This window comes from Canis aureus, chromosome 21, assembly GCF_053574225.1.
Source record: "Canis aureus isolate CA01 chromosome 21, VMU_Caureus_v.1.0, whole genome shotgun sequence".
Taxonomy (NCBI): domain Eukaryota; kingdom Metazoa; phylum Chordata; class Mammalia; order Carnivora; family Canidae; genus Canis; species Canis aureus.
This window is the reverse complement of record NC_135631.1, coordinates 31,549,219-31,693,397: the sequence shown is the minus strand read 5'-3', so window position 1 is coordinate 31,693,397 and position 144,179 is coordinate 31,549,219. Positions and strand designations below refer to the sequence as shown.

At 37.6% G+C, this 144,179-nt stretch overlaps 1 long non-coding RNA gene across 3 annotated transcripts; it reads left to right on the top strand.

The window, feature by feature from the left end:
• Positions 1–71,509: 71,509 nt before the first annotated feature.
• LOC144293459 (uncharacterized) lies at positions 71,510–143,851 on the top strand. Of its 3 annotated transcripts, none has more exons than XR_013360685.1 (6): positions 71,510–71,626; positions 72,023–72,091; positions 87,706–87,837; positions 119,478–119,647; positions 141,315–141,352; positions 143,502–143,851. It is a non-coding gene; the product is annotated as an uncharacterized LOC144293459 (long non-coding RNA). The 3 variants fall into 3 exon arrangements; XR_013360684.1 differs by lacking the exon at positions 143,502–143,851 and adding an exon at positions 84,535–84,641 and having other exon boundaries at positions 141,315–141,959; XR_013360686.1 differs by lacking the exons at positions 71,510–71,626; positions 143,502–143,851 and adding an exon at positions 71,832–71,929 and having other exon boundaries at positions 141,315–141,959.
• Positions 143,852–144,179: the final 328 nt, after the last annotated feature.

Sequence of the window (144,179 nt, the reverse complement as noted above, 5' to 3'; positions counted from 1 at the left end):
AAACAGAGAAAGCCCCCACCAAAAAGGAGACCAATTATAGACCAATATCCCTGATGGACACGGATGCAAAAATTCTCACCCAGATACCAGCCAATAGGATCCAACAGTACATTAAGTGGATTATTCATTATGACCAAGTGCGATTTATCCCCAGGATACAAGCAGCCTTGCACACAGCGTAAAACGTTCATAAAGCAATCAACGTGATAGATCATATCAACATGAGAAAAAATGAGAACCATATGACCATCTCAGTAGATGCAGAGAAAGCATTTGACAAAATACAGCATCCATTCTTGATCAAAACTCTTCAGAGTGTAGGGATAGAGGGAACATTCCTCAGCATCTTAAAAGCCATCTATGAAAAGCCCACAGCAAATATTATTCTCAATGGGGAAAAACTGAGAGCCTTTCCCCTAAGATCAGGAACACGACAGGGATGTCCACTCTGACCACTGCTATTCAACATAGTACTGGAAGTCCTCGCCTCAGCAATCAGGAAACAAAAACAAATAAAAGGCATTTAAATTGGCAAAGAAGTCAAACTCTCCCTCTTCGCAGATGACATGATACTGTACATAGAAAACCCAAAAGACTCCACCCCAAGATTGCTAGAACTCATACAGCCATGCGGCAGTGTGGCAGGATACACAATCGATGCCCAGAAATCAGTGGCATTTCTATAAGCTAACAATGAGACTGAAGAAAGAGAAATTAAAGAGTCAATCTAATTGACGATTGCACCCCAAAACATAAGATACCTAGGAATAAACCTAACCAAAGAGGTAAAGGATCTAAACTCTAAAAACTACAGAACACTTCTGAAAGCAATCGAGGAAGACACAGAGAGATGGAAAAACATTCAATGCTCATGGATTGGAAGAATTAATATTGTGAAAATGTCAATGTTACCCAGGGCAATGTACATGTTCAATGCAACCCCTACCAAAGCACCATGGACTTTCTTCACAGAGTTGGAACAAATCATCTTAAGATTTGTGTTGAATCAGAAACAAACCTGAATACCAGGGGAATATTGAAAAAGAAAACCATAGCTGGGGGCATCACAATGCTGGATTTCAAGTTGTACTACAAAGCTGTGATCATCAAGATACTGTGGTCCTGGCACAAAAACAGACACAGAGATTAATGGAACAGAATAGAAAATCCAGATGTGGCCCCTCAACTCTATGGTCAACTAATACTCGACAAAGCAGGAAAGACTATCCTCTGGAAAAAGGACAGTGTCTTCAATAAATGGTGCTGGGAAAATTCCACAGCCACGTGCAGAAGAATGAAACTAGACCATTCTCTTACACCAGACACAAAGATAAACTCAGAATGGATGAAAGATGTAAATGTGAGACAAGAATCCATCAAAATCCTAGAGGAGAACATGGGCAACACCCTGTTTGAACTTGGCCACAGCAACTTCTTGCAAGATACATTCATGAAGGCAAGGGAAACAAAAGCAAAAATGAACTATTGGGACTTAGGATTAAAGGTTTCTGTACAGTGAAGGAAACAGTCAACAAAACTAAAAGACAACCTACAGAATGGGAGAAGATATTTGCAAATGACCTATCAGATAAAGGGCTAGGATCCAATATCTATAATGAACTGATTAAACTCAACCCCCAGGAAACAAACAATCCAATCATGAAATGGGCAAAAGACATGAACAGAAATCTCACAGAGGAAGACATAGACATGGCCAACACGCACATGAGAAACTGCTCCGCATCACTGGCCATCAGTGAAATAAAAATCAAACCCACAATGAGATCCCACCTCACCCCAGTGAGAATGGGGAAAATTAACAAGACAGGAAACAAGTGTAGGAGAGGATTGGAGAAAGGGGAACCGTCTGCACTGTTGGTGGGAATGTGACCTGGTGCAGCCACTCTGGAAAACTGTGTGGAGGTTCCTCAAAGAGTTAAAAATAGAGCTGCCCTACGACCCAGCAATTGCACTGCTGGGGATTTACCCCAAAGATACAGATGCAGTGAGACACTGGGACACCTGCACCCGATGTTCACAGCAGCAATGTCCGTAATAGCCAAACTGGGGGAGGAGCCTCGGGGTCCATCAGCAGATGAATGGAGAGAGAAGATGTGGTCTATGTATACAATGGGATATTCCTCAGCCATCAGAAACGACAAATACCCAGTATTTGCTTTGACGTGGAGGGACCTGGAGCGTATTATGGTGAGTGAAGTAAGTCAGTCGGAGAAGGACAATCATCATATGGTTTCACTCACATGGGGAATATAAGAAATAGTGGAAGGGATTATAAGGGAAAGGAGGGGAACTGAGTGGGAAAAATTAGAGAGGGAGATAAACCATGAGAGACTCCTAACTCTGGGAAAGGAACAAGGGGTGGTGGAAAGGGAGGTGGGCGGGGGGATGGGGGGACTGGGTGACAGGCACTGAGGGGGGCAGTTGGCGGGATGAGCACTGGGTGTTATGCTATATGTTGGCAAATCAAACTTCAATAAAAACAAATGGAAACAAAATAAAAACCAGAACTGGGGTCCACATCTGACGTGGTGGAAGGGAGCCATAGCGTCAGCCTTAGCTGTGAATGTGTTTGTTTGGGGATGGGGGTGGGGGTGGGGGTGGAGAATAAGCTGTTAGGTGGTATGGAGGGTTGAGGTCGCTTATTCACTCAGGCTTTACATTTTGCTGAGAAAGAGTCAATGTAATGCTGCAGCCCTGTATGGCCTTGCTTAGGGAATTCAACCCAAACATCCCCCACTTACCTCTGCTGTCTGCAAAATCAACTCAGTCGCTACTTCTTCCTTGCTTTGTAGCCTCTCCAGCATTGCAGGTATCAAGAGTAGTAATTTCGTGCTTACTAGTTTGTACAGGGATGCTGTGTGCCCTTTGAGGGCCGGGACTGTGCCTGCTTTTCATCTTTGTGACCTCAATGACTAGCAAATGAAAGGAGTAATTTAATATTTTTTGAGCACCAAAAAGAACACAAAATTGTGCAAATTATTGGAAGAAACATGAATAAGACACTGTTTCTAACCTCACAGAATTTATAGGGCAACAGTAAAACCATAAGAAGAGGAGCCAGGAAAATAGTAACAAGAACCAGCTCAGGAAAAGGCTTCTAATTTTGCGCTGTGGAAGAAAGAAACAGATATTACTACTGAGGAGCCCTGAGGTCCAGATTCACAGGACCCATTGCCTAATGTCACATGTACTTGGAGTTCCCATGCCACCTCATGTGCAGCAGGTCACTCCTAGTTCAGCATGCCCTGTTTTGGATGGTGTTTCCATCATCCAAGTTTTTGTAAAAATAAGTACTTGGCAATCCCCCTGGATGCTTCCAACCCTCTCATCTGTAGCCACTCAGTTGGGGGTGCTGGGTTCTGTGAATTCTACTTCACATGTATTTTATACATCTATCCTTTCACTTTCTGTCCCCAATACCATTTGTTTAATTCAGGCTCCTGGTCTTTTTTCCGTGGATCGTTTCACATATCTGGTTTCCCTGCTTCTGTTCTTTGCCCTCTAAACACCTCCCCAAATTAATTTCTCACACTATCCCTGAGTGTCATTTCTAGAATGCAAAGGAGACTACATTGTTCCTTTGCTTGGTAACTAATACTTGGCCATGTTGACATAACCACGTATAAGACCCTCTGTGATTTAGCCCGGCTTCATCCACTCTCAGTATCCCTGTCCAATTTTTACATTTCAGCATTACTGGATTACCCCTAATTATGCATGATGTCCATGTGATTACAGCTTCTGTCTCCACCTGAAACTGCTTAGGCTGCAACTGGCTTCCACACCACGCCCATTCTTGGTCAGCCATACTCCTCGTTAAGTTTCCAGTATTCCTGAGATCCTTCTAGCTGCTTCTTCCATAGCATCCTATGCATCTCAGCCTTATTAAAATGTAGCTGAAACTATCTGATTGCCTGTATGCTTTTTCTTCTAGATAAGCTCTGCAAAGCATGTACGGAGCCTATTCATTATTTAAATACACCAAATAGGAATCATGGGTGTTCAAATATTTGCCAAATTGTGACAAAATAGTATGAAGAGTTATCAGTGATATATTTACTTGATAAAAAATACTTGATAAATTTACTTAAAGATTTATTCCTCAGAGCAGTTTTTGATAAACTATTATCTCAATGTCTTAAAAATTCATCCAGTTTAGAGGTATATGCATTTTAAAAGTAGGCTTTTGATTGTGCAACTATTTCAATAAATAGTGAGTTTTATTTTCAAAGAGTGAGGCTAGTTGCCAGGAAATTTGGAGGATGTATTGTCAAATCATTTAGATGATTTAATTTTCTATCCTTCTAATACTTATAAATGAAATGGTAGTAGATTATAATGACTAATTAGCCCAATTTAAGAAATCCGCTTAATTTTTGAAAAGCAGAAAAGTAAAAGTCAAAACACTCAACCATAAAATTAAATAGGGAGAAAAAAGAGCATCAAGAAGGTAAAATAGGAAAAGATGTAATTCTCATGCTTTAAAAATGATTTATACTTTACATGAATTGAATAAAAATATTTGAAAGTTCTTCATATAAAAATGGAAACATTTTGAAATTATTAATTACATTAGGTGTGAATTTGTGTAGGTTAATTAAATTTCAGTGAAAACTTGTTTATAAGACGTTATCTGATTAGACTTCAAAAAACTTGTTAGGAATGTTTCCAGATGTGTTTTTTCATTAAATCTGACATTATATCAGATTTTGTTTAGACTTTTTAAATCATGTAGGTTTAGAATACTACAAGAGAAGAATGTTAAGCAGCGATTTTCTAACCTGAAAATCCCCACAGAACTTCTGTAACTCTTCTAGGAAATTTTATTGAGAATATTTGTGATTGTGTATCCTAACGGATAAAGTAGCCAGTGCGATTCCTGAGCAGAGCAAAAATTTAAAGTCATTAAATTAAAGGAAGCAAGACAATCCATAAGTAAGAATACATAAACAAATTTCCCCCACGTGCCTAATGGAGGGGGATGAGTAAGGACTTTCAGGCATGGGATGGGCTCAGGGCCACACTCTGCATACCAGAAATCATTTTATAGCTAAATCTTTGTTCATGTTTCACCCTCAGGAATATAAAGTGCTCCTACCTTTTGGGTGCAGAATGACACAGCAGCAGGGCCCGTACGACACCATTAAAAACATATTAGTAAAACAAGCTGTTGCGTGTTATGCTGATAAAATAACAACTTAGAGTGAGTGATGACTAAATGCTTCATTTTTCTTTCAGATTATCTTACCACCCAACACACCCTCTTCTGAACTATGCCAGAATGGGAGCAGTGCCCCACAGTCCTAGCAGTGCACTTACAGGCCTCTGTAAGGGGAATGCAACCCTTCCTCCTTGTCAGAAAACCAGCGGGTCATTTCCTACTGAAGAGTCTTACCATTGACGGACCCATGTTTCTTCCTCCAAACCTATCCTCTTCCAAGTACATAAAACAACATACGCGCCCTTTTCTGCCTATCTCTTGTCCCTGTTGTGTGAAGCTTGCTTTACTTGAAACAAATCAAAGTAGGAAACCAAAGGTAAGGTACTATACTTACATGTGTGGTTCATATTTGCATATATAATCATTAATTCCCAAAGATGAAAACTGAAATGGAATTATTATTTACATCCAGTCTGTGTATTTAGGATGGAGATAAATCTATACACAGTTTTGTGGAGGCTGATAATATCAATGAGGTAGTCAAATAAGGATTTGGGATAATTGTTTACCTCCTAGATCTTTAATTTCCCCCAAATTAGAATAATTCCTTATATCAACCAGGAAAGGTAATAAACTTTATTACCTCTCCATTCACAAGACGGAGGGACAACAATCAGTAACGAACAGTGAAAATAGGGGGAGAAAAGATTTCATAGAAATATCCAAAACAGGGCAACCCTCTCGGATCCCCTCCCTCCTCAGGAGCTTTGTACTATCACTTTGCTATTGCTCAGTAAACTTTGCTTTGCTGCCCAAGAGGAAAAAAAAATCCATAACAATGCTGATGAAAACAACTACGAAGTATCAATTTTTTCATTAACTCTCTTGCCAAAGGAAGAGGAAGTTGCATATGATTGGTGGAACTATAATCAGACAGTCTTTTCAGAAAGCAACTTGCTAATGCAAAACCAGAATATAACTATATTCATATTCTTTATCTGCTGAATCCAAAATTGTTATATGTATCCTTCGGAAATATGGGAAAAATATACTAAGGTAATTTTCCTTACAATATTAATTTTTATTCAAAGAAAATGGAAATTGGAGCTTTAAAAAAAAAAGATTTTATTTATTTATTTATTTATGAGAGACACCCAGAAAGGCAGAGACACAGGCAGAGGGAGAAGTAGGCTCCCTGCGGGGAGCCTGATGTGGGACTCGATCCCGGGTCTCCAGGATCAGGCTCTGAGCCGAAGGCAGATGCTCAACCACTGAGCCACCCAGGGATCCCAGAAATTGGCTTTAAAGTCCAGGACTGGTGGTAGCTAAGTAAATTTGGGGAGATCTGATTCATGACAACATATTACCTTGCCACTAAATATTATGGCTATTATTTCTATTCTTAAGACATGAAAATATTTATATTATTCAGTGAGAGAATAACATTCCAAAAAACTCTCATTTTAAAAAAGAAGCTACGTATATATGGTGACGACAAACCAGAGGGAAGTGAACTAATATACTATTAATGGATAATATAATGAGAAATTTCCATTTATTTTCCATTTTATTTTCTTCAAGTTAAGAGAAAGTGGTTACGGTATTCTTATAATAACAAAAAATTATTAAACAAATAGAAGAAAATGGAAGTATAGTAAGTAGATTCTGACGTGAGAAAGAATTGACTAAAGCAGCACTAACACAGTGTTAAATTGAACTTACTAATAAATGCATAATTATGACAATGTTTCCATGCTGATTCGATTGGATTTAATCATTTATTTGGTTCAACACTATTTAGATGTCTTGAAGAAGACATACTGTAAACAGCTTATTTAAAAAAATGCATTCCTTTGCTTTGGAACGATGGGGTGGCTCAGGTGGTTAAGCATCCAACTCCTGATTTCAGCTCAGGTCATGATCTCAGGGTCCCGGGAAGGAGCCAGGGCTGTACTCCACACTCAGAGGAATCTGCTTGTCCCTCTCCCTCTGCCCCTCCCCTGTCCCGTTTGTTATTTCTCTTTCTCTCTCTCTCTCTCTCAAATAAATAAATAAATAAACCTTAAAAAAATGCATTCCTTTGCTTTGGATTGAATGGAGAGAGTAGAGTTCAGTAAACATAGTGAATTGTATTGTTTAAATATTATTTACTCATTTATTTATTTTTTAAGTAATCTCGCACTCATGACCCCAGGATCAAGTCACGTACTCTTCAGTCTGAGCCAGCCAGACACCCCAGTCAGTGACTTTTAAGTGATGTCTGTATTTTTTTCCTCACTTTTCTCAACCTGCCACTTCCCCTCCTCTCCCTCCCTCCCTTCTCTGCAATCCTTATTATGCTTTTGAAATTTTATAAACTTCAAAAACTGGTATTAGACTTCTAATAAGAATGCCACCAATACTGCCGATAAAATAACTCCTAAAGGCAGGATGCCTGGGTGGCTCAGTGGTTAGGTGTATGCCTTCAGCATGATCCTGGAGTCCCGGGGTTGAGTCCGGCATGGGGCTCTTTCAGGGAGCCTGCTTCTCCCTCTGCCTGTGTCTCTGTGTCTCTCATGAATAAACAAACAAACAAACAAATCTTAAAAAAAAAAAACTTAAAAGTTTATCAAAAGGTATATTTCTATCATTTTATTTTTTAATCACAGTTTCTTTGCCTTGTAGTGTAGCTGGAAATTTTGGCTTCTTTGCAAAGATTGGACAATAAAAATCAAGGACATGCTTTACTAAAATATGTCTTCTAAACCATAATTATCATGCATTAAATGCTCTAGTATATTTTCATTTAAAGGATCTGACATCATGCAAACAAGCATGCGGAAATGTTCCCACCAAAAAAATGCTTGCTTGTTTGATACCTAGTGGGAAATGTAAGGGGCTATCTCTTATTAATGTCTATATTTTATTTTTGTAGATGTCTATCAGATTCTGATTTTTCATTTATACTCTAAGGTAAGGAATGGGAATCTCTAGCAAGAGGAAAAAAAACAGCGGTTAAAATCAGATAATATCAATCATGTTTATATTCACTAATTTCAAGGTATCTAACTGTACTTAACTCCAGAAAGTTTATAATTTTGCTCTTCTGAACTGTGGCAGGCTACTAAGTTAATACAGACTCTAGATAGACATCAGAGACTTGGTCATAATTTCAAGAAAGACATTTCTTACTGAGACCTACTTCCTTTAGTCCAGGCACTTTGAATCAAAGTCAAAGTATCAAAGGGTGAGTTTTAGTTTCTAAATTATCTCTGAAAAAATATCTTTCACTTTGAGGCTGGCCTGTAGTGGGTGGGTCATCATCTTCAGATATTTACAGGTTGTAGGAGTTGGAGATTATCTATTCCCAATCTCTCATTTCACAAACAGGGAAATTAAAACTCAGAGGGGGCGAAACTTGCTGGGTTTTTATTATTATTATTATTATTATTATTATTATTAAAAGCTATAAATCTTTATTTGAAAGTGAGCAATTTTTTTTTAATGTTATAAATGAATGCATGAAGTGGCAGCTAGTTGGCTCAGTTGGTAGAGCGTGCTACTCTTGACCTTAGGGTCTTGAGTTCCAGCTCCATGTTTGAGCTCCAAAAACAAAATGAATGCATCAGTATTGCTCTTTGAATATTTTTTCCGCTAATTATATATGTGTATCTAAGGAAGTTGTAAAATTAAATTGAGAAATTATAATTATTTCACAGAAAAATTAAAAATCTAGCACTAGCAGCATATTTTTCTGAGTTATCCAGGTAAATGGCTTAATGCATTTATGGCTGTAGTCATTTTTTTTTTTTGCCTATTTATTTATTTATTAGATTTTATTTATTTATTTATGAGAGGCACACACACACAGAGAGGCAGAGACATAGGCAGGGTCCATGTAGAGAGCTTGATGTGGGACTCTATCCTGAGACTCCGGGATCACACCCTGAGCTGAAGATAGACACTCAACTGCTGAGCCACCACCCAGGCATCCCTCTTTTTGCCTATTTATTATCCACACCCAAACTTTTTCACCCTACTTAGATTTAGTCTTGGGACAATGAACCAAAACACCCCACGTTTCCTGGCAAAGGGTTTGTCATATGTCTAGAGCTAAGTCAATTAGACTCACTTTGGAATTTGATGCTTAAGCAGAGTGTCTCAAAGAAAGAAAACACTTGTAGAAGATTTATTCAGAAGGTAGTGGCCTGATGACATTGCCTTTTAAATCACAAGAGCTTCTCTGGTTTTGATGTTTTGGAAGCCTGTTGTTCAGCCTGTTTACCCTCCAGTAAATAAATCTTCATGTTGCTTAGATTAGTTGGAATTAGTTTCAGTTACTCGCAACCAAAGAAATCTTTTTAAAAAATTCATTTTCATTTCCCCCTCTCAATTTCCAAAGTCTATTTGAAATATGGGGCATATATTTTCTTATTTACACTTCTCTTTTGATTATCTCAGGTAAGGGCAAGAAAGTTTTGCTAAGCCATACCTGTCCCATATTTCAAGCTTTCTGAGGTCTCTTTTCTTAAGGGCACAAATTCCATGAGGGCTCTGCTCTCATGACCTAATCACATCCAAATACCATTAAACTGGGAATTAGGTTTCAACATATGGACTTGGTGGGTTGGTGATGGATACAAACATTCATTGTATAGCTCCTTGCCCCTATGCCATGTGAGGACACAGCCCAACGATGGCAGCCTATTTATGAATTAGATCCTCACCAGATGCTCTATCTCTTGAAGCTTTGATCTTGGACTTCTCAGCCTCCGGAATTTTTAAAAATAAATGTTTATTGATTATAAGCAACCAAAATATATCTTCTTATAGCAGCCCAAATGGACTAAAACAGTAAGTATCAAGTGATGTGTGATAACTGAACTTCCATAGACTCCCCAAATTCTGCATTTTCCAAGGTCCTTTATCTTACTTGTGGTGACAGAAGAGGTGTAAAGGTTTTGCTCACTGACTCTGTTGCCTATTGTATGCTACCGTCTTCTTCCTCACCTCTTATCTATGAATCTTCTGTTGGACAAAATAGGAATCCTTTGTTCTGGGAATGGTGTGTGAATTATTTGAAACCACTTTGCACAAAAGAAGTGTTCTGAATGTTCTGTAATTATCTTGGTAAAATGTCATCATTTTTTTTTTTTTCTCCATAGGGGCTGTTTTTGTTTTTTGTTTTTTTGATCTCTCCATGGCTTTCTATTGGGTAATGTTACTGCTTAATCCTGTGGAGTGTCACTTGAGATTTCACTAATAGGCCCCTCTTTGCTATGGTACTGTTGTACATGTATGTGTTTTTATTTTCATGCCTCCCAAAAAAGGTATTTTAAGGAATCATAATTATTCCTATATTATAGATATGGGAACTAACGTTTAGGAACCCTTCTAGAATGGCACTTGGGTGGCTCAGCTGGTTGGGTATCCAGTTTGATTTCAGCCCAGGTCTTTATCTCAGGGTCTTGAGCCCATGTTGGGCTCCATGTTGAGTAAAGAGCCTACCAAAGAGAGTGAGAGAGAGAGAGAGAGAGAGAGAGAGAAAAGTAAAAAGAACCCTTCTAGAGATCAGTGGTGATTCCAAAGTTTTAACCAACATCTACCCAACTGCAAAGTTCATGGATTTGTCTAGGGTGCAAAAGGATAAACTGGAGATAAAAAAAATAGGATGATCTTCAGATTGTTAAATTTAGAAAAGATCCACATAACATTCATGTGATTAGACATCTGAAATATTAAGCAAACTAATCTCTAAAAACTCAACGTCATTGAGGAGTCAAGATTTGCATTATATGATTAGTTAACCCTAACCATTCTTGTTTTGAAAGAGGCAATATGGGGAAAGAAAAAGAGGTAGTTACTAGGAATAATAAAAAGAAATTCTGAGGGGACTAATTAGTAATGTCCAAAAAAGGAATGACCAGACGGTATCCAGGTCAAATATACAGTCTACAGGGAGGGATGCTTTAAGTTGTTGAAATCTAGTGCCATTAAATATGTGAATTACTAAATGGATCCCAATTATTCTGATTTCAGGCTCATCAAAGTACTTTTTATTTAATTTGGCTTTGCATGTAGCATGACAAAAAACCAAAATGGTTAGATGACGTAAGCATTCTGGACTGTTAGCCAGAAATCCTGATACAAATGACTGAAATATAACTGAAATTAGCTCAGACTAAAAAGAGATTAATGGAATCAAGGAACCCCCCCCCCAAAAAAAAAAAATCTAGGCAGATAAAATTAGCTATAAACCTGGGTGAATGCAATCACGCAAAAGGAGGACCTGATCTCTTTACTTCTAGGCTCTTCTTTGATCTATATTGGTCTCTTTCAGGCAACTTTCCCCTGTGATGGCAAAAATCTCCTCTAATAGATGCACTTTACTTCCCAAAGGCTAGTATTTGAGAAAGTCCCAGGGTTGACGACACCTTTGGCTGTCTTGGGTCAGGTGTCCAATTATGGAGCATGGCTTTGGCTTTGGCTTCAGCTTTGTCTCATCCAGAAGACTTTTTAGAAGGTTGAGATCTCCAAAGGAAAATTGAATTGTTTTTGTAAGTAGCACCCTGGGGTGCAAGAGCACCTGGCTCTAGGGACCAGACCAGGTTTAGCCACTTGCCACTGACAAAATTCAAAAGCAGAGGAAACTGTGTTAGGCAAACAAGAAAGGAATTTATTTCAGTGAGGCTAGCACCAGGAAGACAGCAGGCTAGTGTCTCAAAGGCTGCCTCCAATGTGTGGAAAATACTTCCAGGTCTATATAAGGAAAATGTGGGGCAAAGGCGGGCGGGCGTGTGTGTGCAGGTAGGCAGTGGAGGTCCGATCAATCATTGTCTTGGAGTCCATCACAGGGAGGGCCTGCTGCCTCAGGGCATTCCTTAACTGCTTGAGGGGATGGCTTTGGTTCCCATCATGGGACATTTTGCCTGAGCCTAGAGACAAGCAGGGAAGAAGAACCAACCAGAAAGTCTGAGGTCCAAATGGAGGCAGCCAAATCCTCTTTCATCTTTACCACAACCAGGGTGAAGGCGACAGAGTATAGACAAAGGCAACAGGTGTCAATTCAACTTTCCAGCCAATTCAACAGCATGCCAATTCAACAGCATGCCAATTCAACTTTCCATTATAATTTAAAAGCAATATTCTCCCTTACAAATAGCAGTCTCTATGAGCTTGATTAACACGGTTGTTTACCTGAAAAATGAAAGTCCGCCTCAGGACACCACCCACACAATCGGGTACAGTCCCGAGCACCTCCTCCCCTCCTCCCCTCTGATTCTCCCAGCTCCCCGCGCCCGGGGCTGTCTCCAGTCACTGTTCCCTCCCCTGAGTGCTCACCTTGCTTCTCGGAGCCCAGGCCTCGGTGGGTTCCCACTAGTCACTTGGGGTGCAGGGGCCTGGAACCTTTAATCCCGGACCTTGCCCCAGCGAATGTGTACAGGCTCCACACTGCGGACAGCATCCCCGGGCCCGCAGGGGCCTCAGCGCAACCCACCTCCGGCACTGCCCGTCGACGGGGCCTCGCTCCAGCCTCCTGAGAGCGCCCCGCCCTTCGCCACTTGCGAGCCCCGTTGTTACCGCGTTTCTGACCGGCTGCTGCCGACCCCTCAGGTTCCATCAGTGCGTTGGCGCAGCTCAAAGAACCCAGAAAAACGTACTTACTAGATCACCATGTAGAGGCCACTTTTAGGCAAACGGACTTGGGCAACGGCCTGTAGAAAGGGCCCACAGTGACCAGGGCCGAAACAGGCAGGCCCATCAGGTGGGCCCCCTCAAAACATCCGTGGGCCTACTGACAGCGGGGCTACTGACAACCAGGCACAGTTACCAAAAAGGGGAGAATTCTATATGTCGCCATACAGCCTCATCTTCCCTTTAATACTCCCCCCCTCCCCCGTTGCACACAGCCTCTCCTTTGCTGTCCTTCCCAAGCCTCCCTCACGCTGTATTCATTCAACCTCTGAAACCTTTGTTGTGCCTCAGGTGAATTCCTTCACTGCCCATGCCCCCCTCCCCCCTTCTACCCACCATCACTCCACATTTGGGGGCCCCCATCTGATCGGGAGAGACAGCTCACTGTTATAAAAGGATATACTTCAGGGGCAGCTGGATGGAACAGAAGCACAAGGCAAGTTATGCGGGAAGGACACAGAGATTGTGGGCCCTCTCCGAGAACACCATTCTCTCCAAATCACATGTTCACCAACCCAGAATCTCTCCTAGCCCAGACATCTCGGTTTTAAAAGGAGGCTTCATTACAGAAGCATGATTGATTAAATCGTCGCCCATTGACAAGCAAACTCCATCACCAGCCCCTCTCCCCTCCCTGGAACTGGGGGAATGGGAGGTACTGACCCTTCCAACCCTCTAATCACACAGTGGGTTCTCCTGGCAACCAGCCCTCATCCTTAGCTTACCTCAGGGCTTTCTAAAAGTCATTCATAAACATAACAAAAGACACCTTTATTGTCCTTATCACAGGAAATTCCAAGGACTTTAGTAGTGAGCCAGAAACCCTGAGTGAAGACCAAATAAATATGAGATAAATTTCATCCAAACGACCAAATATGTATTACTTATAAATCACAGTATTACAAAGTGTAAAAGACAGCGCACGGGCCAATCCTTGGTCAATGAAGCAGAGAAGTCTGTGCCTAAATACCCCCCTCTCCTGTCCCTGAATTCTTGGGATTCCTGTAGGTCTCCCCCTCAGTTGCCAACAGAGTAACAAGCTCGTTAACACATCTTCCATTTAATTGTCTTTCTCCTCCTCTCCAGTTTCACTTCTCCCACTTCCCCAGTCTTGTTCCCTGGATGCTTCCTTAAAAAAGACCCCTGTACCAGAGCCGTTTCTTCCACTCGTGTTCTCTGGGGGAAACCCAGACTGACAGCCACTGTGTGAAATTCTGCGAGGATTCACAGAAATTAGATGCAGAGGCTGCTTTTAGGCAATAAGCTTCAGCAGCGGAAATTTGAGCAAGGCAAAAGGACCCACAGACCACCATGCTGATGACACAAAGGGGCTCAGTAAGTCATAGGTCCTAACCTACCAATGGGCTACTTAGAGCCAGGCACACCTCCTAAGATTACCAAAAAAGAGAAAATCCCGTGCATCCCGGTAATCTTTCTCTCTGCACTCTAACTGTAGCCCCTCACCACCGCCTCAGAGCAGACAATCCCTCCCTTACTGTCCGGTCCGCTGCTCCCTTACAGTATGGTCAACAGAGATACCTGCATTAGGGACAAACAGGGCCAGGCAGGGGGCCACGGGAGCAGGCTCACAGAAGTCCCCAAAATGCTGAGGTGGAAGGAAACCAGAGATAAGGGAACAAGCCAGACCACCCGGCCCTAGGTGTGGGTGCGGAGGGTGTCTTGTTATAACAGCTACTTGTGACCAACAAAGAGTAACCAGACCCCAAAGAAGAAGTAAGACATTAAAGATGTTGTCACTGGTCCTTTCTCAATGGTGATGTCAATAGATAATGTTAAAAGGATTTAGGTTTCCTAATCAGGCTTCCAATAAAAGACCAACCCTACAAACCCTCAGGGGCAACCCTGTGGGGACCCCTCTCACTCCTGAGAGCTTTCTCTGTGTCTTTACTTAATGAACTTCTATCCCTTTACTCACTCTCCTGCGTCTGCGAGATTCGTTCTTTGACTCCATGAACCGAGCTCTCCCGTATCATTAATTACATATAAGTTTTCATCTACTTCATTCTACCTTGGGTGAATGCTTTCACTGCCCACGCTGCTGGCCCCCACACTAAATGTAGCTAATTTTTATTTTGCACATACATGGTGCCAGACTCTTCCCAAGCACTTTGTATGATATATATTGACAGTCCCCAATGTACAATGTTTAGACTTTCCAATGTTGCAAAAACAATAAACATTCACCAGAAACTTTGAATTTTGATCTTTTCCCAGACTAGCAGTATGCTCTACCATACTCCAGTGATGCTGAGCAGCGGCAGTGAGCCTCAGCTCCCATTCAGCCAGGTGACCACAAGGTAAACAACTGATACTTGTAATCATTCTGTACCCATACAACCATTCTTGTCTTTCTTTCTTTCTTTCTCTCTCTCTTTCTTTCTTTCTCTCTCTTTTTCTTTCTTTCTTTCTTTCTTTCTTTCTTTCTTTCTTTCTTTTTTTCTTTCTTTTTAAAGATTTTATTATTCATGAAAGACACACAGAGAGAGAGGCAGACACATAGGCAAGGACAAGATCCCAGGACCCTGGGATCACAACCTGAGCCAGATGCTCAACCACTGAGCCACCAGGTGCCCCTGTTTTTTGTTTTCAATGCAGTATTCAAGAAATCAATCACATTGAAAATTCAGAACAATCCTTCAAAACAGTTATTATTTCCATGGTAAAGATGGGGCACTACAGTTTAGGAAGTAATGTATTCCCCCGGGCCCTTGTCAAACTGCTCATTTCTCCTAACTCCACACTCATGGTAGGATTTATTTCCCTGAACCTTCTGAAGCTGCACGTGGATATATAAAAGGTGGGAGACTCTAAAAGCCAGTTTCTTGTTATTCATGTACTCTTCCTATTGCCACATTGCAAAGGGTAGAGTCCCTATCAGTCTGTCCTTGACAATGAAAGAAACAGATTCGAGTCCCTAGCCAATCTGGTAAGGACATATGGTATGAGAGACAATAAACCTTTGCTTTTTAAAGTCATTAGATTTGTGAATTGTCTGTCACTTTGGCTTACCTTAGATTCTCATGACTGGGGTGTGGATTTGTACTCAAACCATCTGAATTTAGAAGTTACCCTTTGAATAGCTATATAACTCTTACAGGCCTTGAAATGCACGCTATAACATAAATCAAATTTAAGAAGCTGAAGAGAGGTTGAAAATTTTCCAAAACAAAGGAAGAGAATGTGGCTGGCAAGAGTAGAGTTCAGGAGGTTGATGTTATAGGTGGAACCAAAGATTTGTTTCTAAGAGGAACCTAAATTATACTTGGTGAGATAGGATTGGGGCCAGATAGGGAGGGCATTGGATGTCAGTCCAAAAATATATTTAAGAGTTAATGTGAAGTTATTAAACTTTAAGTTGCTTGCTTAAGTAAAGAAAAATTGCAGGTATTATGAAATTATTGAATCTTTTTGTGTAAGGCATGTTTCAAGAGTGTTTGAGAAAGACTTGTTTGGTTCTAAGGTATATGACAGATCAGCAGAGAAGTCTGGGAATGAAATCTGAAATACAGTCGTAGTAATGGGAACAGAACCATTTTGAAGGGGAAAGTGAGGGTAGTCTTTGACTGACGATGGGGGAAGAAAGGAGTCAAGCATGGAGAACTCAAGAATTAAGCCTGGATGTCTAGAAGGAAGTTAAGGGTGGTATTACAAAAACCAGGAATCCAAAAGGAGGATGATTGGGTATTAAAAGGAATGTCTTGAAAATTTTGAATTGGCGCTCAGGACAAAAGTCAACATGAGGATATGGAATTGTTATTTTTTTTGACCTAGTGCCTGGCTTTTGTAAGGCATGTATAAAAGTTATTTGAGTGAATGGATAAAGAATAAATCAAAGCAAGTAGGCAACTTCTTCAAGGAGAGAACAGCTTCTTTTCCCTCCATAAACCTGAAGGGTCCAAAATATGATATAGGTTGTTAATCATTAAACAGAAAGGATTAAATTTATATGACTTGTTCATGTCTGCCTGATTCCTAGTTCTAGGTGAGCATGTATCATAAATCTCAATCAGTGAAATAAGGAAACCCCAAAAGCAGCTCTATTTTTTCTAGTACTGTGTCAACTATAATACCATCTAAACATATGAGAATACTTTGTATTAAAAAATATCTTTTAATTACTTAAAGCTCAAATTTGTTTCCTGGTTAGTTTATACTTAAACACCATTTTCCTCCTCAGGTTTTGTGTAAGGAAAGAATTCTGTTTCTTCTTAAGTTCTTTGTCAGATAGAGCCTGTCCTAAAGATTTGCAAGCTATAGTTGTGAAAAGGATCCGGTAGCAAAGAATGCCAGCACTATTGTCCTGGGGATTAAAACAAGACCCCTGTTGGCAACACCAACTGAAGCTAATATACACTCCTTTGTTTTTCCATTGTTCTCCCAAAGGCCAGCAACCTTACCTCCCATTAATCAAAGGTGTTGCACAAGTCTGGAGACAGCTTTCATAGATCTCTCCAGGCTCCTTTCACGTTTGTCCTCAGGGGAAAAAAATAATTATGCTCTGCTCCTGTCCAAACAGGTACCCATTAACCTTTGCTGGAAAATAGCAATTTGCAATCAGATGCACGCAGAGATCTAAGATAAGCAGCTTTAAAAAATATTTCTGGGATCCTTCGTAAAAAAACTTTATCTGCTGGATCTTCCATACTCTGTAGGTATTCACTTTAGTGGTCATTTAAAAAAGGTGAGGCATCGTGGAAAAGGAGCTGCATTTACAGAAATGGGACAATTGCAATGTGGTAGATTTATTCAGTTGTATCTAAAAAGCAAGAGAGAGAATTCTTTGATGCTTCATATCCTAAATCATAGAGACATTTGACCAAAAATTTCTATCAAAAGAAAAATATGCGATAATTGTGCAAGGTGTTGACAATCCTAAAATGAGAGAGAATGACGTTCTCTAACTCTGGGACTCTACACCACGAAATAACACAAGGTCAGGGCTAAGCTAGTATAAGCGTCGTTCAGGAGCTTATGTCACCATTCCCATGCTTTACCTCTTAAATTTTACAGTGGAGTTGAAAGAGGAAAGGATTCACTGAATACCCTTCTATGTCTTATAACTTTTGAAGCAGTTCCTATAGTTTAGATTTAATGCAAGGTAACATGGTGAAGTGGAAATATACTGTCGTGGAGCCCTGAGATGTAGATTCCAGATTTCTCTCTGCCATGTCTCACTGGGTCACTGCAGACAGACCACTTACAACCATCTTCCCTTTCCAGGAGTGAATTTCTTCCCTTGAAAATGTTGAGGTTTGTATTAAGGGATCTCATATACCACTTCCTATTCAAAGGCTCAAAGATTATATTTTTAAAGATTATTTTAGATAATTGACTTTTTGTCTATATGTAAGATCTGGGATGGATTTTGAGTACTTTTTCAAGTTGCAAATTCTTAAAGAATATGAAATAGGGGAAAATGAAACTAATCAGCTTTAGAGTTATGAAATGAACATATTTTCTGAAATATCTATGTGAAGAAAAAAACAATTCTGGTAGTCGTGACTGAACATTTCACAGATAGGGTAATATTTACCTGCAACATTGAAACCACAGACAAAAGTCAAGGGAATTACTTGAAGTCCTCTTGTCCTAGTATGATCAAACTGATTAGTGAGGATAGAAAGATCTTCTTGTAGGGAAACAGGAGAGATGTTTGTCTCTCCTACTTATATAAGAGTTGATGGGTTTCCTCCTAGGCTAAACTACAGGCAGCAAAAACAAAGTACCGTAGTCCCCCCTTATCCTTATCTACAGTTCCACTTTCCTTGGTTTCAGTTCCTGTGGTCAGTGAAGGGTGAAGCAGACGATCTTCCTTCTCATGTATGGCCAGAAGGTCTGAAGCACCTAATGCTACGTCACAAAGCCTATATCATTTCCCTCACTTCTCATCACAGAGGCATTTTATCATCTCATAGCATCACAAGGAAAGGAAGGGTGAATGCAGTACAATGAGAGATTTTGAAAAGGAGAGAGCTCACATTCACATAATTCTTTTAAAAGATTTCATTTCTTCATTTGACAGAGAGAGAGAGAGAGCACAAGTAGGCAGAGTGGCAGGTGGAGGGAGAGGGAGAAGACTTTCCACTGAGCAGAGAGCCCGGAGGTGGGGCTCCATCCCAGGACCCTGGGATCATGACCTGAGCTGAGGGCGATGCTTAACTGACTGAGCCTGCCTCTCTCATAAATTTTATTACAGTATATTGTTATAACTATTATTTTCTTTTACTAATTTCTTAACGTGTGTAATTTGTAAATTAAACTTTATCATGGTTATGTACGTATAGGAAAAAGCATAACGTACATAGGGTGCGGTACTATCTGTGATTTCAGGCATCCTCTGGAGTCTTGGAATGTATCCCCCATGGATAAGGGGAGACTACTGTATCAAAGAAATGAATTCACTGCTTACTCTATCCACCTAGTGTTTCCATTTATGTAGACAAATCTACTGTGAAATGTAGAACTGAATACATTTCCAAGTTTAATGTAGAATTTTAGAGAGCAATGCAAAATTTGATAGCAATGAAAAGTTAATGTAAACATTTTCAAGAGTCTGATTTGCTGTGATAGTTATGGTACCACTCAGTGAGGTTTACCTTATTAGAATTTTGCATTTGCCATTTGAATTTTGACATGTTCCTAAAATATCATGATTCTATTATGATTACAATTCTCATCACTTCTGGGTATTTTAACCTTGTATTTCACTATTTCTAATGACATGGGTGGTTATGTAAACCAGAAACAGATGAGAGCTATGAGGTCCAAAAGAAACTACAAACTTTAACACAGAGTTATTTACTTCTATTGGGACTACGTTATAAGCAAACTTTAGCTTGGTGGCCTCCAAAGAAGGGTTTTGGAGCATGCATTTCTTTGGTAGAACTCATATGGGATGTCAGCCAAAATCACCACACTAAAATCTTAAAATCTCTAAGCAGGAGGTAAAGTTCCAGAAGGCCAATTTGGAAATTAGCGACTAATGAGACTGGTTATATAGTCAGGTCTTTTTCTCCCTAGTTACAAAAACTCATAGGAAAAGTACTCACCAGAGTATCCACCCATAGATATCAAAGTATGATCAAATATGTCCTAGATGATGCACTACAATTTAAGCATTGCAAAATAAGATACTTAGGGGAAAAACTTTATTGAGTAAATATAGAGAGATTGTATTTAGGATTACTAGAGGAAGTTTCTTCAGTGCATCACTCTAATAAAAAATAACATACATTAACTAACATCTTGGATTTTTTAACATTGTAGAACTACTTGTAAGATGGAACTCAGTCATTTGGTGGTTATAGTTCAAGTTTTGGTTTAATTTTTTAAAAAAATTAATTAATGCTAGACTAGTATCCACATAGCTACAGTGAAATTGTACAGGGAAAATTGTTTAAATTGTAGAGCAAGAATTCAAAAGTAGCAGTATGACCACCGGAATATTTTACAATGCCTGCCAATGGTACTGATATCTGATTTTTAAATTCTAATCAGATTTTATTTAGTTGGCTGGACAATAAATGAAAATAGACTACTATTTTCTAGATAGTTATACTACTTTTAAAAGTATACTAAGTTCAAAGATAAAATGCCTATCCTTACGAAGGTATATACTGACCAAGGTAAATCAAATGAAGTAAATCATGACTACCTTGCAGATTATGTTATCTTAATGCTTTTATTATTCATTCAGCAAATTGTCATTGAATGCCTCCTACATGTCAGACATTGGGTAGGCTCTGAAGATACGATGATGAACAAAACAGAATATCCTCTATTTGTCCTTTTAGAATTTATGATTTATGCTAAGTGGTGCTTTCAGGAAAACACCAGGCTTTGTAAGAAGATTCCAATCTTTCTATAGGAGGAGGACTATTCTGACATAAAGGCACTAATCATAGAGTGGAGCACAGTTACAAGCCAACAGCTAATCCAGTAAAGTAACAAATCATCTTCCCAAAATGCTAACAGTACTGGATGGTCATATCGAGCTACGAACACTGACATTTCATAATTTTTAAGTTCCAGTCTTAAGGCAACTTGGAAGGAAATACAGAAAGGCTCTGGGTGAATAGTGCTGCAGGCAAGACGCTACGTTGCCAATCCCAGTAAGTCTAACCACAGTCAGCCTTAATTTACTTTTCTGTTTCTGAAATGAAAATGAGACTGAGGAGAAGGAAAAGTGATAGAGAGTGGGCGAAAACAGTAGACTATGAGGAAGCTTATCTCTGCTCTGCCACAAAAGTGAAATACTTGGTTCCAAAGCGTAGATAGAGATACATACCATTGCATACACGTATATTTTCAAACTCTGAAATTCATATAGATTCTATTTTCAAAATACTGAAAAAATTACATTATTGTTTCTTTTCTACATAAAGACTACAAACTGATGGTTTATTGACATGATGCTATCTGGTTACTTTCTTCCTAGATTTCTATGGATGTATAAAAAGGCATAAATAGAAGTCCTGAACCAAACACAACAGTAAGTCAAGACTTTCTTGCAGGAAGACACAACTATGGTGTGTTTCACAGAAACCCTGACTATTCAGTATATTTTCTTTAAAACAAAATTCTTTGCTTATTGGTAACAACTTCTTTTCAAAAATATTTTTTCCTTGCTGTGTCAATTCTAATGCTTTCTTATAGTCAAGGGTCATTCAAGCACATGCTGAGCTATGAAATATACTGAATAACATGTTTTGTTTTTGTTTTTGTTTTTCTAATGTTGAAGATTCCTGTGTTGTTATAAAGAAAATTGATCCCTTTCAAAGGTCAATTCTATAACCCATCTCCTGTCACCCCTCTACCTAAAGAACTCACTGGAAATAGTGTTTAAAGTACTGAAAACTTTTTGAAAATAGAAATTTGGTCTATAATGATGAGAAAAGGTATTCATTGAAAGTCAGATATTGGGATCCCTGGGTGGCGCAGCGGTTTGGCGCCTGTCTTTGGCCTAGGGCGCGATCCTGGAGACCCAGGATCGATTCCCACATCGGGCTCCCGGTGCATGGAGCCTGCTTCTCCCTCTGCCTGTGTCTCTGCCTCTCCTTCTCTCTCTGTGACTATCATAAATAAATAAAAATTTAAAAAAAAAAAAAAAAAAAAAAAAAAAAAAAAAAAAGAAAGTCAGATATTTTTATAGTGAAGGAATCAAAAAGTGATTATTTTACTGGAGTGTTTTACTGCAGTGTTTTATTGGATTGCCAGAAAGATGCCCTTGATACTTATTTTATTCTGGTAGTCAAATCCACCGAAGTCAAGGTTCTTATTTACAAGCTCATTGCTATTGCTGAGACCAAACATAAATAATAAGAGAAAGGACAGCCTATCAGAAAACTCTTGTTCTGTTCTCACAGTTCAGCCTTTTTTTTTTTTTTTTAAGATTTTATTTATTTATTCATGAGAGATTCAGAGAGAGAGAGAGAGAGAGGCAGAGACACAGGCAGAGGGAGAGGCAGGCTCCCAACAGGGAACCCGATGCAGGACTCCATCCCAGAACTCTGGGATCATGACCTGAGCCAAAGGCAGATGCTCAATCCCTAAGCCACCCAAGCGTCCCTCACAGTTCAGTCTTTTGTCACCATTTCTGATTGTGGAAAATGAAGTCATTAATGGCAAAACACTTCTATAGCCTAAATGATAGGCATTGAAATCCAGGGGAACTTATGACACAGCCAGTTTTCTGAATTTTGTGCCTTATTTCTATCCATTATTATGCTGTGCTGATGAGGCTAATTCAATCCCTCCCCCAAATACATTATCTAATACAAGTAATAAGAAATGACCATTGGCAAAATCTACTGTTCCAACTCTCCCAGACACTGCCACAAGGTCTCACCTTTGTCTTATAAATTTTGAAAGATTTGTATTGAAAGAACTTTATAGAAAATACATTTCATGTGGAAAATTCTGGTGAAAGTTTGGAGCTGTAGTTTAGGTCTGGATGTTTACACAGACGGAAATTCTAAGTCTGATTTTCTAAGAAAACATCCTAGACAAGATGACCACACATCCCCTGTTTAAAAATTATTTAAGAATGTTCTTTTTAGCTCCTGGTCAAGAGCGTCATAAAGACTGGAAAACCAGACATTCTCTCTTGTTCTTTGTTTCAAATTCTAGCAGTAAAATGAAAGGAGTCAACGTACCTTTTGTTAGGGAGAAAATAGATAATACTGTCAATAGTAAAGGACCTAATTCACTCCAAACACACAGAAATTGCCTCAGTTAAGAGTAGGAAAAAAGAAAAGCTAAGCCTGTCATATTGTAAGTCTAAACAACTTGAACAGGGTCACATATCAAAAGCATAGTTTAAATTGGTATGATTGAAGTCATTTATAAAATACCTTGGTGTCTGAGGCTTATTTGTGAACTTAAAACGTGCTGACTGATTTATAAATCCAATTTCAACACCAATATAGATAGGCATGCTATTAGAATATGTTGCCTATTCTGTATATTATATATAATTATAAACATTATATGTTTATTCATAATATATAATATTTATAATATGTATTATATGTTAGTGTTGTTATATGTGTTTATATGTCTGTGCAAACAGTTTTAGTTAAAAATTAAAATGTTTGTTTTCTTTATGCTAGTAATAACACGGTATCTAAAATACAAAGAAAAAAGAGAAATGATCCTTTTTTATGGATATAAGGTAAATCTTAAGCAACTTCTTGATCATCTTTGCAAACAAGATCAACATATCACCTTAAAAAAATAAAAAAGTGATAGCATTTAAAAATTTCTATGTATTATGATATCACATAGGAAAACCTAATACATTTTATAATTTGAATTTAATATTTGAAATATTAACAATGCATAGCCAAACAAGATATTAGCTATTGTAAAATTACAGAAAACTCTCCAATAAATTATGACAGTAGGTCTATGACAATCTAAATATTGTTTAAAAAAGAAAGCTAAAAGCTTCTTTCTTTCTTTCCTTTTTAAGATTTTATTTATTTATTCATGAGAGACACACAGAGAAGGCAGAGACACAGGCAGAGGGAGAAGCAGGCTCCATGCAGGGAGCCTGATGTGGGATCTGATCCCAGGTCTCCAGGATCATGCCCTGGGCTGAAGGCAGAAGCTCAACTGCTGAGCCACCCAGTCATCCCTTATTTATTTCTTTTGAATTTATCCTAGTCCATTAGTCTTTTTTTCTAGAAGAGTCTGCTGTAAAATTATTGAGAAAATTGCAGTACTTATTCAAAAGAAATGAAGATAAAATTCTTCAAGTAGAACCTATAAAAATGAGAAGATTTAATGTAAACTTTTTTGACATGTAAATTCCATTGAAACAAAATAAATTTTTGTATACTAATAAAAATTTTGAATGTGGATGATAACTTTCTATTTCTTGACTTGAATAGTCTGTACAGGGATTTGTTTTATAATAATTCCTGTGTCTGTGCACACAAAAATAAAAGTCCTTTATTTTTTATGTGTGGTTTTCCCATTCTAATTTACAACATTTAAAACAAACAAACAAATGCTGCATTACTGAAAGGAAGGAGTGTGAACTATAACACAGTCATAGACTTAAATTCTGAGACTTCAAAACTGATTATTGAATAATTATATTTTTTTGGTTATAGATATAAAAGTGATAAAATTTTAAGTATACCTAATTCCATATCTACCATGTGGCAAGTGTACTAATTTTCACAGAGCTCCATAGCTCAAATCTGGCTGCGAATTAGAATAATTTGAGGAGCTTTTTAAAAAATACTCTTACTTGAGAATCATTCTTTACAAATCAACCAGACGATCTGAAGTGGGAGTTTGGTCACCTCTCCAGATAATCTTTCTGTGTAACCAGGGATTAAGAATCACTGTCCTAGCAGGTGTTAGAAATCTACTTTCAACATGAATATACTAAAATATCTCCTAGACCATATATATTCTTGATTAAATAGCTACTTTCATAATATTCATTTTTCCTACCTTATGATTTCATATTTTCTTAAAAAAATAACTATAGTACGGCAGAAAAGTAAACAAAAGAAACTAAGAAAATACAAGTTTTAGCAAAGAAATGAGATGAAATTCATAAATACAGTGATTAAAACTATGTTTATATATATACTTAATACAAGTTAAATTGTTTAGTAAATATAAAAGCACCCCAAATAATTCTACTGCTCTTTTGTTGTTATAGTCATGTTCATAAAACTATTCATATCACACATATCAACATTTTTGGTTGATATGGACAGATTTTAAAAAGAAATAATTTTGTCAAAATAGTCTATACAGATTAAAAATTTTGAAAAAATTCTCCCTTAAAAGATCCTCTTAAAAATACACGTGGAAATAGCTTCAGGAGATGGGTTAACAAACTTCCTAAGATTTATGAAAGCAGTTATTCATGGACGAAAATCTTAATGTGTAAGTGATATGCGGAATACTCCTTTTATCATGGAAATCCCTTCCCTTCCTATCTCCACAGTCCTCCCATGTAAAAAGCAAACAAATTCCATCAGTTATGAAAAGTGTGCCAGGAGGAGAGCTTAATCCTCTGTATTAATTGGAAACTATTAGTTGCTTTAACGGTCTTGTCTTCAGGTCTATCTGAGCATATAAAGCAAGAGGTGGGTAGTCAATTAGTCTTTGCTCTCAAGAGAGCTTGCTTTAGCCATGCACACAATAAAAGGACTCTATTAACTTCATTCTATCTGTAATTTTTGTACATGACCCAAATCACCTCAGAGTAAATTAGAATTCGTTGTCTGAACCCATGAAAGAACAAGGACTAGAATCAGATGTAAGGCCCACCGGGGGATGGTGGAGCTGGGGGGAATGTGTGCAGCACCTGCCCACACGGTGCCCTGCTTAGTCAACTGCGTCTCCATGGGGCACTGGAAGGGAGGCTGGAAGATCACCAAGAGCTGTTTACACAACTGGAACCAGTCCATCTCAACTCAAGTGAAGCAAACAGCGGTGAAAGGGTTCTCTATTCCAATCATCCAGCAAAACAATATGAAGTGGACATCTTGGGAAGTAAATCACCAGGAACACGAAGACCTCAGGGACAGGAAAAATTTTTAGAATTTTTTTAGAAAGTAGTTTAATTAAGCAGTTTTTACTAAGTTTATCTCCAGTGTTTGCTGGGGGGATCCATTACTTTTGCTATGTTAGAGCAAGACAAGTGATGAGACAGTAATGCGCTATGCACGAGAAAGTGAGGATGAAGTCATATATGAGTTATAACAAAGTAAAATCTGTTTCTTTTCTCTTTACATGGCTCATTGAACAGATTCTTTAATTATTCTCATAGTTTTTTGTAGCCTTGTCTATATCTAAAATTCCCAAACTCAGAACCTCCTTAAAATATATATATATAAATATATATATATTTATATATATATATTTATTTATTTATATTTATTTATTTGAGTGAGAGAGAGAGAGAACCCAAGCCGACTCCCCTCTGAGCACCGAGCCCATCGCTGGGCTCATCCCGTGAGCCTGAGATTGTGACCTGAGCCCAGAACAAGAGTCAGCCACCTCACCAACTGTGCCACATGATGTCCCTTCAAATACATAATCTCCTTAACCTGCATTTTCTACAAACACTTGGCATAAAATCTGGCATGGGTATCCTTTCTAAATAAAAATTTAGTTAAAATGAAGATACTGGATTTTTTTGTTCCAATTTTACTCCTAACTTTAAAATCGATGATATGTTTCTCCTTTGGATCTTTATGATTCTTATTATAAGCATGAATTTTATTATTTGATGTTCTTTGTTAACACGGAATAAATGAAGGCTTTCATGTTCGAGGTTACCTGCTTAGTAGAACTCATGAACAGAAAACAAAGACAAACAAATGCTGCATTAAATAGTAACCTTAGATACATCACTACTTCAAAAATGGAAATAATTAAAATTTACATCCAGGTACTACACTAATTGTTTTATGCGTGTTATCTCATTTAAATCTACAACATTATGAAGTAAATATACAAATATGAACAAAGACCATACACTATTCCTCCTAATTTGACAGGTGAAAAGTAAGGCTTTGGTAATAAGAAATAGTAACATCTTTGCCTGAGGTTAGCCGACACTGAGTGTTGGACTGGAGATTTGAAACTAGTGCTTCAAAATTCAGAATTCAGTCTCTTCACCATGACTCTTTGTTGCAAATTCTATTCAATTTTGAATATGCTTTCCAGTTTGTAGAATAAATGTGATTAAACTGTAAAACAAAAAATCTAGGGAAAAAATATTATCATCAAAGAGGCAGGACATTGTGAAGATAAAGAAATATTATAAGGCCAAATACCTGATCACGCAAAATGAGAGTATAAAATATCCTAAAGATGAAAAGGAGACTCTTGGGGCACTTGGGTAGCTCAGTCAGTTAAGTGTCCAATTCTTAATTTTGACTCAGTTCCTTCCTTCCTTCCTTCCTTCCTTCCTTCCTTCCTTCCTTCCTTCCTTCCTTCCTTCCCTCCCTCCCTCTCTTCCTTCCTTCCTTCCCTCCCTCCTTCCCTCCTTCCCTCCCTCCCTCCTTCCTTCTCTCCTTCCTTCCTTCCTTCCTTCCTTCCTTCCTTCCTTCCTTCCTTCCTTCCCTCCCTCTCTTCCTTCCTTCTTTCCCTCCCTCCCTCCCTCCCTCCTTCCCTCCTTCCCTCCCTCCCTCCTTCCCTTCCTCCCTCCCTTTCTTCTCTCCTTCCTTCCTTCCTTCCTTCCTTCCTTCCTTCCTTCCTTCCTTCCTTCTTTCCTTCCTTCCTTTCCTCTTTTCTTCCTTTTTTTCCTTTCACTAGTTCACATAGCACACCATCTGGGTAGAACAATGAGGTGACCTGAATGAAAGCAATATGGTTAATATGGAGCTCTTGATTGCCTGAGGATATCTACACTGTGCTGGGTCTCTTTAATATTTGGAGAGTTTCTAGCTGGTTTGAATACTCTGATTCTGATAGTAATGATACAGTATTGACTTTGCAGAGCAGGATGGAATTAGGATGGAATTCAGGGGACGCCTGGGTAGCTCAGCAGTTTAGCGTCTGCCTTCAGCCCAGGGCGTGATCCCAGGGTCCCGCGATCGAGTCCCATGTCAGGCTCCCTGCATGAAGCCTGCTTCTCCCTCTGCCTGAGCTTCTGCCCCTCTCTCTGTGTGTGTCTCTTGTGAATAAATAAAATCTTTTTTTTTTTTAAAGATTTTATTTATTTATTCATGATAGACATAGAGAGACAGAGACACAGGCAGAGGGAGAAGCAGGCTCCATGCAGGGAGCCCGATGAGGTACTCGATCCCAGGACTCCAGGATCATGCCCTGGGCCAAAGGCAGGCGCTGAACCACTGAGCCACCCAGGGATCCCCTAAATAAAATCTTAAAAAAAAAAAAAAAAAGATGGAATTCAGCTACGGTAATGAAGTAAGCTCATGACCTGGATAGAAGAGTAAGCTAATTTTACTGATAATCAAAAATAGCTGAAGGGAGCAAGTGTGGGCTACCAGTATGTGGGGCTTGAGATAGTTTTTATTCACAATTACCAGTAGCATATTTCTTTTTCTCAGACTATTTAATATTCTTGAGAAATGAATTGAGTTCTTAAAATATGATAATATGAATGTAATTTTTGTGGTGTATTTAAAGATGGCAGTTGTCGAAACAGTAGGCGGGTTACATACCAGGATGAAGGCACCTTTGGGAATAGTGTACCATTGAAACACAGTCACAAAGGCTCACATGGGCACACAACAAGCAGTGACCTGGGGCGCACACCTCATGATCAGGTTTTTGGGTATTTCCAGGCAGAACCACTAGATCCAGAAGAGAGACTATGCAGAGACAGACCATAAATCCCTGTATGTGGCATTCAGTTATTTAATTTTCTGTGCTTGTTAGACTGTTTTTACCAGGTCTTTCTTTCCTTATTAGGGAGGCTGTAAGAGATACATCTCTGAAAAATACCCTCAGTTGTTTGAAATGTGCAAAGGTAATCTGGATATCCTTCCTCCACAAGACAAAGTATGTATTTGAAATACATGGAAACAAAGATTTGCAGTTGTGTATGAAACTTTTCACCCAGGCATTGACCTTTCCACCCCTCCTACTCCTCTCACATACGTACGCAAATAACATCATAAAGATTCTTTTTAATGACAGACCTATGTCCTATGATTGTTTTAAGGACTTATTCTGCAAAGCATGCTTTTTACTCTCCTATGATTCCTCAAGAAGCCATCTATGAAACAATACAAGGAGGGATATTAGGAAATCTTAGCATAACAGAGATTGTTGCCAAATTGTCAGCTGTTGCCAGAGGAACAGTGAGACCAACACATATTTTTACCCCCTGGGCTAACCATTTTAGATGATACATCTGTATACAGTTGTCCAGTTAATATTAGTATAAATCCTCACTGTTGACATAAATACTACTACTTACAAAACTAAGGGTGCAGTGATGATTTTCCTCTGGAATGTACTGTGAGGATTATAACCAAGACAGTTACTCCTGTTGATCAATCACAAGGGCCTAGGCTGGTCCACAGGGACTGTTGAAAGCATTGCTAATTCTTCATGCCTTAAGTATGTAATCACGTCCTAGGGGCTTGAGTTTCATACTGATAACAATTGCTTCTCTTCTAGAAGACAAACCACACTGGCCATAGAAGAGAATTAAAATACCTCTCCACAAACTTCACGCCAGAGGAGCACAATGTTTGTATTGAGGGATGTGATCTGCTCCATTGTCAGTGGTCTCCTCATCCAGAGACAACTGCTAGCCTTGCACCCCAGAGGCCTTTTAACTTTAAATTTATGATTTCACACTTGAGGCAAGTCTCTTGTCATTTAAAAAGACAAATGCAGATTCCAGAGAATTAATTTCCCTTTAAATACAACTGAAGAGGCACCTCAAGATCTCCTGTAGTCTTTTAAAGGGGATCTCCCAAGATTAGCAGAAAATATCAAGTAAACGTGACAGTAGAACACATTAAAAATTCCAGCCTTTTGTGAAAGAAATGCTGTTCTGCATATGAGTTTATAGATTATATTTTGTGACGCATATTCGCAAATGCCACTGTGTGGTATTTTCATTCATGCACACTCATTCTTAAACAAAATTGAGAGCCTAGTGCTCAGTACTAAATTGAGGTGAATATGTAAGTCTCTTATCAGAATGAGTTAGCTAAGTAGTTTGTTTAGATAGTTGTAGCTTCTGGATGATTTTTATACTTGTCTCTTTTTTTTTTTTAAATTCAAAATTCATGTATGACCATTTATTGTAAAAAGGCAGTTGTCTGGGGTAAAAGAATTCATAATAAAGACAAATTGTCATATTTTCTAGTAAAGTACATATGAGTTTCTAAACTTTTTAAAAACTAATAATACTAGTGGGAACTGATGAAGTTCTGGAATATAGGTGAGGTCTGGAGCCGATGACCAAGAAAGAATTCTTGAGACGTCTTTGGTTGGGGACAGCCCCGGGTCTGGGGGCTTCTGGAAGCCGGGCCTCGGGGCCGCGGGGCTGGCTGGGCCTGGGAGGTCGCGGGCTGCCCTCCGCTGGAGCCTGGTCCTGAGCCCCCAGATGCGGGCGGTGGCCGCGGGCCGGGCGCTGCCACCACGGGCCTCGGGGCGCAGACGCGGGGCGCCCTAAGGCAAGGCTCAGGAGACTCGCGGGCTGGGGTGGGGGGGCTGGGGCCGAGCACAGGGGGCATCGGGGCGGCCGGCTCCCTCGGGAAGGTCCCCGCCTGCTCCCAGGACTCGGCAGGGCCCGCCTCTGCTCAGCTGCCTCCTGTCCCCCGGATTTCGGGGAGCCCCCTCTGACCGCCCGCTGACTCTCCGATCCACGCACACTCATTATTTCCCCTTCTTGAAATAAGCGTCCCTACTGCAGCCAGACGCACTGTTCCGGGGGGTCTGGCCCCGGGCCCGCGGCCTCCCGAAGGCCCTTCGTCGCCCGCCACGTTGGCCGCAACCCGGCTGCAGCGGCCGCGGAGGGTCGCGGGGACACCTGCAGCGTCTCGCTCCCCAACTGTCCCCCCACAAGGACAGGACAAACCTGAGGGACTCCGAACACAGAAAAAGCGGAGCGACCGCGGGAAGCTCCCCCAGGATCCTGGGAGGCAGCACAGGAGACCGCCAAGCAGGGGCGCCCGGGGTGCCTCCACTGCGCCCGCGAGCCGCCCCCCAAACCGCAGCCGCTCCCTTTGGGTCCGTCCCGCTGCCACAGCTCCCAGGCGGCAGAAGGAAAACAACTTGGTGACAAGCTCCGCGTCCTTAATGCAAGAAGAAAGCACCCACGACCCACACGTGAGGGGTCGGCGCACCCAGGTCGGCGGCCTCTCTGCACCCCCCCACACCCCCCAGGCCGGCGGCCTCTCTGTGCCCCCCGCACCCCCCAGGTCGGCGGCCTCTCTGCGCCCCCCACACCCCCAGGCCGGCGGCCTCTCTGCGCCCCCCCCGTACCCAGGCTGGCGGCCTCTCTGTGCCCCCCACACCCCCCAGGCCGGCGGCCTCTCTGCGCCCCCCCCCGTACCCAGGCTGGCGGCCTCTCTGTGCCCCCCACACCCCCCAGGTCGGCGGCCTCTCTGCACCCCCCCACACCCCCCCAGGCCAGCGGCCTCTCTGCGCCCCCCGCACCCAGGTCGGCGGCCTCTCTTCAGCCCCCAAGGATCCCCCCCCCCCCCCCGCGCGGCCTTTTAACCCCGGGGACCGTTCGGATTGCAGAGTTTAGGGAAGGACCGACTCCAGGCCGCCCGCCCGGTGGCACCTGCCCCTTAGGTGGCCTCCGCAGGACCCAGGGCCGATGGCCCGAGGCGGGGTGAGCTCCCTCTGGACCAAGGCGGCCCCCGGGGGCAGCGGGTGGAGGCGCCCCGGCCTCCTGCGCTCCGCCCTCCCCGGCCTCCCACGCCAGGTGCGGGCTCCGCCCTCGCTCATTTCCTGGGTTATGCGCGGCAACTGGAGCCCCTGCGGTTAGTCGGCCTCGGGACGGGGCCTGCGAGGAATATTCCCGAGCACCTGCCCAACTGCCCTGGTTTCGTGAGCTTCCCTGTCTCTCCGGCCTCCTCGGTCCACTTGGTGGTGAAAAACACGGCCTGTGCTCGTCTATCCAAGTGGACGAGCTCTGGAACCAGGAACCGTTTCTCTGCCTTCTGGCCGCACTTTGCCCCTTCTGTCCCCCCCCCCCCGCCCCCGCTTCTGCACCACCTGGGGCGCAGCCTACTAACTGGCATCTATAGCGTCCTTGGTGCCTCTGGCACCATTGGCTCCTACCCTCTGTCAAGGACCAAACGAGAGCGCCCCTGGCCTCAACACTGCTCGCTCCAGATTTCCCCACCAGTGTCGCAGGTAAAGATTGGTAATGCCCAACAAAGTGACCTTTCAGAGTGGGCCCCGGTGAAACATATTCAATATTTAAACTAACTTAAGTTCGTTGGTTTAAGGTAGACCTGTCTTTAAAGTTATCCACGTTGGGATCCCTGGGTTTAGCGCCTACCTTCGGCCCAGGGCGTGATCCTGGAGTCCTGGAATCGAGTCCCACATCAGGCTCCCCGCACGGAGCCTGCTTCTCCCTCTGTCTGGGTCTCTGCTTCTCTCTCTCTCTCTATCTCTCATGAATAAATAAAAAAAAATCTTTAAAAAAAATAATAAAGTTATCAGCATTAAATATGAAACTTTTATCTAAGTTTGCTAAAGGCCAAATAAGCTCAATGTTATCCCTGTTGCAATTTGTTAGGAAAAAAGGTAACTTGAAATGATGGTTAATTTGTCTTTCAAACTCAAAGTTTTCATCAGTAATTAAGACAACTTTCAAAGTCTTTGGTAACTCAAAACCTCTTAAAGCTTTGCTTGGATAATCATCTAGGTCTTTTCCAAATGGGATAAAGTGCTAAAGCATTGATTACTGGATGTTGGTTTGTGCCTCTGACTTCTTATTGCAGAGAAAAAGGATATTTGAGTCTGTTGGTAAACACGCTTTGTGCTTAATAAATCCATAAATTTGCCATCTCAAGAGTTTTGATGTAACAGTTCACAACTGGTTACTACTTAGTTTTCACTGGAGACTAAGGTTTTAAGGAGTGAAAAATTCTGCTAAATGTAATTAGGACTGATGGAGAATAAGGGAAACGACTTTGTACATAGATAGAAGGGTCGGAGGCATGTAAGAAAGATATAAGAATGAGAATAGGGATCCCTGGGTGGCGCAGCGGTTTGGCGCCTGCCTTTGGCCCAGGGCGCGATCCTGGAGACCTGGGATCGAATCCCACATCAGGCTCCCGGTGCATGGAGCCTGCTTCTCCCTCTGCCTATGTCTCTGCCTCTCTCTCTCTCTGTGACTATCATAAATAAAAAAAAAAAAAAAAAAAAGAATGAGAATATATTTTTGTTAAATGTAAAAGAAGGTAATTTTGTCCTAAATGAGACTGGTTGTTTGAGAAGAAATGACTTGGGACAAAATCTGCATGCAAAGGTAAGTTGGAGAAGGTCTATGAAGGGAAATCTTTGGAAATGAATTTTAAATGTGGTCAGGACAAAGATTGAAATGAAAGGATTTTAAAAGTACACTGGTAGAAAATTACGTCTGCTTTCTCTCTGTTCAAAAAGACAAGTTCTCTTGAATTGTTGATCTGCTCTTGAAAAGACCATGTAAACCGTTGCTTTCTCTTTGCCTGCCCAGAAAAACCAGTGTCTATGTTTTGCCTTTATCAGGTCTTTAACATCCCTCTAATCCTATTTAGGCACGTGCTTTAAAACTTTCTAAGGCTTCTTAAAAATAATAATAATAAATAAAATAAAATAAAATAAAATAAAATAAAATAAAATAAAATAAAATAAAACTTTCTAAGGTTTTAATAAATTTCCCAATATTTGTGTTGTAAATGGAGTCTTGACTCAGTGGGCCTCGTATTTGGTACGTTAAGTTACTCTGAAAGTACTGTTAAGCAAATGATAAGCCTTAGGTTACGTTTAGGTAAATGCTATAACTCTTCCAGAGATGATATGCAATTTCTGAAGTTTTAATATGTCTTCATATAACATATGATATGATACTTGATATTTCATCATTGAAATGTTATATGTCACAAATAACTTAAGTTTCCTTGTCAATTGCATCCTGATTGTCAACCATATCCATTTCTAAGTTTTTGTCACTTGTAATTGTTCTTATTCTCTTGCAAAATAGGTTTCATCTTCAAGGAGATTCATAAAAGATCTTTAGGACAAATACAGGTATTCAATGTCTTTAAAATCCTAAAACTGAAATAGGTAAGAATTTCCAGAACTAACTAAGCTGCATTCAAACTAAACAAAAATAGTAATATGGGACTAAGTAAGTTGCAAAAACTGATTATATATAGTTGCTGTTGTTGTTTTACTCTTGGTTAAAACATTGCTGGTTCTCTAATATTTGTTCTTCCAGACTAAGGAAGACATCAGTGATAAATAGAAATAATAATAAATTAAAGCATTTAACTTTTCTCTCTACTTGAACCCTCTGAAATTCAAAAGGTCTCAGCAAGTATGCTTTCTTCCATGGCAATCATAGTTGCATAAGCTCAGTAAGAATCTGTTCTTGTAACAGAACACCATTGGAAACATGGGTTATTTTACCAAGGCTTTGACTGGAATGTCATATTTGAGAGACATGCATAGACTCAGATATGACCAAACAGCTTTGAGGAACTAAGGTTGACTTTATGAAACCTGGAACAATAAAGCCACATGGAAATGTTGGCCTGAAACCTTGCTTGCAGAGTTCCCAGCAGCCTCACCAGCTGAGTAAAGAATGTCACTTCCTGGCAGGTGCAGGAATCTCAGGATACTTTGGGGCCCCCATGAAGAGGAATCTGCTCAAATCTACAGGTATTGCAGGCACATCTGATAGCAAGTACTTGGCCTGGCTTCTGGCCTGGAGACACTACTAAAAGTTCAATATAGAGATTCCTTATAAAAAGTTCCTTGGGCGGCCCTGGTGGCTCAGCAGTTTAGCACCCGCCTTCAGCCCAGGGCCTGATCCTGGGGACCTGGGATCTAGTCCCACGTTGGGTTCTCTACAGGGAGCCTGCTTCTCCCTCTGCCTGTGTCTCTGCTTCTCTCTCTCTCTCTCTCTCTCTCTCTCTGTCTCTCATGAATAAATAAATAAAATCTTAATAAATACATACATACATAAAAATGTAAAAAAAAGTTCCAGCAAAGCAGATTCTAAAAGATCTATATGATCATTATTCTTGCTGAGCTTATGTAAAATAATTAGGTCAAGTTTGTTAAAACTGGACTTGTTTTGCAGACAGGTCAGTCCTGATGTGGCTACCTCTGATTAAAAATGAGGGTTATTGTAAAGAGAATCTATGTCTCAGTAACACATCTTTGTGGATGTTCAATTATAGCTCTGATCGTTTTAAATGAATGATGTTTGCCTAAGCTAGACTACTTGAGGTAAACTTGAGAGAAATAGCTCTTCTATTTCTACACAATAGCTCATATATAGACAACCTTCTTGTTATTCTGTAGGGAAAACAGGACCCCATGGGCATAGGAATATTTAAACAGCTTAAAAAAAGGGGATAGATTCCGCAACAGTTGTATAACCCAGCTAGCACTCTAACCAATTCTCTGTGGCTGGGATGGCAATCAGTTCCCTGAAAGCCAGAACATACCGCACTACAGGGTTAACTCTGGACTCATGGAGATATTGGATGACCCTACTTTATGACGGGATTGGATGATACATTACAGATGCCCGAAATTATATGACCATCTTCTAATGTGACCCAATGACTATGCCACTCTAATTCGTGGCATGGCTTCAATAGGCCACATCTGGATAGGCCACTGTACCCTGGGCTTTTTAAAACAGTGGATGTGTTTTTTTATGTTTCATTATTATAATCAACTAGCATCCGTCTTTGTTCCCTCTTTGAGACCAGAGGATGTTGTTTGAAACATGGATCCTCTTAATAAGTACATGGTCAAAGTCCTAAATGACACCCAATGTAAAACTCCTCTATTACATACTAAACTAACACAAATGCATGAAACAGTTTTATAAAATAGATATTACAAAATAGATTTACAAAATAGATATTACATTAGATATTTTAACTGTTACACTAGTTAAAACTTGTGATATCATAAAAACAATGCTGTGCTCCAGATGACCACAAAAATATTTCTAGGTTTCTTTTTTTTTAAGATTTTATTTATTTATTCATGATAGACATAGAGAGAGAGGCAGAGACACAGGCAGGCTCCATGCAGGGAGCCTGACGGACCCAATCCCGATCCCGGGACTCCAGGATCACCCCAGGCCAAAGGCAAGGGCTGAACCGCTGAACCGCTGAGCCACCAGGGGATCCCTCTAGGTTTTTATAACATAAATACTCAAATTGGTGCTTTAAATGATTTCTCTTTAGTGATTCCTTTAAAGTCCTGGACTAGAGGAAAATTATCAAAGGTCAACCGCCAAAGGTCTTCACTTTCTCAGTATAATATTCACCTTAATTGTGTTATTTCTGGTGTCTCCCTGCCTACTGGAAGACTCCTTCGCTGCCTGAACTTCCCGCTGACGATCCTTTCCACTCAAGGAGATTCACGTGTTGTCCCCGGTGGATCCAGCTGCCTTCTCCTTTTTATAACTCCCGGGTGTGCTCCCCGCTGACCGGCTGTGACCCATGGGTAGGGACGTCTGCACACCCCTACTCAGCAGGAAGAAGTTACAGATGAGACCTTCCACCTTCAACAACCTTAAAGATTTAAGGGTTAAAATTGTTCAGGAGGGAACTGATGGGGGGACAGGGGGCAGCTGAGCAGAGGCGGGCCCTGCCGAGTCCTGGGAGCAGGCGGGGACCTTCCCGAGGGAGCCGGCCGCCCCGATGCCCCCTGTGCTCGGCCCCAGCCCCCCCACCCCAGCCCGCGAGTCTCCTGAGCCTTCCCTTAGGGCGCCCCGCGTCTGCGCCCCGAGGCCCGTGGTGGCAGCGCCCGGCCCGCGGCCACCGCCCGCATCTGGGGGCTCAGGACCAGGCTCCAGCGGAGGGCAGCCCGCGACCTCCCAGGCCCAGCCAGCCCCGCGGCCCCGAGGCCCGGCTTCCAGAAGCCCCCAGACCCGGGGCTGTCCCCAACCAAAGACGTCTCAAGAATTCTTTCTGGGTCCTCGGCTCCGGACCTCACCTATATTCCAGAACTTCATCAAAACCCCAAGATGAGTCCAGAGCATAAACCACCGGCAGACCCGGGAAGGTAAATTAAGGCAAGAAATTCAGACTGTTTTGACCACTGGCATATAAAAATCTAAGTTGGCACAAGTCAGACCATTAAAAGCCGTTAGATGACATACAGAGGGCCAGAGAGTACGTGGGTAGGTGTTCAACGTCACTCCTTATCAGGAAAAGGCAAATCAAAATCACAAGGAGAAATCACTTCACACTTTTCTTATGGAAAAGACACAAATAATCAGCGTCGTTGAGGATGCGAGGAAGGCCTTGGCCCGCTGCTGGGACCTAGCGGTGCGGCCACTGTGGAAAACAGTGTGGAGGTTCCTCAAACAATTAAAAATAGATACACCGTCGGATCCAGCAATTCCTAGGATGATTGTTCCAAAATGAGAAGGAGGGGAATGGGACAAAACTTGAAAGGGTCAAAAACCTCATAGAATGTTTATATAAAAGGGAATCTTGAAAGGAACTTTATGTGTGGTCAGGCAGGGTAAGATTGGAACGGATTTATTTGAATTTTAGGAATGAATTGTAAACACAAAAGTACAGTGGTGCAAAATTGGAGTTTGGTTTTCTCTCTAAAGAACAGTTTTGGGGGAGCCTGGGGGGCTCAGCGGTTGAGCGAGTCCTGGAGTCCAGGATTGAGTCCCACGTCGGGCTCCCTGCGTGGAGCCTGCTTCTCCCTCTGCCTGTGTCTCTGCCTCTCTCTGTGTGTCTCTCATGAATAAATAAATAAAATCTTGAAAAAAAAAAGAGCAGTTTTTTTTTTTTTTTTCAATTGTTGGCCTGCTCTTCATTGTAAATAGTTTTTCTGTGGTTTTTCTGTATCTTCTCGGTCATCTGGGAAGATTGTACGAAGACAATTACCAGTTGACTGTGTTTCATGTTGTGTTTATCAGGTCTGTGATTATTTAAGAAAACCCTGTTTTCTTCATATTAAAATAGCTAACTTTTGTTCACAACCATGTAACCTCCCATCTTTGCCTTAAAAATCTTCTGTTGTCACTTTGGTTAAGTATTATTTCATAATGATCTGTGATGTTATTTAGTAAAATGTTCAAACCTTTTGATGATTTGACAACTTCACCCCGAATCAAATTCTAGATGGAGTCTTTCTGACCTCAAGGTACGTGATATTTCCTAGAGTGTTCCTGGAAAATTTCAAAGGATTTGTGTCTCACTTGATAAAAGCAATGTTAAACTACTTTTAAACTACTTTGGCTCATTAGATATGATAAATTACGTGGAAGCATTGTCAAATAAGTGATGACAGACCTTCTTAGGTTATTTCTGTACAGATAGGTTACTAATAGAGGTATTCTAGAAACTGAAGTTTCTAGAAGCTCATCAATACTTTTATTGTCCAAGTATTATCCTAAATTATTGTATTACACAGAAATAACTAAGCATAAGGTAACAGTTGGAATGAGAAATAGAAATCCTATTTCCTTTTTTCACCTGGGTTTTGAAGACTGAGGGATCATTCAAAGAAAGGAAGTGTTTCTAAATGCATCCTATGTCTTGTGATCTAACATTTTAAAATAAGACAGCAGAAGAAGAAATGGAGAAGTTCTTCTAAAGAACGAGGATATTTTCCCTTAATATTGCATTACACATAGACAGCTTCTCTGGTGCCGGGAGACTGCACAGCTGTGTACATTTGTGTTCAAGATTAGGTTTATTGCATTGAGCTTGCTGCTGCTTTTACGATTACTCTTCCTCAGCTGTCTATCTTTCCATCTCGCTTTCACACTTAAACTCTCACAGAAATGCAGAAGGTACTTAAATGACTTTGGAATTTCTTTAGTGTAAGGATTTTAAGTAATGGAATAGATGTGCTCTGCTGGATGTTGTCTTTCCTAACATTATCTAAAACCTGAAAATAGGCGTCGGGTTAACTGCTGAGAAGATCTTGTTTAAAACACTTTAAGGGAAGTCAGAGACTAAGGAGCATAGGTGGGATTAAACCACAAAAAATTGTTTAGTGAGGCTAATTGGGTTTTAATTGAGCATGGACTGTCTCTTAAACTGAATTTTTTCCCTCCTTTAACACTAACTCCCATGTGTTCTGAACTCGGCACATATGACAAACTAATCCTCTAATTTTTACCCTTGGGATATGATCCCTTATTACTGGATTAAATTGAAGTTTTCTTTGGCTTACTTTTTATTAATAAAAAATACATAAATTTATAGATGCGTGCACATTAATATATGTATATAATATCTGTATTAGATTTTGAAGTAAGGAAAAAAGACATCCTTTCAGATGTTTTTCTGATTTTAGCCCCTTTCAGCTTCTCCCCCTCAGTGTTCCTTCTACGTGGTTGCTTACAGATGCTCGGAATCTAGACATCGCTCACTCTAGCACAAATCACACTATCAGGCAAGGACATACTAGAAAGTATATTTTAAATATGTATTAAAATTAAAAAAAATTAATATGGTGTATTTCCCAGGAATATATGTATTTTTTTCTTATCAGTCATAGTTACTAATAGAATTCTAAGCATTAAAAAGCTAAGGCTACAAGTTACCTCTAAGCGATCACTAACCACCCTGTGCCTGGAGGCCAGAGCACAGTGGAGGTAGGTAGCATGCCCCGAAGCGCCAGGCCCTGCCGTCTCCCACTTGGGTGTGACTGATATGTTAGTGTAAAGGAATGAAGCTGGAGATTGGTCATGTTCCAAAATCAACTCCAACCTGACAGTTGAAGTTTGGGATCTATAGTTGCCTTGGCTAATGTTGGCGGTTTCATTGCTGTTCATTTTTGCGTTTAAAACCAAACTGGGGATCCCTGGGTGGCGCAGCGGTTTGGCGCCTGCCTTTGGCCCAGGGCACGATCCTGGAGACCCGGAATCGAATCCCACATCCGGCTCCCGGTGAATGGAGCCTGCTTCTCCCTCTGCCTATGTCTCTGCCTCTCTCTCTTTCTCTCTCTGTGACTATCATAAATAAATTTAAAAAATTAAAAAAAAAAATAAAACCAAACTGTATGGTCCTTCTCAATTTCATTTGCTTGTCTCCGAGCCTGAAAACCTCACATGTAATTACTATGAAAAATTTAACACTTCATAGATGATTCTTACTGTATACTTCATTAACATAACTAGCATAACTCTTTTCCTAAAATATTTAAGATGTTGAAAAAATATAGTGTGTAGTTTTCATTATTCTCTTAACAAGGAGCTTAAGCTGGATGGAAAAATTAGCTAAATGTTCAAAATTAATAAAGATGCTACTGTATATCAAGATTAAAGGGGTCATCTATTGCTTTTTTGAAGTTCAAAGGATTTATAGCTACCTGAGATCTTGTAAATACTGCATTGTGAATGATGTATGTGTTACAGGCTGAATTATGGCCCCCTCAAAAAATTATATTGAAGTCCCAACTCTCTGTACCTCAGAATGTAACTGTATTTGGAGATAGGTTTTTAGCAGAAGTGATTATGTTAAAATGAAGTCATTAAGATGGGCCCTCATCCAATTTCACTGCTCTTCTTAGCAGAAATTTGGCACAGACATGCACATAGGGAAGATGGTGTGAAGCTGGGCGTGGGGAAAAGATTGCTAATCTGTAAACCAAGCAGAGAGACCTGAACAAATCCCTCCCTTACCACTCCCAGAAGGAACTGACCTTATTTACATCTTAATCTCAGACTTCTAGTCTTCAGGACTGTGAGAAAATAGATTCCTGCTGTTTAATCCACCCAGTCTAGGGTACTTGGTAGGTCAGTCCTAGCAAACTACTATATTGTGGAAATTACCAATTTTTTATGGAGGGAAAATAATTTGCAAATGAATTTAGACAATGAATGTACAAAATTTGCTGGAGGTTTTCGTTGAATTGCTTTGCAAAGTTTCAAGAATCTGATTTTAAGAATTTATCAGCAAAAAAACATTGAAAGTACTGATTTTTAGGGAGAGTTTCAAGATACACATTTGGATATGTGTATCTTGATCATATTATTTTCACATGCCACACCCTTCAATTAATGTTAATTGAGTATTGGTGTGGTTCTATACTTTAAATCTTGGCAAATGTACATTGAACATGTATAACGTTCCAACGAATAAGGTAGAGTGGTAAAATAAACAGAGCTTGATTACTGTATGTATTTAAGGCTAGTTTACCAAGGCACTTAGTACCATTTCTTTCAATCAGCTAGAGCTTTTACCTAATAAGATCCATCAATCTTTCTCAACAATAAATTCAAATTTCTATGAAAAACTTTTGGCCAAAAATTACTTCAAAGGTATATTTCCAGTAAGAGTTTACACTACTTAAAAAAAACTAAGAAAAGCGACATTGCTTCCCTTTCATTTGTGTGTGTATTTATACTACTTAGTTTTCCTCTAATTTTTATTTTTATATACTAAGGTGGAAAAGAAAGACTTATTTCTATCCTTTTATAAGTAGTTGTATTTTTTAAGACCTTATTTTCAAAACTGATGCCCCTGTTAAAAGTGAGTTATTTTATAAAGAATTGCTATTATTGTATGAGTACCTGTGTATGTGGCACTTGGGTCAGTAATATAAGATTACCCAAGATTGTAGGAAATATTGCCTTCCTGATGCCTCTCATATAGAAATGTGTGTATTTTTATAATGTGAAAAAATAAGAATTCAATATAGAAGAAATCATAGAAATTATAGAAGTATAATTCAATATAGAAGAAATTATAGAAATCACAAAACAATTAATGATTTTTTTTACTAAGCAAAAAGTAGAAAATGTTACTTAATGTAGGAGTAAGCGTTGGGGATATAGTGGTCTAGAGAGACCATCTTATTGCCGATATTATTTAATCAATTTAAACTTTAGTATTCAGAAACAGTTACAAAACCAATATGTTTTGGCTCAAAGTTTGGAGGAATTTAGAACCTTTTTAAGAAAAAGTTTTCTTTGAGGTTAAACTGCCCCACATTGTCCCAACTTGATGAAATGTATTAATGCCTCTACTCTTTGTCCGAAACAAAACTTACATTTTGTTTTTCTATTTTTAATTAAAAATAAAACTCCTGAGTGTCAAAGCAGTGTTTGGTTTCCTTTCATTGGGTTCTTTTTGAGCTGCATTGTGGGGCTTATAGCAGACAGTTCATTGACAGATGAGGAGAGTCAGCTGTTGGAGCCCAATTGTTCAGTATTTGATTTGCTACAAATTCAACATTTTAGGTGTCAAATCAGTGCCATGCTAAATATAGCAATTGTACAAACAACCTAAAGAATACATAGGATTGGGTTTTCAAACGTGAGGATAAGATTTGTGTGTGTGTGTGTGTGTGTTTAAGATTTTAAATACCTCTTTGCCCAACACGGCGCTCAAACTCACCACACAAGACCAGGAATATCATGCTCCACTGACTGAGCCAGCCAAGTGCTTCATGACAGACTTTTAAAGAGAAGTTTTAATATGCAGCCACACTCTGCGATTAGAATTCAGGCCTCAGGCACCTTGTATTACATCCCCTTGGTGCTGCTCTAAGAGACTGTGAACTGGGTGCTTTCAAAAATATACCTTAAGCTTCACAATTCTGGAGCCTACAATCTGAAGTTAAGATGTGATCTGGGCTGTGCTCTCTCTGGAGCCTAACGAGGAAAATTCTTCATGCCTCTTTCAGCTTCTGTGTTTACCAGTACCTTGACTTGTAGGTGGATCATTCCAATCTCTGCATCTGTTGTTAAGTAATGGTCTTCTCTGCTTTTGACTCTTGATTTTTCTACTTTTTTTTTTTTTTTTCCAGTTGAATCTTTCCTTTTCTTTAAAGGACTGTAGTCCTACTGTAGTCAGGGCCCGACCACACCCAGTGTGGCCTTCTCTTGGCTAATTACATCTGCAACGACAGTATTTCCCAATAGGGTCACATTCTGATGCAATGAGATTTAGGACTTCTACAACATATTTTTGGGAGGACACTAATTTATAACAGGGCTGTATGTAATCATAGGAAACAGAAAACTCATGTATTAGTTTTCTTTAGCTGCTGTAACAGCCACAGATTTAGTGGTTTAGAACAATCTGGAAGTCAGAAGTCTACAGTAAGTCTTGCTGGGCTGAAGCCAAGGTATGAGCAGAGCTGTATCCTTTTCTGGAAGTGCTGAGAAAAAATCTATTTCCTTGACCTTTCCAGCTTCTTCATGCAGGCTGCCTTCCTTAGTTTGTCACCCTTCCTCCGTCTTCAAGGCCTCACTGGCCAGTGGTGCTTTCCCCACAACGCCATTTCTCTGGTTATGCCTCTTCTGTCTCCTGCTTCTCATCTGAAGATATTGGGCCTATCTGAATAATCCAGGGTAGTCTCTCTCTCTCTAATAAAGTCAATTTATTATTAATCATAATTCTATTTACAACTGAGTAGCTTCCATGCCATTTAATAGAGTGTATTCATAGTTTTCAGGGTTTAAGGTAAGGACATCTTTGGAGAGCCATTGTTCTGCCTACTGTCACTGAACAAAATTCTTTTCTCTTTTGGAAAGGGTCAATGCCCCCTTTTTAAATTGGCATTGTATGATTCCCTGTAATAATAATTTTTCTCTACACATTCTACTCAACACTTGGGGCTCCTGGCCTTGGTATAGCTACTTTTTAAAAATTCACTTTTTGTTGTGCCACTCCCATTTGCATTTGAGAATCCATGAACAGAATTTGACAAAAGTCTGATCTCTGTGTGTCATCTCTCTAAGGAGCTCTTTGTGATAGCAAAGGAATGTTTTCCTACACTAATTCTTAGGCTTTCTCCATCAACTAAATGGGCTGACTTTGGACTCACACATATTTTTGATAAGGATGTCCCTGGTGAATGGGGAGTTTCTGTTAAAAACTTTTACTTATTGACATTTGCTTGAATCAGGCTTTGGTTTTATGTTTTCCAAACGTGCTATGGAAATATTTTTTATTCAACACACTTGACTAGTTTTATTACTCTACTGTATAAATAAAATTGAAACCATTTAGGAGGGGGAGAGAAACCAATATGTCACAGAATCACACCTATTAACGAGAGGTTTCTGACACAGGAATTGAATTGGCAGCAGTGAAAATCCCAACACATGTAATGTGTTCCATTTGATTTCATCCAACATTTTCAAATGTTAAAAAAAAAAAAATTGGCCAAGGTAAGGCTTCATTTCTCTTTATGAAACTAATACCAACATATCTTTACTGTTGATATATATCCTTTTCATTTGGCAAACAAAAATATCTATTCTTAAGAAAATTATAAAAGGCTGAATTAAAACTAAAACAATTGCCTCTCCACCATTTAATTTTTTTTTCTGAAAGTTTCTTGTGAAATAGAAATAAAATCAATTTACTGAATGGCAAGTGTTGGATCAAATGGCATTAAAACATTTATTCTCTTTATGAAATATTTGATCCAAGGTCAAGTTTTACTTAATTTCATGGGGCTTACTCAGGAACAAATGGAGAACCTGAAACCACATAGGATTCTTAAATATTCGTGTACTTAACTGGGTTCTCCTGAAAATTAAACAGCAATTTTAAGTCACACGCCTTCCTCAGAAGATATTTTAATCCTCCATCAATTGTAAGGCAAATGTAAAAACAACAACAAGCAACAAACCCATTTTATTTCCTTTTTTGAAAAAGAAACTACTTCACATGTAACGGAATTTAATCCCAGCTCAGTAACAATTTTACTATTTATCATTATAGGGCATTCTAACATTTTGGCCATATTCAATATTTTCTTTATTTATGCAGGTGAACCAAAGAATGGAATGAGAGAATGCATATCTTTCAAAAATACCCCTCGCGTGCATGATAATTCTGTCTCCTGTGGCAAGTGTAGCTTTGCTTCTGCCTATACCCCTCTCTCCTGCTGTAAAGTAGTCCGGAGCATCTTCTTGTTTCTGCTACTTGTGAAATTTCTGGTAGAAGCCTGACGTTTTTTCTAAGCCTAAGTTCCTCTCTGTAAAATGAATATGTGTGTGTTGGGGAGAAAGCTGGGATATAATTCAAAAGGCAACTTTACATGGTCATGAAAAAGATTCAACGAGATCACCTGTAAAGAGGATTTAAAGCACAAATTCTGGCACATATTTTTAAAAACTGTCAAAAAAGGTTAGTTACAAAATAACAATAAACTAATGTATATCTAAGTTTATGGGGGGGTTTCCAAGCCCTTAAACTGTAAAAAGTTCATAAACATAAATTCTCCAAATACAACCTTAACAGTGTCTTGGGTAAGAAAATAAAGCTATCAATAGTGTTACATGTGAGGATGATTGTATGTACTCTGGCATTAAATCACACATAAAAGCATCACTCTGAGATCTGTAGGCTCCATATGTCTACTGTGGGGTGAATGTTTATGGTTTCCACTGCATTCTGAGGAGCTGTATACTGAGCAGTAAATTTCACAACCTATCATCTGTCTCTGCCACTACAGCATGATGCAGTGCGGTTCCATTGATATCATAGGAATTTGTTGTCTTACCATACGCCGGATGCTGTATTAATTAGCCCTTGCTCAAATTCTCACTTATGCAAACTTAAAATTACCTTCTAAGTTTGGTATTCGGATTTTCCAGTTGATAAATGGAAGGTTATAGATGGTGATCAATGTTCCCAAGGGTTGTGAAATTAATCAGTGGCAGAGCTGGGATTCAAACGGTCCTATTTGCTATTTTTGTCCTACCATATGACTGAAACTTGAGGATAAGACAAGCACAGGGAAACCAAAGAGAAGCTCAGATGTTTGACAGTGGCAGTCTAGTAGGTTTAAATTACCTTATTATGGGGCTAGGTGGGTGATGGGTATTAAGGGAGGGCTCTTATTGTGATGAGCAGTGACAGTTGTAAGTGACAAACTACTGAATTCTCTCTCTCTCTCTCTCTTTTTAAGATTTTATGTATTTATTCATGAGAGGCAGAGACACAGGCAGAGGGAGAAGCAGGCTCCATGCAGGGAGCCTGATGTGGGACTCGATCCCAGGACTCTGGGACCAAGCCCTGAGCCAAAGGCACTCAACAACTGAGCCACTCAGGTGTTCCTGAACCGCTGAATTCTACTCCTGATACCAATATGTTACCTAACTAGAATTTAAATAAACATTTGAAAAAAATTATCCTATTATGGTAAGGGTCAATATAACTCCCAATATTGTTGCTCCACTTTTATGCTTTTCTGGTCCTTCCTTCCCAGTCTTCCCAGCGCTCAGCTTTCTAAGGTATAGTCCATTCTTCAGTCTCTGTTTCTTGATCAGGCCTATTGGAAGAGTAATCTCTGTCTTAAACTCCCATTTATCTCTTATTAGATTTTTCCCTCTACTATGCATAGTAATGACTCTTGCTAATGACCCTTAATTCCAAACTCCCACTTACTTTGCTGAGTTTATAAAGAAAATACACCTATTGGTAACTTTTAAAGAATACACAATTATATAGACAAAGTCATATTTTCAATAATATGAGAATACAGTAATGGTTGTTTGCTGCTGGGGCAACAGGTAATAACCACTATATTGCCTCGAATACAATTGTACAAATGTGAATTGAACCAAAATTAAAGCTTTAGTGAATAAATTGATTAATCAAATGGTGCATGAAAACATAGTAAGTGCAAATCATTAAGGTTTTGCTGAATAATAGCAACACATTTTCCATTACTTAGTAGTATTACTTCTTGGTGTAGCTACTACTTTCTCTTATTCCTCTTTGACCATATCTCAAAAGATACACCAGTTCTAGTCCAAACTGATGTGGTCAGGATGGTATATGGCTTGGAAAAACAGGTAAAGCTTATAGTTACCTGGACTACCCTACAACCCGATAACTAAAGGGAAAAGGCCTGGTACAGCAGGCAATCTTTGTGACCTTATGCTAATACTCTGGGCCACATCAATTGTGATTCCTCAGTGGCATGTGTAGCAGTTGCTACATTTTTGAAAGTTCTATCAGTGTTTCATTTGCTTGATTAATTTAGCATTTATAATTGTGTCTTTGTATTTGCACTATTGCCAACCTCTTGTTTATAGCATAGAATCCCTTCTCCATCAAATTACCCTATTTATTAAAGGCTCATTTTTCATCTCTTGCATTCTAATGGGAGTTGAGGAGGGAAGACAATGTCTCACTTTTTAAAGTGTCCTGACGGTTCACAATTTTCAGTATATGGGAAGAGATCAATAAAGCAAGCTGAAATGAGGATGCTAATAAGGATTTCAATCACTTGTTCTCACTACCTCCTCCTTTGGCATCTCGTCTTCTATTATTGGCAGTACTTTTTCTTGTTTAAATATTGGGAAGAATATTGGGGTTAGCATCTTATTTTTCCGGTGGCTCGTGGTTGAACAGGACACACTAGACGATCTTCTCCTGTAATTGGCAGTATTGCCCTTGTGTCCAGGGGAAAAAAAAAAACCAGCCAAGACTGCCACCAGAAGCTTGGTGCAATTCCCCCTTGCCCTGTTCCTTCCTTGAAACAGACTGGAAAGTTTGCAAATTTGTAGACAGACTATGGACAGGTACAAGCCAGCAGAACTTTATTCTCTAAACGCTACTATTAATGGATTTTAAAGTACACCGTATAAAGTAGTTGGGTCTTAAAGAACTATTTATGGTATTAGTTTGGAGCTTATCCATTTCAAGCTTTAAACTTCAGTAAATGGCTGTAAAATCAGCATGTAACCTGACATGAGGCCAATTGAATGTGTTTAAATTAAGCGTCATATTTATTCTGATTCATCTTTTAGAACATAGGTTCTCTGAAATTGCCATTTAAATGTGAGCATCTAAGAAATTCACCAAAAGAGAAAAGCTCGTCCCCTTAATTTTCTTTCAGAAAAGATTTGAACATGATTCAGCTTATTAAGTGTGAAACCTAGCTTTTAACAAGTTACTACCAACCTTCAAAGCATTCTTTGAAATACACAGTTTCTTTGTGTGCGTGTTGGGTGGGATCATTATAGACACTGATGTAGTGTTTGCTCAGTCCAGCATCCATCATTACCTTCTTCTTGACACTTAAGTTAGTGTACCCTAATATTCCTTAGAGATCCAGCAAGCCATTTTAAAAGTATATGCTCGGCACTGAACATAATGTTTTTTCTTCCTCTTTAGGGAATAGAGATAGACTTTGAAATACATATATGACAGGGTCCTAAAGTTTTAAAAGTATATTGTCATTAAATACTAGTTTCAATTAAATCATGCTTTAACACAAGTTTATTTTTGGTTAACATTCAAACTGTAGAATTCTGTAGATCAATGTCAAGAGAATTAGGTCAAACTTGAACAGCTCACAAGTGAACTGTACTTAATGAAGCATTGATTCTTTTTTTTTTTTTTTTTTTTGAATCACCGAGGGTTCTCAAAGGGAATCATTTCCTTAATTCATTTGTATCATGTTACCTTTATTGAAATAAAGGTAAAATTACTGAGGAACTATTTAAAGACAAAATAAGCAAAACCATTACAGTTTTATTCAAAACATTTGAGTAACCCTCGCGATGGGTCAGTTCCCAGCTCACTACTCAGTTACCAGGCTGTGCCATGGCCCACTTGGGTTGTGCAGCTTTCCTCTGAAGTGTTTTTTGGGAGTTGATGTTCATTACAACATTTATATAGTAGAATCTCCCAAGTGCCTTATAATTACTTTTTAATGCACTTTGCTACTTAAAGGAGGCTTATTTTCCAAGTTCAGTAACTTTTCCCCCATTAAACATATTTCATTGGATGCACCGGCTATGGAGCGGGGGCTCCGGTGCCGTCGCAGAAAGAACCCAATTGCTTCCTGGCGACCAGCAGCCATCCTAAAGTAACAGCTCAGATCAACCTCATCCAGGCACCGTTAGCATTTCATTCAGTGTCAGGGGTCCTTTTATTTTGAGGACGTACAAAAAAAAATTTCTTTATCTTTACATATGTGTTTTTGTTGCACTCTGCCTCTCTATTACGAGCCATACTTGACAGAATTGGAGTTGAAAGGGACCACGATGATCTTTGTTCACATCCACATAATTTTTAATTCTTACTTATAAAACCTACAGTAAAAGTCCGGAAGGGCAATCATGTAGTATTACTGTGTATGGTTGTTTGCAAGTGGAAAAATTTGTCTTAAAACATTATGTTCTGTAATATTGACACATCAGACTGTTGCAATGGACAAGCATGCCAGCAATTTTGAAACACACACCAGAAATATTCAAATGATGATGATATTCAAATAGAAGTGAAATGCAAATAATGATGGTCAGTGAGTAGAAAGTTACATGTCAAATGATCTTCTTAGTGTGTAATCATTTCTCTGTCCTTTTTTCATCATGTGTTAAGGACAGGGATTTCAGAATCTTTTATTTAGCAGCTTAAGCGCAGTACCTGTGACACATTAGGTGTCGGTAACATGAGGTTAAAGGAATGTTACTTGTATTTTCAGTAACTTCAAACTTCAGTGGTTTTGACTTGTTTACAACGGGCTGGATGGTATACGGGAAATTTCAACTGTCTCTAGATAAGAATAATCTTTAAACTAGAAAGGGAGGAAGAGGGAAGAGAAATAACATTTATTGAAAATCTATTCTTTGTTGGGTATAATACTAGGAACATCCTCCCCACATTTCATTTAATATATTCATCTTTAGGAAAGCTATTGCTACCCTATTCACATTCATTTAAGTTAGAGAAGTGATAGGTCCAGGGAAATTTCAGGATTGAAAATTGCCGAGTGTCCCAATTCTAAATATATATTTATTTCTATTCAAATTGTGCTGCCCTCAGAGCTCGATTTGCAGTACATGTTGTAACTTATATTAAGTCAGCAAATTGATATGTTCACACAGAAGGTCATGCTTTCCATAATATTTCGGTGCAGAGTAATTCGTTGCTGCCAGGGGGAGTGGCAGCCGGGGTGGGCGTCCTCCCCGCTTACCTCGGCACTCAGGGCTTCTGGCACCGTCCCTTGGGGGCTTCTGTGACGCTTCGCCTGGAGGTGTTCTTCGGCCAGCAGAGCTCGAGAGGACCGGGCAGGATGGGAGTGCTCGGCAGCTGTTGTCCCCGGAAACAGCTCTCAAACGGCGGCTGATGGGAATGAGTGATAGTTGGCCCAGGTCCCTGTCGTCCGGGGAGGGGCCGTGCACACCCGCGGGATGCCCGAGCTCCGGGGCCACGCGGCCGTCGTCGGCTTCTGTCCCGTCCCGTCCCGTCCCGTCCTTCCTCGGGTCGCGGGGCTCTGCCCTGCTCCCCGGGATTGCTTCCGAGAGGCGCTGCTTTCATCCAAACGCTTGCAGCGTGTTCGGCTTCTGGTGGAATCTGTCTAGGACGCGACGGCGAGCTCTGCCCGGCCGATCCCGACGGCGGAGCGAACGCGGGCCACGACGGTCCCGGAGAGGAGGGGGCGCGGGTCAGCCCGGCCTGCCGGGGCGGTGGCTGCCGTGAACAGCCCGCGGTGCTCCTCCGGAGCCACAGGACAGGGGCAGCGAGGCCCAGGGCCTGAGGTCACCCTCTGCTTGGGACAAAGGTAGCTTTGGTTTGGGGACAGCTTGGGACTTCAGGTGCTGCCCGAATGGAAGTGTTTGGCTAGAGGTAGCACCGATTCGAAGACCTTAAATCTAGACTGGAAGCAAAACAGGACTTTTCTGAGATTAGCATGCCTGAAACTATACTCCTACCAAACAATTCTGTTTTTATAAATGATAAAATACACAAATAAACAGCTGTGAATCGAACTTGAAGCAGAACTTCTCCCACATTAACTGTTACAGTCCCCGTCTGAAGGGCCTGGGTTTATGCCAGGCATGGTTTTGTCCCAATTTTGCTCTCTGAGTCCCGTTTATAGGGGCTGCCGGGTCCTGACTCTTTCTGTCTACATTGTCAGGCCTGACAGAGGAGGCCTTCTGACTCCCCCTGCGGGTGCTGCAATACCCCACAATGACTATTACTACTAGACGTGATGCCTCGGTTTTCCTGTCTCCTTTCCAGATTTTAGGGTTCTGCTCTTCTTTTGTTCTCAAATTTTATCTTGCCTGCTTCTGTGAGCCTTTGTGTGCTCTGTATACTGCAAGAGGTGTCCCACCTGGGCTGTTGTTCCTGCTCGGGGCATCTCCTTGAGCCCATGGTCACTCATTCAACACACCACCACATCCACAGTTAGGCTGCACTCCTGATTTTTCGCTTGTGGGTTTTTTCTGTCTCTATAATTTGTTCGTTCCTTTACCCGACTTGCTCTCTAATCAGGGCACTCAGGATTTATTTTGATCTTCGCATTTAACATTAGTGGACACTAAGCTGTTTATTGCCCTGTTTTTTTTTTTTTTTTTTTCTCTTCCTCTTGTAAGACATGGTAAGTTCCGGAGGGCAGGTAGGAGATCCTTGTTTCCTAAGGTATCCTTTGGTCAGTCCATTTCTGTACTTCAGAGGTGCAAGTCTGACCCTGGCCTTTTCCCACTATGCTTGAGGTGCAGGGAATCTTCTCAGTAAGTGTGGAATTCACCGCGTAACTCTGAGCAAAAGCAACCACCATTTCCCATCTGTCCTGGCTCATATTTTAGCTCTCGACTTGAGTGAGATGTTTGAATATTATAATCAGTATTTGTACAACTACTTATACATTTCTTATACACAGCTGATATTTCAATCCCTTCTTACTCTAAAACAAGTTAAAACACACAAACTCTCCATTCCTTTTCAGTTCTATTTATATTTTGTATACGGGGCTTATTTACTTTATCAGTAAACCCGTACAGACTTCTTAAAGGATTTTCTCCTGGTAAAATCATATTAAAATATAATGGCTGCTTCATAAGTCAAACAACCGTTTGCTAAAAATTTATCTAGTCTATTTAACTGAAGGAAGAAATTTGACTTCATTTCTTAGCATAGATTCCCAATTCTGTGTTTCCCTACCAAATAATAATACTAGCGAATATGTATTGAGTCCTTCCTAAGTGCCTGGCACTATACTGTTTATTATAAAGTTTGAGAAGAACATTATTGAGGGATTTGTATCAAGAAGCATTCTGTACATTAGCTGACTTAATCCTCTCAACAACCCTTTGAGGTAGACAGTATTAGTATCATCTGATTTGAGAAATAAAAGTACTGAGAAATTGAAGGAATTACTGTGGAATCAGATAGCTATGAAACACCAACCAAGGAGGTTTCCCCTAAACCATAGTCAGTTTAGAACTTAAAATACCTTGTTGAGACATTTGTTGGTGTCAGTTTTACTCTCAAGATTATCAGCTTCTTAAGGGAATCAACCAAGTATTCTGTAATTTTCTCTGCCACATACTTAGTCCACAGTAGATGTTAAAACACCATCTTTTAAAATAGAATACAGCTTTGAGCCTTGGGTTTTTAATTCAAATATCAAAAAAAATTTCCTATTTACATAAAACTAAAAAAAGGATTTTCAGATACCTTGCCAGATTTCTGGTTCAGTGATTTATTTAACAAAATTATAAATGAATGGCAAAGAAATTACCTGGTTTGTATTATTTTAAAACTTGAAAGAATGTTAAGATCTTACTCCTCCTATAAACAATTATCAGTGATTAATATTTTCTTAAATCATTATAGAGGTCCACGTTAGGCAAAATAATGGAGCTTCCACTTCAACTGTCCTTGTTTTATCTTTTCTTTTGAGCAAAATTAGGTTGTGTCTTTCCGGAGATGAGTACAGTATCTGTAGCTCTTGGCTTCTTGGTATTCTTTATAAAACTGCAGACATTTCTGAAAACCACTGCTTTTTCAGATACTCATCGTAATTTTTTCAGGAATCAAATTTTAGTTTGTGCTTGTTCAGGTACTCATCTACTTGGCAGTTCAAAGCTGTTACAATTTATGTAAGAAATGTAGTTTTTGAAAAAAAAAAAAGAAATGTAGTTTTTGTTAAGAGCCATTAATATAGGAACTAAAACCAGAACTTATTAAATTCTTTAAGTTCTGTAATTAGAGTAGAATATCTTAAGAAATACTTTGAGAATAGAAGTTGATTGAAAAGTAAAATACATTAATTCTACTCTAAAAATTAATTAGAATTTGGACTGTAGCTTAAACATGGTATTTGGTAATGTTTATAAACATTTTATTCTTTTTCCTTTCTGCCTTCAACTCCAAGCAAGAAAACACAATGGTAGTGTTTGTATAATCACACATATAAGTACTTAGGCAACACATAACTGAAGTTGGAAAAGCAGTTCTATCACATGTTCTCAAGTTTTAAAACTAAGAACCTCTTGGCTGAAGAAAGCCCATGTCACATCAGAGACAAATATAAAGGAGAACTGTTTTCTCTTCTAAGCCACAGCTAAACTTAGCATTTATAAATGTTCTAAATTCCCTAAATAATCTCTAAATGTGCTAATATTACTTATAATTGCCGCAAAACTGTTCTATTTTTAAGCATATATATATATATATGCCTTGAATCTTATAATAGCTTTGAATAAGAAATTCTTAGTGTGTCAGAACGTAGACTATTTTAATTGAAAGTGACCGTGGAGATTATTAGTGAAGTGCTCTTGGAATATGAAAGCTAAAATGCAGCACATCATAACTACACAAGGTGTCCTAGCCCACTCAACAAAGCTGAGCCTGGATCATAGGCATCGGTATTCACAATGTATTTGGATAGCCAGGTGCTCATAACATTCTGGGAGTCAACTAATCTATCAAGTGCTAGTATTACTCTTTTAAATGCTAAAATTTCAAGTCACCATGAAGACAGGAATTTTTTTTTTCTCCAAGAAGAAAAAACTACACATAAATGTTCTTCTGAAATAGGATCTCCTTTGGTTTAAGTGGAAAAAAATGCCTGACAAAAGTGATAATAGACCAAAGAAAATTGAGCGAGTTTTTCAGTGGTATAATGCTAAGATTACATAGAAAAGAGCAATTTATTAGTCAGGGTTGGCCACAATTGGGACCAGAATTGGCAACTTCCTCCACACTGTTACTTGAGAGGAACATCAAGATCCTGTTTAGCCAGATTTTCTACCAAGCTGTGTGTTTCCTGAAGCTTCTTTTGTTATCTCTTTTTAGGAACTAAGACCTTGTTAACAAGTAGCTAGCAAATACACCACTTCTATGACTAGAACTCAGCACTATCACCCATAGCAAAAAAGAGATCATAGGTCAGAAGCAAATGGGTTCATATGCAGGTCCCATGTAGCACTGGGATGGGAGGCCGTGAGTAGCAGAGACATTGGTCGCTAGGAGACGCTGCAAGAAATGACCAGGAAAAGGGGCAGAGGAATGCACAAGACAACAATTACCTAAGTCGAATTGCATTGAATTAATTTAAGATATTAATGGGCAAGTATGTGATTGTAGTCACTTTGACATACACTTGTATAAATAAGATCTTGTGTTCTTTTATTGTGTATTTTATTTTTCTTTCACAGCCTTTACCATGGCTTACACAATGTAATAATACATTGTGAGTGTGATTATTTAAATATTGACATCCAGGGACACCTGGGTGGCTCAGCAGTTGAGCATCTGCCTTTGGCTCAGGGCGGGATCCTGGAGTCCCAGGATCGAGTCCCACATTGGGCTCCCTGCATGGAGCCTGCTTCTCCCTCTGCCTGTCTCTCTGTCTCTCTCTCTGTATCTCTCATTAATAAATAAATAAATCTTTTTTTAAAAAGTTAAATATTGCCATCCAAGTTAACACACAGACCACATACTGATGTATACACACGTGTGAGCTCTTATGGGCATTGAGGGCAAAACCTGTGACTGTGACCTTGCAACTTTATGACCAGCTTCTAAGTTGGAACTTGACACCTAAAAGTTGCTTAGTACCTATTACATGAAGCTAAATTAGTGAATAAAAAACCAGTAACCCTAAATTGTATGTATTAAAGTAGGCTAATCTTTGAGGCCTTTGTTTCAGGTCATGGGTTGGATAAGGTTAACTATGTAAACCATAAGCTAGTTTAAGTAATTACTGGTTCTGGGATGCCATAGCTTTTATGAAAACAAGATTCTGTAAGGTGAAGAAGTCACTGCTGCTCATTTTAAATATTGTATGAGCAGTCCGCAGTGGCCACCGAATCAGAATCCAGGACCGCAGAGGGCTTGGCTTGAGCTCTGAGGGCTACATCAAGCTCTCTCTCACGTGCTCTTTATTAAAAGTGTATATATGTTGAAAGCCAGCAGTATGTGGAAAAGAAACTTCTACCCAATGATTATTTACTTTGGGCTAAAAGTGAATACCGCAGCTGGATTCTTTCTACATCTTTTTTTCTCATTTTGACCACTGCATTTAAGAATAAAGACATTGGATTGTTAGAGTATTGTGGAAATTTAAATCTGACTTCTCTCTGCTTGGTAAGACCAGAGTACATGCCTTAGTTCCATTTGCTTCCCTCCCCTACATACAGCATCCATCTCAGGGACTGTCTCACCTACGTTAGGATCACATTTTAATTCTGCAGAAGGGACATCCTTAGGTCTCAGTTAGTCATGATGAGATGCATCGTCCCATGTCTCTGCCTTGAGAGCCATGGGAACATAATTGACTTCGCAACACAAAGTAGAATTCTACAAAAGTGAACAAAGCAATGCCTGGCATATGGAATGAACTGGAAGCAAATTTAAGCTTTGACTCCAAGGGTCTTTAAATTGAACTGGCCAGCCTCATTACTGAAGATAACTTTTTTTCACCAAAGCATATATTTTATATCCATTCAGACATTATATCTCTTTAAGAAGTTTAAAAAGCCATTAAATCTTTATTAAATGGCCTTTGCTGACAAACTTTGCAACTCAAACACCTAATTATCTCACTTGATGTTGTCATTTCTACAAAGAAATTTTAGCACATCACATTGATAACTGAAGTCAGTATTTAAAAGCAAGCAACCCCCTAACCACCACCACCACCCAACTGTGGATGTGCTTAAACTTCAATTCCCAAGCATTAACGGGAATATTTAAATAATCAATTTGTTGGTGAATAACAATACTGGGCATAATGGTAACCAGATTTTTTTTTTGCTTAAATACAAATCAGGGACACCTGGGTGGTTTAGTGGTTGAGCATCTGCCTTCAACTCAGGTTGTGATCCTGGGGTCGTGGGATCAAGGCCCACATCAGGCTCCCCTCAAGGAGACTACTTCTCTCTCTGCCAGTCGCTCTGCCTCTCTGTGTCTCTCATAAATAAATAAATAAAATCTTAAAAATAAAATAAAATAAAATACAAACTAAAACTAATTATACTCTACCTCAGGATGTCAGATGATGCTTTGTTATTCAATTGCGATAAATGGCTTTGAAAACTAGCCGAATGTCCTTCTTTTGGAAAAAGGGCCACAGCAGTGAGTGGATAAGAAACTCTAAGATAGGGGCCCAGCTCCATCATCATCTTGATACACAAATTCAATTGCCTACTTGATCTTTGGAAAATCAACAACGATCTACCATAATAGGCCATCAAGTAGTCAACACTGGGCTGACGTATAGTTTTAAAGACTAGAATTTACTAAATGCATTCAGGTATTTATTTGTGTTTATTGGTTCTCATTAAATTTTTGGTGTCTCCAAGACAAAAAATCCTCAGCAAATTGTAGAACGATTTATAAATTTGTGTTAACATCAGTAATAAATCGAAGTGATGCAAATTATAATTATAAAATGAGATTTTTTTACGTTGTAATTCTTCTGTTATGTGTGAAGAAAGCCTATCTTTAGGCTGTTCAAGGAAAGAATAAGAATTAGGGTTTGAAACAGAAGCCACAATTAGTCCTAAATAAACATCTAATAAATTCTATTTCATTTCCAGTTTGAAGAGGAGCCAGGTTTTGTTTCAGGACTTCTGTCACTTTTAATGTCCTTTGAAAAAATAGACAGTGAGCTATTCCAGCCATCTTCTTAATGTGTTCCAGTGCTAGAAAATGTTGTGGAGCATATAAAACTATTTACTTAGCTTAATTCAATTATGCTTTTGTAGTTGAAGATGTTGAATTCTTCTGCATAAGTAAATGTTTTGTCACTGATATGGTTCCGTTTGTTTTTATAAGCACTTATTGATACCAGATATTTTCCATCATAAAAGGCTTAATTAAATTTCCCAATCATTATTAATAATAATAATGGACAGGTTTTGAGATAGAAGTTTAAGACTTGTCTGAAGGAATAAGACTCATGTGCCTTAGGACTTTTATCTGACATATTATCTCTTTATCTTTTAGTAGCTCTTAACATGGGAGTAAGTGTGTGAATGTAAATTGCAAAATAATGTCAACTACTTAACTTTTAGTTTGGGGACTAAACTATGTGTTTATAGATAGTAATGTAGACCGGGTCACATGTACATAAATATGTTAGACTTTCTTAGCAAATTTTTATGATTGGAATAAATGTTGTCAATCATTTCAATCACCCAGTGATCATAAGAAACTTCAACAGAAACCCTCGCAGATAATTTTTTGCATGGTCTACTGTGTTTTGGGGTGGGGGTGGGGGTGCCCGGGAAAGCAGTGCTGTGCATAATTTGGCTCCTAATGATATTTGCTATTGACAGATTTTATCCAAAAGGCTATCAGAAAAATACATAAATAAAAAATTAATCTTCTATAAATGCTGGTATTACTAATAAAAGTAAGGTCATCTTTCTACAAATGCAGTTCTTCCTTCATGAATTATTATGCATGAGGGTTTTCTACTCTGTAGCTATTTGGCAAATGGAAGAATTCTTGGTTCTTATATTTCCATATTGTATGAAATGTAAATTGGTACAAATGAAAATAATTTTAAAAAGTGGAAATCAGGTCAACAAAGAGAAATGGAAAATTGACAGCATGAAAAACTAGAGGTTTACACAACAAAGGTTTATACAAAAGCAGAAGGAAGGTAGGGTAAATCTCGCTTAGAATTGTAATTTAGTGATACTTTGGAGAGGGAAACGTAGATGGATTTGGTAGAAGGTGCAAAGTTGGGAAAATAAGAATCTATGCATTTCAATCATAAAATCAGTAAGCCATTGAACTTGGTAGACCTCAGTCACAGAATAAAATTTGTTTTATTGATTTAAAGAAGCACATAATTATATATGATTCATTAAAGTTACAGGGATGCAGAATCCTAACATTTTGAGTAAAATATGGTAAAATATAACAAAATAAATTAGAATTCAATATATTTAAGATGAGTAAAATGCTACTGACCTTGACCTTAATTTGGTATGCTAGTATTTTTGTTTTGTCTCAAAGAATAAATAACTCTCTAGTGGTTATAGTAGTGGGTAGAGTGATGTAGTGGGTAGAGTGATACAGGGTAGAGTGATGCAGGTATCATACTACCACACATTTATCAAGATTATAAAGATTTAATAATCAAAGTCTTAGTCTCCTCAAGAGTTTTTTTTTTTTTTTTCCTACTTCTGAATTTTTCAGGAACCTTTGCAGTTGGGGAGATATTTGTTTGATTATTCTTGTACCTGACCTCTAGTAATTTATAGTCCAAGAATAAATGAAATACAGAAACATACTATATTCCATACGTTTTTGTGGTAAATAGCATGTGTCTGATGGGGTCTTATGTAACTTGAAGTTTAAAGAATGTGCATAATGAGAAAGACCAGAAGTCTGAAGCCTTGTATATGAAACGACAGTTACTCCATGTATCGCCTACCAACTTAAATTTTCCCCAAGTCAATGAAATACCCTGGTGAATGGGAAATGTGACACCACTTGACAGTGACAATACCATGGTTTCCATGGTTTTATATGAAAGCAAATCCATCCCATATGTAAAATAAATAGATTAATATTATAAATGTGGCAAACACATGAAACTCAGGAATTTCTAGGAGCTTTTTAAGAGTTTCAGTGAGAAAAAAATGTTTCAGTGAATCAGGTTTTAAGAACCATTTTTCTTCTATATTATCCTCTATATAAGTATTAGAATCATTACATTACAGAGTTAGAAAAAAACTTAGAGAATATGTGATCTAATTTTTCATGTTGCATATTTGGAAACTAAAAAGGCAATATAGTTTACAATGTTTAAGGTAGATTTTAATTTCCCTTGAAAATATCAAAGTTTCCCTTATAGGAGTTTTATGGATATAAGTTGACACTTGTGTTGTGAGAGTCTCAATTGAAGTTTAGATTTTGTGGGTCACTTAAGATTGTACTTTTCAAATGGTCTGTGAGGCAGATATTTACCTTTTTTTATAATTTCAAATTATTACGGACTGGTACTTTTGTAAAACACAGACAGTAATGACTTGATAAATGATCAATTGTATAGATTTGGGAGCAATGTTAATGTCTTAAATAATTTCTAAAATCTTTTTAATTTGACTTAGTCACAGATAAATGAAATTTGTGGATCATATACTATAATTAGACACCACTGAGTTAAGAAAATGGAATGTCCAGATATGTCTCTGAGAAGAATTTTTATATTTTCTCCTGAAGCTAATGACATATGAAAAAATTTGAGACTTGTCAAGTACCTTAGCTGCACAGGCATAGTACCAGGGTTAGTGTATGTCAATGCAAATATATCAAATAATTAGTACTGTTATTCCATTCTAAGCCTTCATTTGTCATTGTTAAATAGCCATAATGATTTTACCAGGCCCATAAAGACTTTATGAGGATTGAATGAGGTAATCCACAGAGTTTAGTGCAGTGGGTGCTAAGTAGTAGCTATCATTGCCATTGTTATCCATTGCCTGGTGGTTCTATTCCCTCCCTATCTCATTCTCAGTTTCTTTCTTAGCACTTGAGAGAATATCTGACAGTAGGCATTACACTTGCCATTTATTTATTTGAAAAATGGCATTTTAACCAATGTCTGGACAGTTTTTGCTTCCATACAGAATCCCAAATTCTCATGTAATCCAAATCTCCATCTACCACACACAGTTGCTAAAGGATCTTGAATTCTTTTGGGCTTAGCTTTTTGAATGACTCAGTTGTGGGTATCAGATTTAGCAGCATTCTTTCCAGGACACAAAGATGAGGGACATTTTCTTTGATCTACTTTTTCAGCCAGACGTGTGCTGCAATGCAGTTACTAGAAATTCTTTGAAATTATGAGATTTTACCCTAAGTCAAGGGCATAAGGAGAAGCATTTAAGGTCAATTGCTCAGATATGGATGTATGTTTCCATAATGATATGCTTGTGTAATGTTTTGCTAAAGTGTGTTGAGTCAATGCTTAAGGAACTCTTACTTAGTAGATATGATTAAGCTCCTGGTTGCCAATTAAAGGGTCAGCAGGAATGTTGCCCTAGTCTATCCTATTGAAGAGTCTCTTCGATCCATTCAGTGAGGAAAGTTAGCAAGTCATGGGAGACCCTTATATGAGCATTAAAGCATTAAAGACAGATAAAAAAAAATTATAAGCTCTTACTGCTGAGAAGAATAACCATGAGAATGTCACAAAAAACCATCACCATCAATAAAGCTACTATCACCGACTGACGATGGACCCATCAGAAAGCTGCCAATGCTAAGTGAAACTGACAAGTGATCCTATAAACTGGCCCCTCCTCTGTGCTTTCATATGACAGTCCCTGTTGGCTCTTACCAGGTAGCCCTGAGATCTCTGCAGAACTTCTGAGATCTGGCTTCCTGAGTTTCACTTCTGTATCATCAGAACTGAGCCTAGAGTCCAAAACATAGTAGAAGATAAATATACATTTAATTAAGAAAAGAAGAAAGAAAGGAATGGAAAGAAAGGTAAATTAATATATGGAATCCATCATTGTAATTAGCAAGCAGATTGCCAGATTTGGAGGTGAGGAGGGTGGAGGGATCTGAAGGTCAAAGAATCCCTTTTTTTCCCACTGTGAATTACCTTCCTGGTATTATATGTGGAATGTGGACTGAAATACAGGTTATTGAAAATGATTGATTGAGATGGACTAAAAATAGTACATGTCGGCTTTCCAAATAAGTATCTTACCATGAGGAAAAAATAACATTCACTAGTAAATCTCATAGTGTTAGAAGTCCAGAAATTGTGGGATGCATAAAGAAAATTTAAATTGTGTGGGTTTTTCCCCCATATTGTAGGTAGGTGGCTTGACTTAGGAAGTTTTATTTATTTATTTATTTATTTATTTATTTATTTATTTATTTATTTATTTATTTATTTATATTTGAGTATAGTTGATATACTGTGTTAGATTAATTTCAGGTGTACAACACAATGATTCAAGTTCTCTGTGTGTAATGATATACTCACTGTAATAGAACTATCATCCATCACCATATGATGGTATCATAGTATCATTGACTATATTTCCTCTGTTGTACCTTTTTTTCCTGGGATTTATTCATTCCATAACTAAAAGCCTGTATTTCCCACTGCCCTTCACCCATTTTGCTCATCCTTCTCTCCCCTTTCCCTTTGGCAACCATCAGTTCTCCATATTCATAGGAGGACTACTTTTTGTTATTTATTTGTTTTCTTTTTTAGATTCCACATATATGAATGAATTCAAAGGTATTTTGATGCGGGAAGTTTTAAAGAAACTGAAAATTTGTGGGAAAAATCAAACCGGGTCATATGCCTGGACTAAGTCATCTTTTCTTCATTTAGAAGAGAAATACTGTGGCACTGAATTGTCAAGACTGTTCTATAGGAAAAAGAAATTGAGGCTTAAACTCTATAAATTTCAGTGTGGCTACAAAGTATGGGAAGATCAAAGAGAATTCATGCTTGTAAGAGAAACCAACAAAAATAAAAGGATGCAGTAAAACAGTGATAAACGTAGAATTTATTTCAAAGTTCAGCCAAGGTACATGTCATTCTTAGAGCATGAAGGAGCTGAAGTCTTCAGCAGTATATCCAAGATACTTCAGAGCATTGCGAAGTATGGACTTCACTAAAACAAACATATCTTGAATTCATGATGCTGATAGTGTTGTGATAACATATAAAAGTCACTTCAGAGAGTGTATAGGAGGAACAGCAACGCTTTAGGACTCTCAGCAAGTCCAGGCAGAGTCCCTGGAAAAGTTGTAAAATCATGTTGACTGGGCCTTGACTCATCTCCAAAGTGATTTGATGCCTGATTGTGACCCGAAGCCATTTATCAGGAGAAAGCAAGACAGATAATGAGTAATGCATCTAAGAAAATTATGAAGCTTGTAAAATGTTGATTTTGAATGATAGTAATGTCTGTGGGTGTCAAATATGTTGGCTGAGAAAACACAAAATTCTGATTTTTATCCTTTATGAGAGTGGCTTGGGAAAGACTGTGATATATACCTTTCCCAGTTTATAAGACAACTTTGCTCATTAATCAAAGTATGTGTACTTAATAAAGAGATAAATACCAGATTTTAAAATTTTTCAGTTAAATGGAGATAGACTTGATACAAAGAACTAACCATGGTTTCCTAACGCATTCTTTTAAAAATAAATTTACTGATCCCAGAGGGAGGATGTATTAATAAAATAGCTGCATACATTTCTTACGATGTAGATTTCTATAATTTTTACAATTAAACTTTATAGTTTCAAGTAATATCTTTTAAAACAGATGGTTTAAGATCATAGTTTTGAAAAAAATACATGTAATTGAGTTTTTATACATATTGAATTTATATATATTCAGTGTATATGTATGTGTGTGTATATATGTGTATATACATATACGTGTGTGTGTGTGTGTGTGTTTAAACCTCCATTCCACTTGCTTTTCTTTAGAGTCTCTTTTTTTCCCATACTCTGCAAATAGGCCCTTTCTTCATATTATCCCAATAGTACCATTCATTTTCCAAAAATATATCTCTTTACTCTTTGCTCTCAGCCAGTGCAGCTTATGGGACTCTAGCTTTTTGGCCCTGCGTACCTCCTGTGATCTAGAGTGGCAAAGCACTTTCCCATTCACCCGATTCTATTTCCCAGGCTGATAGTTAGAGAACAGACTTTTTTTTTTTTTTTTTTTTTTTTGCCCTTGGCAATTCTGACAAAGGTAAACCGTATCCTTCTTATTCTTTCTACTGAACCCACTCTCCACATACTTAAACTACCATCGTTTTCAGTGGCAAATACTAAAAAAATTTCCTGAATATAAATGGAAATGAATTTTTTAAAACTCTCTACCAGACAATATCTTTCTTTCCCAGACCTTTATGACTCTAAGTAGAAATTAAGGTTCTCTTTTTATATTTTTTAAATTAGGTGACCTAGGCATCATTTGTACTTCTCTTTCTTCAAAGTCCACCTTTCAGAGATTTTAACCCTTCCTGATTTACTCCTGTGCAATTCTCTGGTGTCATGTATCTTACACTCTTTAATACTGCACTGTGTACACTCTACCATCAGATTTTATCTCTTAGATAAAGGGAGTGTAATACATTCCCTCATTGAAAGAAACTACCCACAAATAATTATTAACCAGTGCTGATTTTCTTGGTTCTGCTTTCCTCAGCTTCTCCCAACTAGAACCATTGATATGGCCCATATCAATCAGCTGTAGCTCAATTATGCTCCAGCTTTCAGACAGTTCAGCTTTAAATCAAGAATTATTTTCAATTGCGTCCAGTCGACAGAAAGCTAACATTTATTGAGTGCCACCAAAAAGTCCTCCCTGAGGCTTAAAAGATAGGCTTTACTATTTTGTATTTACAGATGGTGATAGGAGACTTAGATTATTTAACTTGCCATGAAACACTAGTAGCTGGTATAAATATGATTTACATCTGTTGGCTCAGAAATAATCCACCAGAAACCATGGGCTCTGGTGCCTCAGCTGTAGTAAATGAGTTGCCTTATGACACCTTAGAACTGAAGAGCAAGTTTCATGCTGTCTCTCCCTTACCCTACGCCTGACTACTATATTTGCCCAAGTCCAAAAATTGAGCTTTTGTTCTAATTAATCTCTAGAGTTTGAAATTAAAAATTTGGCTAGATTCTTTACTTTTTCAGGTTCAGCTTTAGAATTGAAAAAACTCAAGTAGCTAGGCAGCTTATTTCTTAACTTTGATCCTGACAGTCATACCTAAAACTTCTACCTCACTACTCAAGCCATAACTTGTAGCCTAGGTGGGTGTATTGATAGCTAATGACAATTACATACCAGACTACATGTGCTTGAGTATCAATTGCTATAGATTTCCGCCTCTTCTGTACCTCATCCACCTATTTAGACTTCCAGTAATGCACACCTTGCTTTTGAATCCATCCCAAAGGATCCCTCTTCAGCCACTGGAGCCACTTGGTCTCTGGCATTGGACACAAATCTCCTACAAGGACCTGATCCTTGAAAATCTTTCCAATAGAATTTTGTTGAGATAAAACAAGTACCATAGTACCTGTTAAGACATTTTACCAATGTTTTAGTTCAGTTTGGCGCTGAATCAGTTACTTTTATTTAGTTACTATTAGATAAATTTTAGTATGGTCCTCATTTATGATGCTGCTCTATGTGATCTTTAGGTTTACTTCTTTTTTCCTTTGTTGTTCTACATTAAGAAAATTTACTGATGTTACATGGCATCTGGGAAGACTAGAGACAAACTGATAGGGAATTCTTTTCCTAGGATTTTTATTTTGCGGGAAGGGGTCTTATAAGTTGGTTTTATAATATCTACAGGGCATGGTGACATGACAATTCTCTAGACAAATTATCTCACGACCTTAGAAGGTAATTTTTATAATTCATATTAGAATTTTGTTAAATCATAGTTCATTCCCTTCTTTAAATAGTAAAATATATAATGGATTTTCAAAAGAAAAAAAAACTAGCAGAATAAAATTTAATTTACAAAATGTTATTTGAGTAGAGGAAAAATATTGTTTGGATTTCTGTTCGTCTCTTCCATATGAGTACATAGAGGCTAACTACCGCATAAAAATTGTTTTGCTAACACTCAACCTGTGTTGTCTTTTTCCTTTGAAGATGTACAGCATATTAAACAATGATGTTTCTTACTTAGGATCGTTAGAGAAACTCATTCACAAGTGCAGCTCTGGCTTACTTAAGTGGATTTTCAGTGTGTGGTTTTTAGAGTCCCAGTGGCTCCCATGACTGGTACTTATAAAGTAAGTTGTTGTTCTGCTAAAATACATATTTCAATTATGTATTCTTTAAGAGGAAAAAAAACACTTGATCTTTTTTTTACACTTAAAAAAACAAAAATGTATGGCCTATGCAATATGAAAGTTATGGGTTATGAGATAGGATTTCAAATTACAATGCCTTTTCCCAGGGCAAATGCATGGAATGCTTCCCAGGACTTTTTGCACCCTTTGAGATTCAAATGCAAGATAGTTTCCCTGCCCCCACCACCTTGTTTTGTTTGCTGCAATTATTTGTGTGTGATAAAAGTACCAGTTGATGAAATACATTCATTTTTAAAAGTATATAAACAAGTATCCTTTTACTCCAAAATCTGCCTTGAGCAAAATTAAGTGAGAACATTTCCAAAGATGATTAAGTCCTAAATTAAATACAAATCTTGGAAAACACAACTTTAAATAAAATAGTATTTCAAATCCTCAAGGAATACTTGTATAATATTTGCAAAATGGAAATGGGAAATTGGCTACATATTCTTTGATAAGAAATGTTTTGATTTCATGCAAGGTTCTATTCATCATGAATATATAGCATTTTAGAAAAGTGTCACAACTATAGTTATTGAATATTAAAGATGTTAAATGCTAAATAGTATGATTTTATTACATCTAATATCTCTGACACTCACAGGAATTTAAAAAATGGTTTTACTCCAGGGGAAAACAAAGTTTATGCATAAATGTCAATATAACATTATAGAATCTTATCTTGAGAAGTTTTCAATGGTGAACTTCTGTGATGTAAATCATACCCTTTAAATATACACATTTCTTTTTCTTTTTAAGATTTATTTATTTGAGAGAGAGTGCGCACATGCAGGCGCTCATGCATGCACATGAGTAGGGGTGGGCCAGAGGGAAAGAATCTTCGAGCAGACTCTGCCCTGCCCCTGAGCATGAAGCTTCATGTGGGGCTCCATCTCCACACCCATGAGATCATGACTTGAGCCAAACCAAGAGTCTGTCTTCCAACCAACTGAACCACCCAGGCACCCCTAAATGATACACATTTCTTTTTCCTTTAAAGTTTTATTTATTTTAGTGAGACAGCAAGAGTGTATGCACATGAGTGGGGGGATGGACAGAGGGAGAAGGAGGAGAAAATCTCACGCAGGCTCCTCACTGTGTGTGGAGCTCATCCAGAACCCTGAGATCATGATGGAGCAGAAACCAAGAGTCAGAGGCCTAGCCATTCAGGCACCCGAATGATACACATTTCTTATGACAGAAGCTTATTGCCCATCTGTCATGTGTGCCCAATTACGGGACATAATAAGGAAAATATATTTTATATAATGTATATATTTCAAAGGGGAGAAATAATTTTAAAAGATTTTTTTAAAGATTTTATTTATTCATGAGAGACACAGAGAGAGGCAGAGACACAGACAGAGGGAGAAGCAGGTTCTCAGCAGGGAGCCCGATGTGGGACTCCATCCCCTGGGATCATGACCTGAGCCAAAAGCAGTGAATTGAGCCAAAAGCTCAATTCCTGAGCCACCCACGTGCCCCTAAAAAGGTTTCTTAATAAAAGTGGTGATAATTAAGAAATGAACAGATGTGTCTTCCATCCAGGGAATGTAGTCTCTTTGTTCTATGATACCCAAGGAGTTTCTGTCCAAGAAAACACTTCTCTTTGGAACTTGGATAACTAACTCTCTCCCTCTCTCTCCCTTTTAAGTTTTAATTTATTTATTCATGAGAGACACACAGAGAGAGGCAGAGACACAGGCAGAGGGAGAAGCAGGCTCCCTGTGAGAAGCCGGATGTGGGACTCCATCCCAGGACCCCAGGACTACAACCTGAGCCAAAGGCAGACATTCAACCACTGAGCTCCCACAGGCATCCCCCAACTAACTCTCTTTTACTTAGCTATCAATTCTGAAATGCTGAATTTATATCTTGTTATTTTGAATTTGTCTCTAGTTTTTACCATTTGGGCTGCTTGTTCCAGAAGAGCCCCAGTATTGTCTCTGTCTTGATCTCCTCATGCCAGTTATCCCCTTAATCTTAAATTTCCAGGCCACAGTTCTCCAGTTTGTTAAAGATCCTGCCAAAATTAGTCTCCTTCACCTTTAATATACATAACACCATTATCAATTTTTACCCAACCTTAGTAAATACTCTGACCTGGACTTACTAACACCATGATTAAGAAATGAAAACAAGGAGGCCTGGGTGGCTAAGTCAGTTAAGCATCTGCCTTAGCCTTAGGTCATGATCCCAGGTTCCTGGGATCCAGCCCCATGTAGGGCTCCCTGCTCAGCGGTTGCCTGCTTCTCCTTCTGCTCTTCCCCACTGCTCCCACTGGCTCTCTCTTGAGCTTTTTCTCTCTCTCAAATAAATAAAATCTTTAAAAAGAGAAAAAAAAAAAAAAAGAAATGAAAACAAACTCAAAAGAACTGAGGTATCAGGAGCAATGTGCTAAAGGAATAGCCATGATGGACCTGAGGTCTCAGGATTAGATTGTTTCTAGACTATGAATCAAATGTTCATTTGTTTTCTCAGTATTTTAGTGTCGAGTATACATAGAGATAAAGCAAACACAAGCACGGATGTTTCGTATTTAACAAGCTTGTAAAATAGCGAGAAAGACATAAATGGGCACTTGGTGAATACTGAAAAATAGATTTCAAGAGGGGGAATTTTGAGTTCAGTTTGAGAACTGTTGAGTAAGAATAATTAGAAGATGTTCCAGAAGATGAAGTGATTCATAAATACTGAACACCAGGGAGTAATTGGATTGGAGATATGGAGTCATTCACCCATGTGTATAGTAGTTTAAATAATCAGAATGTATGAAATCACTCAGTAATGATTTATAAAGTGAAAAAAGGCAACAATACAGAACTCTAATAAAAATGTAACATTTTATTGAATTGAGCTACCTGTAGATATTTTGATCCATTCATGAATCAAATATGGCTATTTTCATGTTTCATTCTGTTCGAGTTCTTTATCCTATTGATAACTTAATGTAGAGATTTACAGAATAGCCATATATTTGCTTTTCTCAGATTTTGCTTCCATTTAATTTTTCTAATTCACAGGACTGAGGAAATCCAGAAGCTGGAGAATGTCCTAAGTTACTGTCATAAAGAAGGTTAATTGAACTAAAATTCACCAAGTACTCTTCATTTATCATTATTTTATCATTTGATTATTATTCCAGTCACCTTAATCTTTTTTTGAGTTTTTTAAAGTTTTAATTTAAATTCCAGTTAGTTAACATAGAGTATAATATGAGTTTTAGGTGAACAGTATACTATTTAAACACTTTCATGCATCACCCGTTCTCATCACGACCACTGCTCTCCTTATTGCCCATCACCTATTTCCTCCATCCCTCTACCCATATCCCCTCTGGTAACCATCAGTTTGTTCTCTATGGTTAAGAGTCTATTTCTTGGTCGGCCTCCCTCTCTCTTTTCAAGCCCCTTAATCTTTTAATAGTTGAAAAATGTAGGTCTTGACTGACAAATTTAACCAATGTGGAAAACAATCAACATGATATTTCAATGATTAGTATTTTCCAGACAGTTTCTGTCAAAGTCAGATTACTAAAAGTCAATAAAGTAGGCTTTATAGGGTCAACTGGGTGGCTCAGTTGGTTATGCATCTGCCTTCAGCTCAGGTTCTGATCCCAGGGTCTTGCTTCTCCCTCTCCTCTGTGTCTCCTCGTGCTTGTGCTCTGTCTCCCGCTCTCTCTCTTTCAAATATATAAAAATCTAAAAAACCTGAGGCTTTATAACATAATTTTCTTCCTATGTTTGTTCTTTTTTTTTTTTTTAAGATTTTATTTATTTATTCATGATAGTCACACAGAAAGAGACAGAGAGGCAGAGACACAGGCAAAGGGAGAAGCAGGCTCCATGCAGGGAGCCCGACGTGGGATTTGATGCCGGGTCTCCAGGATCGCGCCCCGGGCCAAAGGCAGGCACCAAACCGCTGCACCACCCAGGGATCCCCCCCTATGTTTGTTCTACATGAGGACACTTATTATGTTAATCTGAGTAATATCATCGTCAAGTTTCTACTAGATTTATGAAAAACTGACTTCTAAAGAGAATCAGGAGTTATTTTTTTTTTTTTTTTTTAGTGTAAGTCAGTGTTATTTCATATGCTTTCCTCAAGGAACAGCATACTTACTAACAATTTCCCAATATTTGTGACATTTACACTAAGTAGTATATCTCTGCAGGGCTCTTGCAAAAGAAAATAGCAGAGCTCTGATTGTGAGCTGGACTCCTTTTCGTGATGATGGTGACTGCAGGAACTAATATTAGCTGTTTTATTGGTGGCACTTGCCACCAATAAATAGGATCCCTGTAATCCTATTTAAATCTCAGCTCAGGGCAGCCCGGGTGGCTCAGCGGTTTAGCGTCTGCCTTCCACCCAGGGTGTGACCTCGGGGTCCTAGGATGAGTCCCACGTTGGGCTCCCTGCAGGGAGCCTGCTTCTCCCTCTGCCTGTGTCACTGTGTCTCTCATGAATAAATAAATAAAATATTTAAAAAATATATAAATAAACCTCAGCTCAAGTCACAATGAGCATTGTCTCAATAAAAACAACAAAACCTCAGAATTTTGTGATATTTCAATTTATCATGTCTACTTAATCAGCTTCCCATAGCTGCTCTGGGCTCCATCCTCTCACTAGCATCAAACATACTCAGTATGTTTGTGGAAACTAAGACTCAAAGTCCTATAGATGGTGATTATATAATATCTTCAGTAATAGATAAAATTCTAATTTCATATTTATAAAATGTGGAAACAGTGTGAAGAAGGTGGTGGTTATCCATCCAACTGTTAGGTCATCCCTGGCCCCATAGCGTTTCTGTCTGGGAGCTGACTTAACTACGTATGTAAAAATATGTTATTTGAAGTTTTCAACTTGTCTGTTTATTCTTTGTCTTGGTTGTCTGCAATATCTTCGAGTCCCAGTGCTTCACATTATCAGTCTATCTCATGAAAACAAAGTATAATTAGCTTTAGGTGTTACCTGCCCTTTTATTTTTTAATTTTTAAAAAAGATTTATTTATTCATGAGAGACACCGAGAGAGAGGCAGAGACACAGGCAGAGGGAGAAGCAGGCTCCTCGCAGGGAGCCCGATGTGGGACTCGATCCCAGGACCCGGGGTCATGCCCTGAGCCAAAGGCAGATGTTCAACCACCAGCCACAGGGGGCCCCCTGCCCTTATATTTTTTTGATAGTTGAGAATAAAGTATCTCAAATATCTGAAGACAACTTTCCAATTTCAAATATGAAGCCTGGTACATTGAGCTCCATTCCTGGCATTCACATTTTGTTTAGAAAAAAACGGACCCGAAACTCTTAGTGACTCTGTGCATGATATTTGGAATGTCTGGATTCTTTGCTTAGAACATGACAAATTACCCATCAGAAACTCAAGAAAGTCACACAGCTGTTTCTCTTTTGTATTCCACTCCACCCATGGGTCATCGGCCTGATATTGAAGCATTATACTCAGATGCTGCTTTTTTTGTTATTTTTCCACTTGTGATAAGGGGATAATCCTATGTGAGCAACAAATTATAAAGAATACGAGAATGAACTACGAAGTTGAAAAAGAAATACAGGACGAAGTGGTTGTGATACAAATTCTTAATTTTGTTATTCATTGCAATAGTAAGCACAAATTGTAATCTCTTCAAAATATGAAGAATGATTTTATACATCTCAGCCAAGATTTCTGTTGTAAATTGATAAAATGATTCTGGGAAGGGGGAATTGGAGTGCATGTCTCCAACTTTCCTGCCTGTAGAATTAGCTACTGCTTCACAAGCTCTCTGCAGACTAAATATTATGTTGGGGAGTGTGTCATCCCACATTAAGCCTGTTGCAAAACTTCTGCTAGTTCAGTGCTTAAGTGTCAGTGAATTACTTGGCAAGAATGAATGGGGGAAGGGTCACATAATATCGAGGGTTTAAATATCTTTCCATCAGTCCTCTGAGAAAACAAAACAATGCAAATGGTCCCCCTTCCTATTATGAACATCCCGCTCAAAAAAATAGCAAGACTTCCTTTTTCCTTTGATTTAGAAGGGTACCTTTCTTTACAAAGGTACTTCTTCCTATGGTCACAGGAAGAAAAAACTAATGAGGGGAAAACAGAGAAAGAGAGGGGGAGAGAAAAGCCCTCAAGGAGTGATACAATGCCTACCTAAAGATAGCTTCTTTAATGAGGAAAGATGGGTTGAAAGGAGTCTTGCATGAGTCTGAATTACGAGGTGTGGTTGGAACGAGGCCTTCCCTGACTGCTTTTGTTTTATGCACCACCTGTCTCTGAAAGATGTGATTTCCACCCACGGAGTTCGCTTTGCCTTTGTGAGTTAATAATTTCCCCGGACTCCAAACTTCAAAAACTTCCTAGACAGGTTTTCATATCTTTAGAACTCAACTTTGTAGTACAGGAATCTATTAGTCGAATCAATAGATAACATAAAGTTACATGTCTGAAGGTGCAGTAGCTTTTCCAAGTGACAAATTTCCCCATCTTCCTATATACCAAGGTGAGCACACAATTTTATCATTCAAACTGGGATACTTTTGAGAATTTAATAATTACAAGGCCAAGAGGCTATAGAGGGATTTTTCTAAAATCCTGAATATCTAGGGTTTCCCATAAATGCTTTTTATGGGAAGAACCTGTTTTAGTTTTTTTGCTTTAACTGCTGGACACCTGTGACCGTTGCCATGTGCAACCACTCCTGGTTGCCCACACTTGCCATGCTTAGGCTTCACGATGCCTTGATCAGCGTTGGGCTCTCCTATGGAAAATCCCTCCTCTATTTTCCAAATAAGGTAAACTTCTGGTTAGAGTTTCTCAGTTACCTTTTGATATTAAATTTTTGTAATGCTGTAATAGCACAGAATATTTTCCTTTTCAATGTTTTGGAATTTTCCAGGAAAGACTGGCTGTGGAATCGTCTTTCTGCTTATCTCCAGGACCAACACCTAGAACCTCTTCATTAAAGGTAGATAGTGGGCAGGGTGAAAAAATAAAAACAGGGACAAAAATCAAGGAAAGCATTTCATACCATATTGTTAAATACAAGTTTTCTTTATTATTATTATTATTATTCTTTAATAATATTCTATTGATTATATCTTGAAAATCCCAATCTAATGTTAATGAGTATAAAACTTAAAATAGCCAATTAATTACAGCTTGTTTGCCTACTGTTGATGTAATTTTTTCATTGTTTTGTGGCTTTTATTGTTGCTGACTAGAAGCTTACTGTCAGTATAACCTGAGCAGCTATCCTTTCTGTTTGGTAGCTTTTTATAGTTTTGATTTTAAATCTTTATTGTGAAATATAACGTACATTAAGAAAAGAAGCAGGGCACCTGGGTGGCTCAGTGGTTGAGCATCTACCTGCAGCTAAGAGCGTGAGCCCAGGATCCAGGATCGAGTCCCGTCGGGCTCCCTGCATGGAGCCTGCGTCTCCCTCTGCCTGTGTCTTTGCTTCTTTCTCTGTGTCTCTTATGAATAAATAAATAAAACCTTAAAAAAAAAAAAAGAAAACAAGCAAGACTTAAATAGCTCAGTAAAATTAGCACAAATCAAAAACCCACATGACCACCACCTATGGAGTTGTGCCTGCAGGAGCCCTACTCCTGCTGCATCCAACTACCCTCACCAAAGGAACAAACTTTCTGAATTTGACTGTGATAGTATCATGCTTTTCTTTCACTGGACACCAAAGTGTGGGCCCCTACGAAGTTTAGTTTTGTCTTGTTTTTGAAATTATCTAAATGGAACCATGTAGTAAATACTATATTTCAAATGGCTTCCTTCACTTAATGTTGAGTTTGCAAGATTCATCCATGCATCAGTAGATGCTTACTTCCTTGCCCTATAATTTATAGTATCCCATTGTATACTGTTACCAATTTATTCTGCTTTGATATTTAGATTGTTTGAAATTTTTGCTTGTTAAAAATAATGCTATATGATCATTCTTGCACATGCCTCTTACTGCCCATGGGTCTGTGAGGTTGTTGGATATAGTGCTAGCAATCACATTGCTATATCATAGCAGTTTTCTATTTTCATTATTAATAGATAATTTTAAACTTCTTTTTGAAGATGATATTTCAATTGACATTCCCAACAGCAGTGTCGTGGTTTTGCTTTTGCTCCACATTTACACCAATACTTGATGTTATGACTTTGCTTTATTATAACTCTAATTAGTGATTAATAATAATTCACCGTGGTTAGAAATTTTATTTCATTGATTATTAATGTATTTGGATATCTTTATTTATTAGTCAGTTAGGTATTCTGTTTTTTTGAAGCAAATTTTAAAAATACTTCCTGATTAAAAAAAAAAAAAAAAACTATAGCAAGAGAGGGCACAGGCGTGGGGAGGTACAGAGGGAGGAGAGGAAGAGAAAATCCTAAGCAGGATCCATACCCATCATGGAGCCCAAAGTGGAGCTTTATCTCAAGACTCTGAGATCATGACCTGAGCTGAAATTAAGAGTCGAGCGCTTAATGGACTGAGCCACCCGGGCGCCCCCTACTTGATTTTTTAAATTTTATTTCCCTCTTTCTCTCTCTTTTCTTTAAATCAAGATTTAGTTGTATATATCGTCTTTTGTCATCTATACAACAGATGTCCTCTACTACTTTGTGGCCTATCTTTTCATTCTCTTAATGGTTTTTTGGTAAATAATAATGTGCAATTTTAATACAGTCTAGTTTTCAGTACTATCTTATGTATCATGTCATTTTCTTTCCTATTTACCCAAACTTGCTTTATCCCAGTATTGTGAAAACAATGTCTTAACTTGTGGAACATGTACTGTTTTAGTTTTAACATTTAAATCTGTGGATCACTTAAAAATGCAGTTTGTACATGATTTGAGGAAGAGTTTGAATGTATTTTCCATATGAATATCCCATTGTCCCATCATCTTACCTTTTGCTTCTTCATGAGTGTCAGTTATTCTTGGCTCTTTGTTTTTCAATGTTAATTTTAGAATTATTTTTTAAATTGGCATGCAAACATACAAGCACTCTTAATGGTGTATTTATCAGTTTAAAGAGAAATGAGATCTTTATAAATTTCATGTTTCCATTCCATGAATATAACCTATTCATTTAAGTATTCTTTAATTTCTCTCAGCATTTTATATTTTTCTGCCAGTGATATTGTGTATCTTTTATTAGATGAAGTCTAGATTTTGATATTTGTAATGTATAAATGGTATAGTTTTCAAATTTAATTTTCTGTTTTATGTTGGTGTAAAAATACATGTGATTCTTGAATGTTAACCACTTTGCGAAATTATTGCTTATTCTAATTCTATGCCTGTTATTATTGTGGGCTTTCTATCAACACATTCTTATTATCTGTGAGCAAATTATGGATTTAAAATGTCATCTCTAAAAAATCTTACGTATTTAGTTCATTTTCTTTCAGTAATGTGTAAATTAGAACTATCAGTACTGAATTGAATTAAAATGGTTTTAGTGGACATTTTTGTCTCATTCTTGACCTAAATGGAAAGCTTTCAACACTTGACCATTATGCATGATGTTTATGAAGGTTTTTTTTATAGTCATCAGATTATCATTTCTTTCCATTACCAATCCTAGTTTCTGAGAACTTATAGCAGGAATTTATACAATTATTTCAAATGTTTTTCTTGCATCTGCTGAGATCATCATAAGATATTCTTACCTGTCCGCTTACCTCTCTGTGCCCAGCAGGAAAGAAAGAGCAAAAAGTAGGGTTAAGAATATCCAACAAGAGGGGATCCCTGGGTGGCTCAGCGGTTTCGTGCCTGCCTTTGGCCCAGGGCGCGATCCTGGAGTCCTGGGATCGAGTCCCGCGTCAGGCTCCCGGCGTGGAGCCTGCTTCTCCCTCCTCCTGTGTCTCTGCCTCTCTCTCTCACTCACTCTCTCTCACTCTCTCTCTCTTTCTCTCTACGTCTATTATAAATAAAGAAATAAATCTAAAAAAAAAAAAAAGAATATCCAACAAGAATTGTCAGAGCCCCTCAGAACTGGTTGTAGCGGGAAAGCTCTGCATACGACAGCAGAAGAGTAGAGAGATACCTCACTTCGGTGAGATACAGAGGAATAGGAGACCCCTGCAATCGAAGCTCGGATTTGGGGTTGCAACATGCACAGGGGCAGATGGACGACGCAATGGGGAGAGAACTGCAAGAAGAGGTGTCCGGTACCACTGTTTACTACCTTCTTTGGCCAGTGTCTCCCATTGACTAGACAAACCGGGTAGCAATTGAAACTGATTGACAAGCCAAGGCACAAAGGCAGAGGGAGCAGACAACTGTCCCAGAGGGGCTGATGGAAACATCAGAACAGATCCAATAGCTTGGTGAGCGGCCTGGGTTCATTTGAAGTCACGTTGAGTTCCCAGCATCAACGTAACTTGGCTGTGATTTCTTTGCTCCTTTACTACATTACTGATTTTGGCTTGGGAATATTCCACTTAGAATATTTACGAATATGATTGTAAGAGAGGTTTTTATGAGGGAAGAGTTTGTCGAGTTTTAGAATTGAAATTACTCTGGCCATATAGAATGAGATGTATAGGGTTTCTTCCCTTTCAACTGTCTGAAAAATTTTGGAATTATTGTTAGAATTCTTTCTTCAAGAGTTTGATGTAATTATCAGCTTATGTCATCAGAGCCAAAAGAATTCTTTGAAAGTTTCCTGATTATATATATAATTAATTATTAGTAAAGAGATCTGTTCAGGTTTTCTACGTTTTTCTTAAATCAGATTGGTTATCTTTCTCTAGATATTAGTTTATTTCATCAAGCTTTTTCTTTGTTCTTGATAATTAAGTTCATGAGATCTTCTTACTTTCTTTTAGTGTTTGTCAAATAAGCCACAAACCACTCTTTTTTATTCTTGATGTTGGTCATCTAAGCATGCATGCTCGCTCTTTCTCTCACCTCCCTTTTTTATGATAATGGGTATATAAATTTTATTAGTCTTTGTGTAGAACCTCATTTTGGTTTTGTTGATCCACTTATAGATCTTTTTTCTATTTTACAAATTCGTGTGCTAATTGTTTCCTTTTATATTTTTTCTCTCAATATTTTAATTCTTTTACTCAGTAGAGATACTTAGGCCAATGATTGTCAGCATTTCTTTTGTTAAAAAATATATTTTTATATGATAAACCCCCTAATCTTGATTTTAGGTACATCCTAAAACATTTATTTGTTGTTGTTTTTTAAGATTTATTTGTGTATTCATGAGAGATGCAGAGAGAGGCAGAGGCGTAGGCAGAGGGAGAAGCAGGCTCACCACAGGGAGCCTGATGCAGGACTCGAGGACCCTGGGATTACCACCTGAGCCAAAGGCACATGCTCAACCACTGAGTCACCTAGGTGCCCCCCAAATCTGTTATTTGTATTCTCATTTTTATTCGGTTAAAAGTATTCCAATTTTTATTATAATCTCTACTTTATGCATGGGTTATTTTGAATTCATGATCTTAATTTCTAAATAAATGAGAACTCTCCAGTTTTATTTCTTGCTAAATCATTTTCTATATAAGTTGAATACTATGTTATTTGTTGAGACGGCAAAGTCTGAATTGTCTGAATTTTGTGTTCCCTGAAAATTCATGTGTTGAAATCTTAATGCCCAATGTGATCCTATTTAGAAGTGAGGCCTTTGGAATGTGCTTAGCTCATGAAGATGGAGCCCTTATGAAGTCAGCCACGAGGAAGAGGGCACTCTGATCTTGCATTTGACTCTACTGGCCCCGTGATCTCACACTTCTAGCCTCCAGAGCTGTGAGAAAGAAGTTTTTGTTGTTTAGAAGCCACCCAGTCTGTGGGATTTTGTTAGAGCAGTCCTAACAGACCAGAACAGCCTTGCTTTAAGTGCAGCACATGGTCAGTCTTGGTAAATTTTCCATGTGCATTCGAAAATAACACGTATTGGTAGTTTTGAAATGTTTTTTATACATGTGTTTATTAGGTCTAAATTGGCTGATCCTGATTATGCTATTAAAGTCCTTCTGCTTCTTTTATTTCTACCTGAATGCTCTATTATATACCGAAAAATTGTTATCCCATAATGAAATTTTATTTTTCCTGTAATTTAGTTAATTTAGAATTTAGAAAATTTTAGAATATGTCATTGGGTAAATATTGATGTTTATCATCTTGGCGAATTGATCCTTTTTTATGATAGTGAAATATATTTCTTAAAAACAAGAAAGAAATATATTTCTTTATCACTAACTGCTATCTCCCTTAAGACTTCCTCAGGAATCGGGATCCCTGGGTGGCGCAGCGGTTTGGCGCCTGCCTTTGGCCCAGGGCGCGATCCTGAAGACCTGGGATCGAATCCCACGTCGGGCTCCCGGTGCATGGAGCCTGCTTCTCCCTCTGCCTGTGTCTCTGCCTCTCTCTCTCTCTCTGTGACTATCATAAATAAAAAAAAAAATTAAAAAAAAAAAGAAAAAGACTTCCTCAGGAATCAATAAAATTGTATTAACTTTTCTTTAGAATTTGTCTAATATTTATTCTCAGTATCTTCCTTTTATTCTTTTATATCCTTATATTTTGGCTGTTTCTTTGTATGCAGCATATAGGAGTGTGTGTGTGTGTGTGTGTGTGTGTGTTTATCCCATCTGATGATTTTGTATTTTAATTGAAGAATATAATCCATTGACATTAATCGTTATTACTGATATATTTGGTGTTAATAACTTTTTTTGCTTCTATTTGTTTCATCTGTTTTATGTGCCTTTCATGTCTTTTCTTTTGAATTTACAAACTAAGAATTTGAATTGCTCCATTTTCCCTCTCTGTTAGTACCCTTTCTTTTATTTTCACTCTGTTAGCATTTTAAATGATCACCCTATAATTTATAGTATGCATTCTTGCTTTTTCAAAATAAAATACTGACATTCCTCCCATTCCAAAGAATAAAAAGACTTTTATTTTTTTAAGTTTTTATTTAATTTCTACTTAGTTAACATATAGTGTAATATAGTTTCATGTATATAATATAGTGATTTAATACTTCCATACAACACTCAGTGCTCACTACAAAAAGTGCATGCCTTAATCCCTGTCACCTGTTTCACCCCCCTTCCCCCCCCCCCACCTCCTCTCTGGTGACCATCACTTCTCTATAATTAAGAGTCTGTTTCTTGATTTGCCCCCCCCTTTTCTTTTTAGTCTTTGCTTATTTATTAAATTCCACATATGAATGAAATCATATGGTATTGGTCTTTGTCTGACAGACTTACTTCACTTGGCAAAATACTCTCTAGCTCCATCCACATCATTGCAAATAGCAAGATTTCCTTCTTTTTTATGGCTAAATAACATTCTTATATACTTATAGGAATGTTGAGTTTTATAAATTATATATATAATATATAAAATATAAATATATATGTTGAGTTTTATAAATTATATATAATTTATAAATCTATATTATATATAATCATATTATATAATATATAATTATGTAATGTATATTATATAATAAATATATTTATTTATAATCATGTATTACATAATACATAATATTATATATATATATATATATATATATATATACACACACACACACACAGAGAGAGAGACTTCTTAATTCTTTCATCACTTGGACTATATCCATTATTTGGCTATTGTATATACTGCTGTTATAAACATCAAGGTCAATGTATACCTTTGAGTTAGTATTCTTGTGTTCTAGTAATGCAATTGCTGGGCCATAGGGTACTTCTATCTTAACTTTTTGAGGAACTCCCATACTGTCTTCCAGAGTGGCTGTTCCAGTTCACATTCCCACCAACAGTGCAAAAGGGTTACTTTTTCTTCACATCCTTGCCAGCACTTGCTTTTTCTTGTGCTCTTGATTTTAACCATTCTGACAGGTATGAGGTGATATCTCATTGTAGTTTTGATTTGCATTTCCCTGATTAAAAGCGATGTTGAGCATCTTTTTATGTACCTGTTGGCTATCTGGATGTCTTCTTTGGAAAAATGTCTGTTCATGTCCTCTGCCCACTTTTTAACTGGATTATTCATGTTTTGGGTGTTGAGCTTTATAAGTTCTTTATATATTTTGGATACTAACCATTTATCAGCTATCTCATTTGCAAATATCTTCTCCCATTTAGTAGATTGTCTTTTAGTTTTGTTGGTTGTTTCCTTTGCTGTGAAGAAGCTTTTTATTTTGATGTAGTCCCAATAGTTTATTTTTGCTTTTGTTTCCCTTGCCTCAGCAAATGTAAGTAGAAAGAAGTTGCTATGACCTATGTCAAAGAAGTTACTGCCTGTATTCTCTTGTGGGACTTTTATGGATGAGGCCTTTAATCCATTTTGAATTTATTTTTGTGTATGATGTAAGAAAGTGGTCTAGTTCCATTCTTTTGCATGTAACTGTCCAGTTTTCCTAGCACCATTTGTTAAAGAGACTGTCTTTTTCCCTTTCGATATTCTTTCCTACTAAGTGGAAGATTAATTGACCATATAATTGTGAGTTCAGTTCTGGGTTCTCTATTCTGTTCCATTGCTCTGTGTCTATTTTTGTACCAGTACCATACTTTTTTGATCACTAGAGCTTTGTAAATACTTGGAGTCCAGAATTGTGGTGTCTCCAGCTTTGCTTTTGTTTTGTTTTGTTTATAGTTTATCAATTATGTCTATTCTAATCTTTATTATTTCCATCCTTCAGCTGGCTTTGGGCTTTGTTGTTCTTTTTCTAGCTCTTTAGGTATAAGGTTACGTTGCTTATTTCAGATTTTTCTTGCTTCTGAGGGTAGGCCTATATTGCTATATACATCCCTCTTAGAACCACTTTTGCTGTGTCCCAAAGGTTTGGACCACTGTGTTTTCATTTTCATTTGTTTCCATGTATTTTTTCAAATTTCTTCTTTCATTTCTGGGTTGACCCATTCATTGTTTAGTAGCATGTTATTAAAGCTTCATGTATTTGTTGTCTTTCCATATTTTTTCTTATGATTCACTTCTAGGCTCATAGCGTTGTGGTCAGAAAAGGTGCAAAGTATGATTTCAATATTTTTGTACCAGTTGAGGCCTGATTTGTGACCCACTATGTGACATATTCTGGAGAATGTCCCATGCGCACTTGAAAAGATTGTGTATTCTGCTGTTTTCAGAAGGAATGTTCTGAATCTATCTGTAACGTCCATCTGGTCCAGTGTGTCATTCAAAGTCAATATTTTCTTCTTGATTTTCTGCTTAGATGATCTGTTCATTGCTGAAAGTGGGGGTGTTAACAGTCCCCTTCTATTATTGTAGTAGTATTAATTAGTTCTTTTATGTTTGTTACTATTTTACATAGTTGAGTGCTCCCATGTTGGGTGCATAGTTACAATTATTATATCTTCTTGTTGAATTGTCCCTTTTATTATAATATAATACTCTTTGTCTCTTGTTACATTCTTTGTTTAAAAGTCTAGTTTGGGGCAGCCCTGGTGGCTCAGTGGTTTAGCGCCACCTTCAGCCAGGGGCGTGATCCTGGAGACCTGGGATCCCGTCCCACATCAGGCTCCCTGCATAAAGCCTGCTTCTCCCGCTGCCTGTGTCTCTGCCTCTCTCTCTCTCTCTCTCTCTCTGTGTGTGTGTGTCTCATGAATAAATAAATAAAATATATAAAAAAAATAAAAGTCTAGTTTGTCTGAGCTAAGTATTGCTAATCCAGTTTTCTTTTGACATCCATTTGCATGATAAAGGTTCTCCGCCCCCTCACTTTCAGTCTGCAGGTGCTCTTAGGTCTAAAATGAGTCTCTGGTAGACAACATATTGATTGGCCTTGTTTTTTTTTTAATCCATTATGACACTCTATGTCTTTGGATTGAAGTGTTTAGTACATTTACATTCAAAGTAATTATTAGTAGATACGTATTTATTGCCAGTTTATCATTTGTTTTGTCATTGTTTCTGAAAATTTTCTCTGATGCTTTCTTGTCTTTGTCACTTTTGATCTTTCTGCTCAAAGAGTCCCCCTTTTTCTTGCAGGCTGGTTTAATGGTCTCAAACTTCTTTAGTTTTTGCTTATCTTGGAAACTCTTTATCTCTCCTTCTCTTCTGAATGATAGCCTTGCTAGATAAAGTGTTGTTGGCTATGGATTTTTCCCATTCAGCACTTTTTTTTTTTTTTCATTTTTCATATTTAACTACAATATGTCTTGGTGTTGGCCTGTTTTTGGTGATTTTGGTGGGAGTTCTCTGCCTCCTGAATCTGGATGTCTGTTTCCTTCCCCAGATTAGGGAACTTTTCACCTATAATTTCCTCAAATTTATTTTCTACCCCCTTTTCTGTCTCTTCTTCTTCTGGGACTCCTATAATACAAATATGTCTGATGGAGTCACTGGGTTTCCAGGTCTGATCTTGTTTTGCATAATTCTTCTTTCCCTCTTTTGTTTGGCTTCATTATTTTCATTACTTTATCTTCTAGGTCACTAATTCATTCCTTTGCTCCTTCTAGCCTGCTGTTCTATGTGTCTGGCTTTTTAATTTCAATATATATTTCATTTATATAAATTTTTTATGTTTTGCAAATGTAGATGTCTTTTTCCAAATTTTCTGTTTGCTTTATAGCTTAATTGCTTCTTTCATCTATTTGAACTTTTTGACAAATATGTTTTGTTCTTTTAGATTGCTCTAGTTTTTTAAGTTGTGTGATCCTAATTCTCTTGTGTGTGTATGTGTGTTTTAACTTTCACACTCTTTTAACATTTTATTTTCCTTTCATGTTTTCTAATGTTGGACAGTGACCTCATTAGAATGAGTTGTTTTCCACATGAATTGTATGTATACACTGAGTTACAGATATCCTTAATGTGACTGCCTTACAGTTGACCTGTAAATTTTCTACTCTGGGGCCAATTTTCATGGTAATTTCTCAGCTTAGGATTTCTAACCCTTATGTTTCCAGGTATAGGCTTTAAAATTTCACATGTGATTATCTTTACTTATGCCCAATGCCCACTTTTGTTCCACTTGGACTAGGGGGAGGAATTTTATTAGGCCTGATTTTATAGATGGTTCCCAGCTTTATACTGAGATTAGTTCCAGATTCACAAGTTACTAGGACCTGTGGCCTCAACTTCAGTCCCTACATGGGTGTTAACACTCCAGTCCCTTGGGCTCATTCTGTCATGATACTCCATGGCCCATTTCCTTACTTCCCATTCATGCCATAGCTTATTTCTTTCTCTAACTTCTACTACCTTTTTTTTTTTTTCCTTTTTGGTCTTTCATGCTTTCAAACTTAGCTATGTAAAAGAAAACAAAGGTACCAGAAGCAAACTAAACCAAAAAATATATACATATATATGTGTGTATATATTTGTTGTTGTTGTTATTTTGTCTAGTATTTCTGTTTTGTGTAATTCAAGAGCAGCTTCCTTGTATTTTCTTTCTGTTATTGCCAAATTTTCCATGTCTTAGAATTTCTTCCTAGCCAAGATGACATCTTGGTCTTTGCCTCAAACCTTATCTTAACTATTTCTAATGTTCTAACTGGTGAAGTTAGATGCAGTTTTTCCCTAAGGGTACTTGCAGGTTTTCATCTTGCAACCTGAGAAATGAGTAAGAAACCTCACTTCTCCAAGATTCCTTCAAATATATCTGGGTTTTTCTTAAAACACCTTCCTTCCAAGAGCTTTGCCTATGAGTATAGAGGCTTTACGTTTAATGCTCTACTCATGGAGCCTAGAATAATAACTGATACTTTGCAGTTATTGGATAAATGTTAAATGAATAAGTGAGTAAATGGAAAAATAAACTGTAGCAAGTGTACCCAATTCTAGCATATATTTCTTTTTCTTTTTTCTTTTCTCCTCAGTGCTCCCTCTTTGCCATTGGGAAGTGATTCCTTTTTACATTTCCTATTACTTGATTACTTCCTCAAATCACAGATACCCTGAGTTCTCCTTACCCAAATGTACATCGAAACTTTATGTTAGCCAGGCTTGTTATTAATATGTAAAGAAGAGATACAGGAATATATAAAACATTTGATAGTACCTGATTTTCCACAACTGCCATTGTAATTTTTTTTTTAAGATTTTATTTATTTATTCATGAGAGACAGACAGAGAGAGAGAGAGAGGCAGAAGCACAGGCAGAGGGAGAAGCAGGCTCCATGCAGGGAGCCCAACGTGGGACTCAATCTGGGGGTTTCCAGGATCACACCCTGGGCTGAAGGCTGAGCCACACCGGCTGCCAGCCATTTGTAATTTAAATATGTTTAGAGCCTTCCTTTGTTCTAGGTACTTGATAGTGTTTGACTCCTTGGGCAATAATTTTACTTTCCTGATCCCCTTGCCAGATCTTCTAGAGTGGGGGGAAGGTAAGACTTACTAAACATGAAAAATCCACAGATGAGTATTTAAAAAATTTTATACCTATTTCATTACAAAGTGAGGAAAATTTTCAAAGTTAATAGACATAGGGTCCCTATTCCACACATAAAATCTTGAAGAGATTAAAGAAATAAATTGGACTTTCAAATTTTAAGGGTAGAGTTTGCCATGTATTCTAAAAGAGGCATAGAAAATATAAAAACAAGTCTCCCTGGGCTCAAATGGTCTTAATTGCATACCTGTGGCTTGTCCCACTGGCTGTACATAGTCACTTTTGTCTCTTAAGTACATGGTCTCTTTTGGTTATTCTTGACACTTCAACCATTTTTCAAGATATTTTGAATTTCACCACTTATAAATGGCCCTTCTTAAGAACTTTCTTTTTTTTAAAAAAAGATTTTATTTATTTATTCATGAGAGACACAGAGAGAGGCAGAGACATAGATAGAGGGAGACGTGGGCTCCCTGTGGTGTGAACACAGGGAGTGTGAACCCGATTCAGGACTCCATCCCAGGACCCCCAGGATCACACCCTGAGTTAAAGGCAGACACTCAACCACTGAGCCACCCAGGCGTCCCTCTTCACAACTTTCTAGGAAAACCAAGCCCTTTTTTCCCAAATTCTTTCTTCTTCTCTTAGTACTTTGTGCATATTTCTCTTTGAGTACTAATGACAATATATTATGGTTATTTGCTTAAATGACTATCTCCTGTTTTTTTTTTTTTTTTTAATTTTATTTACTTATTCATGAGAGACACAGAAAGAGGCAGAGACATAGGCAAATGGAGAAGCAGGTTTCATGCAAGGAGCCCGATGTGGGACTCAATCCCAGTACTATGGGATCATGCCCTGAACCAAAGGCAGATGCTCAGCTGCTGAATCACTCAGGTGTCCCAACTATCTCCTGTTTTAAACGAGTTCTTTGACGTTCTCTTTCATTTGAATTTTTGTAAAGTCTGCAATGTTGTGGTGCTTAATTATGTTTGAATGAATGAATGAATGAATGACAGTATGGTTTAATGTTTTTTTCTTCTCATTTCTCCTTTCCACTTTATTAAACAGTGACTACTAAAGTGATTGACTTTAAGGTTTATATCTACTTAGAAAAACCTGGCTTCTAGTGGATCTCCATTCTGTAGAATAAGTCAAATGAACCAGTTTGTGAGCTGGTAAGTTTTTACATGAGTAGTCTCTGATGCCTCTTGCCCATGTCTTGTATTTCTCTTGAACTCCCATGTATAGACTCATTTGACAAGTAGCAGGAATATAGAAATATTTTTTAAAATATGCAGTGGTTTCCCACAAACCAACCTTCCCCTTTGTTGCAAGGCACATTGCTTTTCTTGGGGCTGAATAAAAACAAAAATTCATTCTTTTTTGCTAGAGAGGGAGCATGTTTTGGCAGGTCAAGAATACACAAACAATGAGGGTCCATCTGAATCATCAAAGTTCAGGTTTGGGTAAATTGAAGTTTAAAAGCTGAATGCATTTTATCCCATTGCACTTTGAAAATCAGTAATCTTTGTATGGCATATGTATCCTTGAATTTGCCCATAATTTTCAAATAAGCAAACCATGGCATTCTCCAGACATTACAAATAAACATAGGGTATTGTATTCTTAAATTGTGCCACTTTCAACCATTTTTCTAGCTTTGTCCTTGTAGAATCAAATCTCTTTTCATTTTCAATTTGTCTCTTTCAAATTTGTGCCCCATAGGATATGCTGTCCCAAAGTGGAAAGTCTCTCTTTATTTCTGCCAAGTCTAATTTAGATACCACTAAAGCATACGGGGGAGAATAAATATGGGAGGTGTTGTTAAAGCAGAATGGCTTATGTCTGCAGCAGTTTAGGAAAGGGTAAAAGCCACTGGGAAATGAACTTTCACTAAACTGAAAATAAAAATGCTAAAAGTATGTAATCATCTTGAATGTTAAATAAGTTTTGGACAGTTATCTAAAATCTATAGGTTAATTGAAAAACCATGTTCCTTTTTGAGTATGATATGGCCTTGAGTTAATGAACCACAACATCCACGATATGGCATTTTGTACTGTGGGGTATATTTTAAACGAAGCTTAAACAAATAAGGACTTCTCATACTGCCCCAAGCATCATTTAATTATTATTAGGTTTTGCCCAGCAGGAGCTAAACATTCTTGAAATAATTAGACATGATGGGATATTATTCTTATTTTTTTAAGTCTTATACAAAAGTATATCTCATTTCTTTTAAATTAGTTTTGCAGATTTAAAAAGGCCTATGATCAGATTTGTACTATGGAATGGGAGCCACTCAATAAAGAATATTAATTATCATAAAGTACTATTGATATAGAGTCTGGGGGAATTACACTGGATTTTTAACTTGATAATGGTACAAATTTACTCTTCTGAATTCATCCTGGGGATTAACTTAATCAGTAGATGTTATGCATTTAAAAATTAAGAAAAACATTTTAAATTGGAAAAAAACCCCACACACTCCTGAACCCCATCACAATTTTAATGATTTTTTTTTTCATCCTTGGAGGAAGGTAGGGGAAGGCATGGAGGTAGAGCTGGGAACAATGGAATGATATAGTCTTTGACTAGATATACATAAATTATACGTTAATTGTGTTCTATAACAATTTGAGACTGTAAAGTCTGTCTTGTCCAATCCTCATTCTACAATACGAAACTGAGATGCAGATAGTCAAATGATTAGACTAAATTTTAACCTTCTTCAATAATCATATTTTGAGTTAGAACACAGCATTCAATAAGAGTCAATTTTAACTTTCAGAAACATTTGGATAGAAAATTTAATGAAATAAAAATAAGTCAGTATTATAAAAGAAATATAAAACAACCTTGAATTTTGCATAATACAAGATGTGGTCTCGATTTTCTATCGGTATACCCACGCTAGCGCGTAGGGTAATATTCCTGCAGCACAAAGACCGTTTCACAGTAAGAAAGGAAGATAAAAAACAGGTTGCATATAATCATATTGCCTATTTCTGAAACCTCTGAATCAGTTGACTAGTAACTTACCAAACTCCAAGATACTTAAAACCTTCTCAGTAACCTTCCTTCAGTTTCACCCTGAAAGGTGATGGTAGGGATAAAATCCAAAGAAGTTGAGGGGCAGCTCAGTTTAGTCCTATGAAGTTCAGTAGTCAGTGTGGAGAACCAAGATATTTTGACTTGAGAATATTTAGAAATTACTTCAAGGTTCATGATGGTAAAAAGTAGATCAGGATTACTAGATAAAACCGGTAAAAACAGAAAAGCAAACAAAATCAGTGCTGGAGGAAGTGATACAGAAAGTAGCTTTTAGGAAACAGAAACAATAGGGAAAAAAACAGGCTTAAAGGGGGTAGCAGGGTTTAGTTATTCTGTGGGAAAGAGTAACACGTATTCCAATAGTGCAAAGCCACAGACAAAAGGTGACCCAGTAGGAGATCTTGCCTTTTCCCAGAATTATTCATAGTGACAGCCCCTCCATTATGTGAGTTTCTTCTCTTCTGGGGCTTAGGAGACCTGAATATTCTTTTGAAACCCTGCTGGTTTTCTGGGAGACAGCTACTACTCCATTATACTTCTGGTCCATTATCCTTCCCAGGAGAGATGCTGGATGAGGGAAGGCTTTTTTAGAATTGCTTCTATTAGTTATTTCTCAACTCAGTCTAATTGCTTGTCAAATTCTATTGATTCTATATCCACGCTGTTTTTTTCCCCCATCTAAATCTTATTTCTCTTTCCACTTTGGAATTCCTCCTCTTTTTTTTTCCAAACTGATCTCCATTCCTCTAATATTATTCATTCCCATCCATTCTGCATGGTGTTAACAGAATTATCTTCCTGAAACACTCATCTAGCTGAATCATTTACCTGGTTAAACTCATCTGATGACTACCCACTACAAGATAAAATAAAGGCAAATCCTTCAATATGAAACCTAAACATACCATAAAAATTAGTTACATTTTACAATCCAACTCTGAACCAGTGTTCCATATTCTTAGATTATATACCTCCTTCACCATCTGTCCATTATTTTCTTACCAAATCTTAACCACTTTTTTTAAGGTCCATGTTAGATCTTTGCCATCTCCAATTAGTACTCTCAGATCACTTGGTTAACAATATTCTTTTTCTGCTCCCTTAGTACACGGCTTAGAAATCTATCCTACTACATGATATAACAACTTACCATACCTTAATATCATCTCTCTTTCTTTCTAGATGAACAACTGCCTGGAAAAGATCAGTACCTATACCAATTCCTGGGCAAAAGGCTAATGATCTGATGTGATGGATGGTGGCTTGGAAGGAGTAAGAATGAAATAATGCATATAACACAATTTAGAAAGATAAGTATGTACTTCTTAAAATGGGTCAAAATCACAAAATATATAGTTTTGTTTGAATGTTTTTGTTTGTTTGTTTGGTTTTTTTTACAAAGTCTCTGAGGTAGAAAGGGCTCTTCACATATTGGATATGATAACTTGCTCCATGGATAATGATCAACTTCTGTCTCTAAGTACCTTATTTTTTATTTTTAAGTAATCTTTACACCCAGTGGAGCTTGCATTGATAGCCCTGAGATTGAGAGTCATAGGGTCTACTGCCTGAGGGATCCAGGCACCCCTAGGTATTTTGTTTTTTTCAATGGGCTCTTGAGGAAAGTGATCCTAGTGGTAGTGATGGAGGCTTTATATACATGCACTCAATACATTAAACTCTCCCTCATAAAGACAGACATAGCTTTCACCGTGTCTGAGCGACCAGTTTTTCATCTACAAAAACCAATCCTTGACCTCCAGTTATGGCTCTATAAGTCAATGGGACAAGCAAGCTCAGAGGTATCCAAGTGATTACACTAAATTTCTGACATTACTAAGAAAAAGGCACTAGACAAAAACCTATTCTGAAATTGGGTTTGATTTCCCTGTCCTTAATGCCTCCGCTGATACCATAGCCCAGCAGTTCTCTTTTATATAACTTTTGTGTATCTCATACCATTATTACTAAGAAACTCAGTTTGCTTCAAAATGTAAAGATTATCATAAGATTTACTGCTCTTAAGCCCAGAGGCAGTTGATCCTGGAGAAAAACAAAGTGATATATGGTGCTATTTCATTTAAACCTCATAGCCTTAATTCACTGGTCCATCCAGAAGCCAAAAGTGTGTTGTGTGTGTGTGTTGTGTGTATGTGTGTGTATATTAGGTAAGAGGAGGAGTGGATATCACACTCATGGTCACACCTAAAGTCTTAAAATTTTGGCTTTTAATTTCTTATCTCTGCTTTCTGCTAATTTGAAGATTTCACTATACCTAATAATGGAGTGAGTTCATTGAACTGGAATCTGAAAATACCTTCTAATGATTATGAGCTTCCCATGCCACAGGAAAAAAACAGCAAAATGAATAAAAGGGAGAGGTTACAGTATTGGTTGGGGTGATGAGTACAAGGATGTCTGGTGTTACAAAATAGGAACAGGAAGAAGTAAGATTGGAATTGCATCAGTGGAAAGATGAATGTGTTTTATTAGCTATTCAAGGGATGCATTGGATTAAACATATGTTCAGCTTTGCTTTTTCCTTTCTTTAAAAAATAATGTATTATATATATTTTTTGGTGAAGTATATTTTACATGCAATAAAATTCATAAATTAAGATTATAGTGAAATCAGTTTTGGCAATTGTGCAAACCCATGTAATCACCACCACCCAAATGAAAAAATGAGATATTTCCATCATACCATAAGTTTTCCTCATGCCGCTTTTGAGCAAATCCCCTGCTTCCCACCACTATTGAGCTGATTTATATCACTACAGATTACTTTTTGGTTTTCTAGGACTTAATGTAAATGCAGTCATGCAACATAATTTCTTTTGTGTTTTGTTTCTTTTGTTCAAATGCTCACTTTTAAAAATTATTGTTACTTGCTATTTTAAAAGTATGAACTTAATCATGAGCTTGCCTGGTTAACAGAGAAGTCTTACTGGTATACCATAAGGATTACATTGAAATTCTGATGGAATTTGGGAGAATGGGCATATTATTGGGTGTTTCTATCCAAAAATAGGTAAATTTTCTTTTCTGGCTTTCACTAGCATTTGAAAATTGTCTTAATATAGATAATGCCCATTACTTAAGTTTAAATCTAGCTATTATTAAATTATTGTGTGTGTATGTGTAAATAAGCAAGAGTTGGTTTCTGTCACCTTTAGACAAATCTTAATTAAAACAACAAATAAGGTAAAGGAGATTTCTATTAATCTCAGGGGAGTCTCTAACATGATTCTTTGCAGGTGGATAAAGGTAATCCTCTGTACATTTAGAATTTAAAAAGTTGTTGATTAGAAAATGTGCATTGCAGATGAGGTTTTCCTTGCAAAATGTCATAAAGAAACTAAGCTGTTACCTTTTTGATGCACATTATTAGACAATTTACATGAAGTTGGGAGTCCCTAGCATTAATGGCAATGAAAAGACCCAGGTGTTCAGAGAAATTTATCACAAAGAAGTGAGATATTTGACTAGTGATCCAGGATCAGTGTCAAGACAGGTATTTTAGGGATGGGCTGGCGCTAGACAAGCGGATGACAGTGGAATTCTCTTTCCATTTGCCTTTTGGCATGGTGTGCATGACCTTGAAAGAAAATTTGGTATTTAAGTGAGAATATATGTGTGTCTATGAATATCAGAGGAAAAGACAGACAACTGCTTCATAAAGCTGCAGCACTAGGAGCATGGGGGAATTTGGCATATAGCCAATAGTAGATGTAGAATTTTTCTACCTTCAGGGGACATATGTAAATTCAAGTTCAAAAACTGAGAGAAGAGCAAACAAGATTGAATTTCTGAATAATAATGATTTATATAATTGAAAAAATTGGTCTTTTATATTGAAGATGGGGTTATGAGAGATATTGATAGCAATTAAACATAGAAGTTTCCCCTTATTTTTGCTAATATTTAACATTTAAGGATTTGTTAAGTAATATTTTGCTTATATGTGTTAAGTTATAGTTTATTATTAAAAATATGATAACAATTAAAATATAAATAAAAGTTAAAACTTACATTCTTATTAACTCAAGTAACAGTTCTAAAATTATCAGTTTTGTGAATACCCTTTTAGAATTTATTCCCTCTCTATATACAATGGTTAATAAACATAGGACTAATTTTACATATAACAATGAGTTGGTTCTTTTTATTTATTTTTTATTATTTTATTTTTATTAGAAGCTTTTTTTTTTTAATTTTACTTATTTATTCACGAGAGACACAGAGAGAGAGAGAGAGAGAGAGGCAGAGACCAGACAGAGGGAGAAGCAGGCTCCTCACAGGGAGCCTGATGTGGGACTTGACCTGGGACTCCAGGATCATGCCTGAGCTGAAGACAGATGCTCAACCACTGAGCCACCCAGGCCTCCTGAGTTGGTTCTTTTTAAACCTTAGGGTATCTCAGGGTTATCTCTATTTGAGTATATATCAACATATATCAATACTTTTTTTAAAAAAAGATTTATTTGAGAGAGAGAGAGAGAGAACACATACACGCAGGCACTCACCAAGTGAAGGGAGGGCCAATGGGAGAGGGAGAGAAATTCAAGCAGACACCTCGTTGAGTGCAAAGCCCGATGTGGGGCTTGATCTCACTACCCTGAGATCATGAGCTGAACTGAAATCAACAGTCCAACATTTAATCGACCAAACCACCCAGATGCCCCATAAATTGATATCTTTTTAATATTGAACTCTATGTTTCATGAATTTATTGACTTAAGAAATATCAAAATGCTGAAGTATTATTTAGCCATGTAGGTTATTGTTCACTGCAGAAACTGTAAGATCATAAAATGTTAGTAATGTTTGAGTGTTTTCAAAAAGACTGAGTTCATCATGGATTTGATTAAAAATCAATTTCGTAATTCTACATCCAAAATCTGTAAGACCGAAGTATAAAAATATAGTAGTCTCAAACATCAGATTTCTCTTATTGTGATGAAAGATGTTGTTGCTAACTAGTGTCAATCTCACGTTCTGTGACTCTGATCTTGGCCCTACCTCTCACCCATTGTACTTAGTGTATATATTTGGTATCTCTAGATTTGAAGCTTGGCTTTTTCTAGAGGATCCTTGCTCGACTTGATGTTTTGAATCAAGGTTTCATGCTATGGTGCGTCGAAAATGCGTCACTGACACCTTGTTATTTAGACATTCCTGCCAGACTAGCACTTATATCCCCTTAGGGGAGGACGGAAGAGATTCCGATTTCATAGGAAGCCCTATAGAGTTCACAGGTATACAGTAAAACTGGATTTAGGGCTTTAAAAACAAGGATTAATAAAAGGTGCTTTAATATGTTCAAAGTAATAAGGCTCTAAGAAAAGTCTTACTGAATAATTTTTGCTTAAAGATATCAGTAAAAATATTGTTATTGGGATGAATAGATATGTGAAATTAAGTGAAGTTTTGTCAAGACGATTTTTCTGGAGCAAATTAAATTACTGTTAAAGCTTCTTTGAAGAGTTGAATCTTGAGCAGTGTTTTAATGATGAAGAGATGGATCTAGGTAATAGAAGTTCATTCTGTGGAGAAGTGTGGCATGCATGATGAAATTAAGCCTTGTGTGTGTATTAGCCTGTACTGATTTCTTAAAAAGAGAAAGGCTGAGCAAAGACTACAAGAAAAGAGGAAAAACCAAGGCTGGGATGAATTTAGAAGAAGAAAGAAATGGTATATATGCTTTTGTTGTCTAATTAAAAAATCCTTATGGTTCTTGCATTACTTCACAGTGCTGAAATGCCATACTTGTATAACACTTGCCACATATTTTTATTTCTGTGTGAAATCACAATTAAAAAAAAACTCCTTAAGGACTTGAAACAGAGAGATTTATAGGACTCTGCTATGCACTTTGAAAATCGTCATGTTCAAACATATTGCTAGGCCACAAACAAAATTTTTTCTTCAAAGTAAATCCATCATTAAATAAAACTCAATGTAAAATAATTCCTAGTCATCTTTGAGAGTTCTTTATCAGTAGCTAAAATATATTGTTTCTACAATTTATATATTGAGAATATCTGAGGGCGTACTTTACTTGGCATGGTTGCCTATTATATATATAGCTAGACAAAAATCTCATTTTGAAATATTTTCTAATTTTTCTTCTAAAGGCAGACGATTAGTAACTAGTTAAAAATATACATTAAAATCAACTAAATTCATATGGCTTAGATTAAATAAAATGCTACTTTCTAATCAATAAGTCTGATATCTTTTCAAGATATAATACTAGACTAGATACTTCACCTATCGATGCTAAAAATTGAGGGAAAAATGTATGTTTTTTGATCTCTTATTTTCCTCTAAAAGTCTAGTCTAGGTTTTTTCTTTATTGTCAAAAGATTGGACAGGATTTATATTGCTTTGTGGGTAATGATAGAGGTACCTAATACTTTCAAAAAACATGTTTGTGTAAAATTTGAAAAATAAAATGGCATTTTTTGTTAAAAGCAGTTAGGTTATAAAGTCTTCATCTCTATTATAAGAAAGTAAATAGTTTAAAACTCTGGCATTTTTTTTCAAAGCACACCAACATTTTTAAAGTATAGGAGAATGTTATCCAAGAAAAAAACAGATATACATACAGGCAAATATGAATATGATCTCTAACCTGTTTCTGACCTACTGTATTCATGAAAAGTCTTCTGAAACTGTACTGGAATCTGGCCATGTCTTCAGAACTTGTCCATCTTCATTAAGACTCCATAGACTATACTGGGTGATCTTTTTGTCTGAATATTCCCATATAAATTGATCTCATCAAGGAATGTAGGAATTTAACATGTAGAAAGTCCTTAGGTTTTTACAAGTATGTCATAGATCTGACTCTAACTACCAACTGCAGTTTTTAAGAGAATTTGAAACCAAGAAGTTTTGAAAGACTCCTTGCCATTGTTGCTAATGAGGCACATACTTGTCCAATATTTTCCTAAAGGACTTGGGATCAAAGCAATTATCCAAAATGTATGTGTGTTGATTGAAGTAACATGCAGTCTCTCACTCATAAGCCACCGTTATGGCCTACAATGTCCAGTTTTAGTTGAAGTTGTTCACAAAGTAATATGCATAAACCAGGAATTTTTAGCAGGTCCAGAAATAACAGATTCTGAATGGAGACAGAAAATTGGTCTTTTAAAAAAAATCTCTTTGATCTATTGATTTAAAGCAAATCGAACTAACATTTCCTTTGTGAAATATATATGATAACTAATAGTTATCTCTGTCTATCTACCTATGACGAAAACCTTGCATCATGTAAATATATCCACATATACACATTTTCTTAAATGGAAAGATTACTTTCAACATTTTATATCCTCAACATTTCATCATTGCATGAATACAAAAGAGCTCTCTCATTATACCTCTATTTAACTGATTTCTAAGATTAACCAGTATGGTTAATGCATATTCAGGGTCAGTTAGCTGTATCCTAGAGCATATCACTTACCTTTTTTCTGAACAATTAGACTATCATGCTTATCAAGAAAGTATTGTGCTTTTTAAAAAACTTGATGAGGCCATTTATTCTTCTTGTAACAAGTTATTGCAACTAGTCAAATATTACATAACTGGTAAAGCAGCAGTATGAGAAGAAAGAAAACTTGTTTTCACAAAAACAAGTAAAATAGTTTGGAAAAATCTGTCAATTACCTGCAACCAAAGAGGTGTGCATAAAACACATTTAAAATATAAGATTAGGGCAGCCCGGGTGGCTCAGCGGTTTAGCGCCTGCCTTCGGCCCAGGGCGTGACCCCAGGGTCCCGGGATGGAGTCCCACATCGGGCCCCCTGCATAGAGCCTGCTTCCCCCTCTGCCTGTGTCTCTGCCTCTCTCTTTCTCTCTCTCTGTGTCTCTCATGAATAAATAAATAAAACCTTTAAAATATATATAAGATTAATTTTAAAAATCTGTGATGGTTTATGAATATTACTTTGAGAACAACTTCAACTAAAACTGGACATTGTAGGCTATCAGCCATAACAGTGGTTTATGAATGAGGGACTGCATGTTACTGCAATCAATACACACAAATTTTGGATAATCGGTTTCAATCTTGCTAGTTAAAAAGAAGCATCTATAAGTATATCAAATTCTTTTTTTAATCAAAGAAATAACACTGTAAGAAGCCCCAACTGCTGTTTTAAAATTACATAAAGGCAATTCAAAATAGACTGATATAAAACAATTTAGCCAGCCTATCTGAAATCTAAAATTCTTCCTTCCCTTCCTTTTTTACTTATATTTTTTCCTTATTTTTCTTTCTCTTCTCCGCTCTCACTCTCTCTACATAAGCTCATTCTGTTTCGAATTTCTCAAAGTTCTTGTTTAGGGCACTTCTATTTGCATCATGTGCTTAGATGCTATGTAAAATTAAATTGTGATTCCAAAAATAGCATTTCCAGTTCTCCGCCGTATTTTAAGAATAGCTCTTGGCACATACAAACATCCCTGTAACAAATTAACAATAAGAGGAGTAAATATTCAAAAATGTTTATATTGGTTTATTTGAAAGAAGAAAAAGTTAAATTCCCATTCTAGAGCTTAAGGAGGTTGAATTACTTGTAAAACAACTGAGGAAAAATAGATTTGAAAATTATATTGTATGCTAGATAACTACCTTAAAACTTTTGTGAGATACAAATCAAAATGGAGACACCTCCAAAATGGAAAGTTCAAATAAATGGAAAATCTCTGCGATCAGAAATGATGGTATGTTTTAATTCTCCCTATTAATTTTTCACATAAATTTGATTAGTTATTTGTCTCATAGGGATAATAACTTTCTCTGTTTTGGAATTAGCCATTTATAGCTCTTCATCATTTGGGCACAGTATTTTTACAGTCCCTACTCAAGATAGTTTTAACATTTGGATTTTGGCTTCACTGCTTTAACTGCATTGTGTGTTATGAGAAAGGAAATAACTAATGAAGCTGATTAAGAGGAGCATTCCTTTATGGTGAAATTCTGGCATCAGAGTAAGCTATATTTGTGAATGCCAAGTTTAGTTATAATGTTCATTGCTGCCAGCATAGATTATCTTTGAGGGACTTATAAAAATAAGACCCTTTGTTAGGAGGTTTTCAAGACCTCAAATAACATTTAACCTTTTTTTTTTTTTTTTTTTTTAACATTTCCACCATGACACAGTCTTCTCATTTTATAGTATTAATAAGTATACTGTGAAGAAAAAGTGATAGGTTTCAGTTATACTTCCAAGGAAAATCTCTCACAAGTTTGGATAAAATTTAGCCCTTTACTAAGCTTAATATGTATTCTAAAATTTAAAAAGATAGTAAGTAAATAAATGAATAAAATTTTTAAAAAGACAAAATTCAAGTAAATGAAAAAATAGACATTCAAAACATTCTTTTAAAAATAATGTAAGAAAATAATGTAGAAGTAATAAAGGAAATATAATTGCAGTATGAAATTACTCATATAACATTAAGAAATAAAGGATGGAGAGGGTAACAGAAATGTGCAAATCCAGTAAGAATACTGCCATTGAGAAAATATACAGATCAACTGCCTGCATTTAATCATTCACATTTAATCATTCACATAAGACAACTGCTTGGGCGCAGTTTTACACAACCCATTCAAAGTAGGAGAACAGATTTTTCACATTAAAAAGGGACTTAGATATTTACAAAAAAAAACAAAAAACAAAAAACAAAACAACAACAAAAAAAAAAAAGAAAGAAAGAAAGAAAAAAAGAAAAAGAAAAAGAAAACCAAAAAGCTGATACAAAAACCAACACAAAACAAAAATATTTTCCACCCAATACAGGAATCACCTGATGTGAAAATAAACTGAATAATATCCTTAATTGATGCAATCATCTGTGTTTGAAGACTTTCATGACTGAAACATTTCTACATCAGGAACCTCCCCTCAGCCCCCCAAAAAGCACACCAAAAATCCCACACTTTTATTTCATGTCCTATTTTCTCTAATTTTAAAACATTCTTTCTTACTCCATTAAAATTCTGTTGAGTGCAACTTCCACCCACTGGTTATAGCTTAGTTCCTAGTTATTGCACTCAAACATTTGTGAACCCAACATGTTACACAATGTATTCTAATTTATGTGTTAGTCAAAGAAAGTCAAATAGCCCAGCAGACCTGTTGAAGCAGAATTCTTAGGAAAGAGGCAATATAGACAGGATAAGAAGCGTGTGAGTTCCACGCTACCTGCCATACTGTGGGGCAGCATAAGCATCCAGCAGGGCTGAATGTCAAACTCTAGGGGGATGACTTTGACAGGTCTTCATTCCTTCCCAGGTGTGTTCAGAGGCTGGGATATAATAACAATTAACTCTTACCTGCTGGATCCCAGGGGACAGTAGGTACCACTCGTTCCCTGGGGCAGTTATTGTTGTGTTTCAGATCCGAGGTGACAGATAGCTTTGTCATATCACTGTTCTTCATCAGGGGGCTTAGGAATACTTGACTAAGAGGGATGATTATCTTCAGTACCAGGAATATAACTATTTTCCACATAGCTTTGCAGGCCAACTTCTGTTTTCTGACAACTGCCTAAATGGAGTCAGGCCTGGACAAGTAAACCTTCCCTGTCAAAATATCTTCAGGTATCTTAAAGCAACTTGCATTTTTCCTTTAAATCATCCTTTAGGTTATTCAGATCATCAGCTTCAGGTTTTGAATTCCTTGAGTGCAGGAATCCCTTTTTCATCCCATTTATCAAGCACATGTCTAGTTCATAGTGCGCACTTCATCACTTATTAAATGCATAGGTAAGTAAGCCTTAATCCAGGATATTGTTTCAGCATGATTTCCACAATTTTGGAATTCATGAAGACTCCCCCTAAAACTGATGCCCAGACCCAGGGACTGTCTTATGGATCCATGTATTTAACTTTCTTTGATAATGCATTTGTAAATGAGTATAGTACAAAATTAGATGTTCTCTTTTTAGCAACAGAACAATGCTGTTGGCTCATATCAAGTTTGTGGTCATATAAAATCTTGGACCTTTACATGAACTCCTGTCATTCCACAAGTCCAACCTTATATTACATTCAAAAGAAAAATGGTCTCATCTTTGAGCAGTTATATCCTGTACTTACAAAATTATCTTTTGAACTTAAAATCAGGGCCACATGGTTTTGTCTGTAACACTTTATCTTGCTGTTTGCAGTTCAGTTCATTCTGTCAAGTTCAGTTTGCATTCAACATGTGTAATCCTACGTAGTAACAATTCTCTATTGCCTTCTGCAGATTTGACAAACATGTCTTTTTCATATCTTAAAAAAATATTCAGCCACATAGGATAGGGTGAGTCCCTGTGGCATGTTATAATCAAGTAGTTTTGACATGAATGCACTCATTACAATTAGTTTGGTATGTTTTTGATAAGTAGCTATGAATTAGGGCAATCTACATAAAAACAAGAACAATAGGAAAAATGTGGCAGCTATTACACCACCTTGATCTTTCAGTCTAGCACCATATCAAATGTAGCATGGAAGGAAGGACTAAGAATGGATTTACAACTTAGATCCACATACCATGCGACCAGCTGTGTGTGTTCAGCATCACTCTCGCTGAGTTTCAGGGTTCCTTATCTGCCAAAAAGATGCAGATAGGAACATTAGATGAGATGCTGTGTTTATTGCGCTGAGAACAGCTTGGGACTTGGAATAGGAATGAACTAAATGTTGAATGCCTCCTCTATAAAGAAAGAAAATTACATTTGGAACTGTGAACACGATAAACCCTTTCTTGCTATTCGTCACCTCATCCTTTGATTTGATTTCAATACGTATGAAGTTTATGGTTCTTTGAATTCTTTATTTTAGCTTATAAATATTGGTGTATTTGTGCATCTCTGGTCTTTGGGGCCTGTGTTTGTCTGGCACCTTTGAAAAATTGATGCTAAAATGGGATTAAACGTGCGAGGATGTTATTAGAGAACCACTTGTGCAGGAGCAAATGGAGAGGGAGTGGAGCGTGTCTGGGATAGCTTTAAGATCACACTGTTGATCTGACCCTGAGTGAGGAGAAGGAGATGAAAGTTGGGCGGAAGCCAACAGTGTAGTGTAAGGAAGGTTCGGTGAGGCCATCTGGGAGCCCTTCAGCCAAAGTCCTCAGGGAGGTCTCTGCCTTTGAGGGACAGTCCTGCCTTGGGACTGTCGTTGGCTGGTGGGAAGCATGGCCTCAAAGGCCAAGTTCGGAGCACCGCAGCTGCAGTCTTAATCAGGTAAGCTTTGTGTAGTTGGAGGTTGTGAGCCAGGGCCTCTGAAAAGTTGGGGTCTTTATTTAAAGGCAAGTGGAAATAACATATAGATCATGGTCAGCTATACTGAAGATTGTTGAAATAACATTAGAGACAGCATATTCTTGTTATAAAGACTTATAAAACATGAGCATATTTGAATGCAAAGCTAACACATATAATTATTAATGCTGCCAACTAGTACAAATGTGCATCAACATTGCCTAAAAGGAATAAGAAGAGGGAAAAAAGGAAGGAAGGAGGAGGGAGAGGGGAAAACACCCCGACAATGAACAGTGATAAAAATGCCACCAAAATACTATGAAACTTATGAATTTTTATAACTTAAAGGGGCTTTTGAAAATACCTAATATAGACTGTGCATCTTAAAAATCAGAAGACAGGAGGCACCTGGGTGGTTCAGTCATTTAAGCATCTGGCTTTTGGCTTTGAACTCAGGTCATGATCTCAGGTTCTGGGATCAAGCCTCGCTTCAGGCTTCATGCTCAGCTGGAGACTGCTTGAAGCTTCTCTCCCCCCCTGCCCTTCCCCCTGTTCACATTCTCTCTCTCTCTCTCAATCTCCCTTTCCCTCAAAAATAAATCTTTTAAAAAAATTAGAAGACAGGACCAGAGCTTTAAGCAGTTTGGTCAAGACTGTGCAGATCCTTGATGTTCTTTCCATCTATCACTTTAGGTACCTACTTAACAGACAGAAAATTATGGAAGAGTCTAAAACATAGTAGGCAAAATGACATGGCAGTGGAGGAGTGAACCTTATCCCCACCACAGGTCACACAAAGCTAATTCTGCCCATATGCTATCGTCATTCTAGAAAAGTAGACATTGCTGTTGTTTACTCTTAGGTGAAGCAGTATTTCAAGTATAGGTCAGCAAAGGTTGGAAGCTGCATTCTGGGATAAGTGCTGGACATGATGTGACAAACAGAACTCTTAAATTACCAAAGGACTTTATTATTAAAGCAAAAAGATTGCATAGAGAATGCAGGTATAGTTCTACACACAGATGAGTGGGAGGACTGCACACTGACATGCGAATATGAGGGAACTAGCACCCTTCCTGCTGGATGTACAGAAGGGCTATTTGTGCACCTGCTTTAGAGAGGGCAAGGTTAGTTTGCACATCAGGGCGGGTTAGGAAGACAAAAGAGCTCACAAAGGTCAGCTTCTAAATTCTATTTTAAATCTAAATATGTTTTCAAGGAAAGGCTTTCATTAATCCTACTGTCCTTCTTATTCTTCAGGACTGTACTAGACAAAATAATAAAAAACAGTTTATATGTTGGAAATGCACCAAATGGTATGAACTATCAAAATTTTTTTTAAAAATCATGACTAATGAAAGTCAGTGAGATACTTGACGATTAGGGAATTTTTATTTTCTTTACAAAAAGAACTCTATCTGTAGTTCTGTGGCTTTAAATTTCTAATAACCACAAGTAGATTTTTCTTTTTTTCTCAATTCATGAGAATGAGAAAAGGTAAATTATGCTGATTATAATTAGAGAGAGTAAGTATAATATAAAGATGACTTTATTATACAAAAGTTGTAACTAGAAAGCATGAAATAAAGATAGAAAAGTTGAACCACAAATTGTTTTTTGACGAAGTTCTTCTGGATCAAGGCCGCAGTGGTCACTGTCCAATCTCCCCCTGTCTGTCCATTCCCATGTGCCCCTGTACATAATTTTAGTTTTCAGAGGTTTAAATATAGGTTCTTGACAATAGGAGACAAAGTTTGTATTAGTCCACTCTGCTGAGATTATGATCACTTGACCCTTCGTGTAAAAACTAGGTAACAAAAATATTTCTTACCAAATACACCCAGCAAATTATTTCAATGAAACTATTAACAGTGGTTTTGACGTTAAACAACAACAACAAAAATAAATGCAAGAGAGTAGCAGTCTCCACAAACTCATACGCAATTACTCTGAGTTTTGGTATAAATTGGAAGTGAAGGGGGCCTAAATCATTTTTATATTTTTCAGTGAGAAGTTTAACTTCGACTTAAAAATTCCTCTGCAATTACAGGCAGTGAATTTTGTTGACTTATATACTGAAAGATTCTTATTTGAACTCAGAAGGAAGGAAGGAGAGGTCTGTCAACAAACACAGGTTCAAGGAATCTGAGGTATTCGTAACAAATAATTTTCATCACTGTCTCTTGGTTTTTAACTCCTCCAATTAGTAATTTCGTCTCTCAGTGTCAAAGAAATGTAGCACCTTGCCTAAGGCCATGGGCCTAATGTTTGGAAGAACAAAGAACTCACACAAGTTCCTAATTTTTATTTTTAATGCAGAATAATAGGCCACCCAGGCTCTGAAAATTCATAAACATTAAGATAAGCAATTAAAAACTATCTAAAGAAAATAATAAATAAAATTACTATGGGCTCTGGAAGGAGGCAGCCTTCCATTTCCACATGCCATTATTTATTTATAACTACTAAGTTTCCCTTTAGCTGACTGTGGTGCCTTTACTTTTAGAATCTGAAGACTGAAAGGAAGCCCTGAGGTCCCCTCTCTCTTCCCTAGCTCCATAAGCTGCCACTTCTCTATGCCTGTCCAATGTATGTCTGTGTTTTGAGCGACTGCGGGAGAAGGAGGCTGCTTAACTGATCAGCTCGAAATTCAGACTTATCACGGAAACAGGGAATTCTTATCTATAACCTATATTGTTCTTAAGATTTGGACTTAGAAAAGTATTGGTTATGGTCCAACTCTTTTCCCTACTGTATTCATATTTTCAAAGTGAATCTCCAACTTTTATTTTCCATATTTAAGAAACCTGGCCTGTTTCTTGAATAGGAGACTCCCAACTTGTTAATTCAGATCCTATTTAAATGTTTAAGATTGATGTTAGTGACTTTTACTATACATTGTCTTTTTCAAGACTTTCCTTGGCATCATGGTATGGAAGTAAAATATCACTTAGTAGGGTTAAGTTACAGATCTGGGCACTACTGGGTATTGCCACTCCTACCTGCCAGGCGTCAGATGTCTTTACTGTCTACGAGTCACTGCCCTAGAAACTAGGCACCTGCAATTGACCTGTTATCAGATTGATGGCTGTGAGATAAAATAGATATGAGGACAGATAAATAGTTTTGTGTTACCTGCTTTAAGAAATTGAACATCATGTCTTGTGACTTTAAACCTGTAAAGATGCCAAGAGACTTTTATTCTATTCCTTATCTAACAAACTGAAATGTTAGCTCTTAAAGATCTGCCCCAGGACAGAAAGTCTGGCTCACTTTCTTATAATTTCTTTCAGCGGAAGGAAGCCAGAAAATGTGTTAGTTTAATTTGGGCTATTGGATTTGCTACAAGAAAAATCAGGCCACACTACAAAGATTTATCAGATAATTATGTTTTATTTAACCACAAACTAACAGCTAAGGACTTACAAACGATTTAAGATATTTGGAGAAGAAAGAAAAATTCTGAAATTTTGAATTCCTTTTCTTTAAAATCACACTCACATTTCCAACTAAATAAATAATTATCTTCTCCATTCCTGAATTTGCAAGGCTCACTGGAATGTGTAATGGGCCAAGGAACAGACATTGCTTTAAGGAAGAGGTTATAATTATAGTTCTGCTACAGATTTACTCAGACAAATCGCTTACATTTGATTTGCCTCAGTTTATTTAGATGTATATTGTGATCAGCTGGTCTCCTTGGCAGATACTTAACCTAACTTTGTTTTATACATATGTGGAAAAATTATTTTTAAAAAAGAATGAAGACAAGTATCCTTATCAACTCATTTTGTTTGTGTGTGTGTGTGTGTGTGTGTGTGTGTGTAAATATGTTCTGCCAAAAGAACATTATTTTGGACAAACTAGAGGTAACTCTAGCATGGTTAAATATTTTCTCCTTGAGAAATGTGTCATTTGGTTTCATATACATATTTGAGTGTCTGTCATAACCTTTATCTGGTCACATGTTATTGGGATATTTTAATTTTTTGTCATTTGATTATTAATCAATTGGGCATAGATAGGGTTTATTGAATGTGTATAGTTAAAAATATGTGTGCAGCTAAATCTAGTTCCTTAAACAATGACTTCTTGGACATGAGGAAATATTTGGAGTGTGTGTGATTTCAGAGAAAAAAGAAATTCTGTAGATAGGGTGATGTACAACATTAATCTAATGTACAATAATAACATTTACCACTAAGGTCTTCATTCATCTTTACACATGACCCATACTTGGCATTATAGAAGACTCTTTATAGGGGCTGGTGTCAAACCGTTTACAGTTTTAAGGAGAGAACATTTTTTTACATAATTAGATTGGTAATTCCTTTTATATTAGGGAATGAATGTTTCTTACCTTATTTTATTCTTTTTTGTTGTTGTGTAATGAGGCTTGGAAAATATCACAAAGCCAAGTCAGTGGTTATGTTACTACTTTGATCATGTTGCTACTTTGGTGCATGCTTTTGTTGGCAAGATTTGGGGCCATTCATCCTCATCTCTGAGACATATACACAAACATACACACATATTCCTTTCATATTGCTGTTTATCAAAGTCTTCTCTCTAAAATGAATTCTTAACCTCTGTGAACTATAAGAATAGACATACTCTAAACTACCCAGATGGATAATGACATTAATGATGCTGTAAATATTACTTGCAGATAAGTGGATGTAGTGATTTTAAATTACAACATGAAATATAAGATTAGAATAATGTTTGAACTGGTAAGGATTATACTTAGTTTAGAATTTTTATTAGGAGTGTTTTTACAAAGTATGCCCCCAAAGTAAGATGTTACTCCTAGAGGAAAATTTAACAACTTGTTACAGGTCAGACTCTCTAATAATCTATTTTTAGATTAGTTAGCTGTTTGTTGTTAAGGTGAAAGGAGAGATGAATGGCATCCTTATAAGGAAGAAAAACCTCTGAAACCAAAGAGACTCCATACATCATTAAAGCTTTGCTCCATGAAAGGCAGATCTCCTCAAATGTCTTAAAAACATTACAGCCAGCCTGGTTGTCCTTGGGCTATACTTGCACTGGTCACTGGCTCACGGTCACGTCTGTTTTTCTGATTTCCTGATGGACTTTCTGTTCTACATTGCTACATAAACCACCAGACTGCACCCTCAATCATATTTGGAAGTGTTTCCAGAGATGTGGTTTTTGCAGTTAGTTGTTGTTCTTTTTTTTTTTTTTTTTTTTCCCTACCCTGGCTGGCTCCTGGCAGGCAGTTCAATTTCAGCTAATCTTACCTCTTTTTTCTTTTCTTTCTTTCTTTTTTCTTTTACTTTTGCTCCTGCTTTGTTTAAATTTAAATCTAGTTGGCATTTATCAAGGAAGAAGTACTAAACAAATATTTTTTAAATTTCCAAAATCTTTTTAAAGATCCTTTCTTATTTTGACTTAACTATAATGCAGATCAAGGTAGATTATGCATGATATTTTGCTTAGATAATTTTCTCTTCATTCATTGCTATGGTAAATTTTTGTCCTTCTTTAGAAATAATAAGATATTAAAATTTTGCTTGCTGTTGCTCTTTGTAAAGGCTAGCTTTTAGGAAAAAATGTATTTTTGTTTAATGTTAAAACATTAACATTTTAAAATTGTTCTCTTTACCAACATTTCTATAGAAGAAAAAGAAGAAAATATAGGAAAATATATTTGTCAGTTAACAATATAGTATTGTATATTTGAAAGCTGCTGTTTACTTAAAGAGAAAAAGAAGGCACCTGTTTGGCTCAGTCAGTAGAGCACCTAACTCTTGATCTTGGGGTTCTGAGTTTGAGCCCAATATTGGGTGTAGGGATTACTTTATATATATATATATATATAAAGGGACGCCTGGGTGGCTCAGCAGTTGAGCATCTGCCTTTGGCTCAGGGCGTGATCCTGGATTCCCAGGATCGAGTCCCACGTCGGGCTCCTTGCATGGAGCCTGCTTCTCCTCCCTCTTCCTGTGTCTCTGCCTCTCTTTCTGTGTCTCTCATGAATAAATAAATAAAATCTTAAAAAAAAAAAAAAACAGAAAGTTGCTAAAATAGTAGATTTAAAAAATTCTCATAATAAGAATATATATTTGTAACTATGTGTGGTGATAGATATTAACTAAATTTATTGAGGTAATTATTTTGCAATATATATATATTGCAAATCATGTTTCATACCTAAAACCAATACAATGTTATGTGTCAATTATATCTCAATAAAAGTAGAAAAAAAGAAAGAAAAAAAAAATCTATTTGCCAGGCTAGGTACTGGATCCTTGATAAAGGTGAATTTCACATTCATTTATTAATGCATCAAATATTTATTGAATGTTTGCTATTTGCTAGACATTATTCAGGGCACTTGGATTAAATTACCGAGAAAACAACAACAAAAAAGATCAAATCCTGTCCTGATAGAATTTATATTCTAACCACAGTTGGGGTGGGGAAGATCAGCGTGAAAAAATATACATAATAAAATTATTTGGTATGTTTGAAGCTAATAAATATACAGAAAAAAATATATAGCAGCCTTGAGGAATCCTGATGGAAGCATGAGCGGCAATTTTAATTGGTGCGGTCACCACGGGCTTCACTGAGCAGATGACACGGAGGCCTGAATGTAGGAGCATCCTTGGTATGTTAAAGAATCATCAGCAGTGCCAGCGTGGCTGGAGTGGAGTGAGCTAGGGGAAGGAAGAGCAGATGGCACCAAAATGGCCACAGGAGGCCAGATCTTACAGGGCCTCCTAAGCACTTGTGAGAATATTGGCTATAGTTCTAAATAAGAGGGGATGATCTTGAGGGATCTGGAGAATAGAATAAAATGATGCGACCTATGATCTCGAACAATTACTCTGACTTCTTTTTAAAGAAGCCTCTACAGTATTAATTGAGCAAGGAGGGACAATTATGATAATGATAGCTCAGATAAATGAGGTGGTATAAATGGTTGGATTCTGGTGAATTCTGGATATTTTGTGAAACTGATGGATTGCATGTTGGCATGGAAGAAAAAATTAAGTATGTTAAGTTGCAAGGCTACCTAGATTCACCAAAGGATAGTAGATTGTAGTCTTTAGATAGAGAAGAAGACCATGATTGAGTTCAGGAATATTTATTATTAAAAGTGAATAGCATAGAAGACTCACATAAATAACAAGATACTAAAGGGAAAGTGGTGACCTAGAAACCAAGAGAAGAAGAGAAGTATCAGATCAGCAACAATTACCGATTGTTTTAAATGAAACTATTCTTCATCAATCAGGGTTCAGGCAGGGAAGCAGAACCACTATGAGTGTTGTAGAATGAGGAGTTTATCGGTTATGCAACTGCAGGAGTAGCTAAGGAAGTAAGATCCAAAAAGGAGATTAAAGTTACCAGTGAAAAATGAACTGACCGGCCCTCCTGAAGCACTGGTGTGATGCGTAGGTGGGAGTTTGCGGGGATATATCTAGGGATCTAGGTGATTCCAGCTGTCAGAAGGAAACTGGAACTGATAGTTTGTAGAGAAGTCTGTGGAAGGCTATTGGCTCTGCATTTAGTGGCAGGCTTGGCTTGGTGGGTTAGCAGAACTGCTGGTTGGGAAGATGAGCTGCAAGGAGGGGGGGGAGAGAGGAAGGACAAGACGAAACCCACTAGCACCTTGCATCTGTTTCTTAGAACAATTAGTCACTAGAATCTTCAGGAAGCAATCCATAATTCTTAAATTCTGTGATTGATTCTTGTGAACATTTCCCTTTTGGCCAAATCTAACTCAGAACTATAAAGGGGTAGAAAGAGATTCCAGAAAATGTAGTTAGAGCTTAGCAGTGCTGACACAGTAAGAAACTACCACAGTCCCCCACTTTTCAACTCAAGAACCATATATACCCGTTTAAATCATATTTCATTTTCACATAAATACATCATCAAAATACTGTATCAGCCTCACCTAATACAACTACCTCTGGTCCAGCTGAAAATATACTATCCCACTCTCCAAAAGGTAATACAGAGTCCAACTGGCACAATACGTGTATTTGGATTATGTTCTGTTCTCTTCTAACTAAACCCATATTTCCCCCATTGATACTTATTAACTTATACACTGAGACATAAGTTTATTATATTAAAATATCACATATCTTAAGTATTAGAAGATGGGGAAAGGAAGAAAGTGAATAATATGCAAATATATTCATATCAGTGTAAGAAAGAAATATTCATAATTATGTTTTTATTTCTGCATGTGGTCACATGGCAATAGCTGTGATTTTTATTTTCCTTCTTTCCCTATATGTTTTGTTTCTCCCTTTGCCCTCAGATAGAACACTGGTTGTTTCCCTGCCTGGTGGGGTAACCCAAGCCTTTGTTCCTGAACAGTCTTTCGATGAACAATGTTGCCTATATTGGGATATTGTGTTTTACCATAGAATGTGGGAGAATTAGGTGTCTCAGAGGATATCCTGTGTTTCATCTATATTCCTTCTTACCCCCTCATATCAACCCAATTTCACTGCAATAGAACCCCCATTTCTCCAATGTGTTTAGAAATCACCTTTTCCTGTTGGTACACTGAAATGAGAACTGGAGAGTGGCCACAGGGCAAATTCAGTTTCCAGTAACCACTGCTCTGCCTTCTGGTGGTAATACTCCACCCCGAGAGCTAACACCACTAGCCTAGCAGAGCCCAGTGTTGCAGGGAAGGGAGGCCAAATTTTTGTAGTGGATAATAACGAATAAAAGTGAAATGATCCACTCTCCTTTCCACCCCTAAGTCCCCAGAATCAAGTTGTGAATCCTGGATATGTGAGAAATAACACTGCATGTTGATTGTTGGTGTAGATGATATACCAGATCCTAGAGAACATTACTCTGTCTTGTGATAGCAATATATTGTCACCTAGTGGCCTCCATCTCCAGGTCGGTCCTCAAAGGATCCAGGCAAACTGGGCAAAATCTTGCCATTATTATGGTGTCTGTGATGACTTCTCACAGTTCACACTTAGAACTTGACACAGTGGGGTTTTCTGGGACTTGAATCTGGTGGTAGGTCTAGGAGCAACGCGGATGGATGGGACCAGATCTTCGGGAGGGTCAGCATTTCCCTGAGTGGACACCATGGTTGACTCCTGCTGGCAAAAGAAGCTGAACAGAATTTAGGGGTTTAAGGTCTTCAGCTTCACTTAAATCTGCACTCACATTATCTCAAATTTTAGGAACCCCCTGCTTCCCAAAAAAAGACTGTAATATTGGGAATTCAAAATACAGTTTACCCACTCATTTTGCTACCCACAGAATGAGACTTTGAGTTTGGCTTTAAGAAATTACTACTTGAGGCTATAGGAGATATACTTTTTTCTTCTTGAAATCTTTATAATTCCTTATTCATATCTCTAGCTGGAAATTTAAAGGCATAAATTTATAATTTTCTAAGTTCTCAGGCACATTTAGAAGCAAAAAGTCAACTAAACTCACCATATTCCTATTTTCCCTAAATATTCTATGGCAGCAATTTCTTGGTCACCTAAAGCCTTGATTCTACAGGCATTTGATTACAAGTATTCGTAGATGATAATTTAAGTAATTGTCATTACATGCTACAGACTATCCCACAGTCCCTTTGTTATGGTCAAAAGACTTATTTATGCCGTAAGTCTACTCAGACAAAATAACTAATTCTACACTTTTATCCTTAAGATCATATTAACTAATAATCTGGTTTGCCATAAAGTAAGAATTCCCACTATATTTTGATAGAAGATTTCAGATATGGATAATACTTAAACTTTTCAAATGATTTATCTGGATCTTACCTCAAATTTATCTTTAGGCAAAGAAAATTAACTATTACATACATATGTTATATATATCATATGTTTTGTATTTTATATACCATGTATATATTGTACCTTATAAATACTTATATATTTAAATTTTGAATTTTCCAAACTGGGCAATATTGATATACTTAATTTTAGTTTTATCATAGGACAATGAAGAGATCTTATTCAAATAACTTCAGTTTTAATACAATTTTACTTAAAAACATTTAAAAATATTGCATGAAATATGCACAACACCATAATATTAAAAAAAAAAAGAAGAAGAAGAAGAGAAAATGCTCTGGTAATCCCTGCAGTTAGCATTTTTGCATATTTCCCTCCAATAATTTTGACATACTGCACATACTTTTTCATTTATATTACTTGAGCAGCACTATTTACAGTTACTGTCCCTCTTTTAAATTATGGCTTCTATAAGCATTATCTCACATCAGTAATGAGGCTTTTTCCTGTTTTTTTTCTTTTTGTTTTCCTTTCTGTTTGTTTTTGCTGTAGTTTTATGCTGTTGCATCAAATAGATGCACTACAATTTACTTAACCATTCCCTTCTTGTTAGTTAATTTTACAATCCAAAAGCCAGTGTATTTTTTACTGCAATCATCAGCAAACAACTTAAACTAGCTGAAGCCAAAAAAACTTTTTGGCTGAGCTAACTAAGAACATGAGATGTAGTTACTCATGATTTAGCAACTTAAAGTTCAATGTGCTATTTAATTACTGCCAACATACTTAAAATAGGATAAAATGGACAAGCCTGCACTCAAAACTCCCGTTTTGGTAAAAAGAAGCAGAGAGCACCCCGCGATCACTTGTCCAAATTTCATAACACATCCTGCAGAGCAGTAAGTACCAGCCCTGCCCTGGCAGCGGAATGAGTTCCACGCCCAGCCAATCTTCTTCTCCTTTCAAGAAAATTCTCCTGTTGTTTATATTGCGTGGTCACATCCGTAGGGTATTCTGGAGGAGAGGCCCTCTTTCTGGAAAGTGCTTAGCTTCATTGCTTATGTCCTCAGGGTATGGTTTGGGAGTCCAGAGATTGAGGAATGGGTAGAGCCGTGCCCGGTCTGACAGCCTTCTTCAGTTTACCTCCCTCAAAAGATTCGCAAAATGCCAACTTTGTTGCCTTGTGGTCAACTTCCAAGACAAAGATCATTGAGAAATCAAAGCTCATTCATCAAGACTCTGGTCTGAAAATTCTCGTCTCTTAAAATCTTTTGGGGGTCTATGTATCCCCCTCAACCTCCGCTAGTGGCTTAGGTCTTTTTCTCAACAAATTGTGAATAGTCAGGGATGAATATAGAGAACAAATCAGCTCTTGCCCAAAAGTTTTGATTCTTTATAATATAACAGTGGGATAATGCTCCCACTGTTAAATATTAGGACAACATTTGGCATGGATTTCACTGGAAAAATACATCTTGTAGTCATGTTTGTGAAACCTGGAAATGTAAGGGGGTTAATCTATTCTAGAGAAATCCTTTGACCAATGGGGATGAGAGCTGCTGGATAAATGTGTCCTTCTTTTCTTCCTTGGGCAGACAATTCTGGGGGTAAGCTTGAGTGTTTCTCAGTAGGTTCTAGGAGACAGAGCCCACATTGACCACCCTGATGACCAACTTTACACAGCACTCTTCTGTTGATTCTCCCTCTTTCCCAGTTCCCCATCTGATTTGGAGATCACTTCTCAAAATATGCTACGTGCCCTCAAATACTTGTCCAACACTCTTTTTTTTTCTGGAGAACAACTCAGGCTAAGTTACCTTTACTTTCATAGTCAGTCTTTTTTTTTTTTTTTTAATTTGAAATTTGCCAGTGACAAGCCCCAGGATGCATTAGGCGTAGTTAAATTCACAAGCTTAGATAATTCCGTGACAATTTATCTCCATGTCTCTTTTCTGTTTTTATCTAAGTTTTTGATTCAGGTAGACAATTTCTGCAGTGGCAAGATTACCATCAGCAATTCCTGTTTCATATCTTCTACTCTAAGGGAAACTCATTAGAAAAAAAAAGAGAGAAAAAAAAAGCATGCTTTTTTCCCAAGAATTTTTACCGAAAATCCTGGTTGTGTTCAATTGGTCTAACTTACATCATATCATAGTCACTGGCCGGAGTGTGGAAGGCTTTGGTCCCAGGAATGATTGAGGGAGGGGCAGAGGTGTGGTTAGTAAGGGAAAAATCAGTTTACCACTCCAGAATAATAGCAGATATGTAATAAGCACTGTTTCTTTTATTTTATTCCTCTTTTTGCTCTCTCTCTGCTATTTTAGCAGTACAAATTTTTGGAAATGATTTCATTACTGTAAATTGGCTTCTTTGTAAACAAAGAACTTTACACTTTCCCTTGTCTTCTATAGGACAAAGGAGGATTTTTTTAAGTAATAAAATCGACTATGTTAAAATAACTAAAATATATGAGAAAAATAAAAATAAGTTATAAAATTCTGATGAAACCAGGAGTTAGAATAGAAACCCTAAATGTCATTAGTGGCCATATATGAATTTGATTTTAAGCTTTTAAGCTTTCTAGTGGTTACTATGATCAAGCAAACACAATTAGTGAGGAAAATTTGTGGTTTCAGAGAAGCAAAACAGTTGTTTAGAAAAGTAAAGATACCCTCTTGCCAGTACTAGGAATTCCTCCATTGGGTCTCACCAAGAGAACCATGTACTATTAACAACATATGAGTTCAGCCACTTTTTTATAGTCAATACATTGAAGTGCTTCATTAGAACTGGTCTTTCCCAAGCCCTTCAGTGTAAGTTCAGGGAATTATACTGAAATCTAATATGGAATAAACACTTCTATGGATGCTAATATACTAAAATGTGGGTATGGGGTTCTTTAAGAGCCTGATTTAATTCAGGAATAAAACGCCAAATATGAAGAGTAGTTTTTCCCTAGTATGATGCAAAGAACATCGGTCCTTACTGACAGACCATCCACTAAAACAGGACAAAACAAAAGGTCCCTGGTCGTATAAACTTGGGAAACATTGGATATTATCTTAGAATTGTATGATGTGGGAAAATAGAGCTGCATGTAATTAAATGTCTCTCCGAGCAGAATCACATTTAGTTAAAATGTTAATACCTGCCAGGGCATCAGCCCCACCCACTTATATTAAATCCACTGGATAAGTTCTCATAGGATGCAGCCTGCCCTGCTCTACCATCTGATTCTCAGAATCATTTAGAAATCATATAGGTACGCAGGATGAGGGGTGTGTTTTGACATTCTACTCCTAAATAGAATAGACAGACAAGGCAGTGAGTTGGATCACAAGGTAATACGATTAACAAATTACCTCACGGCTATGATAATGGAAATCAGAAACCTCTTCCATAATAGTAAATGGTGTTCATCCTACCATCAATAATCACCAGGAAAGTAAGCCTAGGTTGATAAAATACCATTTGAAAGAGAAAAAAAGAATACTCCACTCCAACCAAAAAAACCTCTACAGACCATGTGGGAATTACCTGTAAGCAATTTAGAAGACTGATCAAAGGTAGGTCATAACACCAGACTTCAACAAGGGAGAGAGAACCTATTCCTGTGTGAGATGTTTTACAGTAAAAGTGTTCATTCTCAAATTTATCTGAGTCCAAAATATTCAAAATAATTCTAATAAAACTCAATGTTTTAGAGAAACGTGAGAAACTATTCTAAAAAAAATTTGTATGAGACAAAGTCAGCGATTAATTCAGTTTTTAAATGAGAAAAAGAGGGGGTGCCTGGGTGACTCAGGAGGTCAATCAGCTGCCTTTTGGCTCAGGTCATGATCCTGGAGTCCCAGAATTGAGCCCTGCTCAGCGAGAAGTCTGGTTCTCCCTCTGGCCCTCACTCTGCTCCTTCTCCCCCTCTCTCCCTCTCTCTCTCTCTCTCTCTCTCTCAAATAAGTAATTTTTTTAAAAAGAAAAGTGCAAGTAGATTTTTTTTTTGCAAGTAGATTCTAAGGTGAGTCACAGAGCCATCAACATGGAAACACTGCCTTGCTGACAGAGGAGCAGGAAGATAGGCCAAGAGAGTCCTGGGCACACACACATTGGGCATCAGATTAAGGAGGCACCAAGCTTCAGGGGAGAAAAGATGAATCATTCAGTAGGTGCACCTAGAAAATGTGGCTCATTTTTGTGAAGAAAAGTAGTGAGACATTATGCACAAAGGTAAATTTTAGATGAAATAAAAACCCAAATATAAAAAGTGAACTGTAAAACCCAAGCAGAAGACCTAAATGAAAAATATTAGAGGTAGATAGGAATATATCAAATTTCAGGCTTTTTTGTTGTTCAGGAAAATTCATTAGGGACTGGATAAAAATATAGGCAAGGCCTAAAACAAAGCATGGATATCTAGAAAACATAAGAAATTCTGCAAATCAAAATAAATCCAACAAATCAAATGGAAATTTGTAAATGTGTATGAAATGGAGCTTGGGCCCCTGTGCACTGCTGGGAGGGGTTCAGCTTGCTGGAGATGCTGTAGTTATGTGATGATGCCTGTTTATTATGAATATACTTCTGAATCTATAATTTCTATGTTCTATATGCCTTGTAACTGATTCACTAATCCATACAGCATACTGACTGCATACTAAATGAGGAGGGGAGTTGGAGGTAACCAAGGAATTCGTCCCATGACAGCTAGATGATAAAAAGTGGGACAGATGCACACTGTAGAGTAGTGTGAAACATTTAGGAGCAGTAAATTTGATGTGCATATACAACCCAGATGGATTGTGAAGGAGTGCAGAGTGAAAATGGGGGGGAGAATCTTAGTACAAGAAGATTTATTTCAAAGAACAAATCTGCAATAAGGAGGTATATAAGACAATTGCTAATATTTCTTATAGGTATGTACTGATCCCAGGTCACATATTAAAACTAGCGTGGCTGCCAGTGGAAGGAAAGAAGGAAACAGAAGTGGGAATCATGGCCCAAAGAGTAAGAATTATGAATCATGAAACAGAATGAAACAAAATGGTATTTTTCCTGGTTATTATTGGTATTATTATGTAACAAATCCTCCCCAAATTTAGTGATGTGAAACAAGAAAGTAAGCTTAGAGTGAGAAGATACTGTTCAAAACAGCAAAAACAATATCCACTCCCAGCAACCCTCTCCACCGCCCCCCCCCCCAAGAAAAAAAACCTATAGACTATCTCGGAATTACCTGTAAACAATTTAGAATATTGTTAAAAGTTAGATCATAGCACAAGAATTAAACAAATGGAAAGAGAGAACGTATTCTTGAATGAAATGTCTTATCATAAAGGTGTTAAAGCTCATATTTATCTGTGACTTCAAAATAATCCGAATAAAACTCAAGCATGATTTTGGAGAAACATGAGAAAATCTATCTGTCTGTCTGTCTGTATCTATCTAATCACAGATTTGTGAATTAGGGAACTTGGAGGCTACACTGTGTCTAAGAATTCAACTAGGAAAATTTAAATAGCTGGGGATGTAAACATATGGGGCTGAATGATTTATTTCCAAGATGATGTCTTCAAACACAAGTTTCAAATCAATGGTGAGAAGACCTGAAGCCTGGCCCAGCTGGAACAGTTCCTCGGAACTCTGACAGATGGCCTCTCTATGTAGCTGAAGCTCCTCTTAGCCTCATGGCCAGATTCTAAGACTGATTGTTCTCAGTCCTCTCGTGAAGGATGCTCCAAGGGAACCAAGTGGAGGGTGCATGGTCTTTAATGACCTTGCCCTAGAAGTCACAACATCTCAATTCTGCCACACTTTATTGGTCAAAGAAGTCACAACGTCACCCTGGTAGAAGAAGTAGGATTATAGAGACCATCTCTGAGTGGGAGGAGTGTCAAGAAAAGCATGTGGGACTGGAGACACTGTTGAAGTCATCTTTGGAAAATATAATCTGCACAATTGTGTTCACTTAGATACTGATGACATTTCATGAAACAAGTAATAGTTTTAATCAACTCTGTCCCCCAAGTCTACTCCTTACACAAGGAAGGAAAGAAGGAAAAAGAATCGAAGGTGAAATTTAACCAATGAATAAAAAAATGGAAGAGGAAAGTGGGAGAAAGCAAAAGTAGAAAGTTTCTTTTAAATAGAGAGTTAGTAAAACTTCAAGTTGAAATATGATCAGGTTACAACATGAGGAATATTGCTCCTCCTTCTCAGGGAACTAAAAAGCAGTGAATTGTTAAAAATGACATGACTGAATATTTATTCTGACAAGACTCCTCTTTCTGTAGTGTGGCAAATGAACGGGATGAAGATCATAGGAGGAAGAGGAAAGCCAACTAGTAGAATATGAACATAATCAGAGGGAAAGATAGAAGCTGCTTGAAATAAAATAGAGACAATGGAAATGAAAAGATATAGACTTGTTCAGGGCAGTGATATCAATGCTAATGAACTGAATGTGGGGGAGGAGGAAGTAGAATCATCAAGGCTAACTCCTAAACTGAGCAACTTTTCTGGTACAGTTGATTAGGGGAGGTTAGTAGATTCAGGCTTACTCATGGATTTTGATTATCTAGAATCTTCGATGAAGTAACATCTTGGAGACCTTCGTATAAGAGTAGTTTGCTCTGAGTGTGGAAAAAAATTAACTATGAAGATTATAAAATTCAATTAAATCAATACTTCCTAAAATATTGTATCACCTATAATATCATATCAAATATTTGAAATGTACAAATATTATAAAATATTGTCTTAAAAAATGCATACATTCTTCAGGAGACTCACCTTAAATAATTTTTGACCCATCTTTTAAATGATTTATGAAGGGAGTTTATCAAAGATGGAAAAAAATGACAGGTACTTAAAATATAATTCATCAGCAGGGGCTGGTAAATTTGTGGTCACATTTCAAACAATCAAGCTGGGAGGGAGAGTAACGTCATCTTGAGAGAGATGAACTACTTGATAGTACAATATTTATACCTAAAAATTAATGTGCTTTACAGTTCATATGAATTAACTCATATATTTGTAACAATCCTGAGTGAAGTCACATTATTATTTTTGCTTTAAGTATTTGGAAATGAAAACAGATAAATCATATTCCTTACAAAAGATTACCTGTAAGTGAAGAAGTTGGCTATAAGTTTAGGTGATTCCTATCCATATCAAAGACAACTCAACACCTTCATGAAAGAAAAACATGAAAGTATTAATGAAAAACACTAGTATTTTATGCTGCATTTTAAAAAAGGATGTATGTAATGAGATTTATTAGTATTTTTTAAAACCCAGAAAGCTAAGAAGTCTAATTATTTTGGATTAGTGACTTCTTTTGAAATTAATTAAGTAGAGTATTTTTTAAAAAAGATTATTCATGAGAGACAGACAGAAATAGGCAGAGACCTAGGCAGAGAGAGAAGCGGGATCCCCGCAGGGAGCCCGATGTGGGACTCCATCCCAGGACCCTGGGATCACAACGTGAGCCAAAGGCAAACCATCAACCGCTGAGCCACCCAGGTGTCCCAATTAAGTAGAATAGTTTAGGTGATTTTTTTCTATCTCATCTGGAATGAGGTGTGGAGGGTTGGCAAATTGTTAATTACTTGGCATAGCTAAGTAAATGACATTGTGAATAATGTCTGTGTAAAACTTATCTAGACATGAGACTTGGAATGTGCTTTTTAATTAATTTTTGGAAGAATTGGAGCTTCTCATCTGTCTTTTGGCCAGGAGTGCTAATATTGGGTAGGGCATCATTATATTTTAGAATGTCTCATTTTTAGCCTATTTCTTGGAAGGCTAAAATTTTGGGAGGACTTAGGAATTAGCAATTGGGAGTGTGAAACATTTAAGGCAATGTTAAGATAAAAATTCAAAGTAATTTTTCACTATTTTTGTGAATAGTTCAACAAGGTAGAAGCCTTATAATAGTACATTGCCTTCAATATTGTCTTCAACTAAAGTACAGATAAAATTTTGATTCTTACACTTTTAGTTAGTAAATCTGAAACAATGGATAACATAAAATATATGGTTATGAATCTCTGAATAATATTCAATGAATACATTACCCTCCCTAAACAAAATCTACCAATCTATATTAAAACATTAAGATTCAGGTGGTATTGAAAATTATGGTGAGTATATAATGTATATATGTATATGGTGAAATATAACCATAACATGGTGCTTTATCGGGCTACTAATTTTCATATTTAAATCATATCATGGACAAACTTTTGAACTCACATTTTTTTCTATCTTAACTTTTCTTCTGTATCTTGTAAGGTGGAATTAATCCACTTTGGTAGTGAGGCTTCTTTAAGATTATCTTTGCAGATAATCTTAATTAGTCAGTCTGCCTGAGTATCTAGGTCCACTTTTTTCCTATGATCAAATCCCTGCCCTAAAACTCCCTTCCCTTGACTTCATGCTAGTTGTATCATGTGTCCTTGCCTTAATCATCTACTTTACTTGGCACACTGGTTCCTCTGAAATGTGAATCTCATCCTATCCATATAAGTATTCCTTGGAACATTAGAAGTGTGTCCTCAAAAACCATGTCACATCGTTGAGATCTTGTTACTCGCTATTGGATCCACTGATACTGCTCACCACCTCTCTGGATCTCCAAAGCTTGCTGGTACTATGTCAAGTTTCCCTGATAACCTACTGAAAATCTTAACAATTGTCTTTGGGTGAATTTCCACCCAATACTGCCACTTATTATTCAATCCAAATCCAAGCTCTGTATGCATAGCTGGACCATCTGTGATGTAATGGAATCACAGACCTGGGTTCAACGCTTGGTCTTGATACTTGGCAGGTGTTTGACTTATCTAAATTATTCAACTTCATTGAGTGTTATTTTCTTCATTTTAAAATGAGGATATAAATAATAATTTATAATCTGACATTTAATTTATTCTGGAGAGTTGGTTATAGAGATACAGAAATTATGTAGATAAGTGTATTATATGAATTGAACACTGAGTCTATGGACTGGCACTGTACTAAGCTCTTTAAAGGACTGATAATGATCTAGGGATTACCATGATTTCCACTTAAGTACCTTGCTAAGTAAGGCCACACAGTTTATTCTGACTCCGGAGACATAATAACTACTATGATCTAACGTATACTAATACTGTAAGAAATAGAGATAAAGCACTTGGCATAGCCTCTAGCGTTTGAGTGTCAATTCCACCATGACTTGTAGCTGAGTTTAACACGGGTAGGATTCCCATTTTGGTGTAAGTATGTCATATTCAAGTTCAGTTTCTCTTAGGATTGTCCAAATTAAGAAAGTATGTGCTCTATGTAGTATTATCACTAGCTAATATTGCTTTTCTTGTGCTGAATCTGTGTCTTCCTTATACTTCACTTATATCCCATCTGATTCCCTTTTATTTCCTACCCCATTTCGCATATTTACCAAAACACCACAATAAGTATATATTAAATACAATTATATCTTAGAGATATTAAAATTAACATTATTTTAACCTGATATAAAAGTAATGTGAATTGTGTAATTAACACAAATTAAATGAATTAACTCTATAGATGACCCTCGAACAACATGTGTTGGAACTTAATGGCCCTACTTATATGTAGATTTCTTGTGATAGTACAGTACACTACCATAAATGGATTTTCTCTATAATTTTTTAACATTCTTTTCTCTAGCTTTATTGTTAGAATACAGTACATAACACTTACAACTTATATAATATGAGTTTTTGACTGCTTGTATCAGAAGGCTTCTGGTCAATAGTAGGCTATTAACAGTTTTGGGGAAGACCAAAGTTATAAAAGTTATGAATTTTTGACTACACAAGGGTCAGTGCTCTTAATACCCATGTTGTTCAAAGTGTTAACAACTGTATTTGTATGAGTTACATGGCTTTCCACAGGATATCTATTAAAGGGACTAAATTTGTTGCTGGGATGCCTGGGTGGCTCAGATGGTTGAGCATCTGCCTTTGGTTCAGGTCATGATCCCAGGGTTCTGGGATTGAGCCCCACATTGGGCTCCTTGCCCAGGGGGAGTCTGCTTCTCCTTCTGCCCCTCCCCTCCACTCATGCTCTGTCTCTTGCGCTCCCTCTCAAATAAATAAAACCTTTACAAAATTTTTGTTGCAATTAATGAAAAGGTCTCTTAAATTGCATTTTAAAAGTAATTTATTTGTCTGTAGACCTTGGAATAAGTTGAAATATTATTTATTTACAACCCAAGTCACTCACCTGAAACTTAATTTTATCACTACTAGTTATCAAGGAAACGGTTTGCTTAAAATTCTTTTAAAAGAATATCGGTATCAAGAACTGTGGAGTATCTGAGCGTTTACCCTACTTGAGAAGTTATGAAGTTAGCCAGTCATAATTCAATGGATCGCGGCAGAAGATACAAGACTCCTGGATCAGAGACAAAGATATTTATTACTCGTAGTGTAGCAGGCTGCATAAGCTTCGTGTTTGCTGAGCTCCCCTTGCTGTCGTTTCCTACGTGGATGACCCAGGAGGGCTCAGGTGGATGCTTCACAAGCTGTAGTTTTGCATCACAGCCGAGAAATGTCAAGATTAGGGAATCTGAATCTTTTATAAAAAACTCTCAACCTAACTGAACTCGGCACTGGATGGAGGAATATTATCTGTATTGTGCTTGGAAATACAAAATGAGCAGACAGATTTCGTATGCTCAAGACAGAGACATTCCATCTCTCCTTCAAAGTTGTTCATAGTACAAACATCCTTGACAAGATCCCAGAACACAAGCTATCAGCGTTTCTGCTTGTAAAATGTACTGAAATATGGGGGACTCGCCTAGAATTGCCTCTTAACAGCTGATCAAATGGAACAGTTTTTATTTATTTATTTTTTTTAATTTTTATTTATTTATGATAGTCACAGAGAGAGAGAGGCAGAGACACAGGCAGAGGGAGAAGCAGACTCCATGCACCGGGAGCCCGACGTGGGATTCGATCCCGGGTCTCCAGGATCGTGCCCTGGGCCAAAGGCCCGCGCCAAACCGCTGCGCCACCGAGGGATCCCCTGGAACAGTTTTTGACGTGATTGTAAGTTGCACCTTGATTAAACTTCAGTAGTTGTAATTGGTAATACAAATGAAGAAATATAATCATCTTGGTTTGGGGGAAAACCCATAGATCCTCAACAATTTTCTCTACTATTCTAAACAAGTAATTCCAGAAAATTTCATTCTACTTTGGCATTTTGATGACCCATTGCCAATACTGCTGGCTGTGCCACGTGAGGAAGTCTGTGGCGATGGGTGCAGCGGGAATACTTAAAGCTAGAATCTTAGAAGACCAATGTCAACTTTTATAGTTAACATCCTGAGCATTACTTTGCTCATTCAACCTACATGTTTGTTATATATTTAAGATATGTCCAGCACAATCGTACATATGCTGAGAACACTGTAGTTAATGAAACAGAACAAAAGTTTCTATCTTACGGATTTATAATCCAGTAGCAGAAAAAGAAATATTACCATCTTTGACATCCAAAGAAATAAAAATGATGCACTTCCCTGCCATAGCCCCTCCCTCCCACTCCTCTTTTCTGTTCTACTTTTCTCCATACTCACTACTAATGTGCATATATTTATCTAATATATAAAACTTAATTGCTAATCATTAACATATTCCTACTGGAATGTGTGAGGCATAAGAGTGGGGATTTCTGTTTTGTTCAGTGCTAGTGTGCACACAAGGTACAAAAGGCTTCTGACACAAGAAAAGATTTTTAAACATGCTTGAAGAATACATACTTAAATGGATGAATAAAATAGATTTTATGGGAGCAAAGGCCTCCAGAGGAAATCTTCCCAAAGACCACTGAATTAGAGGAAGAAGATGATAGTGGCCATTTGATAATAGATATGACATATTTACATAATACCAGAAAAGAAATCTTAAATGAAACTTCATTGGAAGCTATAATTCCTCTAACACTGAATATATAAGAAATAGGAAATTACAGTTTATTACTTTTAATGGAGCCATGTTTATAACTTCCAGACTGGTTTTGGCTTGGGGAAAAATGCTCACATACATAAAAGTGTTCATGGAACTTCTTTTGGACAGAAAACAGATCTAAAATCCAGCCAGGCATATAGAAACAAGACATTTTCTAAAAATACATCTTGATAAACATAGACCAGGTCAGTTCCTCCATATTTAGTTTTAAATCTCAATGGAAAGCAATCAACATAAAGGTGTATGGGAGGGTAATTCTGTAAACATATTTAAATAAGATTTTTCTATGCCAAGAGTGGTTATTATGCCAATTCTAAATGAGAGATTTATGTTTTTAGCTTTATTTACATATTCCAGTTGGCTTGGAATAGAAGAATTTGGGTTAAAATATATTTTGTCAGGTTACCAAAAAGCTAATCTTAACTGGGGCTTCAGCATTGAAAGGGACCGAAGAGACAGCTTTCCTTGTAATGTACGTAATGCATGCTTTCAGAAATAATATTCTAGAGAACTGCAAAATAGGACAGAGGAGGTGACCCTTTAAAAACAACCATCTAAAGAACTTCTTGATATTTCTGTAACTTGCCTGGATCCAGTGTAAAGGAAAGGTTTCAGGAAACTTTATTATTTTATTTTATTTTATTAATTTTAGAGAGAGAGTGTGTGAGTGGGAGGCATAGAGGGAGAGGGAGAGAGAGAATCCCAAGCCCATGTGGAGCCTGGAGCCCGATGTGGGGCTGGATGGTATGAGCCTGAGATCATGACCTGAGTGGGAATCAAGAATTGAAAGCTAAACCAACCGAGCCACCCAGGTGCCCCAGGAAGCTGAATGATTTACATATATTCATTTTTAAATGATGGTTTTAGTTTCAACTTTTTAGTTGAAAAATCTCCATCTGCAATAACTATCTTTACAATAGTTTTTGCCTAAGGAGAAAAACAAACTTTTCTCATCTTGTTTTATCTTTGATTTCAAGAATTTTATTTTATTTTATTTTTTTAATAATAAATTTATTTTTTATTGTTCAATTTGCCAACATACAGAATAACGCCCAGTGCTCATCCTGTCAAGTGCCTCCCTCAGTGCCCGTCACCCATTCCCCCCCATCCCCTGCCCTCCTTCCCTTCCACCACCCCTAGTTTGTTTCCCAGAGTTAGGAGTCTTTATGTTCCGTCTCCCTTTCTGATATTTCCCATACATTTCTTCTCCCTTCCCTTCTATTCCCTTTCACTATTATTTATATTCCCCAAATGAATGAGAACATATAATGTTTGTCCTTCTCCGATTGACTCACTACACTCAGCATAATACCCTCCAGTTCCATCCACGTCGAAGCAAATGGTGGGTATTTGTGATTTCTAATGGCTGAGGAATATCCCATTGTATACACAGACCACATCTTCATTCATCTTTCGATGGACACCAAGTCTCCTTCCACAGTTTGGCTATTGTGGACATTGCTGCTAGAAATATCGGGTTGCAGGTGTCCCGGCGTTTCATTGCATCTGAATCTTTGGGGTAAATCCCCAACAGTGCAATTGCTGGGTCGTAGGGCAGGTCTATTTTTAACTCTTTGAGGAACCTCCACACAGTTTTCCAGAGTGGCTGCACCGGTTCACATTCCCACCAACAGTGCAAGAGGGTTCCCTATTCTCCACATTCTCTTCAGCATTTGTGGTTTCCTGCCTTGTTAATTTTCCCCATTCTCACTGGTGTGAGGTGGGATCTCATTGTGGTTTGGATTTGTATTTCCCTGATGGCAAGTGATGCAGAGCATTTTCTCATATGCGTGTTGGCCATGTCTATGTCTTCCTCTGTGAGATTTCTGTTCATGTCTTTTCCCATTTCATGATTAGATTGTTTGTTCCTTTGGTGTTGAGTTTAATAAGTTCTTTATAGATCTTGGAAACTAGCCCTTTATCTGATAGGTCATTTGCAAATATCTTCTCCCATTCTGTAGGTTGTCTTTTAGTTTTGTTGACTGTATCCTTTGCTGTGCAAAAGCTTCTTATCTTGATGAAGTCCCAGTAGTTCATTTTTGCTTTTGTTTCTTTTGCCTTCGTGGATGTATCTTGCAAGAAGTTACTGTGGCCGAGTTCAAAAAGGGTGTTGCCTGTGATCTCCTCTAGGATTTTGATGGAATCTTGTCTCACATTTAGATCTTTCATCCATTTTGAGTTTATCTTTGTGTATGGTGAAAGAGAGTGGTCTAGTTTCATTCTTCTGCATGCGGATGTCCAATTTTCCCAGCACCATTGATTGAAGAGACTGTCTTTCTTCCAATGGATAGTCTTTCCTCCTTTATTGAATATTAGTTGACCATAAAGTTCAGGGTCCACTTCTGGGTTCTCTATTCTGTTCCATTGATCATTGTGTCTGTTTTTGTGCCAGTACCACACTGTCTTGACGACCACAGCTTTGTAGTACAACCTGAATTCTGGCATTGTGATGCCCCCAGCTATGGTTTTCTTTTTTAAAATTCCCCTGGCTATTTGGGGTCTTTTCTGATTCCACACAAATCTTAAAATAATTTGTTCTCTCTGAAGAAAGTCCATGGTATTTTGATAGGGATTGCATTAAACGTGTAAATTGCCCTGGGTAACATTGACATTTTCACAATATTTAATTCTGCCAATCCATGAGCATGGAATATTTTTCCATCTCTCTGTGTCTTCCTCAATTTCTTTCAGAAGTGTTCCATAGTTTTTAGGGTATAGATCCTTTACCTCTTTGGTTAGGTTTATTCCTAGGTACCTTATGCTTTTGGGTGCAATTGTAAATGGGATTGACTCCTTAACTTATCTTTCTTCAGTCTCATTGTTAGTGTATAGAAATGCCATTGACTTCTGGGCATTGATATTGTATCCTGCCACGCTGCCAAATTGCCGTATGAGTTCTAGCAATCTTGGGGTGGAGGCTTTTGGGTTTTCTATGTAGAGTATCATGTCATCAGCGGAGAGGGAGAGTTTGACTTCTTCTTTGCCAGTTGGAATGCCTTTAATATCTTTTAGTTGTCTGATTACTGAGGCTAGGACTTCCAGTACTATGTTGAATAGCAGTGGTGAGAGTGGACATCCCTGTCTTGTTCCTGATCTTAGGGGAAAGGCTCCCAGTGCTTCCCCACTGAGAATGATATTTGCTGTGTGCTTTTCGTAGATGGCTTTTAAGATGTCAAGGAATGTTCCCTCTATCCCTATGCTCCGAAGAGTTTTGATCAGGAATGGATGCTGTATTTTGTCAAATGCTTTCTCTGCATCTAATGAGAGGATCATATGGTTCTTGGTTTTTCTCTTGCTGATATGATGAATCACATTGATTGTTTTACGAGTGTTGAACCAGCCTTGTGTCCCGGCGATAAATCCTACTTGGTCATGGTGAATAATTTTCTTAATGTATTGTTGGATCCTATTGGCTAGTATCTTGTTGAGAATTTTTGCATCCATGTTCATCAGGGATATTGGTCTGTAATTCTCCTTTTTGGTGGGGTCTTTGTCTGGTTTTGGAATTAAGGTGATGCTGGCCTCATAGAACAAATTTGGAAGTACTCCATCTCTTTCTATCTTTCCAAACAGCTTTAGTAGAATAGGTATGGTTTCTTCTTTAAACGTTTGATAGAATTCCCCTGGGAAGCCATCTGGCCCTGGACTCTTGTGTCTTGGGAGGTTTTTGATGACTGCTTCAATTTCCTCCCTGGTTATTGGCCTGTTCACGTTTTCTATTTCTTCCTGTTCCAGTTTCAGTAGTTTATGGCTTTCCAGAAATGCATCCATTTCTTCTAGATTGCCTAATTTATTGGTGTATAGCTGTTCATAATATGTTTTTAAAATCGTTTGTATTTCCTTGGTGTTGGTAGTGATCTCTCCTTTCTCATTCATGATTTTATTAATTTGAGTCTTCTCTCTCTTCTTTTTAGTAAGGCTGGTTAATGGTTTATCTATCTTATTAATTCTTTCAAAGAACCAACTCCTGGTTTTGTTGATCTGTTCCACAGTTCTTCTGGTCTTGATTTCGTTGAGTTCTGCTCGAATCTTTATTAACTCTCTTCATCTGCTGGGTGTAGGATCTATTTGCTGTTTTTTCTCTAGCCCCTTTAAGTGTAAGGTTAGCTTTTGTATTTGAGTTCTTTCCAGTTTTTGAATGGATGCTTGTATTGCGATGTATTTCCCCCTTAGGACTGCTTTTGCTGCATCCCAAAGATTTTGAACGGTTGTATCTTCATTCTCATTAGTTTCCATGAATCTTTTTCATTCCTCCTTAATTTCTTGGTTGACCCTTTCATCTTTTAGCAGGATGGTCCTTAACCTCCACGTGTTTGAAGTCCTTCCAAACTTCTTGTTGTGATTTAGTTCTAATTTCAAGGTATTTTGGTCTGAGAATACGCAGGGGACGATCCCAATCTTTTGGTATCGGTTCAGATCCGATTTGTGACCCAGTATGTGGTCTATTCTGGAGAAAGTTCCATGTGCACTTGAGAAGAATGTGTATTCAGTTGAGTTTGGATGTAAAGTTCTGTAGATATCTGTGAAATCCATCTGGTCCAGTGTATCATTTGAAGCTCTCGTTTCTTTGGAGATGTTGTGTTTAGAAGACCTATCGAGGTTAGAAAGCGCTAGATTGAAGTCACCAAGTATAAGTGTATTATTATCTAAGTATGTCTTAACTTTGGTTATTAATTGATATATTTGGGAGCTCCCACATTTGGGGCATATATATTGAGGATTGTTAACTCCTCTTGTTGGATAGATCAATATGAGATAGTGTCCCTCTTCATCTCTCACTACAGTCTTCGGGGTAAATTTTAGTTTATTTTATATAAGGATGGCTACCCCTGCTTTCTTTTGAGGACCATTTGAATGGTAAATGGTTCTCCAACCTTTTATTTTCAGGCTGTAGGTGTCCTTCTGTCTAAAATGAGTCTCTTGTAGACAGCAAATAGATGGGTCCTGCTTTTTTATCCAGTCTGAAACCCTGCGCCTTTTGATGGGGTCATTAAGCCCGTTCACATTGAGTTACTATTGAAAGATATGAGTTTAGTGTCATCATGATATCTATTCAGTCCCTGTTTTTGTGGATTTTTCCACTGGACTTCTTAAAGGGGAATTTTGAGAGTCCCCCTTAAAATTTCTTGCAGAGCTGGTTTGGAGGTCACATATTCTTTCAGTTCCTGCCTGTCTTGGCAGCTCTTTATCTCTCCTTCCATTCTGAATGAGAGCCTTGCTGGATAAAGTATTCTTGGTTGCATGTTCTTCTCATTTAGGACCCTGAATATATCCTGCCAGCCCTTTCTGGCCTGCCAGGTCTCTGTGGAGAGGTCTGCTGTTACCCTAATGCTCCTCCCCATAAAAGTCAGGGATTTCTTGTCTCTTGCTGCTTTAAGGATCTTCTCTTTATCTTTGGAATTTGCAAGCTTCACTATTAAATGTTGAGGTGTTGAATGTTTTTTATTGATTTTAGGGGGGATCTCTCTATCTCCTGAATCTGAATACCTGTTTCCCTTCCCAGATTGGGATAATTTTCAGCTATGATTTGTTCAAATACATATTTTGGCCCTCTGGCCCTTTCGGTGGCCTCAGGAGCCCCAATTAAATGTAGGTTTTTCTTCCTCAGGCTGTCATTTATTTCCCTTAACCTATTCTCATGGTCTTTTAATTGTTTGTCTCTTTTTCCTCAGTTTCCCTCTTTGCCATCAACTTGTCTTCTATGTCATTCACTCGTTCTTCCACCTCGTTAACCCTCGTTGCTAGGACCTCTAGTTTGGATTGCATCTCATTCAATTGATTTTTAATTTCTGCCTGATTGGATCTAAATTCTGCAGTCATGAAATCTCTTGAGTCCTTTATGCTTTTTTCTAGAGCCACCAGTAGCTGTATAATAGTGCTTCTGAATTGGCTTTCTGACATTGAATTGTAATCCAGATTTTGTAACTCTGTGGGAGAGAGGACTGTTTCTGATGCTTTCTTTTGAGGTGAGGTTTTCCTTCTAGTCATTTTGCTCAGTGCAGAGTGGCCAAAAATAAGTTGTATTGGGAAAAGGAGAAAAAGAGAGGAGAGAAAGAAGGAAAGAAAAGAGAAATAGAAAGAAGAAAAAAAGGAAAAAAGAGAAGAAAAAGAGAAAGAAAAAGAAAGAAAGGGGAAAAAAAGGGTGGGGGAAGCAATCAGAAATCAAAAAGGAAAAAAAAAAAAAAAGAAACACGGGGGAGTATCTTCTGATTCTGTGTCTTTAAGTCCCTTGACTTCCCCTGGAACTTGTCCTTCTAGCTGGTCTTCTGGGGCAGGGGCCTGTTGTGCTGATTTTCAGGTGTTAGCACTTGGGGGAGCTGCTCTGCCCCCTGCCCGGTTCAGGGCTCAGTGGGTTTTGTTTACCCCATGAGGCCCCAGGAGGAACAGCCGCAGTGGCGGGGCCAGCTCTGGAGCCCTGGAGTCAGCCCCCGCAGTAACCCCGGAGCTCTCGGTCTGCAGGGCCTGGAGGCTCCGGGGCGGGGCCGCTGCTCTGCTCAGCTCGGGGCAGGAGCGTCCTCGCTGTCCTGGGCCCTCCCGGCCTCTGCCTGTCCCGGGGGGAGGCCGGATCCTGGGCTGTGTCCTGGCGCCCTGTGCTCCTGGTCTGCACTGGTGGATTCGCTCTCAGGCCCCGCAGCCGCCTCCGCGGAGCCTCCCCCGAGCCCCCCCTCAGCTGCTCCCGCCCCGCAGCCCCCTCCGCGGAGCCGCCCCCGAGCCCCTCCGAGCTGCTCCGGGTCCCGCCGTGCGCGCTGCAGCCCTTAGGGAGCTCGGCGCACTCTCCCGGGGCGCAGGTGTCTGTCAGTGTCCCCGGGAGCCCGAGGGCATCCCCGCCCTCCTGGGTCCTGCTCCAACTCCCCGCGAGCCCCTTTCTGCCCGGGAAGGTCGGTGCAGCTCCTGGTTCTCCGGGACGGGGCTCTCCTGTCCTGGGGACACTCGCCCCGGCCTCAGCCCGGCTCCTCGCGGGCCCCTCCCCCTTGGAGGCCTTTTGTTTCCTTATTTCTTTTTCCCCGTCTTCCTACCTTGATAGAAGCGCGAACTCTTCTCATTGTATCGTTCCAGCTGGTCTCTCTTTAAATCTTTGGCCGAATTCGTAGATTTTCAGGATGATTGGAAGGTCATCTAGGTAATCTGGTGGGGACAGGTGACTTGGGGACCCTACTCTTCCGCCATCTTGCCCCTCCCCTCGATTTCAAGGATTTTAATTCAGAATATTCATTTTTTAAAATCCTGTTCATGTTTTGTAAATATTCTAATGTATTCATGAGGCAGCAGCTTAGATGAAGTGCAGAATGAAAAGGAAGAAACTGAAGAAAAAATTGTATTGACAAGCAAAGAGTCTTTACTTAAGGGCACTAATAATTTCTCAAACTGTAGAGAATAAATGAACCAAATCTTTCTGGGTGTGACAGATTTTGACTCAGACATAATATCATCTCTTGTAGAACCATTAGACAATCAGGAAGAAATACCACTTTTAAACTTCTAAGACCTCTAAATGTCTTTAGGCAATATTTTGATTTTAATCTGCAAAGAAGAGGGGGCCATATATGAATCTTAGGAACTCATAGGAACCCATGACCTTATGGGACTTCTTCTGCCTATAATTTTAATCATTTTAACTCATGATGGAAACAGCCATGAGTCTAATGTAGTTCAATTTATAAATGACTAATGTGAAGAAGCTGTATTACTTTTAGTTTTAAATCTCAATGGAAAGCAATGAACTTAAAGGTGTATGGGAGGGTAATTCTGTAAGTTATACCAAAAAAACTGCTGGTAGAGCAGAAAATGTATAAGCCAATCAATATATTTTGTGATCTATTTCTAACGAAAAATGATTAAGATACCAATGTAAGAAAGGCCCTTCGGACTCGTCTCTCATTCATCAGGAGGTTACGCCCAGTGAGAGCCATCATAGGTGTTTTGTTTTGTTTGCCTAGTTTCAGAAATACTTCTTTCTAGAATTCTAGTTACTTACTAGTATTTATCTGATGGTTAAGAGATCATTTCTTAATTTGGTGAGACCTGGATGGAAGCATACAGGCGGTGCAGGAGAGGGTGTAGTCTTTCTAAGAGGCCACAGCTCCTGGTATGCCAGGGCCCTGGGGCTGGCACCAGGAACAGCTGCTCCACAGGGCCCTGGTCGTGCCCCCCATCACAACGCAGGTTTGGCTGAGCGTCTACCCTCCAATCGTGAGTAGGATTCTCCTCCAGCACTTGGGCTAGTTCTGGGAACTGGAGATGAGACTCAAGGGAGAAGAAAGAACTGTAGGCTTTGGAAACATTAGATCCCGAAACTCTGCTCTTACCTAACGGAACTGAAAAAGTGAGTCTTGGGGTGATGGAAAATGAAAGAGCTTCTCACCAAAACAATTGTCAGAATAGCCCTGGGACTCCGGTACCTCCTAACCAGGCCTGCTGGATACATGGCATTTAGTTCACAGACAGCCCTTTGAGACAGAGAATGGTTAGCACCACTTCCAGGTGGGAAGATCCACAAGAATTCATTGAGTTTGACTTAGTGTCACATATGTAAGGCCAAACACACAAGATTTAAGATAACAGAATTCAGTGATTCTCAGTTTGAGGAGTGACTAGTGGGAAGAACCCTTCACCCCCACTCCTTCAGAGGCCAGGGCCACTTTGTACTTGGGCTATTTTAAAGCTCGATTTACCGCAAGTCTGCCCACAGTTTGACAGAGGTAATTGCATCTAATTTTATATTTTTATCCCCATTCCCCCTTTCAGCAAAGTTATTTTATATATTTGTAATACAGTTAGGTTTTTTGTTTTGTTTTTGCCGTAGTCTTCATTCTTTGCTGCAGTCTCCTGACTTCCTAAGTGATTTTTTTTGTTGTTGTTAATGTGCTTATGCTAAGGTTTATTCTTTGTCTGACAAAGATCTTTGGATTTGAAAGTGCGCGACACTCTGCACGTAGTTACCGTCCCAGCCCTGACGGCCCTCTGCTCCACCCCGGCTCCCGCACCAGGCCGCTGGTGGTTTAGAGGGTCTCTAGTGTTGCCCTTGCAGCGTGACACACTAGAGCCACAGAGCCAGCCTTTCACATGGCTTCTTTCTCTTAGCAATATGTATTTCGGGCTCTTCCATGTCTTTTCAAGGTTAGATAGTTCATTTCTTTTTATTTGCCCCAATATTCCGTTGTGCAATGCACGACAGGTTCTCCCTCACCTCTTAATGACATGTAGGTTGCTTCCCATTCGGGATGATTATGAATAAAACTTCTGTAAACATCCCTGTGCAGTTTTTCACATGAATGTAAGTTTTCAACTCAACTGGATAAATACTTAAGAGCACAAGTGCGGCACCATTAAGGCTATTTTTGCTTTTTTTTTTTTTTTAAGATTTTATTTATTTATTCATGAGAAACAGAGAGAAGCAGAGACACAGGCAGAGGGAGAGGCAGGCTCCACGCAGGGAGCCCGACGTGGGACTCGATCCCAGGACCCCGGGGTCACTCCCTGGGCCGGAGGCAGACGCTCAACCACTGAGCCACCCGGGCTGCCCCTGTGTTTGCTTTGTAAAAAATGGTCAAATTCTCTTCCAAAGTGGCTGTATCTCTCTCCATTCCCACCAGCAACGAATGAGAGTTACCGGTGCTACACATCTTCATCAGCATTTGGTGTGGTCAACGTTGGGTATTTTAGCCCTTCTAATGTATGTGCAGTGGTATCTCATTTTAATTTGCGATTCCCTGATGACAAATTATGTTGAATGTCTTTTTATACATTTCTTTGCAAACTTTAACCCTCCTTTCAACGGGATTGTTTGCTTTTGTATTGTTGAATTTTATTAGTTACAGGCTTCAATGCCATAGGTGTCCCCCTAAGGACTACTTTCACTATATTCCACACATTTTAATAAATTGTGCTTTAATTTACATTTAGCTCAAAATATTTGTTAATTTCTAGAGACTTCTTTGACCTGTTATTTAGAATCATATTGTATGATCTTTAAATGTTGGATTTTTCTAGCTATATCTCTGTTAATGATTTCTAGTTTAATTCTTTGTCATCTTGCTTCTTTCAGATTTGTTGAGTTGTATTTGATAGTCCAGTATGTGATTTAGCTTAGTGAATCTTCCATGTGGGTTTGAGAAGTATTCTGCTGTGTTGATGCATTCTATAAATGTTAATTAGATCCACTTGGTTGATGATTCTGCTCAGGACAATTATGTCCTATTAATTCTCTGCCTCCCTGATCTGTTTATTACTGATAGAGGGACATTGTTTTTGCTTGTTTGTTTGTTTTTCATCGTAGAAGAGTTGTAAGTACTCTATGGTTGTCTAACATTTTCATGTCATAAATTTCAAAATTCTTTATAACATCTTCCTTGGGACTTATATAATCTTCCTCCTTTTTTCCCCCCACTAAACAAAGAAAATATTTTGTAGGCCAAGTCATATTTTAAAGATGTATTTCCAGCAGCCATCCTGGAACCACAGCAGACAGTAAGCATTAAATTCCCAAAAATTTAAAAAGCTGGGAACCTCTGCTCTTAAAATCTGCTTGTCTCTGTTAGTATTGCTTAAGTGTGAATCTCTGCGACCCTCTGTAGAGGCCACAATCCTCCCTCTTCTAGCAACCTACAAAGCTGACACATTGGTTAGAGCTGAAGTAGAGCAAAGTCAAGCAAGACAGTAACTGAATCTTCAGCCCTAAGGTCAGCCCAAAGTGGCAAATTCTTACTTCTGAAATAAGATAACTAAATTGCAATTTGTCACAGACACAGCCAGTTCAGTTATAGCAGTACAGCTACTCCAAGTAATATTCCCTTCTAAAATGCTTAGGTCGGGCTTACTAAGATCAAGCACTGTGCTATGCATTTTGTGTGTGTTATTTTTAATCCTCACAGAACCTGTTGGAAAGGATACAATTATGCCTTTTTAAAGATGAAACTGAGATTTGGGGAGATTACCAAACTTGTGCAGTTAGTAAGTAGAAGAGAAGGGCTTTGAACCAAAGTTTTCCTGATTTTACCAAGTTCTTTATAATTAATCTATTCATCTACCCTGTAGATAGAGAAAACAATCTAGATACAGGGAAGGAGAGCATTTGAAATTACTTTCATAAAATCAAATAGAAACGTGGTTAGCAGTTAAAGAAAAAGAAGGCGTTGTACTTATTTATATAGGTGTCTAAAATGAGCAAATTGATACAGTTATTACGTTTTCAAGTTATCTTTGCTGATCATAAAATAGAAAAGTGCTGCCTAACTTTGAAGCTGTGCATTCTGTCTTCCATGGTAGAAACCAACATGGTTTGTGTCTGAAAGCATTTTGTGTAGCATTTGTGAATGGGTTAGTGGTTGAAATCCACTTCCTAATTGTCATGGGTCTACCCACTGCTATTGTTACAGACTTACTGGTGATTCCAAGGTCTGGTATGCTACGAAGAGGCATTACTTACCCTGCCCCCCTCCCTCCCAACTTGGTATTTACCCATTCAGCAAAAACAGGGTAGATACAGATTAATTCTGTTCCAACAAAATCTATTTCCGCCACTTCTCATGTTAAACATGCTACTCTAGTTTATGAATAGGCCCACGGGACTGTAAATTTTTACCTTTAGAGGCTATAGCCTTTCCAAAAGTATTTGAAACTTGAAGAGATCTGTAAACATTTATGTAGGAATCATAACCACAACCCAAAATAAACAAACATAGGAAACCATTAGGGTGGCTGGTGAAGTTTAAAACAATAATAAATATGCTCACATTGCTACTAGGAGATAAAATAATAACAAAACCAATGGCACAATTAAATATGTTTCTCCACATGGTTATTTATTTTTCCTTTAGAAGTAAATTTAACTCTTTTATTGTTGAAATAGCTATATATTTTAAATTAAAAAATAAAAGCCATAGTGAAAATGAAAATGGTAATGTCTACCAATATTATGTATACACTGTGATCTTGGGTAATACAGACCACAATAACGATTTCCATCAGTATGGTTTTTTGTCCCTTTTGAAGATTTAAGGGTTGATGTCATTCTAAACACCCAGACCTAAATAAATATGCAAAAGGAATGCAAATTTCCACTCTCTTGTTCTACACTTTTCTCATTTCTTTGACTCATTCCTCCTGCAATTACATCCATAGATGGCCGTTGCTCTTAAAGAGAGTGAGGGAACTGACTGCAAAGCTCCATCAAAACTTACGTTTGTAAAGGTTTACAACCTAGGATAAAAAAATGAATGACAACAGTTGGAAGTATAACACATGATAATGCATAAAATATCATAAGAATGAAACAAATAGCTATAGGGTTGCAGGGAACAGAAAGTTCAGTGATGGAACAGAGGTAGAGAATGGAGATGCTTATTATGTAAAAGAGGTAGAATTTGAGATGGTCTTGAATTCCTACTGTGCCTTTGTAGGAAAAGGCACTTCCAGTTTTGAGAAGCCAACTTGTACACTTCTGAAATCTCCTTCTCCATGATGCTTTGGACCCATTCCTATCTCAGCGGCTGTGGCTGTGCGGGAAAGACTTATCCTAACAGGCCTGAGGCACTTATCTGGAAGCCCTACTTTTGTGGGTTTGGCCGTTGGCTGGCCTGTGGAAATTCAGCCTTTGAAATGTTTGATACACTGATAAGGTTGTTTTTACCTGACTAGGGCACTCAACACCTGCTTTGCTTCTGAGAGTATGGAATTTCATTAGGTATGGTTTATCGTTGTGCCTAGGTGACCATCTTCCAATAAACCTTCAGCCTGAATCTCAAACAGGTTTCCTAGGCAGACACATTGCTCAATGAAAAGACACAGGCTTTTCACTGCTGAAGGTAAGGCTCCGTTGGAGTGGCCTCTTTCCAGACAGAGAGTGTAGAAAGCTTACATAAATGGACACCTCCCGATCTGCCTACTTCCTTTTCTCTTACTGCAATCCTGCTGTGTATGCTTGCTGTGTTGTAGTGAATACAAGTTATGTGAGTCATACTAGTGAGTCACTGAGTGTCTGGATGATCTGTGGGTCCTCAAACATCAACCCCCTTCATTTTTCATGATTTTTTTCTACCTAGAAGGGACACCATATTGAATTATTTCAATGCAACTGATCATTTTAAATGAAAATAGCATTAGGGGTTAGGTCACTGTCCTACCTAAAGTCTTCCAGTGGGCTCTCATGACACCTGTCATCTTCTAACTCTAACAATAATTTTCAAGTATCATATACATCTTACCGTGATGGCCAGGTTCTAGCCACGCTCATTGACTTTCAATTTCTTAAAAACAGCAAGCTTCCTCCCACCCTGCCCATATTTGGGGTCTTTGCTTGTGCATTAACTCTTTCTGAAGGATTCTCCACCCAACTCTTTTCCCCAACTACCCACCAAACACATTTGACAGTGTACATTGTTATTTTCCCTGAAGTCTTACTTTAAGTATCGTTGTCTCAAAGAGGACTTTTTTTTTTGACTCTCCAGTCTTTTTTTTTTTTTTTTTTAAGATTTTATCTATTTATTTATGAGAGAGAGAGAGAGAGAGAGGCAGAGACATAGGCAGAGGGAGAAGCAGGCTCCATGAAGGGAGCCCGATGCGGGACTCGATCCCAGGACCCCAGGATCACGTCCTGGGCCAAAGGCAGGCACTAAACCACTGAGCCACCCAGGGATCCCATTGAGTATCCAGTCTTAAGTAGCACCTTTCCACTCTGTTATTTGTTTGCAAAACACCGTAATTGATTCTCTTATCATTGATCACAGTTTTTAATTATATATATATATATTTTTCTCTCCTTAATTTTGTGCCTTTGTCATTGGTCTAAGTTCTATGAAGACAGGGATGAATTTAATTTGTTAATCCTGTATACTTAGTCCTAGTCAAGTAGCCTAGCACAGAGAAAGCACCTGATAGTTATTAAATACTATTTTAACTTGAATATAGGAGCTAGATGTGGTTAGTATTACTCAAAGCAGAAAGACCACAGGGAAGAAAAAGTACATTCAGTTATTTCATTAAATGCTTGTTGTTGGGATCCCTGGGTGGCGCAGCGGTTTGGCGCCTGCCTTTGGCCCAGGGCGCGATCCTGGAGACGCAGGATCGAATCCCACGTCAGGCTCCCGGTGCATGGAGCCTGCTTCTCCCTCTGCCTGTGTCTCTGCCTCTCTCTCTCTCTCTCTGTGACTATCATAAATAAATAAAATCTTTAAAAAAAAAAATAAATAAATAAATAAATAAATGCTTGTTGTTCTGGAAATTTTGGGATCATATCAACTTTACTCTTAGTAGAATAGATTTTGTGCAATTTTCTGGGTATTGTTGGATCAGAACAATGATACTTAGAGATTTTTTTTTTCAGTATTAGATAAATAAGAGGAAAGCTAATTATAAACTCAAAGAATAACATTTCCACCCTGGAGTGATGTGTGTGAGAATGTGTAGGGGAAGTTGAAGGGGCCATTATCTAGTGTGCTCAGATATGCCTAAGAAATTGGAGACTTCAACTAAATGCAAAATTCTGTCTAGACTAAGTTGAAACTCTCCCCTTCATAGATAACCAAATGATTTAATTCCAGAATTGATTTGAGTTTGTTATACCTAAAAAAAAAGCTTGAATTTCAACTGATTGTACTTATTTATGATCTTCTATAAAAAATCTACCCAGTGCCATGTGATTTAATTTTAACCACTGGCCCAAAACTGATTATGAGTAACTTTCCCTGAAGGTCATTTCCCTCAAAGACAAATTTCAGGAAAATCTTACTTTTAAAAATAATTAATTAATTAATTAATTAATTTAGAGTGTACCACCCAGAGGAGGGGCAGAGGGAAAGGGAGAGAGAGAATCTCAAGTGCACTGTGCGCCTTGCACGTGGAGCCTGACACAGGGCTTGATTTCCATACCTCTGAGATCATGACCTGAACCAACATCAAGAGTTGCAGGCATACTGACTAAACTACCCAGGCACCACCAGAATAATTTTATTTTAGTAAAAACTGACTCTAGGAAATATTTTTAATTTCAAAGACATTAATATTTATACCTCTAATTATAATAAAGTTTTTGGAGCAGAGTTTTTGAGGTTATGTTTTCCTTTGAGAGCAACAGTTACTAAAATCTTTCCAAATACTTAAATGTATAATAACTGGTCATGTATATTTTCATAAAATGTATTTATAGAAATAGCCTTATATGGCTCCAAAGTTTAGGTGTAAGTATGGTCAAATCTAGCAACCTTGACTCATTTTGCTGACTTTAGCTGAAGTAAGATAAGTAACTGCATCAGCCAATATTCAGGAAACTTTGTTTAAATATCTTGTTTAAAATACTTGGTTTTGCAAGGCATACCGACTTTATCAGAGGATCCATCTTTAAAAAAATAGTTCTAAAAAGTTGGAATCAAGTTGCTACCCTTGCTGAAGAAATGCTTGAAAAGAATAATATTTATGAAGTAAGAACCATAGATATATTACATAATTCACTAGACACAAAGTGGGCACTCAAATACTTGCTGATTATTTAATTTATCCAACATAACCAAAAATGTATTTTGGGAGGACAGGGAATTCTTTCTTTCTTTCTTTCTTTCTTTCTTTCTTTCTTTCTTTCTTTCTTCCTTCCTTCCTTCCTTCCTTCCTTCCTTCCTTCCTTCCTTCCTTCCTTCCTTTCTTTCTTTCTTTCTTTCTTTCTTTCTTTCTTTCTTTCTTTCTTTTCTTTCTTTCTTTCTTCTTTCTTTCTTTTCTTTCTTTCTTTCTTTCTTTCTTTCTTTCTTTCTTTCTTTCTTCTTTCTTTCTTTTCCTTTTTCTTTTTCTTTCTTTTCTCTCTCTTTCTCTCTCTCCCTCCCTCTTTTCCTTCCTTCCATTGTTCTATCCTTCCTTCCTTCCTTCTTTCTCTTTTCTGAAGAAGGAAAGGTAAATTGTCCTTCTATGTTTAACAATAAGGAATATCAAATCATAGCTGCAGGATATTATCTATTTAGGCTTTAAATTGATTTTGCTATGTTTATTAGAATGCCTTCTGATGAATTACATTCCAGTGCTTTTCTTTTCCTTTTTAAGTAAAAATATCCCTTCTACTCATTATAAACTAATTGTACATTCAATTGAAGAAAACTATACGAAGCAAATTGATGTTTCCTCCTTCTTTCAATGAAAGTAAACAGGGAAGCAAATAACAGAATCAATGCTTGCTTTCTTTTTCAAGCAGTCTCATGAAGAGAAGATTAAAATGGTGGCCAGCTGGGATGAAGAGGCTGGCAGACAGGATTCTAGGGTGGAGTGGGAAAAGAATACGGGGCCAAGATCCAAGCATTCCACATCCAGCTCCACCAAGTCTATCTGGGTGTTCTTCAACAAACTTCCCAATCTCTCTGATCCTAGTTTCTTCCTCAATAAAGTTGAAAACCATAAATGCCTTGAAAAACTTCCCCAAATATTCAATGAGATAAAATAGACTCTCATCTGGTACATATCAGCACTTTGGGCATTAAACAAAAGTCAGCTTCTTCTCTTTAGCTCTAAATAAGCCACTGGGCTAGGGAAATTTGTACAAACTCAGCAATTTCTACTCTGAAATATGTGGTGTCAGTTAGAATTAAGCTCTACCTATTTCCCTCCCTTCTTCCTTCTCAAGGGTTAGATAAAGAGTGAGAAAAGAACAGAAGAAACATAGCTATTTTTTAAACTTTCTTTATTTGTATTATTTTAACATGGTGTTTAGGATGCTTAAATCCACTTATTTAAAGAGTGGAACTTGTGCTAATTTGTCTTAACTACAGGATGCTGTATCTGCCTTCTCCGTAACTTAAAATGGATGTCTAAGGGCAGCTTTGAGTTAATATGGCTAAATTCCCAAACTTGGTCTCCCCGAGTCCTCAGCTTAGTAAAACTCATCATCATCTACATATTTGCTAAGCCACTATCTAGGAGTTAGCCTCCTTCTTCTTTTTTCTTCTCTCTTCTCAACCTCAACATCCAAATGGGTATCATCAAAATGACCTTCAAAATATATTCCAAATTTGTTCTCTGTACTTCAGCTCCATTAACAACCTCCAAAGATATCAATGCTTTGTTCTCATTTCATAATTTTCATTTTATTATTTCATCAGCATTTCACCATTATTTCTTCCCAATTTACTAAAGAAAGGAGAAGGACTCCTTCTCATAAGTATATTCTGCACAGGAAAACCTGCACAGGCCAACCTTATACGTTGAATATATAAATCATTGAATGTATAAATCACTCAGTTCCTTAAATATCTTCAGGGCTTTACTTAGCATAGAAAATACAACCCAAATATTTATGCTTATGAGTCACTAGCCAATCTGTCCCCTGTGTACCTTCTTGACCTCAACTCACATCACACAAACATTGGCTATCTAATTGTTCCTCAGACATATTATATACTTTAGACAATTTTAATTCTGCCTTAAATGCTCTTTTCCTCTTCAAAAAGGCTATTTCCTGTTGAAAAGTAAATCTGAGCATTAATGATACCTCTTCAGTAGGGCTTTGCTTATCCAGTCAACCTAAAGAAACCATCCTGAACCCATTGATCACACACAGATTTTGGCTTATTTGCATTTGTCATACTCAGGTAGTTGTGGTTGTTTTTATTTGTTTTCTTTTCTTTCTTTTCTTTTTTTTTTTTTTTTGCATACCTCTCCCTAGTATGTAAACTCCATGTAAGTAGTAATCAAAAACTGTTGAATGAAAAGGAAGGAAGAAGTGAGTAGATGCTTGTTTTATTCTTTCTATCATTTTTTAAGTCCTCAATAGCTTAGATTTTGTGCTGGGTGCTATAGCAGTCAGCAAAATATTTTGCATAGATTTGGCAATCAGTGCCTTTTTTAAAGAAAATGATTTTATATATTTATTTGAGAGAGAGAGGGAGAGAAGGAGAGTGCATGATCATGGTTTGGGGGAGGGGCAAGGAGAGAAGAAGACAGAATCTCCAACAGACTCCTCATGCCTGTCATGCTGAGAGCACAGAGCCTGAGGTGGGGCTCAATCTCATGCCCTTGAGATCATGACCTGAGCTGAAGTCAAGAGTCAGAGGCAGAATTGACTGAAACTCCCAAGTGCCCCTCAGGGCAGATTTTTGATTAAAATGTTCCATCTCTCTTTTATTCCTGTAATGTCAACACAGCACTGTTTTCTTGTACCACATATACTATTGCCAATTTTAGCATGCATATAGCTGGTTTGAAACAGGTATGTAATTACAGAGGGCTCTAGAGTTGTGTATTTCATAGTAAAATAAATACAATGAGTATTTCATAGTAAAGTAAAAAGTAGCTTTTAATTTCAAAGACATGCAAATTATCTGCAGTGATTTAGAGACAGTGTTGAGTCTTGTAGTTCTGAATGAAATCCAGCAGCGTACTGCACAACTTCAAGACTTATTAAGAAATGTAGAGGAGGGGATCCTTGGGTGGCTCAGTGGTTGAGTGCCTCCCTTTGACTCAGGGCGTGATCCCGGGGTCCTGGGATCGAGTCCCGCATCGGGCTCCCTGCATGGAGACCGCTTCTCCCTCTGCCTGTGTCTCTGCCTCTCTCTCTCTCTCTCTCTCTCTCTCTGTGTCTCTCATGAATAAATAAATAAAATCTTAAAAAAAAAAAAAAGAAATGTAGAGGAAATTAGGATTATACATTGAGGAGAAAAGTCAGAGAGTTTTGTAGCTGGAAGAGGTCTTAGAGATTGTTAAGGTCCATGTTTTATTTCTTGTATCTGGGAATTCAGAATGAGAACAGTTACTGGCTTGCCTAGTTTCTTAAAAATAGGTTTAGTAATCTCTTACCAGTCTTTATAATTACACTTCTAAAAATGCTGTATAATTTACCAAATTACCAAGTTAGCAAAGTAATAATTTTAAAAGAGAGGTAAATAAAAAGAGAGAGATGGATAAAAAATAACAATACAGAATTTATATCAGTTTTTATCTTCATTTAATAATTGATAAAATTTGTGTTGCAAAAAAGCCATTCCAGGGAATACTCCTCAAACATTACCAACTTAAACTGTTTGTAAATAGAGCACCAGGTTTTTCTGAGATAGATTCCACACAAGTTTTCATGTAAAAGTCAAATCAATTTGAGGGCACCTGGGTGGCTCAGTTGACTAAGTGTCCAACTCTTGGTTTTAGCTCAGGTTGTGATCTCAGGGTTATGAGATTAAGCCTTGCATTAGGTTCCAAGCTCTGCGCAGAGTTTACTAGAGACTCTTTCTCTTTCCTTCTCTCTCTGCACTTCTTCTGCTCATGCACCCTCTCTCTCTCAAATAAAATTAAATAAATAAATTTTTTTAAAGTTGTACTCGTTTCTAAAGTTTCTGAACCATATATGATTGGTTTGAAATTAACGAATTTAGGATTTGTATGACTTCTCTTGTTGCTGTTTTTTGATTGTTTTGATTAGAACAAATTACATATGTAATTCTTTGGTCTTTAAAAAATATCAATATATCGTATTGATGTGTTTAAGTGTATATTCTTTTCTGGCCTTCAGTTCCTATCACATAAGGAGGAATATTCTCTTTTGAAATCTTAAAGATAGAGCTACAAAGCCAAAGGAATAATAATAATCATTGTGATTTCCTAGTAAGGGAACTCCAGAAAATCATTATAAAAAGATCATATGCTTTAGCATTTTGATAAACATGTGTAAAGATAAGTTTTCTCAAAATTTTTATTCAAGAGAAATAACAATACTTGGAAGGGTAAGTTATAGAGTACAGTTCTTCAGGCACGCAAGTCAATGTTCTTCCCAATTCATGCCTTTAAATTCTCTCTCCCTTTTCTCTTCCAGTCTTTTTTGTTTTTTGTTGTGTAGTTGGGAAAAGGATTTGGTAAGACATTTATTAATGTGGATGCTATTTAACTCAAAATGTCTTTTAGAGTCTGTGTTGGAAGAAAATGGATAGTTCAGTAAATGTGTGCTAAATAAATCAGTTAACTTGAAAAGAGGAGAAGTAACTGGAGTTTGATGGTACCTAGATAATTGTTGGAAATCATAATTGGAAAATGGCGTTACACTAGAAAGTGCTGAGTCCTTTGAACTCAGCTTCCATTCAAGCTGAATCAGGACCAGTATGCTAGCCACCCTAAGCACTTCTTGAAGAGTGGCCTCTGCGAAAGGGAGGCTCTTGTCTCTCAGGTGGCTGTGTCCTCAGATGGAAGTGGGGATGAAGTCCAAAGGGTGGTAAGAAGGTTCTACTTCTTTCTAGGCCTATGAAAGATAGAATTAAATGATAAGAAGTGTTGAAATGTTGTTAAAATTAAACATTCTCTGCCATTTAATAGAAGTCATTCTATTGCAACTATTTCGGAACTTCCAAGTGTACAGGAAAAATTATTAAGATAAATCATGAGATGTTCTTTTACTGCTTGAATGGAAGCTGTTTAGGACCTTATCTGTTATCTAGCATAATCTTGTTGACTTGGGGGTAGCACTTATATTACAAGATTGGGCTTTTTTTGTATTTGTGTTAAAAAATAAAAAACCTGTTTTTCAAGGGTGAGAATGCCTCTTCATTTTGCCATGAGCAAACAGTCAACTTCCAAAGTATTTACTTGCATTCTTAAAAAAACAAAACAAAACTATATTGCGCATACTTGGGGGAAAATCACAATATGATATTTGGTTTGAAAGTTTACTTTTCTGTAACTTAACCTTACACCTATACACAGACATACTTTTTCAACTTGAGAACAGAGACCTGGAAAGAGATGCCATGCGTCATTGCTATATGTCCTTTTATGTGTTTTGTGTTTTTGTTTTTAGATTTGAAAATGTGGAATCAGAAGAGCCAAGAAAGGAAGGTTAGAACACATTGAGTTCATTCCTTCATTTTACAACTGTGGAGAGAGATTACAGCCAGGTTGTTGATGCTGGAGAGGGACTAGTAGCTGGCTAGATAACCAGACCTACAGATTTACATCTTTCCTGGCACACTTTCCTGACTCTACTGATAAATTTGGGAATAAAAGATGCAGAGAACCGCTGTCACCAGCTATAGTGTGTGTATCATTGTGGCATCTGAACATAGCAGTGCCAGCATTAAATAACAGCCAGGTGATCTTTTCTGTAGTTTTGATTTATAAAAAGAATTTTAAACTCAATTCTCTTACTAATTTGGAGAAAATATCCTTACATAATATAATTTGAGAACACTTAAATATAGTAAAAATTTGAAATATCCTGATCACTACTTGATAATGTTACTCTTTGCATTTGAAAATGTTTTCATCTTAGGGGTCGCCCTCTTAACTCCTAACTACTTGAGTTAATTTAAGCACACACTTACAGATCAGTAACCTATTGACAAGGAGTTTCAGAGAAAGAAGGAAATTGGAATTTATTGCCAATTGTCCAAAAGAAAACAGATTAAGTTCCTTAAAATCACGTTTTAGAATAAGATTGGATTTATTTTTTTAATTTTATTATTTATTTATATTTATTTATTTATTTATTTATTTATTTATTTATGGATTTAAATAAAAATGTAAGAAACACATCTATTAAAAATAAAATATATCTGATGATATTTACTATTAATTCTCTTTGAAAAACATGAACTATGTTTACAATAATATTTCAATTAAATTCTTAGAAAAAGAAAACACTTTTAATATTTTTGAAGGGAAGAAAAAGATAAAATTAGGACTACAGTAAAGAAAAGTATCTTCCTAGCTGGATAATGCCCTGGTTATGAAAGTTCAGAAAATAAGTAGTAAATATTCTACTGTAACTTTTTTAAATGAGAAATTATAATAGGATGAAAATTTAAATAGAGTGAAGGAAAGCATGTGAAGCATTACATTTTAGACTTGCCCTTTTTCTTTGATATCTTTGAGGAGTGGCCCTAGATCATTGATGTTACCTGGTATCAGTTTTACATGAGAAGATATGCTATAGGTGATAACAATTAAGTCAGCCCATAGTTAAAAAAAGAATAAGGACTTTTTTCCACTGATCAGCATTTAATAAAGCTTCTAATACTTGAGGAGCTCAAGGTTTTTAACATCTTTCAACACTGCACATAGAAGGAAGGAAGTTAGGTTCTGAAAGTAGAAGCATAAACCTAAAATAACTAACTAATAACAGAGGATGTCAGTGGCTTTGAGTTTTTGCATTTCCTTAGATCTACAACTATGGTATATATTGAGAGATTAAATGTCAAGGATAAGCCATTAATTATTAGTAAAACAAATAGGAACATTTTATAGGAAACAAATAAGATAATGAAGTATAAGTTTTAGTCAGGGTTATGATGGTGAAGGTTTAACAACTGATTTTTTGGGCATAAAAACATTCCTGACCATTTCCTGATTTCTATTGTTTAAATACTCCCCACATTGCCTGTTGTAGACTATGAGTGTGGCACCTCTGAGTGGTGTTGGGAAGAGATGTACACTGCACGATGGGCTCGCAAGAACAGAGGTGTGTCTCCTCCAACAGCCGCCAATTTTACCTTACCCTTCATGCTTTTCTTTCTTTCTTTTTTTTTTTTTTTTTTTAAGATTTTATTTATTCATGAGAGACACAGGGAGAGAGGCAGAGACACAGGCAGAGGGAGAAGCAAGCTCCCTGCAGGAAGCTCGATGTGGGACTCGATCCCGGGACTCCAGGATCAGGCCCTGAGCCCAAGGCAGAGGCTTAACCGCTGAGCCACCCAGGTGTCCACCTTCATGCTTTTCTATACGTGGAATTTCCTACTTTCAGGTCTAGATATAAACTTGATGCACTGATATGATTTATGTACTATTTTGTGAATTACATTTTGCTTAAGATGAAATAATCACTGTAGCACTGATTTTCACTTCATTATTAAGACAGTACATTTGATAACTGAGTTACAAAGTGCACTCTTAACACTAATAGAATGTATTCACTTAGAAAATGACCTAATACAATGTATTTATTTGCTTGAGAAAATTGTATACTGCGACTCTATTTTACATTGGTCAGGACAGTGGTACTCAACAAGGAGGTGAAAGGCTCGTTCTGGGTGCAGTTGGCTTCATATGAATGCTCTCCTTTTATCAGTCTCTTCAATATCCATATTTCCCACGCTGCGCTTGACCCTTAAATCATCTAATTCTTCACACCCGGAAGCTCAGTGCCAAATGTGGGACCTGGTTTTAATAGCACCATGAAATCCTGTGGTGTGAGTATGTTTTGTTTTCTCCTTAACTGTATTTCTTTTGCCTATTATATGTTTATATGAACTCTGATTTACTGTTTTAAATATTTTATCTAAAGCCCCCTAAGCTCACTTTGTATATTATAAGACAATAAAGGAAGGTATAAGTCTAAAACCTTTTGCATACAATTGTACCTCATTATTTGTGGATTTTACATTTGCAAACTTAGCTACTTGATACAAGTTGTGTGTAACCCCCAAACCCATACTTGATGCTTTCACTGTCATTCACAAAATGTGTAGAGTGTGAAAAATTTGAGACCCTTGATGCACATGTTCCCAGATGAAGTTGAAAAAGGTGATTGTTTGACTTCCTGTTTCAGTTCTCATGATGTAAACAAATGTCCTTTTCAAGGTCTACTTAGCACCACATTTTCCACATCTTTTTAATTTTTAAAATTTTTTTTATTTTTTATTTTTAAAGACTTTACTTATTCATTTGA